This window comes from Neolamprologus multifasciatus, chromosome 3 (genome assembly GCF_963576455.1).
Source record: "Neolamprologus multifasciatus chromosome 3, fNeoMul1.2, whole genome shotgun sequence".
Taxonomy (NCBI): domain Eukaryota; kingdom Metazoa; phylum Chordata; class Actinopteri; order Cichliformes; family Cichlidae; genus Neolamprologus; species Neolamprologus multifasciatus.
Window position 1 is genome coordinate 14,179,825 of NC_140441.1, and position 121,896 is coordinate 14,301,720.

At 42.6% G+C, this 121,896-nt stretch overlaps 2 protein-coding genes across 8 annotated transcripts in view; one reads left to right on the forward strand and one right to left on the reverse strand.

The window, feature by feature from the left end:
* Positions 1–15,131, forward strand: part of LOC146521730 (B-cell scaffold protein with ankyrin repeats-like) — a 29,496-nt gene extending 14,365 nt beyond the window's left edge. Inside the window, exons 8-16 of the mRNA XM_085149274.1 lie at positions 1,767–1,830; positions 2,092–2,313; positions 3,991–4,050; positions 5,634–5,821; positions 10,839–10,902; positions 11,059–11,088; positions 11,333–11,412; positions 11,558–11,610; positions 11,767–15,131. Coding sequence (XP_085005400.1) covers positions 1,767–1,830; positions 2,092–2,313; positions 3,991–4,050; positions 5,634–5,821; positions 10,839–10,902; positions 11,059–11,088; positions 11,333–11,412; positions 11,558–11,590 — 741 coding nt within the window. The 3' untranslated portion in view covers positions 11,591–11,610; positions 11,767–15,131. The remainder of the gene's footprint in view (positions 1–1,766; positions 1,831–2,091; positions 2,314–3,990; positions 4,051–5,633; positions 5,822–10,838; positions 10,903–11,058; positions 11,089–11,332; positions 11,413–11,557; positions 11,611–11,766) is intronic.
* Positions 15,132–39,065: 23,934 nt separating this feature from the next.
* On the reverse strand, positions 39,066–121,540 carry LOC146521731 (nuclear factor 1 B-type-like). 7 transcript variants are annotated; one of them, XM_085149426.1, is made up of 13 exons: positions 119,557–120,129; positions 116,455–116,986; positions 83,209–83,265; positions 81,266–81,334; positions 78,606–78,726; positions 77,898–78,016; positions 74,798–74,932; positions 74,506–74,690; positions 72,195–72,333; positions 71,463–71,545; positions 67,386–67,474; positions 53,035–63,897; positions 39,066–39,288 (listed from the first exon to the last, which is right to left on the reverse strand). In XM_085149426.1, exons 1-12 carry the CDS (start codon positions 119,581–119,583, stop codon positions 63,765–63,767), a joined length of 1,689 nt encoding a protein of 562 aa, XP_085005552.1. In that variant the 5' UTR covers positions 119,584–120,129; the 3' UTR covers positions 39,066–39,288; positions 53,035–63,764. The 7 variants fall into 7 exon arrangements, with proteins under 7 accessions (XP_085005552.1, XP_085005570.1, XP_085005559.1 ...); XM_085149444.1 differs by lacking the exons at positions 39,066–39,288; positions 119,557–120,129 and adding an exon at positions 121,178–121,540 and having other exon boundaries at positions 56,925–63,897; XM_085149433.1 differs by lacking the exon at positions 39,066–39,288 and having other exon boundaries at positions 56,925–63,897; positions 74,798–74,929; positions 119,557–120,128.
* Positions 121,541–121,896: the final 356 nt, after the last annotated feature.

A 121,896-nucleotide genomic window follows, 5' to 3' on the forward strand; every position in this document is an offset into this window, starting at 1 on the left:
TCGATATATCAAAGTAGGCATTTCCTTTACAGTAAAATGCTGGTTTAAAAAAAAACCCTTCATTATTCCCAGTTGTTTGTTATTTAATATAAGAATAGGTCAACTATGGTAAACGTGTAACCGACATCTTAGCATTGCCACTGACAGCAGATTGATGTGAGCACAACTGATTTATGCTTGCTGTGTTAGCCTTCAATAATACATGGTTGGCTTTGTGTGAAAAGAAAAGTGCGAAGGTAACACATTCCTGAGCAAAATTAGCTTTACAGAAGTGTGAAGTATTTATTCGCCAGCTCAACTAGCTGTTCTAGGCCAAAAAAAACAACAAGTTGGACAGATTTTTAACTGCACAGCACTTGTGTGATGTTCAGTTTTACACTTTGCAATCTGCCACACATCAAACACTCCCATGCTGACACCAGTATGCAAAAAGATAGCGAGCATGCTAAAGCTGAGAGCCGAGTGAAGAGCAAGCTTGTGAATTGGCCATTTCAGCCGTTAAAGGCAGATTTACGGCCCTTATCCCATGTTAGATGTATACTGTCTGGACTGCGGCGGATAATATTGAATTTGTCTGGAATGAGTGGGGCTTCTGCAGTTTCAAGCGTCTTTAAAATGATTTAGCATTTGTGGTTAGTAAACAAATACCCCTCCTCGGTCCAGAACTACCCCTGAAAATACCACACTGTGCTTCGGCACAGCATCTGACTATTAAAATTCAATGATCGAGTGGTGGTAATTAACCCGTCCCTTCCACCTGTTGGGCTTGTTATGAACCTCTACTGTTAAGTAATGCATTCATGGCAGCCAATGTGTAATTTGCAGTACTCGGAACAGTGCAATATTCTAATTGAGTCATGATTTGCTGTGTTGCTTGGGAACGGCACACGCAGCAGGGCGGGTTATATGGTGGATGTTTTGATCCAAATGAGCTGTATCTCATGCATTCTGCAGATTTACATTGCTGCATTCAAAATGTATCCTCGTAAAGCGGCAGCGGGGTCAGCTGTAATCAATAGATATTCACTCTTTCGATGCAAAAGCTACAATACAGTAAAAGCTTTTTTTATTTAAAAATGTAGTGGTACTGTCTGTTTTTTTTCTGTTAGCCATATCAGAATGTGCGTCTCTATCAGAAGTTGAAATATGGCAGCAAATCATTATCTGTTTCTCATCCTAATTATAGATGCGGTCTGATACGGAGCAAAGGGGTCTTGAATTGTTCACTAAATGATATGTTTAGACTGAAAAGGGAAGATAGTCTGATTTCATAATTACCCTGATCATACCCCTGTCTGTCCCTCAGCGTGCTATTAGCGAAGAGGCCTAGTCTGCTGCAGCTTTTGTTGTCAGAGAGAAAACGGATTTCTGTTAGCCAGCAGGCGGGGTAACAAGCACACCTCTGTAATTCACATTATAGCCCCCTGAAATTGCTTTTCCACAAGTCCTAACAGATGCGGTGAGAAAGCTCGATTAATAATCTGGACATTTGTCACAGCTGACATGAAATGCTGAATATCAAATCAGTGCACTGAAGACGATATCAGCCTGTGGTGGTGTGTGGAGAGTCAGCTGTGCTCTGAGCTTTCAATTTCTAAGCCTAAGAGCGCAGGTGAGAAAAAGAGCCGGCGGGCAAAGTAGGGAGAGCGAGCTAAGGAGTAATCCACATTTTGCTGCACTGTATCACAATGCAAGACAAATATCCTTTAAAGTGGCCTCCTGGACGGGTGCAAGAAATGCATTTTGGTGTTCTGTTGTTGTTGCAGAATATGTCTGGCTCAGGCGGGGACAATGACGATACCAGCGTGTACGAAATGATGTGCAGTGCAGGTGAGTGAGCAACTGATGGGAAGTGGAGGGAGGGCAGAAGGAAAGCCAGTAATGGAATTGTTTTATGCCCCCCGGCATATGATTACGCTGTGTTTCCTTTCATTTCGTTTCCCCTCAATGATGGGGACATCGTGTAGCATTGCTTCTGATCAGCTGTGAAATAACAAGTGGCCAACAAAAAAAACAAAAACAAATACACCGGTATGTGCAGCATCCATTATGATTCTGAGGCTTTAGTGCAGTAAACACTCTGTGTGTCAGGGAATCTTTCCATCACAGACACACAGAAACCGCAACAGGTGGAGGAAAAAGAGGGGGAGGATGAAGATCTCTACGCACCGCTGGGGGTGAATGGTGAATACGACACCATCCTGAATTCAGCTAAAGCAAAAGCAGTGGTCATTGCCAACCGCCCACCAGCACCCACGCCCCGGCCTGAAGGCACCCAGTTGGTGGACAGCAAAACCCCTTACATCACTCAAGGTAACTTGAGACTCTTTTCTTGCACCACTCATTCAGACAGCTACAATAGTGATGATTCTGGTTCTGAGTTATGCAGGATGGGGGGAGGAAGGGCCTGGAATGTGCATCATCAGCAGAGCGCTGCAGAGAGAAAAGAGGGCTTGCTTTGTCATGCAGTTTGTTTTGATATCAGAAACCGCAAGAACATAGTCGCTCCCTGTCACAAAACAAACACGAGTGAGTCTGGAGAAAGACTCATTTGCCTGCGTTGAGAGCCCGCAGTCCCTAACTGTTCAATTACAGCTGTGTGAATATTTCATGAAGATGAAACATCCAAAAGTGACTGGTATTATCAAGGCTTATAAATCATTAAAACAGCTGTGGCTTCTCTTTTTTCCGTCTCGCAAATGCAAAAATGAACACGCGGGGACGCAATTAATTATTACCGCAGACAATATTACGCCCGCCTCTCGCATTCACGTGCATTCAAATGGACGAAACTAATTAGAGCGGCTCAGTAAATAGCCCCCCTTTTTTTTTCTTTAGTGAGCTTGCTTGTATCTACTGAGCCGACCCCGTTCCCGGTGGGATTTACGAAGCAAAACAAAGAATTGAGTGCACCACTGAGTTCTCTGCACCCCAACCATCCTCTCAGAAATAGAGAGGGAACTACCGGGCTGCCATCTGCAACCAATCTTAGCCAGATCAAGGCCAAGTCAGCCAGAATAAGTCATTACACATGTTTTCCATCGTCCTTGTCCCCAGAGCGCACAAGAGAAAGGAGAGGGATTTTGAGGTTTCCATCTATTGAGACAGAGGAGCTTCAAACCACACAAGGATCACATTTTGCCCCTAACTCCCACCACCGCAGTCAAAGATGTGAAGGCAGAGATGAGGCTCGGTGGAGGATTAGGCGACGAGCCAGTTATTGGAGAACACGGCACAAGTGGAAACACTGAGGAGTCTTCTTTTTGTTAGCAGCGACGTCTCGGGCTCAGTGAGACTGAAAACGTGAATGAAATCCAATCCCATGGGCAGGCAGTTCTGCACATGCAACATACATGGACACGCCGAGGCCGAATGAAGCCACAAAGCCGGGCTTGTATTATGAGCGAGACAGGAAAGAGAGGTCGTGTTTGAGCGTGAAGTGGAAAAGAGGAGATGCTGTCACAGAGGACGGAGTCAGAGGCTGGGATTATCTTCCAGGGTGTGGATGCTGAATTTGAAATCCAGCGTCGGTCACACGGCCGCAGCTCCCCCGCCTCTGACAGCTAAAACAGTGTAGTCTTTCATTCAGAGCGCTGACAGGAAACCAAAAGCATCATTCACAGTGTCTAACTCAATTCAGAGCTCAACTGTGTCTCTTTGCAAAGAGCCAAGAGCCTGCATTTTTTATTTTGAGATTTTTAAACATATATTCAGATGTCACTACGTTTGTCATTTCTGAAACAGTGCTGGGTGGGTTTATTTTAACTAAGCTACAAACAAGCCACAAGCAGGGTGCTTTGAAATAAGATCATGGCTCCATCGTGTGGCAGGACAGTTAAAATGCAGGCACAAATTAGAAAAAAATTTAAGATTCAGATCTGGTTTTCATCATTCTAGTAGTATTATCTAATAAGATAATTAGTGGAAAATTACAGAGACATTTACCACATTATTAGCACAATGTTACATAAAACTGTTGTGCATCAACAGTGTTCCAGAGGAAGAAAACACCAGGCGATGGAGATCTGTACTCACTTCCCTCTAAACAAGGTAGGTGTTGAGTAATATATAGTAATAAGAGCACTAAGTAACATGTGATCAATGTGTACAACAGTCATTTAGTACAATATTTAAGGTACGTGGACTTTACTTGAATATTTGTAGCTTATGTAACATCACTAGGAAACCAGTGCTAACCAGTCGTATGTGATCATTTACAAAAAGCAGCGCTAATCCTGTTTCATCATATACAATTTGCCCTTCAGTTGGTATCATTTAAATGCATACACTTTATTAGGTACACCCTGTCAGTACTGGGCTGGACTCTTACATTAGTTGCACTAATGAACAGTTGAACAAGCGGACCAACAAAGTGGCTTCTGGGATATGTGTGTATAAACTGGACCAGAGGTCGGCAACCTTCAACATCAAAAGAGCCACTTTAGCCGCTACACAGCCAGATGGATAACAGATGTAATCTTTTTTCCTATTGTTTCGTATAGTTTGCAATATTTTTTTGTTCAAAGCTCACACGAGCCACAGCTGAAGGGCGCGCGAGCCAGGTTGCGGACCCCTGAACTAGAGCTAGAACTCCATGAACTACTGCTGCATGAAGACATTCTTCCGATAGCGTTCCCTTATTTCTGCCTGTGTGCTGCTTTAAATCCAAGCTATCCAAACATCTGCATCTTTCCAACTTCATGCCCTCAGTGATGCAGACTTTCTGTTAAAAATCTGCAGTCTCCATGCTGAGATAATCCTGAAGATATATCAGGGTTTTATTCTCAGGCTTGACTAAGCAGTCGCCTGCATACTAATGCAAGTAGCTTTGATATGTTTTGCCGCTTTACTCTTTGCTTTGTTTGGGACAGACAGTCGCAGTTCATTAACTTTGAAACAAACAAGCCCTGCAGCTAGAATAAGCAGTTAATGCTTTTTTTCATGCTTGCGATGTCTTTAAACTGTTGCTTGTATTTCCCTCTTTGGCTACGACTGATATCGTCACTTTAGATTAGACTGTGCCAATCATTTTTTTTAATAAATACTTTCCTCTGATTTTTTGTTGTGATTTTTTGTCTATTAAAATTACCTGCTGGATGATATAAGTTAATGGAGACGCTATGAAATAATTTGTAGTGTTCTGTTAAGCTGATTAATATTCTAGTAATCAGCACGGGGAAGGCAGTAATTAAAGCAGCAGTGTAATGGGTACACGCGCAGTAAAAAAGGCAATAAAATGATTTAAGCAAAGCCACATGCCAAGAAGTTTAAAAAAAAGGATGAACTGCAATAGTGAGCACCTACAGAGAGATGAAGCCATTTGTCTGCCTCGCTGTTCCATTAGTGACACTGAATGACACGTCCACAGATCATCACACTCGCCACGAAAATTACTTACAATCTCGGTGACTCACAGACATCACAGATGTGCTGAGCGAACTCACATTACCCGACTATGGATACCAGCTGCTTTGGTATTACACTCGGGCTTTTCTTCCTTCTATCTTCTCCCAACTAGAAATCAGCTATTTAATTTATGGGTGGATATTTTAGGATTACATTATGATTATTTTAGAATCTACAGCAGTAAACATGTTGAAACTTTCCTGTTTTTATGGGCTTGTCGTTTACAGCAGCACGCGGGCGAGAAGGCAGCGTCTCTACCACCTACGACACCTTTGTGCCAAACCAGATAGACGGGCTTCAGCAGCTCATTGAGTTCCAGCAGCAGGTGAAGGCAGGCTCGCTTACTGTGGACGAGGCTCTCGTGCTCTTCAGCGACTGGCAGCACGTTCAGAAAGACTTGGATGCCAAGCAGCAGGTAGGATCGCTGCACGCTCTGACCGAACTCACATGAAGGGATCTGAAAGAAGCAAGCAGGTCCACACACAATACAATACAAATACTGAATAATCAGGCAAGTGTGGTATGCATCTGGGGAACCATGTGACATAATAAAGAAAACAGTCCCTCGGGTTTTAAAGATCTCTGTAGGCCAGAAAAAAGAAAGAAGTGTTCTGTTATGAATTGTACAGGAATCCAGAGGGGCCAAAAATATGGCCCCTCTGGATTAGGGAAGGATTTCTTATTTTCAGCAGCATGTAAATTTTGACATGGTACTGTTTTCTAGTATTGTTACGCACCACAAAGTAGCAGAAATGATGTTTACAATATCTGGCTGTCGTTTTTTCCCTGTAGCTACTCTATTTCGTCAACACCTGCAACTCGAGGAGCCTCTACGCACACATTCTTCAAACACCAAACAGCACATATCACATGACCTGGGTGGTTTTAGCTGTTGTGCCTTAAAAAATAAGTCTGTCAAATCTACCCTGCATTGGCGCCTGATGTTGTTAACCAAGAAGGCAGCGGTAGAGAGAGGGAGAGCAGTTTTTTTTCTTCCCCTCTTTATTTATAAAGTTTTGCACATGTAATTTGACATATCAGGCCCAATACTGCAAGTACCAACCGATATAAAGACATATATCAAAACAGATTAGGCCATTAAAATTCAGATGATAACAATAAAACAGAAAAAAGAAAGAGAAAAAAAAAGGAAAAAAAGGAAAAAAAGGAAGAAAAACAAAAAACAACAACCCACGCACGGAAAACAACAACAAAAAAACAAACAAACAAAAAAATAATTAAAAAATCAACTCCCTCCCAAAACCATAACAAAAGGGAACCCCATGGTACAAATGTTTAGCCTGTTGTAAGTGTTTTCAATGAGTTAAAGTAAATGATAAAAGGCTGCCACATCTGTGAGAACTTATTAACATTTCCTCTGAGTCTAAATTTTATTTTCTCCATTTTTAAAAAGAACATAACATCTTCCAGCCAACGTGATCAGGCTGGAGGGTGAGGAGCTTTCCAACACTGCAAAATTCGACGCCGTGCCAGCAGTGACGTGAAAGCGATAATATCCAGTTGCTTACGACTAAGGTTCAGGGTGGCGTCCTCGGAAACACCAAAAATGGCAACTAGTGGACATGGTTTGAGAGTAATGCTCAAAACATGAGAGAGCACTTCAAAGTAAAAAGTCCAGTATAATTGAAGTGACGGGCAGGCAAAAAACATATGAGTTAAATCACAGGGGGAGGTGTTGCGTCTGTTGCACAGGTCAGGTATGCTGGGGTATATTTTAGATAGTCTAGATCTTGAGAAGTGTAATCTGTATACCGTCTTAAACTGAATAAGGGAGAGTGTTGCACATGAGGCTGAAGAATGAATTCTGTCAATTACTTTGTCCCAGTAACCTTCAACAAACTGAAGACCCAGTTCCTGTTCCCAACTGTTCCCAATGCCATAATTAAAGTATCTATTTGTGATATTAGAGCCTTACTGTGAGGCTTCAACTGGAATAAGTCTTCCCACCAAGGCTTGAGAAGCTGACTTGGAAACTCTGGCAAGATACACTGTAAAAAAAATCCGTAAAAATCCAGTACAATCTACTGTATAAACGTGAAGGAATTTTCCGTATTAGTCATTTACAGGTATTTTTCTGTATTTCTCAACTACTGCAATGCATTGTGGGAAAAAGAACCTGAAAAGTTCTTTTTGAAAACTTGTGAGTTATTTTGTTCATGTATCAGCTGTTTAGTTGTTTTATGACAAGATGGATGCTGTCGTTATATTTTAGTATAGTGTTTGAGTTAAGGAGAATGAAAGAATATTTAACATTAATTGTAGCAATGTTGTTGTGTACGAAGCACAAATTAATTTAAGTTTTAATTTATGAATTTTTGAGTACATGGTGTACTAGGTTGTAATTGCATAGAAATGTATGTTTAAGGATATAAAGAGCTATATTTAATGAGTTACAGTGGAAAGAAGTGCTTGGAAATAGTAATATAAACAGAAATTTCAATTTTTCTATTAACGGAAAATATCAATTAATGATACAGAAAATATACTGTGAATAAACGGAATTTTCCGTTTTATAGCTGAAGGAAATGTCCGTAAATAGTACAGAGTATACTGTAAATCTACAGAATTTTCCGTTTTGTCATTTACAGAAAAGTCCGTCAAACTTCCGTAAAAAAACAGAAAATGTACTGGCAGAAAATTACCAGGACATTTTCCGTTTTTCTACGGAATATGTTTTTTACAGTGTAGAAGATGCACGGTGTCTCATTTGAAAGTAGCGGAACAAATGATACGAGGGCAAATCATACAAAGAACAAAGGTCACTAAAGCTGAGAAAAATGTTATCTTTGAAGAAGTCATAAAAACATTTGATACCTTTTCTTGCCCATATACGGAAGGAGGAGTCCACCAGGGACGGGGGGAAAAGGTGGTTGTTGCAGATTGGGGTCAGAGCAGAAGCAGAGACTGAATTGAAGTGATACCATATTTTTAGAGACCCAATTAGAACAGGGTTGTCTGTGAATTGTAACAGGGAAACAGGAAGGGATGAAAATAATAGTGCTGGGAGTGAGGAAGAGAAACATGATTGAGCCTCAAGGCAACACCAAGAAGCCTGAGGATCAGTCAGCCAATAGGTATACTTCTGAATGTTGGCCCAATAGTGGGAGAGCAGTTTTTAATAGTTCCACAGTCCAGTTTTAAGGGGTATTTTTACCTCGAATTTTTTGGCATTCTTTATAAATTCATAAATAATAATGGGAAATTTGTGCACTCAAAATACTGTAACGGCTGTAGTGAAGGATTTGAAGCACAACACAAGTTACTTGCTGTTAAGTTCCAGATAGGGGAATGATGGGAAGGTGTATCTGTTCATTATCAGGTAACTGTGCAACACTAGCACACCAAGGTAGGAAAGGAATGTAGTTTTCCACCAACAAGGTGATTCCCAAAGAGGTTTTAGCCGTAATCTTGGCAAGCCTTGGCTTGATGTGCCATCCGTCCATAAAACACTTCAAAAAACTGGAGAAGTGGTGGAAAAAGAAGAAGTGACAGGCCTACAAAAAAACCTATCTACAGAAAGTGAGCAGTACAGAAAGTCAAGTCCTTAAGAAATAGAAAAAAATAATCCACCAAAGACCTAACACAGGACATGAGATGCATCTGGACCTTCCATCTAATGGTTTCAGTGGAAGGGTAGCTGTCAAGAAGTTTTATTTAAGGAAGGGAAACAGGAAGAGATGGTATGCCAATTTGGACTTAAAATCAGTGGCAAGACGTCTTATAGAGTAATGAATCCAAACTGTGAGAGTCTACAGCCATCTGTAAAACAGGGTGGAGGCTCTGTCAAGGCTTTGGTCTGCATTTCAGCCAGTGGTGTTGTAGATCTTGTCAAAATTGGTGGAATTATGAACAAAGAAAAGTACCCGATTTTGATCCACCATACAATTCAACCTGAAAAGTGTCTGATAGAAAAGGGCTTAATTTTTTTTTAGCATGACAGTGATCCCAAACGCCCTGATAATAAAGTAAAAGCATAACTGGATAAAGGAAAACACAAATAATGGAACATAATCAGTCATGTATTGGCCTCACCAGAATCCAGACCTCAACATTACTGAAGCAGTGTGGGATCATCTTGACAGAGAACAGAACAAAAGGCAGAAAACATCCAAAGAAGAGCTTTGAATGTCCTTCAAGAAACCTGGAGAACTATTCCTGATGACTACTTAACCCTTATATGTTCCTTAAAGAAATTACAAGTGTTTGTGTTTTGACTTTTTGCTGCCATGATGCCAGGTCTCTCTTGGAAATTAGATTTGAATCTCAATGAGATTTTTACCTGGATAAATAAAGGATTATTGGCAAGACAGCTTGCCTCAGAGAGTTGTGTGTGTGCAGGAAAATAAAGGTGGTCTTGCCAAATACTCACTTTCGAGCTCGTTAGAATTGCACAAACTCCTTATACACTTTCCAGTTATGTTTTCAGATTTTTGAATAAATTGCAAAATATAAAGACATGAAGGGTGGTTTGAGACTTTCGCACAGTACTGTAAATTTCATCAGGCTCCAGTTAATATAAATGTTAATTTACAATGAAGTGCTCGGGCTCCATCTGCCTTTTTCGCCTAATACTTTCTGGCACATCAGAGTAGGAAATAATAAAACAGATGATGCGCTAATTCCATGTACCTGCTTTTATTTCAGGGTCCTGGTTTTGTTGGCTCACCGTCTCATTTTTGAGACACATTTTTAATGTTATTAGTAACACCTGTGCTTTTCCTGTTGAGGCAAGTTATAAGGTCTGGTCTACGGTGCGCGTTACACAGACAGCTTATGAGGTTGTAAAACAGCGGTGGACGCCTTTGTAGAAGCTCAAGGAATTTGTTTCCCGCCTAACACTGAAGTCAAGTCACAATACTTGCAAAAATGTAAGACTCGAGGAGAAGAATCAGTGCAGCGACAGAAATCACACTGTATCAAAGTCCGACTAAAGAGTCACCAGTTCTGCTACACAAATTTTCAATATTTGATATAAGGAGCTTTCATCCGGGCATTTCAGCACTAACTCTTACTACTTTTCACATCTTATAACAGACTTAGTGATAAATGATCGAGGTATCACCTTAACATCAACATCATCAACAGTTAAAAGTATATTGTTCTCCGAAATGCAGCGCAGTACAGAGAGCAGATTTATTGGTCTGCGGACTAATATCGTGAGTAAAACTACCTCCACCCTTTTGTTCTGCTCTGTTGTTGCATACTTGGACTATATTTGCAGTATGTTTTCCACTGGACCTCCACGAAAGCGCCGAAAGATTTATGATGAGTCTGCGAAACGCGCTCTTTTCTTTGTCTTAGCCAGTGTAAACATAACACGGATCCATCATGGAAATCTCAGAATGTATAAAGACCTGGATGCCTTCTGTACAGTCAGTCTAATACTGAAGCATTGATCTTTGTCTCTACAGCAGAAGCTGAGCCATCTGAGAGCCACTATCATAAACAACAGAGAGGCAGACGACAGCGTCTATGGTAAATATTCTCATATGTGGGCTAAACTGTGCTGTCATCGCAGAGACTTTTTGGTTTTCTTTAAAATATTAAGTATATGGAATAAATAACCCCGGTACAAATGAGTGTATTAAACTGTATACTGTAAATGGCTTAAAAAGTCTTCTCTCCCTACAGATAAAATCAACATCGTTCATCACACAGAAAGTAAGTCTTTAAAAACTTATCTCGGCGCGTGCAGAGGAAACCAGTGTTTGCATGCCTTTGTAGTTTCTCGAGCTCCAGTCGCAGTGCTGGGGAATTAATCCTCCGGGAAGTGTTATTTAATCAAATCCCCAGTGCCTTGTGTTTTGATCTAGTGAGTTTCACCAGCGCTAAATGAGAGTCCTTTATTTTCTTTTACCGAATGATTCTCTGTTCAGCAGTGCATATTGGATAATTTCTCCCTCAGGTGTTGCGGTGAATGGAAGTCAAAGAGGAAACCAACCAGCAGAGTCTGATTTTTACAGCAAGCCGCTTAAAGCACAGCAGGTACGTTTACTTGGCTCAGCTGCATTAATATATCATTTAATCACATCTGTTGATTATTCTGCTTGAAACAAAAAAAAAAATACTGTACACTGACGTCCCAGTGAGCAAATATAATAATGCAGCAATTCACCTAATTCTTTTGCAGACGGCTTTTTTCCGAAAATCCGAAAAACGGTGAATGCAAGTCCTATATCGATTGTGAGTATGAAATCCACTTCTTTGATTATTTAAGCCAGACTCCTATTTTCTGTTTGGCTCCAAAGACACTATTTATATTCTGTTCAATTATGACTTATAGCTGCTGTGATCTGTTGTAATACATAAACACCTTTGTTTCTTTGTTTTCTCTTTCAGAGAAATAAGAAGTAAAAAGGATGTTACACAGTCCACATCCAGCTTAACCCTCCTCTTATAGGATAACTTGTATCAGTGCATTAGTTTGAATAATTATATGTAATATACAATACAATGACAGGTTTTCAGCATCATATAGTTTTGCTTTGTGAAAACTTAGATGTTAGTATTCCTGTAATTTTGTAGATTAAAAAGCTTCTAACAGGTTTTTGTTACTGAATTTGCAGCAATTCGCTCACAATTGTAAATGTTTCAACTCAACCACAATTTTAATAATTAGTGAGGAAATTGTGTGTTTCTCATTTTTATGAGCTTCTTCTCTAGAGAAAGGCAGCGCTCACGCCAGCAAGTCTCAGCCTGTAAAACCTCCAAATGTTTCCCTCTAGAGGGCGTCATATCTCTAGATATGGCCATCGCACCCACAGTCTGAAGACATCTGTAAGTACAGATGCACCTGTGACCTCCTATTGACTGGGTGGCAAGCTTTGGAAAAATGTATCCATACATGTTGATGTATGTAATCAGAAGATGAGCACATCAATTAATTACGTCTTGCTGTGGCTGCAAACACGAAGCATGTGTTCGATCTTCGCGTCAGCCAAGAAATGTCAATATGAATCTGAAGGAAAGAAAATGAAAGCTGTAAGCCGGCTTACTGTGAAGAGCAGAAATATTAGGCATGTTAGGGTAAAAGAAGGCTTGATGTTGCCGGGAAAATCATTTTGTTTAGCTGCCACAATGCAGCCATCTCTGTGTTTTACAAATTTAATAAATGCCCTCTTAGAACGGCGCTTTTAAATCACGTCAATCACCTTTGTGAACAGCAAATATTTACGGTACGTACTTGTCAAAAATCTAAATTTGCTGTGATTTACACACCCATTCAGGAACTGGCACATATGAGCACACTCTTTCTCACACTCACAGACACCAGTTTGTTGGTATAGCCCTGCCTGTGCTTGAATGAATGAATAAGAGCTGCATGGGGAATTCAGTGAATGCATGGCTAAATCCAAGCTCAGTCTTGAAACCCAGGCAGAGGCTGAGCTGTGTGCCAACAAAGCAGCTGGGTACACGCCGGGCACATTTTTCTGTTCAATCATGCTCTTTGTGAATAATATGTATTAATGCCGTCTCTACTTAGACCTGCCAGTTAGCCTTTGGAGATGATCCGGCTTCGGGACCCCATGGCATTCGAGGCATATGTTTGCCTGTCACCTGCTGCGTTTATTTCAGGCCGTGCATCGGGCACGGCCACCGAGATAGGCCTCAAATCATTGTGTATGCAAATTTCTGAGCGCCACCACATGGAATAATTCCCTAGTCAGAGAGACAAGGAGATAGGGAACTTCAGTGTCATGCGTTGCCCACACAAAGCATGCTTCTATATGTGGGCAGCAATACATCAAACACACGATCAAAGACTGACAAACCCTGTACCCTGCATCCACTTTGAAAAAAGAAATTCTTGTGATGTTTCTGAAACATAAATCTACACACACACTTCCTGCATTGATCGTATATGTTATTTAACTGACCAAAATGACACTTTCTGTATTTCTCTATTCTGTAACTTTGTTTCTTTTTGGTCACAAAAAGTGGTCACACTTCATACAATTGTGAGTTGTAGTTTTTGTTTTTTGTTTTTTTTTTACCAAATGTGTATTTTACTATAAACATTTGAAATCTCTAAAACATTTAATTGCATAAATGTATATGTATGAACATGACTTCCAAAGAGCTATACTACTGTGCTGTGCAAATTTTAGTAAAAGTATAGACATTTAAACAATAAATCCACAAAACGTGTAAAAAGACCTCCAAATTTTTTGCTAGTACATTGTCTACTTTTTGCAGAAGTTTATGGGAATTTCCATAAATGGTAAAATTCAATTGTTAAAAAAAATCCATAAATATACAATAAAAAACTAATTACATTTCAAATAGTACTAAATGGTAATGCACTTTATTTTGGGGGGTTTTTTAGGATATATTTTCAACCACTCTATGTATAAATCATAGACTAGGCTAAATAAAAGATACTATAGCATCGCACATTGCTTTGTAAAGTCTGATTTAAAAACTCAAATTTAACATAATGGCAAACTTGCCAGAAGTGACAATGTTTAGAAAAGATGGTGTAAAGTTTTCCGCTAATGCTAGCAAGTTTGGCTAGCAAGGCTAAGTAGCTCAGTAATATACTAGAGCTCCACTTACCAAAAATAGAGTATGGACTTTTTGAATGGGCTGTGCCACATGGCAAACTACGCTATTTCTTAGCTAACTCCATTAAAAATGGTCCAGAAGGCACCAGCACCACAAAAACTGTAAAGAGGTCCAGTTCAGTAACTAGCAGAGTAATTAGCAAACAGTTAGCAGCTTCCACTTGCTATGTAATGCCTAACAGTAAGCCTAAATTTAATTATTAACTATAAAAATAAATCACCTAGCTGTCATTAAGAGGAAAATTAAAAACAGACATTCATACTCTTTTTTTTCACCTGTGAATATCTTTACTGCCGTAAAGTCAGGAGGCTATGGGTGAGAGGAACATTTTGGCTCGTACTAAGGAAAATATCCCGCTTTGTAGTTGTTCCATGCTCCATGACTGAGTTGCTAATTGTCTGCCTCGCAGTTGCTGCTGGGCCTTTTGCATATCTGAGCGTTGTTTCAAAAGAGCTAAAACAGTAAACTGAGCACAACACCACAGAGTTTAGTGACATTCAAATGCCCCATGCAAATTGTCTGCTCAAATAGGTGGGCAGGAAGTTGTAGAACCTGGTTCTTCCGGACGTTTCTTCATGTTGAAAGGAAATTTTTCTTTCCCAATGTCACCACATGCCTGCTCAGAGGGGGTTGTCTGTGTTTTCTCTGTATTACCGTAGGATCTTTACCTTACAATATAAAGTGTCTTGAGGTGACTGTTGTTGTGACTCAGTGCTAAGTCAAACTGGATTTAATTTAATATAAAACTTTGTAGACAGAATACCGTTTTATGGATTCACTATTATGCAACATGAACTTTAATTAGATTTCCTCTCTATCCTTATTCCAGGACTAGACTTGGTTAGATAGTGGAGAGACAGGATTATACAGTCAATGCATCAATAATATTATTATGACATATCTTTTTATTGGCCTTTACCAACTGAAACAGAAAAAGCCAAGCTGTCGCCACAGTCATCTACTGAATCTTGCATCCCTGTAGCACCACCGATTTTGGGACAACACTGGGATAACTTATCAGGGATAACTAGCCTTCTGAAGGATCATGCATAAACACAACCATTCAGAACCTTTCCAACATTGGCATGCACGCAACACTCTCTCTCTTACACACACACACACACACATGCAGGGACACACACAAACACCTCCCCTCCTTGCCCAGTCCCCTCTCCAGCCCCGAGATTAGGGCAGAGGATTGTGCACAGCTGCTCACCAACATCCCCGATAAAAATCAGGCAATTTCACAGTCAGTGGCATTCTTTCATCCCCTAATCCACAAACCGCATATAGTTATAGATGAACCTCACTGTGATGAGAACAAGCTGCTCAGAGCTGACCTCAACAGTAAATGTGGACAGCATTGATTATAAAGAAAAAGCTGAGCAGCTAGAGTGTATGGCACAGGAGCAAAACAAAGCGTCCAATCCAGGAGTTCATGCTGACTTTCTTTTTTTTAGCTTCCAGTTAGATGAGTTTGTGTCGCGAACCAGCTGCCATCACTCTTGTGAGCACGTGTTACTGCTAATAAAGAAGAACATTAATAATAAAACAATGTTTTTAAAGCGTAAAAGGTTTCTGAGCTCCTTCTTCTTCATAGGTCGGATTGGTTGAACTTTGGATATTCATCACCATTACTTCTTTCAACTGAATTCCCATTAACGCTTATATAAACAGCCCACTTCCACTAATCGCATTAACAGAGGAAGCCATCACTTGCAGACCTTATTTAATCTTATTCATTGTCAATGCATGCCACCATTCCTCATATTTTTCCCTTTCCGTCGCTCCTTAAGTCATTCAGTTCGCCCATTTTGTCTGACCTCCAACCTCCACTTGCAGATGAATTCTTCACCCAAGTTCAAACAGGGGACAAAAAGGTACTTCACAGGAGGAAAGGAGGAGGAAAAAAGAAGTATGAATCAAAAGGCACGGAAATGGAATTCACTGTACAAACGTCGGGGGAATTTCAATGTCCGCCGAGGCACAGTAGAGCTCTGTTCAGTCCTCGCAGGCTGTGGGGGGAAAAGAGCAGCAGCCACAGCAGGGTACATCTATTCTGACAAGTCCTTACAAACACTGAAAAGCCTGAGCAAGGTCTGTTTGTTTAAGAGGCATTAGGCCCAGCTGAAGGATAGTGAAGCATTAAGGCAATAACAGGATAATTTTAGGGTTTCGCTTTTGGTAGATTTACTTGACAGAAATCAAATTAAATGTTTCCTCTTTATTGTTTGTTTAGATTTAGAGCTCAGGAAACTTGATTACAGACTGTTTATTTAAGGAAAAATCATCATTTGGTTTCTACCTCAGCCCCTTCACAAATATGCTGAATTCAAAACTACACCTCTAGGGATCAAACAGTCAAAACAGACAGCAGGAAATAATCTGAATTTATTAGTTTTATCTTACTGATTATGAATCTCTGCGCTCTAAAATGTGATGAACGTTAATTTTTTATCATTTAAACGTACCAGAATAAATCACTGGACTGTAATAAAATGATGATTTGGAGGTAGATTCTGCGTGAATTGTGTCCACGGTAGACAGAGTTGCTGTGCAGAGAAATGGTGTTTTGTTTGCTTTTTTCCCTCCATGATGCCATCTGTGCCAATTCCACATGTATAATTCTTTTAAAAGTGTGCAGATGCTGGAAAAGTGAAGCCTAAAGAGGAGAGCCTTGAACCTGCATTCTTTCTGATTGCCAACCGGTGGCAAAAAGAAGTCCCTTTTGTCTAGGCCATAAAAAAACAGCCCCTGTTTCCCTTGATCTTTGACCTCAGTAGGTTCCTCATAAATTTATGCAGTAAAATATCAGTTCCAAGTCTCATTTAATCCAACTAGATGCTTATTTTGCAAATTACAGCCTTCAATAGCTCCTCGGTCAGACGTGCCTCTGGCTTGACGACGGCGATAGTGAAAACAGTTCGAGGCTTCACAACTAACCTTATTTAATAGCTTTGGATTTATTTTTGGTCTCATTCGTTTATGTTGTATATTGAGATGAGCAATATTAATTTATGGTTTTGCATAATTGAGTTTATTGAGTAATGAATTCATTTTTAATTACAGCACTTTATATTTGTATGTTTCCCTTATAAAAGATTATTTCAGTGCCTAACTTTTAACGTTTGTGACAGACTGTTACACCCTCTGAGTAACACTGGGTTTGGTACACGCTGTTGACAATACACACACACTTAAATGCATGTATGTATATTTAAGACATGACAGTGAATGACTAGAAGCGCTACTTTTTTTAACACCGGGTGTGCCTGTAAAGGATTTACAGGAAGTAACTGAAGGTTGCTGGCACTGGGTTATTTAGGGCTTACCTTAAGTCAGGTTAGCTTAAGTAGATTTCTCAGCACCAGCAGCCGGCCTAAATAGTACTTAATACAGAGATTCTTGTTAAGATTTGCTGCTTGCGGCCAGTCCCAAAAAGGTAAACCAAGCTAAAGGCAGGTGTTGGCTCAGTTAAAGTAAAAAAAAAAGGAAAAAGATCCCCTCCCTTCATGCCTTCTTGCACCTGGGCCTCTGATTTAATTTAAAAGCCCCACCCACTATAAGCCAGCAAATTTTACAACCTTTCACATCTTTCTGAAGGAATATATCATCCATTGCAACAGTATGTGTAATGTGTTTTAGCAGATGTTTGTAGGGAACTACTTTAACGATCATTTCTTGCTATTTTTACATGCCGCAAAAGGCTCAAAATACAGAACGGGCCTATTTTGCTTCAATATTTACTCAGAGTGCAGGCAAATAATTACTCACACTCGCAATCTGCATGTTGTACTGTCAGCTGTTATCGCTTCATGTATCAGAAGATTAAACTCCTAATAAAATATTTCTCTCCGTAATGCAGTGGCGGCATCACAGGTGTCACTCGCTCTCTTCGGTCGCACTCCGGGCCCTTAAATATCAGACGGAGAAGCTGCAGCGCTTTCAGGTGACCCTCTTTCTATCTCCTCTTTAATGATGGAGGAAGAACAGCTACATCCTGATTGATGTTTGTGAAGGCCAGCAGCACCAGGAATGATCCTTTCCCCTCTCCCCGGAGCCGGCCTCAGCCTGGCATCTGCTAAAGGGCACAGGTACACCATCCTGTGCCCTTGTCCCACCCCCACCTATTTGATCCAGGGCCAAGACTGACCCCACAGAGCCTGCCAAGGACCCCCGTTCTGCGGGCCCCGGGCACCAGACTTAGGGGCCCACACTGACTCTTTTGCTTTTTTGAGGCTTTGGGAAGATTAATAGGCCTCCTCCATAGAGCGCCTTTGTGAGGCAGCGCCCAGGCGTGTTCAAGCTGTTGGGTTTGCAGGAGACGAAAGGAGCAGCGGCTAATTCCTCTGCAGGTCAGTTTGTCTGTAGCTACTCTGCATTTTCAATGACTTGGAAAGGTCACTTCCGCACTGGCTAAGCTGGCGCGGGAGTCTCATAAACAACCCCAACTTGAGAAGTATAGAAAACGCTGCTGAGGATTTCTGTGCAGAGAAAACGGCAGTTGTTGTTTTTTTTGTTGATCTGTTTCTATCTGTGCTGTGATCTTGACCCAAAGCCCCATTTTGCATGTATCACTGGATGATCCTGGAGCCACAGCTGAACAACCAAACACCTCCCCCCGCAACGCTGTTTACCGCCAGTTTAGTTTGGATTATGGATTAATGGTGAAATGAATGACAACAAACATGCAAATGTACATATCATATTTGCACAGCCGTTTTCAGACGGGGGGGTGCCAATCATAAACAAATACGTGGGTCACCGCTGAGTGATGCGGGCAGCGCTGCAGCTTTGTCTTTTTAATACAAACTCGAACGCAGACAGTTTTAGTCAAGAAGGTTTTTCTCCTCACGTATTCCCTCACACCTGCTGCAAATACCAAAACCTAAGCCAAGAATTTCCTTGAATGCACTTTGAACTTTAAAATTTAAAACCAAGAGAAAATGTTTTTTTCTCCTCTCCCAAACTAAAAGTTTTCGGATTTTATGCAAAGGCTTTTGGCCTGAAACCATTTTAATGATTTTTCTTCTCACTCGGTTGCAGGTGACGGCCTTTGATTCTCGTCATGTCACGCCTCCAATAGTGCAGCCACCAATGACAGCCTCTTTCACCCTCTCCCTCTCCCACTCACACATACAGACACACACATACATATACTTCAGGCTTGCTCCAGGTGCCAGAGTGTGAAGGGATCAGCCAATCCCAGGACTCGTCTGAAGCTGGATGGTGGCCATCGTGTTATTAAAAGCTACGGGTGAGCTTTGCTGCTCGGCTTTCCTCTGCACTCCAAACAAATTTATAAAAAAATGTAATAATTTTTTTTTTAAAAAGCTAACTTATGAAACAAAACAGTGCTGGTAGTGGGAGAGCATTCCACAGGGGGAGGGAGAAAAATTGAGTTTTCTATTTAATAAACCAAAGCACTGAATCCCTCTTTCCATCCATTTACACGAGCTGATAAGGAATCAATTTATGGGTCATCATTGCATGATTGATGTCTCCATCTCGCTGCTCTTTGTGTCCAGTGATAACTTTCAGTCATATTATTTCCATAAACATCATTATCACATAGAGCCGTACTATCTGCTCACTCAGGACTACTGGGAAAGCTGAAGTGCCTTTGATGAGATGAGATCACATTTTAGAGGGAGCTGTCTTCTCTTTGCCTGTAGCCAAAAGCAGCCTAATTGTGTTTTGTCCCATATGTGAATTATTATTAACGCCGATTCATTTACTACACTTCCTTTGCCAATTTCCTAAATTAAAAAAATACCATGTTGAGATTTACAGCACACCCCCCCTATTTTCAGCACCGGCTTCCAGCATCACCATGGCAACTTCCAATCAGCGAGGATGGTGGAGCCTGCCGGCCGTGTGTTTGGCGCGAGGCTCTGAGAGGCGCAGGTGGAGCACATATGGAACAATGGCCTAGCTAAAAAAAAAAAGAAAGAAACACCCTGCCCGCCTGTATGTGCCAGCAGTGCCCATTTTAATCCCACCGTTACCTTCTAGTGCTCTCTGATGGAGACGTTCGGCTGCAATCACAGCCTCAGACTGCTGCTGGGCCCATGCCAGACTTCACTTGACAAAGCCAGACCTGGTGTGCTTTTGTAAAACAATGTCTCCAAAAGTCGTGAATTCAACATCTCTCCATCATTTCCTGTCCTCGCTGTTATTTACTGGAACATCAGTGACCTTGGCTGATCTTCAAGCCAAAATTTCCCATCCATTTGCTGCATTTTTATTAGCTTACCTCCACCTGAAAGCAGGTTTTACTGTATGTTGTATACATTGACGGCCATATTGAGCATTAATGACTTTTGTGCCTCATATGGCTTGTAATGTTATGGAAATCACTAGCATGTGCAGTAAATAAATCAATCATCCAAGGGGCCTTATCTATCATTGCACATTTAAGCAGTCAGCTCCTATGTAGGTTAATTAAAGCACAATGGCCAGGAGAGGACCTGGCACCCGTCCTGCTTATGTTTAAGCCTTCTCTAGGCCCGCTGGGCTGGAGCTTTCTACAGCCAGATGAAATTTGCCCATTTTATCCTCCCCCATCCCCAGCTGAATACATAAATCATCTGTAAGGGCCTCGGCTTGGACCCTAAATTCCATGAACAATGGTGTTTGTCCGCAAATACCACATATAATTGCTGGATACTCTTCAAAGCAGAAATCTTGTTTTTTTGCACTTATCTGAGGGCATATAGTGCAGATTTTTGTGAGTCACTTCATCTGGTTTTGGAACAAATCAATTAAGATGTTGTGCTACATCCAGCAAGGATATTGGGTGAAGGGTTCTACTACTGATTCGCTTTTATGTTTGGTCTGAGCACTGAGATAAGAATGAATGGCATCTGTGATTAGAGCGAGGCTGGGTGAGTGAAAGATATGTCAAAGTTCAAACTAAGGTATATTTTAGATCAAAACGTCTTAATTCTAAATCAGACCTCTGTCAGCCGAATAGTATGCCAGTTTACAAAGTAATGCTTGAATACTTTCCATTATATTAATATGCACAGGCCTACTCAGTGGGAAGCATTAGTTTAGCCCAGGGCTCTAGTATTTATTGTGCCTATATAAAAAAGTCCCTGTGAAATCATTTAGCAGACAGCTAGTAGCTAACACTGCATGTACCGAAAACCTACCTGCCAGCTGCCATGCTCCTAATATGCATAACTTAAAGTCTTAATTCAGTTTAAAGGAGTCTTTCAACATTTTTGTCCTTGCACCATGTAAAACAGTCAGGCAAAGCTTTCCCAGAGATGAGCAGTTTATTTAGAGTGTTCTTCATGATGTGCAAAAGTCAAACCAAAAAACTCTCCAAATCTATGGTGGCCCTGAAGGGTCAAAAGCACCACTGCTTAAGGAAATACCCAGAAAAAGAAAAACACAAGACACAACAGAAGTTGAATAAAACACAACAGAGATAGAAAATAACAAAGTGTCATAAAACACAAAGGTAGAAAAAGATGCAGGTAATATGTGATTTAATCTCATGAGTCATATAATTTTATATATACATGTTAGCCAGTAGCCGTTAGCTGTTAGCTTGTCACTGTTAGCTTGTCACTGTTAGCTTGCCACAGCTGTTCCATTGTGTTAATGTCTCCTCAAAAATACTTCTGTGTAGGGTTTTTTTTGTGTGTTTCCTCTGTTTCTTATGTTTTACTGAACTTCAATTGTAACTCAATAACTTGCTAATTTACACAGCTAAATAGCTCCCAATAAGACAAATACTCTTGACAAGTCATTCCGTGATCCAGACAAGAAAAAACTCACACAAAAGAAAACATTCCTACTGAAAGAAAAACCCTCGTCTTGATGTAGCCCAGTCATATTGACCATGAAATCACCAGCACTATAAAAGTCAGGAGATGCAGAGGAGCCTCCTTCCCAAACACTTTACCTCCACTACGGCTCAGAACAAAGAAACGATAGTAAAGTATGAACAAAGGAATAAATGACAGGAAACATCTACAACACAATAAAAGATAGACTGCATTTACCTTCAGCTGTGCAATTGCTTTGATGTTAGCTGCAACATAATGCTAACACAAATAAACCCAGAATAGTAAGTGAAGCAGTGTTACCTTGGCAATGGCAAAACATAGCAAATAAGCACATGTAGAAAATAATATACTGTGGTGTATAAAATTCATATTTATGAGACAAGATGTGAGGATGAAAGTGTTCCACTGCTCATTCACTTTATCACATACCACAATACCCCTTTTTACACCAGGCTTTCATACCATTTTTTCTTTTTCTGCTGCTAAGTTGGGAAATTTAACATGAGTCACTAAGATGAGAGGGATTTCAATGCAGACTTCCACAGAGGTTATATGTTGACCAACAGAACTACACCTCTAAGCAACTTTTTACTAGCCTTGTGTATCTTTAGCTAAATTTAGACTTAGCAAAAGTTATTCAAGAGTCTAACACTAGATGTGGTCAATTAAAATGCAAATTATGCAACTTACTAATGAGCAAAATAGTGCAAAAATGACCAGTCGGACCAGCTTATTAACTGTATGCTAAATTTCATGTCACATCTCTCCAGTTAAAGATGTGCAGTTCCCATTAAGAAGTAATTAGAAAGGCTTTCAAGTGAACATTAGCATCATTCCAATCTTGCCTCCCACTCTGGGAGGATCAGAGTCGAGGCACCGGGCCGATACAACTCCTCGTGGCCCTCGGCTGTCACTGATAACAACTGTATCTCATTATCCTCCTTGCGGGGGCCATGGAGGTAGTGGCAACCGTAAACACCATCCTCCTATCCACCCACAATAGACCGTTCACCGACAAAAGGCACTCTCGGAGCCTTGAACCCAAGCCAAAAGCTCTATTCATGTTGCCATGTACAGCAGATGTCTCTGTGAGCCTATGGAAGGTTACAGATCTGTTTCTCATGCAGACAACAGCAACACAACTTAGCGTCATAAAGAGAAAGTTTGCTAACCATTTGGGATTACCGGGATTTCCAAACTGGCTCTTTACAACCAAACTGAAGACAAACACAATCTGACTTGGGTATTAACACACAAACAGATATAGGGTCATTGTCTTATTGCATCACCAACCCTCTCCATTTATATTCTCATCTAAAATTTCCCGAATATAATTTTGATTCCCTTAGCAGCAAAGCCTCCACCCCCAGACGCCATCCGCCAATCGCCACAGGTTTGATGATGTTGTGTAGTTTGTTTGTTTTTTAGTTACATATAGTGTTCAGCATTTTGTCTCTCATTTGTTCCAGATGTGTTGTGGAAAATCTGTTTAGTCTTTAAAAACTTCAATTCTTTTATTTTGAAGTTGGTTTGGTGCTTCTTGGTGATCACACCAAGAATCATGTCAAGAGTTCCCCTACTTGTAAACAAAGTGTCCGAATGTGGATCGGTGAACACTCGCGTCCTCTTGAATTGTTTTCCAGCTTCCACTCTTGTGATCAGGACACAAACTGAATCACTTTTATGAAGTCCAGACTTTTGTGTCAGTAACAAGACTTTTAAAGCATTTATTTATAGGAATAAATCACGAGAACAACCCCCACTTCTAGTCTCTTCTCTTTAATTGGACCACCTGACTCCCTGTATTTTTAGAGACGTCGTTAGCGCAGAGGTTGAGATTCGGTTGAATTTTCCAGCCTGTACTGCGAAAGATTACCAACTGTGTTCAATAAAAGTGAGTCCGATTGTGTTAGTTGAATTGTACTTGTGAAGTAGACCATACTTTAATCACTGCAACTTGAAGAGTATAATTTATTTGTTTTGCTCTGCAGTAAAAAAAAAAAAAAAAGCTGGATGTTTAACACATTATTAAATATACTATTGTTTAGCATCCCATTGATTTCTTTTGGTAAATCAAAGACAAATAAATGTTGATGTTTGAGCTCAGCTTAAGACGCTCTTCAGCTTTTCTGTGTTTAATGCTGTTTTAAATTTAACCAAAGAAGTTATTCAGACAGATACCGCTTTGGGATCTGGGAAATTTCCATGTGTAGCTTTAGTTTGTTGTAGATGGTAAAACTGAAGTTAAGCAGTCTCCCAGGGGATTATGATAATGCAGTTCTGGTTTTCTGCGGTGTAATCTTACTGCAGTTCTTTTCCTCGCTGCTCTGCACATATGGCACCTATAGTATATGCAGCCTGTTCTTTTTTCCTCTACCTGTTTTGTTCCCTGTTCTCCTGTTACAGTTGTTCTTTATGTGAATTTTGAATACAGATTGCAAAACAGATCAAATGCGACTTTGACCTCATACTTGCTTTGTTTCTTTATTATGTGACCGACTCATCTTAATTACTTACTAAAACCTAGTCGTTTTTATTCTGCACTTGTTCGACCTGCAGAGAAATACTAGACAGACTCTCCAAATCTGTTTTAATATCGATCAAACACACAGTGTGTGTGAACTTTCGGTTCACTGAAAACCTTAAGCCTTTTGATGGCCCTCGGAAAATTGACATGTCAAACGCTGAACTACAAAAAAACACAAAACAGCACTTCATGCATGAGTGACAGCGTTTTCATTCCCCCTGCGACGTGCACAATGACGACTTCAGAAAAAACACAATAAGGAAATTCAGATTAAGAAGCAGCGCTTTATGAAATTAAGAAAACAATGGCACCATAATCAGCACACAGTGAAACATCTTCTCCAACAACTCGAGCCATTATTAAAAAAGCGAAACAAATCAATCATTACCGAGTGCGGTACCCCTGCTTTCGTTAGAAAATCATATAGATTAAATGTTAATCATAGCTAACTCTATACCAATGGGCTTCTGCCAAGATGACAGATGGACCATTAATGAGAATAATGAGGGGATCTTAGTCTATACACAGATATGGAGATGCGACAACAAGCATAACACCACACTTGGCTTCCAAAAAACTGTTATTTCGACAGAAATAGAGGCAGATAATCAGTATGCACATACAGGCCTGCTTCTTTCCCAAAGTCAAAGAGTATGTGTCAAAAAATGTGAGATCACTGCAACGTGAATGCAGACATGTTTTAAGATGTTTGCGTAGTGGTGGCTGCCACGAGAGACTGAGGGAAATCGGTGGTAACACCTGTCACACACATTCAGCATCAGATATTAGCATCCGTCTCTTTTACTGGTCTGCGAACGATGAATAATTACTTGTTTAAAAATCTGCCTATTAGCACTAACCAGGTTATATTGGACATCTGTCTCCGAAAGCTGACTGATATATAATTGGCCGCCATCATATTGTGCTTCAGTCTACGGCGAAGCACGCTGGCACGACAGGCACCGCGAAGCGCCGCCGCCCCTCGCTCCGGCCTTGTGACGTAGCTCCCACATGTCGGCTCCGCCAGCGAGTCGAATGGAATTGTACGAGATGAAAGTTGCAGCTGAAACAGAACACATATGTCCATACGTGGCGCTCGGTGGCACATTATTGGCACGGTGTTTTCATCGGGTCTGATAACATATGTTTCGAACTCGGGAGGTTTTGGGCAGGAGGGAATAGCGCTGCGTTTGAAGTCAACTGCCGCATTAAGCAGAGAAGCGGCACAGTTGTGTGGAGATGCTCTCTTGTTCAAAGGGATGGAAGGAACCGCTCCGGGGAGCGTCCAACATCAAGAGCTGACCCCGGCACTGTTTCCCGCTACCTTCTGCCATGCATCCCGCCGCCGTATGCTGTGATTCCCAAAGACCGGCAGGCCTGTGCCATCTGGCCTCACTTCGGATTCCCTGGACACATATTGGGAATCCAAACTATGCCACCTCCCCGTCTCTCCCTTCCCTCTGTGCTCTTTCCCTCTGGGTTGCCTCTACGCCTCCACTTCATCCCTGCTTGAGTGTTGGCTCAAGTGGAAGGGGTCTGCTCTCCAAGTGATCCCAATTGCCCTTTTCCTTTTTAATCCCCTTGTGATGGGATCCAGTAGGAGCCCTTTAAATTCAGAGGGAAACTGTCAATAGTTTTTAAGATGAAGCAAAATCCCCCTGAGGGTTATCCACCTAGTTTACTCCGTCTCTGTTATAGTAGGTTTGTTTCATTACGTGACCTTCAGAGGACGTGCTGCTCTTCAAACTGAGTGACTTCCTCTCCACCTATGTGAAAAGTGAAGAGCCCTAGATCATGCCTGACAATGAATTGCTGCTGCAAATCTTTATATTTTGGAGCAGTGGCTGTGGTGCAAATGTGTTTACAGACTAACACAAAGAGAGAAGAGGCTCCAGGAAGAGAGCAGTGGTGGGCTGTGCAGCATGTTCTGTAGCACTGCCACAGATTTCACACTCCTTTTGTGTGTCTCTTTCTCTTCCTCTCCTCTGGGCGTCGCCTCAGTGGGGAATTCAATTCCCTAATAACTGGGGAATCAAAGTTGGACAGCACCACTGCTGAGAATCATAAAGGAAGCAGTGGAGTGGCTGGCCATTCATTCATCCAGGCCCATTACATCGTATACCAGATGGACACTGCACGTCACCGGGTGACATCTCAAGACAGCCGCGGCCGCCTGCCTGCCCGGCATGGAAAAGATGAAAGTTACGAGGGAGACGGGAGGCAGGTTGTGTCAAACAGAGACAGATCTGATCAACAACTGCACAGAGATGAAATCAAAGTGGCTGAAGCATGTGGCGTGAGGCATCTGGTATTCTAGAAAACAGAAGCTAGCGTAGCTGCCAATGCTTTCAGGGGAGAGAAGCCTCCCCCCGCTCAGCGGCCTCAAGCCAGTGGAAGTGCTGCTGGCGAAGGCTGTGTTTTAAATCCACAAGAGGTGTGTTTGTTGGCCGCGTCGTCCAAAGGCTGCTTTGAGGGGAGTGGGCATGGTAGTTTTTGCAGGTGGAACAGACACAACACAGACAAGTGACAAAGGTCCCGGCCTGGATTCAGACCAGGAAGTCATGTTTACAAGGCACACACTTTATACCGCAGAGCTGCCAGGACACCCCTGTGCAATGTTCTCCAAAACACAACAAGTATAAACACTAGCTTATTTACTCCGAGTAAATCAATAGGTAAGGTGACGGCAGGAATTTGCGTCTATTGGAAACGTGCCAGAATATTTTCTCAAACGTCTTATCTGCAGGACGAGCCAAGATCGGATAGCAGATTTCTGAAATGCTCATTTTCGGATTTACATCACCAGATAATAAATTTCTCTTTCCAAAAAGCAAATTACAGTGTACAGCAAGCTAAAACATGCGGGTTCATGCGCTGTGTAACAACATTATGTATGGCGTATCTGTGTACATCTGCACGTCAAGTGTAAAGGACCTGTCAAGCCCTCCTGGCATTGATTTTTACATTTCATCCTACTTCCTGCATAGAGCGCTGTGAGCATCTGATCCCCTAATCTCAGAATGCCAGCTTTCACTCAATGTCATCTGCCAATGAGCTGCAACCAGGCGCCCATCCTGCCTCTGGCACCAGAACTGCACCCATCCAGCCTGTGTGCGTTAATACCCACCGTTGCTAGGCTACAACGAGAGGAATCAAATTTAGGTGGCTTCCACAGCTGCGTTGTACTGTTGTGCACCGAGGGATATACATGGCAGCGTTCCCAGTATGCACCTGGATGGAATGAAACAGGAAGAACTGGAGAAGTCTAATCTACTAGGCACAGTGGCTGTCTGCCCCGAGTTTGCCCCGAAACAAGAAGTATGTCCGGAAACAAGAAGAAATCACATTTCACATTATGGATTTTCAGCTTTGCTTTAAGGAGCCTCGCACTGTTGACGTGGTAAATGTGTATTCTTCTGACAGGAGGAAGGTCAGCAGGGGAACTGCAAGTGCTGAGAAAAGTGGAATCTTATCTGGAAACTGTTAGCTTCTGGCCTTTTTTTCCAAACCCCTTTTAAAATAGTTCCATGAGGCGTTTAACACTGGCATGTAATAAAAATATGTGTTTCGGCAAAGCTTCTCAGAATAACACAAATCTAAAACACTCGGGGTTTCTCTATAAAGTCCTAATATTCCTATTTTCACTTCACAAATGCACATTCAAGTGCTGTGATGTCCTCTTTTAATCAGTTTGCTGTATCACTGCATGCTCTTTTGCCCAGATCTGTAAAACAACAGAGACTCGAACAATTGGCTGCAAATAGTGGCTTCAACATGCCAAAAACCATAGAGGGCTTCTCCACAGCTGGCTTCCTGCATTTTAGTTTCAATGTAATCAGTGAGCCGCGCTGCTCAGATATTGTTAATTTTGCAGCATTTGCACATCTGTAACAACATCTTAACAATCAGTTTCAAAAGAGCTGTGAGCCAAAGGCTGAATTATTAGATCTCGGAAAACATGTTGGCAACATAACACTTGTCAGGCAGTCATTAAAAAGAGAGAAGTTTTAAATCTCTTTACAGATGAGTTTTGGGGCTACATTACAGTGATGGCCATGTCGTGTACCATAAAACATTTCTACAGATTTTTGCATTTGGCAAAGGGTTTGGGTGGGTGGAGGGTGGGGGCTGTTGATGGATCACCAAGGGGGGAAAAAGTAGTTATTGAAGCTAAGTTAAATTAATATTATTGATTATATATAATGATGTTAATTTCAATTAAATTCCACCTTAATAGTTGAGAAAAGATTTGAGAACCAAAAACATGTGAAATAAGTTTATTAGTTTATTAGTCTTAAGAAGCCAAGATAGCTTTTTTAGACTAAGCTAAGCCTGTCAGGATTTTAATGTTTAAGCTTTTTTAATGGACCCACGTGTAGGATGTGAAGGAAGGCTGGCAATCAGGAACTAAAATAAGTGTCTTTACATTATGAAGCAATAAGACAAAAGTTGCTGCAAGAGGAAAAGAAGCAGGTTAGGTGGGAGCTGCAATGATCCAACAAAAACTGAGAAAAGACTCAATTTGCAGCCGGGAGACGAGTAAAGAGGCATAGTTAAGGCCAAGTCTATAGTGACTTGGTGGATAAATAATCTACAGGCAGACCAATCCTGTGTGAGTTGATCAAGCCCATCCAAAGTTACTTCCTGTCATTGTCAAAATGGTGTCCAGCCAACCCGTTGCTGGTCTTCCTCTGCGCCCTGTTGCTTCTGTTCTTCCAATCATGATGTCCCTTTGTAATTTTGTTTTTTAATGATGTGTCTAAAATTCAGCCGGTCGTAGTTACCTTATTTGTCCTTCCAGTGACATTATTGGCTTGATTTCTTCCACAGCTGAATGGCTGTCCCGCTGGTTGTCCACAGTACTAATAAAACCTGTCTCCAACACCGCATTTCAAAAGCGCTGACTTCTCATTGAGTCCTGGTTTCTTATTGTCCAACTGTCACAACTATTTATAACCACGAAAAAAATCTGACCGATTTCCAACGTAGACGTGGCCTCATTATTAAAGATCTTGAATATTTCTATTTTCTTGTTGTCTGTGTTGAAGGTGAAGTTTTTAGCTGCTAGGATTTGGGGGTTTAGACATATTAGGCAGCGGTCCCAAACCCCCGGGCCAGAGTCATTTGGTACCAGACCCTGAGAGTTGAGAATCGGGTGTGAAATTTATGGTTTTCAGGGTTTTATCGTTAACTCGCTTTCCCTAGGTCTTTTTCTGTGTTGTAGTTGCATGTCTTATTTTGAAAGAAATATTTACACGTTACCATAGCGACCAGAGAGCATTTAGGGGCAGAGAGGAGGATGGTACTCTCAATGTTGTTGGCGCATTTTAGGAGGACGCTGCTAATAGAGTTACACAATTACACAATTACACAACAAATTTGCGTTTATTACTATATTTACAAAATACCACAGTTTTTGTCTTGGTCGTATCATTTTATTTTGTTGTATTTATCCGCGACACCTTAAAGGCCGATCCGTGGGGGAAAAAAGGTTGGAGACCACTGATATTGAGTAGTAGTGCCATGTTATAGCTTTCTCAGTAGGTTATTCATGCATTGGGTGTTGGTTGCTATTAAAAGGGTGTCATCTGCATATCTGAGGTTGTTCGTATTTTGGCCCCCAACAACACAAAATCCTTATTCACAATCAGCAAGCCCAGCATTCCAAAAGATCTCTTTGGCATATAGGTTGAACAGGAGCAGGGATAGGATGCTGACTCCATACTCAGTCCCAGCTCCATTGTGTTCATTCAGAGGCACAGGCGACCTCAGTGGGACACTAATGAGGATGGAATGAGAACAAAGGCAAGACGGGAAAAATTCTTCAAAATTCAATCGGAAGCAAGAGAAAGTAACAGAAACAGGCAAACACAAGGGTGAAGCCAGTATAACCTTTGACAACACAAGACAAATCCAAATAGCTGCTGAGTTTGTCTGAATTTAGCTCGATGTCCCAACTCTGTGTTTCAATCCTAAAGCTCATTTTCATCGACTGTGCTGTCAAAGCCAACATAACTCAAGTCACTCCTTTGACTCTGAGAAATAATTAAAAAGAATCCAGAGTATATTCCTTTTTTTTTTAAACCCCTGCCTTGGCATGTATAGATTGGTAATCCTTCCACGTGTGACTTCAAAGCTGGACTTAACCAGTGGGTGGAGAGAAGTCTTTTAACACAGGATGTCAGCGCTGACTGATAAATGCACAAATACACTTTGATTTGAAAAAGAGCCAAGTTTCTGGACTTTGGGATCCACCCCCTCTTGGATAGATTTAAGCACCCTCAGCTTCATTCAGCACATCTGCACACTTCTCTTACTAAGCAACAAACCTCCACTGCAGCACCAAACAAAGGAACACTTTGCCGTCATCCCCGCGAGACATGAAGAGCCATTAGACACTTCATATTTGACCAGGATTTTTTAAGTTTTCTTCCAAAAGTAAAAAATAAATCCATTCCCTACTCCAGCTTCTCAATGCCACTGTGAGTCAGAAACAGATGCTGGTACCACTATGCTGCCAAGATGACAGGAGCTGCCAAATTCAGTCTCCTTCACCAGCGGAGGCTCAAGTGATGTTCAAGTGTGCACTCTAAAGGAAACTGTGTTTGTCTCATATGTTAAATGACTCCAGTATCAATGTGGACGTGATGCATATGAAATAATACTTAAACATTTTTTGAAGTCAAATGAAGTCCTTGATATGAAAAGAAAGCACAGATGCGATTCATTTCCTGCTCTGTGTTTCTTCCATCCTCGCCTCCCTCCTTTCCTTGCAGCTCCGTTCCAACTCACTTCCAGGTAGAAGATGAGTGCTGTGACCAAGAGGAAGAAAGTAGGAGATTATTTCAGACCTATGTGTGACCTTGCACTCATCAGTGGGAGTGGGTTCTCTTTTTTTTTTTGAGTGTTTTTGATATGATGGGTGAAAAGGGCAAAGAAGAAGGTGAAGAAGAGCTGGCAGATGGAAGCAGTGGGATGGTGTTTGTTGTAGTGAAATGTGGCAAAAATGGCCTTAGGTACTGTAGGTATGTAATAGATAACAGATAGCATGTTTGAAATTACGCACATTATTTAAATACCAATAAGTATGGAAAACAATTACACTATATTTTATAAAAAATGAAAATATTCTCATATTTTTCCATCAGTTTTTGTTTTGTTTATGGTCATTTTCTTAAATGGTGAATCACAATATGCATTGAAAAACATCCATGGAAAATTCCTTTCCTTTATGATTCCCCAATGGAAACAGCAATTGTACTGTATATTTACATAATATTTTTCAGTGACAATCAGACAAAAAAAAGAGAATATTTAATGAAATTGTAGTTTTGTGTAACTTCATGAATACTACTTTACACTTTTATTTAACTACAAAAATAAAACAAATTTCTGCTTTCTCGGACATAATGTTTTATACACAAGGCAGTAGATGAAAATATATAACATTTTGACTGTTTTTAATGCAGCATTTCTGCACTTTATTAAAGTCTGACTTGTTCCAAATTCACAGGGAACACACACGGGACAAGGAGACTTAAAAGACATCAAGAAAACGGGTGACGTTCTTCAACCTACTTTAAAAATGTACTATTGGAGTTTTAAATGAAGTTAAAATAAGATTTGTACACGTGTCTTTTGTTTCTGAATGAAGATTGTCTGAACATCAAATTTAACTTGTTCCCTGTTGGTCAATCAATATTCGCTCAAATGCTAGAAAGAATGAAAATACAACATGGCAACAGCTTCTATTTAAGCTTCTCTACATTTAACATATAGTATAATAGTATTTGCTTTTTATAACTTTAAAAAAGCCCTCATATTGGCATTTTATAAATGTGACAAATAGTTTCTAAAATATAGTATATTCTAGAGAAAAACATTTAAAACTGATAAGTGCCAGATGGTGCTGGAGTACATACTTAAATATATATATATATATAATTATATGACAAAGAGAGGGAGATTAATGTAGGCTCAATATGATTGTTACAGGCTGGAGGAGTCTTTAACACTAATGACAGTAATGGCCTATCAAAAGCCACATATTGCCTGTGGGAACTGGCATATCCTTGGACCTACAAGCGTCACTTTCTCCCTCAGTCACACATACCCGCTCTGTCTCACGCCCCGTGTGAACACTCATCTTTAACGAGGGGAGAGCTGAAACCGTGCGTGATTGTTTTAGAGAGGCTGCCCTAAAGGCACGATATCGCTCAGTGTGGGACTGCTTCTCCAGTCATACGTCCTCTCTTGTTGATTGTGCGCTGCAGATCAGCGGCAACAAAGGCGTCATTAGTGGGGCTTTAGTCTCCACCAGGCCCGGGCTAATTATGAATGGGGGGCCCGGTAATAATTCAAGGGCCCATCGGTGCAGCTTGAAACTGAAGAGAGAACTTCACAGATTCAGTGGTGGCGTGCTTGGCCCATCTGCCTCCGTTTCCCAGCCACCTGCCTGAAGATCTGACCCACGTCAGCCACAAGATTGGAGCACCGTTACACACAAGAGCGAGGCAGAGGAAACATATGGGATTTATACCTCGCTGTAATGAATGATTTGCAGTGGTCATTAAAAGCTTTGGACAGTTACCTGGTTGGAGCCCGATGGCCTGCCCTCCAAAGTCTTATGTGAATTGTAAAAACGATCTCTGTGTAATCAGATAAAACTATGGAGAAACAACACTAACAGTTACATTTCACTATCAGTCAGTACTACAAATGCTCAAATAAGTAGTTTAACATCCCCATTTGTGCGCTGGTGATTCGTTCTGCGCTGCACTGATCATTGCTGTAATTATAAGATGCAACTTTAATGCCAGCTTACACTGATATTCAATAAAATTACTGTTCTCTCTAGAAGTGATCACTGCTGCTGCCAGAAGAGGGCAGTATCCATTTTCCTAATCACATCTCAAGTGATTTCCCCCTTGGCCAGTGCAAGCACAAACATTGCTCTAATTCCAAACCCACAAAAGAGGGAATTTAAAAGTAAACAAATGAGCCCGATGGGATGATCAGCATTCTCAGATTCGCAGCATAAACTCTTTTCCCATGGAGCTGGCTCATAATTTAAGCACAGGACTTGGATTTATCTCAGCTCTCGTCTCGTTTGGTGACGAAGCTCTGATTTATAACAGCTCTCAACTCTGACGTCTTTTTTTAGAGGTTTTAAAGAGGGGATGAGTTTAAAATGCAATTTATGGAGTGGCTACAGGGCTCAAGTACCATTATCGAGTCCATACTGTTTTGTTTTGCTGTCAGGCGACTTAAAATACGGCCTTAAAGTTTTGATGAAAACGGCTCTAATGCCAGTCAAGGATCTCCTTCACAGTCTCGAGCACGCTCATGTGAGAGAAGGTGAAAGTTAAAATATTAGCTCTAAGAACATCCTTGAGTCGATTCCCAGGATGTTGGGTGATTGTGAGTGTTATCTCTAATCTCCAAATGAAAAGTGAATATGTTAAGCATTACCAGTCTTTCCAGGTCAGTCATTAATATGTGAGTTCTAATTTGGGCCTCCACGTATAAGTCCTTTCTGAATGGAGGAGCTAATTTGAAAATAATCTAAAGTGGCACACAGCTTTTTGTCGGCAATGACATCATCCCGTCGATTATTCACGCCGCTTCTAAAGACGGTTTCCCAGTGATGGCTTTGCTACCAGTTATAAGTGCCGCCTCGGGGCAACAAGCTCTTTCTCTTTGGTTTTCTCTGTGTCCTTTCCCCGTCCAAAATACTTACATCGAACCGCAGGGTGCAGAATTCCCCCTTGCTTTCCCACCGCGTCTGAAATTTACTGCCAAAAACAACATATTTGGAAAAACTTTCACAATTACATGTTTTGCATGACAAGTCGACCCAAGAGAGGTGGTCATATTTGTGGCCTCGCAATACCGAGCCGGGGAAGAAGCAGCGAAGAAGTGATAGAAAAGAAAAGAGGAGCTGAGAACAGAGTCCCCCCCACCCCCAAAAAAAGAAAAATTCAGGGCTGGTTTTGATCTGGATTCAATGGCCTGGAATAACTGGCCCCTGAAGAGCTCTTGTATCAAATGGTATCTGTGACAGGGAACAGGGAAGGGGGATAAACATGCTGCATTTAACATGTGGACATAACACCTCCCCCTAACACCATCTGGGAAGGAAAACAATCTCATCCGCAGCTACCAAAGAAAGATCCTGTTTTTGGTTGCATTTCATCAACCTCAATTTGCTTTTAATTCTCAAGCAACAACTCAACTGGCGCTCGAGTTGTGTCTGAATAAATCAATTTTGTGAAGGGGAAAAAAAAACAGCAACAGTGTGAGAGTCAAAATGTTTTATTTTAACAAAAGACGGGCTAGCGTGATAGCAGGGAAGGCGCATCGACAAGTTGGCTGACTCCCCTCTCCCTTTGAATCGTCCTCTGCTTTGTAATGTGAGGGTGTTTGGAGGCAGGTCAAAAGGCCCTTTCAACCCAAGGCCTCACCTACTTCCTAATGAATTCCCAGGGTCCATCAACCTGCAGGCGCTCCCATACAAGCTAACCAATGATTACACCTAGAGGGGGAGAGGGGGCGGGTGGAGGAGGAGTGGAGGCTGGTGAGATAGAGCATCCCCAGTATACACACACACACTCATACAAAACCTCACACTCAACCACCACCACTACCATCGCCCCCCAGATTGGAGGCAGGTGCAGCAGCAAATCAAGCCTCATTAGCTGCACCTTCTGCTAGCGTATACCGTGGACAGATGGAAGCTCGCCCTCACATGTTACCTCACATCAGATGGCAGTTGGAGGAGGGTGGCTAGGGGGTAACGGGGAGGAACACTCGCCCCCTTCTGCCGACACTACTCCTTCCGAGCTACAAGACGCCCCTAAGCGGAGATCTAGCACCAGAATGCTCCTTAACCTTAATCCTGCTGGCAACAGCTAGTTTCCAGAGAATACCTAACATCACATCAGCTGTAACTTTTTCTCTCCCCCCTCCCACCTCCTGTTAGGCCTGGTTAGAGAAGTACATTCCTGACCTAAGGAGGAGTCGAGGACCTGCAGAGGCCTCCCCCACCACCCACCGCCTCACCCGCCGTGGTCACATTTCTGCCGGATCCATGTAAAAAGAGATGAGAGCATGTATGTGTTAGCATGTTGCGGGCACACGATAGGTTAAGGCACACTATGAAGCAACCAGGTAAGTGACAGAGCTTCAGCTGCAGGGTATCACATCACCGCTCTTGTCCTCATGGCTCTGACACAAGATCCTGAGCGGCTAATTGAGGCAGCAGCGCAATTCACTGGTGCTGGGCCCAGTGTCAACACCTTCAAGGTAACAGCAGATTTATGCCCATCCCTCTCAGGACGTAGGCAAAAAGGGTCAAGGGGGGGGTGAGGGTGAGGGGGCATGTGCAAACCGACACCGTCTATGGGAGAAAAAAATCGTGCCTTTCTGCGCAGAAAATGCTGTCATAACCGAATGAGTTTAGGAAACTGGAATTTCCTGTCGGGCCTCTGAAGCTGTTATAGGTCTAAGCGAGTGAAACATCTGTGAATAAAGATGCCCACATGATGACGGCAGCAAGCAACCCTCCTCAAATGTCAAGTGAGAGCTTCTGCTTTCCAACAAAAAGGGCCCAAAATAAAAAGTTTACAGCAGCTTCAGCAACTGAAAGTCAAAATAGAAAAACTCAGAGGACAAAATGCAATAACAGCACAGGTAACTTTTAAGTGCTTTGTGCAGATAATAAGGTCAAACGCAATTTTACGACTTAGATAAGTGGTGTTTGGCAGGTAAAATAAATCCATATATACGCTGATTTTTAGTTACGGCTGGATGTGACTAATTTAACGTTTAGGTTAGAAGGGGTTGGGGTAGGAAAATCCTTATGAGGGTGTTGGTTTTGCAGGGAGAATGAGGGCATTGGTACAATGGGTACTTTGTTTCAGGCTAACAGAGGGAGGGGTCACTGCGGTGGGAATAGAGCTGTGGGATTAATGGATTGAACCTAAGTAGCTGAATCCTAAAGTTTTGGTGGCTTCTACCTTATAAACCACAGCAGGAAATGTATTCCTCAAACTCTTCGGAAGAATTGTACTTTAAAAAGCTACAAGTATTAACATGTAATGTCTCTCAACGCTGCTTAGTTTCATATTCTTAGGTAAACAATGGCTCGAATGACATTGAGCCATTGTTTAATGTGTAACGTAAAAACATGTAACGGGGGTGAAGAAGAGAAGATCATCCCTAAGGTAGCCTTTTTTTTTCATTTTTCCCTCTTTCTGCTTATTGTTTTGGTTTTAAAAGATGCCGCCGCAGATGTCATCAATTAGCTTGGTAAAATAGAGCTCGACGGTGAAGTTCGGGTAGTAAAATTCCTCTCATAAAAAGTTGTAACCATCCAAAGCAGACTTACTTCGAGCTATAGCATTTTATTTGTGGAGTTGCAGAAAAGAATTACTCTATCTTACTGTCCTGAGTTGAAACGGTGATTTCTCTGATTGGTGGAGGTCATAAATGTTTAAACTTGCAAATGTCAGGTTTGCTCAAAACTTCAGAAACCACCTAAGTGGCGATTTCAGTCAGCAACAAAACATCCAACCATATCAACAACTAGGCTGTAGTTTACAATACACACACAGCACAAACTACAAAATATATTCATAAATATATATAAATATATATTTTAAAAAATATATGTACACATTCTTTTCTCGTTTTCTTTTGTTCTTGTTATTTGACCGAAATGACCGAAAATGAGTGACTGAGCCCATAAGCTAGAAAACTGTTCACAGAGGTCAAGACAGAAAGCTGCATTTACACCAAACTTCAATAGGACCTGAAGTCTTTTTGTAACCCTTGCTATCACCATCCTATTTTAGCTAGGCATGACTATATGAAGAGGTAAGAGTTGCCTGGGGAACTGTCATCTAACACTAGCGATAGCTAGCTAGTTAGCTGCTAATTAGCGGAATGCTAATTTTGGCTAACACGAAAGATGCTTGCTACAAAAACTGAACAGCAGACTCATTTAGAGTGTCTTTAAGTGCAGCTGAGTGATTAACATTACAAAATATTGTCTACCTGTCACTCAAAGCTCCCTCATCCTTAATAAAATATATCTTTGTAATACATATTAGAATATAAATGTAGAGTATAAAATTACCTCTCCTTACAGACTGTAGGGGGGAATATTAGCATCCCCAGAAGCAGCTGCTTGGTTTAGACTTAGCATTTTCTTGCCATTATCGAGCTACAGCAGGAAGCTGTTTCCACTGAGATAAAACAACCATACACTGTACCTGCTTCAAATAAGAGATACTCAAATAATACAGTGAAGTTGTCGAGGAGCGAGAAATGTCCCCCAGGTGTCGATGTACCAGAAATTATTCTTACTGCTTTTACTGCGTGAAATTCACTTGAAGCAGGTTTAAGGTGACATGCTTCATATAAATATGTAAGTAAACATGGTTCAATTCATAGTACATTCTCAGAATTTAATATAGGGTGTAAAGAGCATCTTCACTTCTTAGTTTCATGTCAGGTTAGTTCGACATGGAGATTTCTTCCACCCCGTAGGGCTCGTTCTTAAGAGCAGAGGGGTGACAGGTCCTGCCTTCACTTTTACCAAAAGCAGTGAGAGAATGGCAACTTAAACATGCCATTTATTCCACATATTCAAATCTGTTCGCAGCGCAATGTCAAACTCTCTGTGATGTCAGGTCCCCGAGTGAATGAGCTGCATCCGTATTGACATTTTTAACAACATTAATTTCAATCAAGCTGCTGAGGAAGTACTTCTGTTTCACTGGGAGCTAATGAAGAGAAAAAGACACACATATGGGACTCTTTTTCTTTTTTTGTGTGTGTGTCTCATCCTTCGATCTGCGCCCAGATCCATATGCCATATGGGAAAGCACGGATGACAAGATCCAAGAGTTCAATGCATTTCCAGTCTTTCTCCAAATGCAGCTGAAGAATCAAAAAAGGACTCCCTCTCTTGTCTCATATAGTCCCCTGGGCACATGAAAGTGAAGGTTGCTCTTGGAGCCCTTTTAATGACGGGCCTTTTTTTTTTGAGAGAGAGAGGTTTTTGTTTCATTTAGAGCAAATCTTCATTGTTAATCCATTGCCTGTTGCCAGGTTTGGACGCGCGGCGCCATATGTTGCACGCTGCCTCACTACCTTTCTTCTAAACCAAGGATTTCAAATTTGTCATTTTGATATGTTTCATAACGAGACAGCACGTTTCACGTGGGCTGACGGTCCTTATTAATGTAAAGCTGCAAACAGCTTCAGAGCTAATACAATTTATGACAAGAATACACAGCTGAAGGCTGTCAGGGCCATTTTACACGCGACACTCGGGGAAAGTTTTAAAGCCTTAAAAAGTTCAGGCCCGTTTTGTGGATCTACCTGACCCTGGTGGTGTTCAGATCGTATGAAAACCAAGAACATCTATATTCACTCTCGACTAACATATACAAACATTTCTAAGTCAGTCACAGTTTTGAGAGATCTGGCTGAGTCACAACAATGTGCTTCATCCAAGACCAAGTCTGGAAACCATTAACATAGAATATAACCCGGCTTGAGCAGAAAGCACAGTAAATGTTAAGCAGGTGAGAGACTCTGAAGCTATAGTAACACAAAACTATTTTGTTACGCCTGAAACATTTTTACATTTGAATCCACAGATTTCGTGTTCGTGAGGCAGAAGTTTGTGGACACCATTTTTAAGGTATTAGCAGTGTTGTTGTTTTTTTTAAAAAAAAGTAGCCAGCCCACAACATAAACAGTTTTTCCAGCTAGCACGTTCACAGGTGGGAGTACACTATTACCGTGCCACAGTCTATACATTGCACCATTCATCACATAATTAGATTTTCATGAAGTAGATTGCCTCCTTATTGGCTGTCACGTCGACTCTGTGCCATCAATGCGAGAAGCCCCTTCTGCAGTCTGCTCCATCAGGCCCGTTTTTGCTTTGCATACCTGCCAACAAAGCCATAAAGAAATTACCCTAATCATCACGGTAATTAACATCAATAATTATTGACAGTGGCACGGACGAGGAGGGATGGATGGACGAAACGGACGCTTCTCTTTCCTGAGCACTTTGAAGCCAGTTTCCTGGAAGAAGTTTTAAAAAAAAAGTCCAGTAAGCGTGCGACGTACACGAGGTATAGAAGCCAAGTCGACGTCATATATTTGCTAATGTTGTGCGCCAACCAACAACAGCAGGTGACCCAGCTTCCCCCCCACTCCCTCCAGCACACACTCACACAAACACTCCAGCAGTGCCACCCACCCCCCTACCACCATCCACAACCCCATCATCTCCTCCCTGGTTGCCAGGAGTGCACCTGCAGCTTATTATCCAAGCCTTTAGGTTTATAATGTAGTGCAGGTGCCAAAGTGCCAAAGCACCATTGTAACACACACACACACACACACACACAAGTCAACAAACTAACAGGCACAGAAATGGGCACACACGCTTACAGATGTGCGATGATTAATTAATACTATGGTAGGTAAATCCTTAACATTGTTCCCTGTGAGTGTTGGGTAACACATATGGGAAGAAGAAAATAATTTGCCTTGAGTTGTTCATTTGGTTTTTGCATAAATAGTTATTAGTGACTTTGTTCTCAGGAATGAAAACACCTGACAACATACGATGTGTTCATTCCTCGGAAAAAGCATTGTGCTGTCATATTGGTGGGATATGACATAAGATAACAGTTGTTTAGAGTGCTTTGGTCTGATTGGCCCGGTTCCTGAGATATCTTAGACATGTTCGCCTTCTATTAAAGATAAAAATAAAAATAAATGGGCCTTACTCTAAAAGAATAATTACTGGTTATTCAAAAAAAGAAAAATTTCCACCAAAATACACCCATCATAACTGACTCACCAAAACAGACATGATATAAAAGGTGAAGCGGTATCCAGATCCGAAAAGTATGGAAGCCCGTTTCTGCCACTATAAAAAAAAAAATAACTCGAAATTTTGAGTTATCTTTCTCAAAATTATTATTCTTTTTATTAAGTCATATTTTGACAAAAATAACTCAAAATTTTGAGAAACGTAACTCAATATTTAGAGTTAGCACTGCCAATAAGTAATGAGTGAATGACGTTATTTCCTTTTACCTGTAACCTGAGGCCCTCAGCTACAAATGCTACAGCTACAGTATTACAGCCAGTCATGAATGCGTAAATTGTTGAGTATTTTCAGCGTGGCTTCACAAATGATGAAATCCTTGTGTTATTAGCTGAATCAAACGGCGTTACTATCAGTAAACATACTTGCAAAAGAGCCAATTTGTTGCTATACATTGGTAGCTCATGATCCGGTTTTGAGATCCATATCCTTCCGGGTAACAAGAAAATAACGTCATTCACGTAGTTTACTGACTAGCAATGGTAACTCAAAATTTTGAGTTATTTTTGTCAAATTAATAAGTTAAAATTTTGAGAAAGATAACTCAAAATTTGATGGATACTTTTTTCTCTTTTTCTTGTGGCAGAAACGGGCTTCCATAGAGGGTGAGGCCTGTATAAAAATGCCTGCATTTCTTTTTTTTGTCCAGCAGGAGGCCACTCCTCTGGTTGTATAGATCAGTGTTTCTCCTTTTGGAGCCACGGCACATATTTCACATTAGACAAATCACACGGCACACCACCAAACCAAAATGTCACAAAAAGCATGTTGATCATTTTTCCCAGCGCACCAGGCACAGGGAATTGGTTCGGTTTGTCCCCAGTATACTTTTGTTTTCTTTCTTCTGACCACTGCTCATGCTAGGGCCTTCATCTGGGTCGAAATTGACTACTTTTTTCTTTTCAAATATTTATGTATTGCTATTACGCGCTCTGTCGTCTAACAGCGTGACTATTATGTAATTTCTTCTTCATCTTCTTCTGTTCTACTGGCAGTTGGCAACCCATTTAATTAGAGCAGGTTGTTGTACTGCCCTCTAGTGGAAGAGAATTTAATTGTTCTGCCCGTTACTCACGCTGGTAGCTTAGAGTACTAATCGGGTGGAACCAGATAATCCTCCACGGCACATTTGATCATTTCTCACAGCACACCTATGTGCTGCAACACAGTGGTTGGAAAAAACTGATATAGATGCTTACAGGGAACAGATTTGTCTCCTTTGACACACGCCCTCACGTTCATAAGGCGTTAATAGCGTCAGTCGCCAGTTTCAAATCATACCGAATACAGCATGATGTTGATTTTGCTCATTACGATTTCCATTAAAGTAAAAAAGAAGAAAAAAAGCACAGTATGCTCTGCCGTTTGATTAACAGCTCTGCTTGTTAGGTCCACTTTCAAAACACGGAGATGACATTGGAAGAAGAAAACAAAAAACAAAAGGAACAATACTTTAATAACCATACAGCGGCTGCATCTATCTTTTATTTACAGTCTGTGTTGACAGGTTGTAAACACCAGCTGAGCTGTAATGTTAACTAGCTGCGCAACTCTTTTGGTTGACAGATGGAGAAAGCAGAAAGATAATAGCTCCCACTTTAAATTCCCCACAGCACAGCTGCCGGACTTTTTTAAGTAACCTACTCGTGGTTTGTAGAAAGAGACTGCCGAGTTTTTCAAATGCATTTTTTAGCACAAAGTAAGAGCCCTTCACTCCAAAACACTCCAAAACTGGACAACTCCCACAATCAAGACAATCGAGATGGATGACAACCTATGCGTTTTAAAACAACCTCATCATTTTAGTGCGATCTGTCCCTTTGAAATGGCAAATTTAGGCCTATTGCTAGGCCTAAGGTAGTAAAATGTACTGTAATATTATGCTTAATAGTGCAGTGTTAGAGAAAGACACTTAAGGAAAAAAGGAAAAAACAATTCTGGGGGAGAAAGTCTTCTTGTAGCTGGAATGATTGGCTAGACATCATAAATAAAATCAATCAACTGATCAACTGAAGGGGGCAGGAAAAGTCAGACACTTCAACATTAGCAAGAAAAGAAACAGGAGGTACAGTGCTCAGCATAAATGAGTACACCCCACTACATTTGTCAGAAAACCTTTAGTCAACATTTTCTGTGATCAAATCTTGTTTGCAAGATTGCAAACAAGATTTTTGAATTTGCACACACGAAAAAGTGATTTCCCTAACAAATTCATTCAAGCACATTCAAGCCCATGTCGCAAAAACGAGTACACCCCAATTATAGTCTTAGGAGAAAAGCCACACTTAAGACTACAAAATTCAAATTAACAGGCATTCAACCACAGGTGAGTCTAATGATTCATTTAAGAGGTGTCCAGCAGACAGGAGACTATAAAAGGGCATTACTTAACAAAGAAAAGCCCTTCCCATTTCATGCTGTCAGCAATGGCTCCACACGGAAGAGAAATATGGGCAGAAATCTGTACCATCAGAAACTGAATTTGAATAAGTGAAATTCGAATTTGAATTGCTCGGATTGAATCTGAATTGTAACTTGAATAAATGCTTTTAAAAACTGAATATGAATTAGCCTAATTTGAAATTCAATTTATTGGTTTGAAAATGATCATCACTAAATTGAAATTGAATTTTATATTTTGAAAATGAATTAATTTGCTTTGAAACCGTATTTTATCCTTTAAATGTTTAGCCCACGAAAATTTTCAGATTCACTTCTTACCATTCAGTTTCAGTTCTACAATTCAGTTTTTGGGGACTTACATCCGGTTCCGGTTCAAGAGTAATCGAGTGCAGATTAATAGAACTACGTTTTACTAGCGAATCCATCCATACTACAGCGTCTTGAGCTGAATTAAGACTTCAGAACTCATTCGTCATGTCGAATGACCAGCGGATAAACTCTCAGGTTGGTAATAAATGTATTACATGTATAAGAACAAGCATCATGTTAACAAATGATAGCCGTACAGTAACTTTTATGCTTATTGTAGCCGTTAGCTAAAAACGCTAATGTAGCGTAGTTTGCCCTGAATTCAGCTTTGACAAACAAATATGATCGACTGTTTCTAGTAGAATTCCAAAGTTGTCATCTTGTACCCTCTCAGAGCCCTGTATGCTTGCAGAGACCCCTACAGTACGGAAACATGCAAAACTGTGTCCAAACCTTTGTGTTTTAGCTTTATTTATGTCTTACACAGCATCCCAACTCTTTAGCTAACTTAATAACTTTAGCTAAAATGAATAGTTGGTCTAATTCATTAGTGCAGCATTACTGGATCATCTCTTTTTGAAGTGATATAATATGATATACAACTATCACTGAAACTGCGAACTTTGTAAATAAACAAACAACACTTCTCATTCTCTAAACATTTTGCCACAGTTGTAGATTACACTATCAGTGCTTGTTCACTCTTGACAATAATTACATTTCTAAATTCTCTTTGTGCATTTACAGGTAAACAATATCTAATATTTTATCTAAATGACTGCTTTGTCTTTGAAAAGGTGAAGAGCCTGAGGCCGGTGACAGTCCAGTTCTACTCTAAGTACATCCTTACGGTGGCTCACAGGACAAGGCCACATTCCTGTCCTGCCAGAAGAGAAGAGAAACTTCAGTCCTCATGCAGTTCAACCACACCTGTCATATTTCGTATGACATGGATCTCAAACTCCAGTGCTCGAGAGCTGGTGTCATGCAACTTTTCCATGTGTCCCTGGTGCAACACACCTGAATACAATTAGTAGGTCATTAGCAAGAGTATAGAACTTGACTGCATGCTGAAGTGGCAACCCCTAACCCTACTCAAGTAAATTTAATGTATGTATTTGGAAACATATACTTCTAAAAATACTTTTATTGCACCATGTTCATTCACTCATGAGCTGCTGTAACATGAATCAAATGGCTGAACTGCCAACTCGGCATGCAGTCAAGTTCTGTAGTCTTGCTAATGACCTACTAGGTGTGTTGCAACAGGGACACATGGAAAAGTTGCAAGACAGCGGCCCTCGAGGACTGGAGTTTGAGACCCCTGCCGTATGGTGTTCATGCAGTTTTCTACCCCACAGTTACAGCATGTCTGACTGCCTGTTCAACATATGCAAAAATATATGATGAGTTTAAGCATGTGATGACAAAGGCCTTCCATTATGGTGTTTGTCATCACATGTCACAGACATCTGGATGATCATTTGGAATAAACAAAAAACTAAAAACATGTTACTTCATCTTTTATCTTTATTATTATTGTTCTTATTTTACATTTTTCATTGTTAGGCATTAGGTTTATTTATAGTAGTCCTTTCCAACTTTTTTTCCCTCTTCCATGTTACTGTGTCAGCTTGTCAGCATCTATTTGGGGTTGGGAGTGGAACAGAAAGCAAGGAAATCCAAAGTGCCATTAAAACCAGGAGAGGTTCTTATATTTCAGAAGAAGGGATTAATTCAAAAGAAATGACCTCAATGCCATATTTCTTTTTTTTTTTAGGAACCCTAGAGAGCACTTTGCAAAATAACACATTCTTATAATTTCACCCTCAGATGAGCCAAGCTACGACTGTCAGGGAAGGTGATGTAGGTACAGAGCATGTGAGAGTGATTAAGTTAATGTCTCTTGTCTAGATGAAGGCACAAGAGGGATCAATGGCAAGGTGTAGAGATTCAATATCTTCAGTCTTCAGTGGACACTCCATTTCTGGCACAAAACACCTGTAAAAGATGGTCGATTAGGAGGCGACCCGACAACTTCAGCCTGTCAAACATAGCAATGGAGCAGTATGTTTAAAAAAAAAAAAAAACTAGTTAAGCATCCACTTAGTACCCTAAGAATTATTATGGTGAACACAGTGATAGTCGCATATATCACTTCAAACAGATGTGATCCAGTAATGCTGCACTAATGAATTAGACTAACTATTCACTTTAGCTAAAGTTATTAAGTTAGCTAAAGAGTTGGGCTGTGTAAGACATAAATAAAGCTAAAACACAAAGGTTTGGACACCGTTTTGCATGTTTCCCTATTGTAGGGGTCTCTGCAAGCATACAGGGCTCTGAGAGGGTCCAAGATGACAACTTTGGAATTCTACTAGAAACAGTCGATCATATTTGTTTGTCAAAGCTGAATCCAGGGCAAACTATGCTAAATTAGCATTTTTAGCTAACAGCTACAATAAGCATAAAAGTTACTGTACGGCTATCATTTGTTGACATGACGCTTGTTCTTATACATGTAATACATTTATTACCAACCTGAGAGTTTATCCGCTGGTCATTCGACATGACGAATGACTTCTGAAGTCTTAATTCAGCTCAAGACGCTGTCGATTCCCATCAGTAACACTTTCGGTCCGCTAGTAAAACGTAGTTCTATTAATCTGCGCTCAATTACTCTTGAACCGGAAACGGATGTATTTCCCCAAAAACTGAAATTTGGAACTGAAATTGAATGGTGAGAAGTGAATCTGAAATTATTCGACAGCTAAACTTTTAAAGGATAAAATACGGTTTCAAAGCAAATTAATTCATTTTCAAAATATAAAATTCAATTTCAATTTAGTGGTGATCATTTTCAAACCAATAAATTGAATTTCAAATTAGGATAATTCATATTCAGTTTTTAAAAGCATTTATTCAAGTTACAATTCAGATTCAATCTGAGCAATTCAAATTCAAATTTAACTTATTCAAATTCAGTTTCTGATGGCACAGATTTCTGCCCATAAGTATAAAGGGCAGAGTATAAAGCCAAACTGGAGTGACCGTTTCCTGTGACACCATCAGTGTTGGGTAAGTTACTTTAAAATAGTAACTTAGTTACATTACTAGTTACTTCTATCAAAAGGAACTCAGTTACTTCAAGTTACTCGTTACTTTCAAAGTAACTAGTTACTAGGGAAAGTAACTTTGGTTTTACTCAGAATTCTCTTATTAATGTGTTGCTTCCATAACTTTGCCAGTCTTCTAGCTTGCTTACTTGCCACAAGTGCACTGTGCCACCTACCAATAGAAAGGAAAAGATAATGTGCATATTTCCACGAGAGAAATCCCACGCCTGGACCATCATTGACCCCTGCCATGATTCTAGCCTACGTCACAGTGTCATGTGCGCCTATTACATCCAACACAAAAACTGCAGTCGTGGTGCTTTGATTGTACTCAGAACTCTGAAATTCTGCCTTCTAAATAGGAAGATGTAGGCAACACCAGACTGCAGATGAGCTGCATACAGGGCTGGACTGGGACAAAAAATCGGCCCGGACATTTTGACTAGAGACCGGCCCACCATTATAGGAAAAATCATAAAGCCTTTGAATGAAAACAAACGCTGTTGTGACAGTGATGTACACTGTCTTGATGGTATATATGCATCAATCGTTTGTTGTAAGATTCAGATAATTATTTTTTAAAAGCTAGACATTTTAAATGAGAATAAGAAAGAAAAGTATTTCTTTGTGCCCCCCTCTCCCTGTTAATGCCCAACCTGGCCCCCCTGGCAAAACTTTGCTAGATCCGCACCTGCACAGTTACCAGCTGTCAGCTACATAGAAAAAGGATCCTGGGGTTATCTGTCTCTCAGAAACAGTTCATAACTTCCCTTCAACTCATTCATGTTAACTAAAAGGTAAACCTGTTTCTCCATCACCTGTTCAGCTCTGATGATTCAGTAAGGACATCTCCTGGTTTCATCTTCATGTTTCCCTCTCACCAGATATACAAACCATCATGACCAGCAGCTTTTTTGCAGCTGTGGCTCCAGCAAACATCAGCTGATACTAGAAATTAATATTAAATAAATTCTAACAACTGCTGATCAAGCTTAAACGTGCTGCTGTTGTTTAACGCGACATTGGCTGGTTTCCTCTTTCTGGCGCAAAGTGAGCGATAAACAAACAAGAGAGCCGATCAGCTGATCATTGATCAGTTTTCATGATTGAAGTAGAAACAGGAGAGAGAGGGGAGAGAATGAAAGAAGAAGAGGCAGCTGTGCAGCAAAGACACAGAATAACTCCAGCTTTGTGTCTTTTTCAATGTAGCCGAATTACGGGACAAACTGTTCCTTTTCACCTCAATAAGAAACGCGTAATATTTTCTCTGAACACCAGACGGGACGGTTGGCAACTCTAATAACTTATGAACAAAATAAAGTTCAACATCATTAACTTCATAGCACCCACCCAGCTGTATAGAAACTCCGTCATGCTAGCTAGTACGCAGTACGGAAAAAGTCAGAATAACGAAAATAAACTCCACCTAAACTTGGTTTATATCTGACTCGGATAGCCTACAGGTCATAACTTCTTACCTGAAGTTCAGTTCACACTTGGACCGGCGGCCGCCTCGGGTCTCTTTTCCTTCTGCGTCCCCTTTCCCTCATCCACCTGCTGCCTCCACCACTTGCTAATGTTACAGAATCTGTGGAAGCTCCGCGATAGCCACCACACGAAGTAACGAGTAACGACCCTATCTAAATCCCAGTAACGACTAACGCGTTCCTGATTTTGGCATAATAACTAGTTATCGTGCTCGTTACCACAATAATAACGTAGTTACTGTAACGCGTTACTTAATAACGCGTTAGTCCCAACACTGGACGCCATACAGCGCAAACTGCAGAGGAATGGCATGCATGGGTATTGTACACGAAGGAAGCCTCTCCTAAAGCCCATGCACAAAAAAGCATGCCTAGAATTTCCTAGGGCCCATGCTGAAAAAGATGAAGAGTACTGGGACTCAAAAAAAACATCACTGTTTTTGGAACTAATGGTTTCAAAACTGCATGGCATCGTAAAGGTGAGGATTTCAAAGAGAAATGCATGGTGCCTACAGTAAAACATGGTGGTGGCAGTGTCCTTATGTGGGGCTGCATAAGTGCTGCTGGTATTGGGGAGCTGCATTTCATTGATGGTATCATGAGCTCAACAATGTACTGCTCTATACTGAAGGAGAAGATGCTGCCATCACTCCGTGCACTTGGTCCAAACCACACATCCAAAGCTACTGTTGCATTTCTGAAGAAGAACAGGGTGAAGGTGATTGAATGGTTCATTTAATTATGTCTCCTGATCTGAACCGAATCGAACACCTGTGGGGAATTCTGAAGCGATAAGTTGAGCATCACTCTCCATCCAGCATCCGGGCTCTAAAAGAGGTTATTCTTGAAGGATGGGAAAAGATAGATGTTGCAATATGTCGCCAACTTATTCATTCCATGCCTAGAAGACTTGGTGCTGTCCTTGAAAATCACGGTGGTCATACAAAATACTAGATGTAGTAGTTTTTGTTGTGGGGTGTATTCATTTTTGCTTCAACCAATTTGAGTAAAACTGAAGATTTTGTGATCTAAGTTATATTATTAACCTTAATTTCATGTTATGGAGTTAAACAAGTGATCAATAAAACTCAGCCTTGTGAAAATTTTGGAAATTGTTCTTTCGTTCATTGAGCTGCTGATTAAATTTGTACTTTTTAAAGGGGGTGTACTCATTTATACTGAGCATCGTAAGTCACAGGACGAAACTTCTAGGCAAAGCAAAGCGAGCTTTGATAAAGTCAGAAGAGGGCTATTGTTATTCTCTCTTGGTTTATTTATCTGTTTATTAACTGAGTGTGTGAAGCGATATGCTCTCCTTCAAAGACAGGTCAAAGGTCAGCCCCGTGTACCGAATAGCAGCTTGTGGCAGAAGCTGATATGGATGCAGCGTGCTGTTCAAGGACGCTTCAGCGAGCGTGAGCGTGCGTGACAATGCAAGGGCAACGTGGACGGTAACTATACTCTCTCCCTGCCAACGGCAAACAGCAAAACTCGTGTTTTTCTTGCTGAACTGGGTCTGCAGCGGCACCGCCGGCACGTGCGCATCACGCTTCTAAAGCAACACAAATCGGTTCCTGGTTCAGCAGAAATTCGCTTAACTTGCAAGCTTTTCATAACAGGCCAGATTATTGTGCAGCGGGCGAACATCTGTCTTTCCCCCTCATATCGTTTGTTTGAACAGTTGTTTAATTCCTAACATCCTGTATATTGATATTGTATTATGCTCGGAGAAATAGAAACATACAGTGAGGTTTTTTGTTGTTGTTTTTTTTTCTAAAGAGCCCTTTGTTGGTCTGTCTTTTTTCACCAACTTTGTTTGGCGATGATTTTGCGAGCTGAATTGATGGCAAACCGCAGGGAGCTCCGGGCGGGCTGAGACACTGACCACAGGCACCCCGATCCAGACTCAGTGACAGAACTTGCGGTGACATCTGCTTTTACTCAGGGAGAGCACTTCAGCACTTAATAAAGCATGTAATCGCAGTGTTGTAACTTGGGAGCAGACGAAGCAAAGCAGGCACGGCAGTGAACTCATCGTATACGGACTCGTCCCCGTTCACAAATGTCTGCTTTTGCTTATCTCGTTCGAGTTTATCGGCAATTTTACATTAAGACCCAAATGAAGACAAAGTGCCCCTTAAAGCCTTTTTGATTGATTACAGCTCTTTGCTGCGAAAGCACAAAAAAGCCATTTAACAAAAAAGAAGAAAAAGAATACGACTTAAAAGGTGTTGCTCTCTGTTCTTATATACATCTGCATGCAATTTTCTGCATGTAAGTAGACAGGGGAAGGTTGTAGTTTTTAATGCCAGTGTAATTTGGGAGGCTGAAAGCTGCACGCTGCAACCAACAACAAAAGGGGGTTTTGTAAGCTTTATGACATCTGGGATACAGGTCACTTTTATTGTTTCCCAACGCAAGATGCTGAAGAGGCAGACGGGCCACATTGCCGAAATATTTAGAAAAGAACGGGGGGAAAAAATCCCTCAGGTTGCTAAAATGTGAAGGCTTGCAGCAGCGTTGCACTATGCAGGCAGGCTGGAATGAAATTCACTTTGAGTGTGTTCTTTGCATCTCGTCTCATATTTCAGCTAAACTGCCTGCTCGCCAGGGCCAAGGAATGCATCAAGCGCCATAAATCAGGGGCTTGATAGGAACTTGGCGGCCAGACAGCGGTGCAGAGTGCTGTGTTATGTAGCTACAGTACAGTAAAGATGTTTTAAGGTGAACATTACCATCTTGGAGGAAGAAGGAAAAACGAGGGGGAGGATACTTTGATTCAGGGGGAATTTTGTCCAAATGACAGAGCAACGAAAGCTCTTCTCACCTCCTTGAGCCGCTCACATTCCTGCACTTGTGAATCACTATGATCACCCGGAGGAATACAGGCCTCAAACTGCAGTCTGGCGCTGCTTTTAATTTTATTTATGCAGCGAGGTTTGGACTCAGGAAACACATCTTTATCCCGAGGAGCGCGCATGCAGGTGGGCTCGCTCGAGCTATCTTGTGTGTTTTGTTCTTGTCAAGGCGAGAAAGAGGCAAAAGAGTTCACGTACGAGAGGCAGCCGGCACTGTGTGTGCCAGGTTTGTTTGTCACATCTCCGCCTGTCTGCGCCTTATGCAAATGGGCAGGGGGGCTGGGAGGGACGGCTCCATGGGAAACTGCTGGTGCTAATCCAGCATGTTGAACAGGGGAGGAGAGGAGTACTTTTCAATAAAGCACCCCCCCCCACCCCTCTGTCAAGTCAAACACACACAAACACAAATGCACGCACACACGCACACATGAATGATGGGTTCTCATCCCATGTGCGTGCGCGCTTTCGAACAAACATCAGAAGGAAAACACAAAGACACACAGGCGCTCTCCCGCTTTCTCCCTCTCACACACACATAAACACTGAACACCTGTTTCTTTTCCGCGCATCCAAACAGACATGCTTTAATATGTGAACAAATCCCACGATCTTAAGAACCCACTCTCAATCCGCAGGGTGTAATACCGGGGTGCTTTCAGTGAGATAACAACAAGGCTCAGTGTGATCGGTCTGTACTACCACCTATAGATAGACTAATAACATGCTCCAGCCACAGTCCATGACTTAGACTATGAAATTTATGCAAATTTGTGTGGGAATACACAGAGCCGAGAGCACTATTTAGGACTAGTGCATTTTTAGACGGCCCTCTTTTATTCCCAGAGCTCTCTTCAACTACATTTTTGCAAACAAACGCGGGCTGTTGCCTGAGATCTTGAGGGTCCCTTCACGAAGGCTGAAGTTGTTCACTGAAAGAGGTTGTCTTTAGTTAAAAACCTAAAACGCTAGAAGTCTCTAATATCTTTAGCGAACCAAGTCCTGCTGTCGTTAATTAGTTAAAATAACTGTTTTGGGGGAAATATTAGATAGATAGTCACGTCTCTGAGTGAATTCTCACAGACAACAGATAGTTAAAATATCCAGCTTTATAGAACAAATGCAGCTGTCTACAGCCTGGTGCAAAAAAAAAAAAGAATTGTTTATAGCGTATTTTCCCTTTAATAGCAGCTGCAAACTCAGTGGTCTTTGTATAACTTATAAATTTACACTGTATTTGTTTTTTAAGATAAAGCAAGTCATTTTTTTTAGCTTATTTAATAAAAAATGCATTGATTAGCATGTATAATTTACAAATTGATGCGTTATCAAAATTCTGTCATTAATCTATCAAAAATAGATAGGCATGGGCCCAATTATTGTTAGCAGATTAAAAATGCAACCCTCCCATCTCCAGAAAGCTGACAATGAGCTGACTAAACATCAACTGACGGTTCTAAGCTAGCATTATGCTAGCTAATGTCAGGCTCGAGTGTCCTAAAAAATCCCACTTTGCCTCTGATTAAACAGTTTCATTACATTCTCACTTCATATGAAAGTTTATTTGTGTCTAAGTCTAACCATTTTAGATCCACTTAAAAGACAGTTTCAGTAACACCAACACATCGGCTAATACCGGCTAACAGCGGCAAAAACACAGAAAAGTTCATTAGTCAGAAGTGACTCATTAGCTGATATCTAAGTCCTTCAACAAAGTTTTACAGCCTTCTCCAGAGTAAATAAACGTGGACACATATTGACAGCTGAGGTAAACAACACAGACGAACGGCGGCAAGACTTTTTTGTCCTACAGCGACCACCTGATGCGTTTGAATTAGGAGGGGCAACAATGAAGGACTCAGTTGATGGCAGTTTGCAATCTACTGACATTTACTGGTGAGATTTTACACACTGCAAGTTTAAGTTAGATGCCAATACATGCTAGGTGTCACCTCAGCTAATTTTAATCACAGAACTGGACCTCTCAACCATGCTTGTGGCATTGGTGCCTGTTCAAGCACTGTGTGATTGAAATTCAAGTATAATTTTATCAGCGCTAATAGAAAATATGTGTATTTTTGTAACACACTCATTCAGTCTGTGCCTGAGCCTTGCTAACAAAGCTAGGTAGCATTAGCTGCTAACTTAGCACTCCAAAAACTCAACCTGTTACATGTACTGAGCTACTCTGATAAGACTTTGAGAACCCGCAGAGCTACAGCCACCTCTTGAATCCCTTCAGCTGTAGTCCAGTGTTTATTCATGGTCTTCAGAGGTATAGCCAGAAGTTAATCTCTTCTGGCTGCAGCTTTACATTCAGCAGACAAGTATGAAAGAGTATCAGTCCAATATTTCCACAAAACAATTCATTTAAGCAAAACATTGACTCCTGAAATCTCTCCCCTTGTGGGTTTTATTTGCAGAGAGCAGCACTGACAGTTTGCAATCTATTTTATAGTTTCCTTTTTGTATTGAAATCATAAGCAGTGTCAACAGCGTCTGCGCCAAACTCTAGTAATATCAATCACTGCAAAGTTTGCCTTAATTACTTCCTGCTAGATAAAGTACATTACACTCGTACTTTGATGCCAAACGACGACAGGATCAGATTCATTCATTACCTGATTCCAACAGCACACAAGATTATATTCCTCCCATAAAACTTGGGGATGTGACAGAGTTCTTTGTGCCGGCCTTGGCTTGAATCCAGCGGTTCAGTCCAGCCCCTGCACTCACAGGTTTGTGTGAGAGTACTCTCTGTGCTTTCCCCCTCTCCATCCTCTTTTCGGTACACAGTCAGACACACGTTGGAGAGCCACAAGACGCCGTTACCTCTCCTGAATCTATATGGGAAGAAAGAGAAAAGGGGGGAAAAAAGGACAAAAGCAATCAACAAATCCCGTTTGCTTGAGTCCTGCGAAACATAATAGGGCCAAATCATCATCTATTTAGCTTCGTCAAATCACTGACAGCAGGCCTTGATAAAAGAGAGTGGAAAATATGTAGGGTACAAGACTGTGCCAAGACCCTCACCGACAAGAGCCCCCTATTGAAGCCAGATGTTGACTCAACTGGCCAATTTTGATAAATGGCATAATGATTACCATTATAGATCGGGTAATTTTATATCAGCGTGCCACATTGTTGGTCCTCTTTAATGATAGCCAAATGAACTCTGGTTTGTGCCTGAGGCCAGGTGGGCTTTTCTGCTGTTGGTATGCAACATGCAGCGCTTTAACCACCATTAGGAGGGCGCCTGTGCTGAAGTCAGGGCACCTGGTCTTGTGGGCACCAACTGACAGTTCCTGTTGTTGCCATCAAGTGTCCAGCTGAGCCCTGAGCACATCACACAGGTCCGTAATGAGACTTAATTGGCGCTTTAGCCTGACTTTTGCCTCTTTCAATGTCCTCAATCCCATTAGAAAAGCTTATTCGATCAGAGCTTCATGTGCTTGACACAGTGACCCAGATGGATCTTACCTTGTGTGACCCGTGAGGTCCCAGCAGACCAATTGTGCTCTGGTCCGAGCACTGAAGTCTGTCTCCCATCCCTTGGGGATTGGCGCATTACAGCAGATTAGCTGGAGTAATACCTTTATGGAGCATGGGTATGCGAGGTCATGGGATCTTTCCAGGACATGAAAACTAATGTTTGCTTTCGGAGCAAACTGTCACAGACACACTTCTAAGAATCAAGGAAATCCAATTAGTTTAATACTTAAAGTCAAATAGTCGTCTTTCCTCTGATCTGACACTGAACTTATTCCACCCTTGCAACAGCTTCTATCCCTCTTTTCCTCTTCCAGTCTGAGTTCTCGTAGAAATGTTCCTGACGTAACCTGAACCTGAGCATTACAGTTGTCTTGGATTGCAATACATCTTTGAGGATTTCTGGTCTCTGGGACTTGCTTTCAGGAATGTGATGCAATGAATTTTTATTGAATGCATACTGTGGACCCTTCAACATAGAAGGCATAGAAGACACACGTCTATAAGATCCAAGTGACCCCCCCCCCCCATCATACCTACTGATAGTGTATTGTCTTCTATTATGGTAGTTGTAGATTAGATTAGGCTGCCACTCTGGATTGTAGGAGAGAAAAGCTTTAGGTGATGATGTGTGTGTTTACCAAAGGGGTACAGACAAGGCAAAAACTCTCATGTACACTAGCATTAGCATGGGTTCAGTGAAGCTCTTTTATTATTTCCAAGATTTTTTTTCTCAGTGAGTTCACTTTAAAGGAGCAATCGTTTTTTTAAATGTCTGTTCCAGGTAAACCCATATCTATATTATATTTGAATAGCAGTTTATGGATGCCTGTGATCGAACACTAAATGACAAACATTATCCATAATGATATGGTCAGTGCCCTCACTGAGCTGATGGCATTTTGCAAATACTTCTATTGATGTATTGTTCCAAAAACACCTCACCGATGCACGTGTGTGTGGGTATTCTGAAATCTTTTTACACACTCACATTGTGTAGCCCTGTCTTAATTAGGTAAAGAACTCATAATGTTAATTGTCTTCTTTTACTTTGCTTCACTCATACACTCACTTCATTAGCTGTGCCTACGTGAAGTGTAGGTGTACAGAATCACACCGTTGCTGCAGATTTATTGGCTCGATATCCATGATGAGAATCTCCCATTTGACCACATCTTAAAGGTGCCTAACCTAATAGTTGCAACCTAAGTTGTAACAATCGAGCTTGCAGTAGTCTGACCAGTCTCCTCAAGCATCAATAAGGCATTTTTTTTTACCCTACCACTGGGTATTTTCTGTTTTTGGACCATTATTTCCAAACCCTAGAGTGGGAAAAATGTGGGAAAATCCCAGCAGATCAGCAGTTTCTGAAATACTAAGAGCAGCTCATCTAAATGATCTTTTCTTCCCCATTCTGATGCTTGGTTTGACCTTCAGCAGCTCTTCTTGACCATGTTCTTAAATGCATTGAGTAGCTACCATTTGATTGGCTGATGAGATGTTTGTCTTAATGAGGAGTTGAACAGGTATTGACCCTGTGCACGAGAAAATGCTAACTTCCTGGTTTGAGACCGGATGTGGGGTTGTACATTTCCGGTAGCTTTACTTTGCGGTCAATCGCTACTGCGAAGATATACTCCAAAATTGATGTGAAAACTCGAAAAAGATCGCGTTAAGTCACAGAGAGCAGAAGGTGGGAACACTCGCGATTGTTGTTTCATAAAAAAATCTAATGATCAATTTTGATGTTTAAAGAGTTTAAATCGATCAGTTGTTTACATCACTCAACACAAGCAGAACTGCAGCAGAAGACACATCGTCCACATTCAGAAGCACATCTCTGTATAGTGACTGGTCTTATGATTTAAACAGGCAAATGTTCAGCATTCAAACTACAGGTGAAGAATAGTCTAACCAGATGTTTCCCCCCATATGTCGATATCAGCTAGTCAAGTACACACCCACACAGCATGTTAACGAACCGTGAAAAAAGCCACACAAAAAATAAACGATTGCTGGTAAGGGTTTCTATACATTAGTATTTACGAAGGGTACCTTGTGACTTACCTTCAAAATTACAGCGGTCCCTCGTTATAACGCGGTTCACCTTTCACCTCGCTGTTTCGCAGCTTTTTTAGTGCAAGTTTGCATGCTTTTTTACATCACATTGTGTCCTGCGTCCTGATCGCTGCAGACGATCTCCTCCGTGACGTCTCTCCTGTACAATACAGAATCGCTGCATCGATGGCTAGCAGTGTGACTCCGAAGTGCAGTGCTGTATGTCCACGATGTCCACGAAACGTTTTGCACCGTCAAAAAATAAAATTGGCTACTTGATTTCACCTATCGCTGGTTATTTTTAGAACATAACACCTGCGATAAACGAGGGACAGCTGAGAAATATAACATTTGAATCCTTTTCTCTTTTGCTCTGAGGCGCGGGGATAAGTATCGACAAGTCGATGAACATCATTTACAGATATATTGGGTAAATGCCCGAGACATCTATAGAAATGTAAATCGCCGCTTGATTTATTCATTTGCTTAACTTGTTTTGGACCGTAAACAGGGCGCGAATAGGACACCGGAAACAAAGCTCCCACAGGAGTTTCCGCACCGGAAGTAGCATATGCTAACGTGCACATAGTCAATTCCTAATAAAAAGGCCAGTGAGAGTAGATGCTCTTATTAAACATGGCCAAAGTTTCAGATAACAAGGTGAGCATATATACAAAGAATAGCTGTAAGGCAAACACTCAGTTTCCTCTCGAGCACGCAGGTCTAAATGTGAATAAAGAAAACATTGGCTTGAACTGTGCGACATGCAAAGCCACCTTTAAATTTAAGGTGGCTTTGCGGCCAGCTGTCTTGAATACAGACATCAGCTGTGTCACTTTACTTGTTCATCAGTTAATGTCACCAGATATCAAACTGGGAGTTTTATGTGCCAAATTGCAATCATTCACAATCAGCAAGGACCAAATGCAATAAATAAACACAAGAAAGAGCCACAGTAATGAAGTTGTTTTTGTAGCATAGCTCATTTTATTGTTTAAACAGTTTTGCATAGGAAATATATCCACTTCCAGTAATTGACTGCAGTAAAAACAGCTGCTAGCAGTATAGGCTGGATATAACAGTAACAATCACAAAAAGTTGAGCCTTATTTACACTGATTTTAATCTTGTGGCAATTTTAGCCCCTGCACCAAATGTAACTAGCTTGAAGGCATCGCCTATTGGGTGGCGTTGATAAAAATCAATAAAAGAAGGGATATCAAGGCCTTTGCTATACAGTTCACAATGGACACCTGTGGCTCCTAAACTGTAAATGAAAAGATGAAAAGAACAAAAAAAAAAAAAGGGTTTTCCAAAAGTCCTCTAAAACGTACATTCAGATACATACATAGACCTTTGCACACACTTGCAGTGTAACTACGATCACTACTGGAGACTGTTTACATATTGTTTTGTTGGTGTTGTTGTTGTTGTTCCTTTTATATATTTATATATATATAGATTCCACCATGATTCCTAAAATAGAAATGTGTGCGCAGAGGGAAGTAAAAGTGCCACAAGACCCAAAAAGAAATCAGCCCTGCAGAGAAAAATGGTGACTAAAGAAATTACGTCATTGCGCTTAATGTAGCACTGACCCTCCCGCCCGACTCCCCCCTCCCTCCCTGAAAAAAAAAGAAAAAGAAAAAAGAAGAATTTCCTATTATTTATTTTTTAACAAATCCGACGTGGGCATCGTGTGCTGACGTAATTCGAAAATGAATAAATCACAAAAAAACCACCAAAAGAAGTGATAAAGAGCATATTTTCAGATGCGTTTGCCACATTCTGCTCGGTGTGACGCCGTTTTCTTCTCGCCACGTAGGAAAGTTAAGTCTATCACATTCTACATATTGTATACAACAGACACTTGGACAGCTTGAACAGGCACTGCATTGCTATCTTTTAGTCTCCTTTTGGTGAGTGTTACATCCTGTAAAAATGCTGGTTTTTCATGTTTCATAACAACCTGATGCCAAGTGACTAGCAGCTAGCCAAAGTATGGAAGATGTATATTGCTTATGTAGGATGAAAATGAAGTTTTCTCTTAAGTCTGCATGTGTACAAGCCTCTCAGTCCCTACAGAATGTGTGACATTCAGCTAAAAAGGAACAATCTCACATATTGCATGAGTGCCACAGGTCCTCCTTGCATAAAGTCGTCCTGTTTCTCTGCGATCGCAGCGATCAGTGTAATAATACTTTCCAGTCTCAGCATTTGCTCTGAATGGGGGCTCTTGAAGCTGCTGATGGGTTGAACACTGATTTTTTTAACCCGAAAACACTAGCTCAGCTGGAAGGTACAGTACCCTAATCTGAAGCACCTGAAAAGCATGTAGTATTTGTTTGTAGTGTGAATGGAGGGTTTCCTATAGTACATCAGGATTTGACAACGTGTGAAATGACAAAAGTGCAAAATGAGTGGATGCTTTCTTTTAGGAAATTCTTAAAACAGCATCGCCTTCATGCGAACGACGCGCACGGCTCCAAACTTGCCAGATATACGGTGAGATGCAGCACCAATCACATTGCGACAATTGTGAATTTTTTCTTTTAAGAACAAGAAGAAAAAGGGAAAAATAAAATAAAATCCGACAGATTCATCAAGGACGTTTGTCACTGCAGATTTGACCCCGCTTCTCACTTAAGGTCAGGTGCAAACTGGGGCCTTTGCCTTACAGGTTTACTTCCCAGCTGCTACAAGAAACACACTCACACCACAATCTTGTTGGACAAGAATTCACACCCATTTCCAAAGAAAAGAAAAAAAACCAACCCCCGAGATAAATCACATCACACGCTCTATGGCCACACTACTGAAAGAACAACAATTCAAATATTCATGAAGTCTTTCCCAAGTGGAAATATCTAAGCACTAACCAAGTTCAGAAATAATATTAATAAGAATAAAAAAAAGCCTTCAATGTTGTTGTTTCTTAATATTTATGGATCAGTACAGAATACACACGCCCTCCCCGACCCCCCCTCTTTTATCTTTACATACAGGAACACCTGATGAAAACACTAATCAGAGAAACCTGGAGAGTTCTAACTCAAATCCAGTCTCTGAAACAAACAAATCCAAATTAAAAAAAAACATTTTTTTTGTTTGTTTTTTCTTCTTTTTTTTTTCCTAAAATGGAATTGACTCATTTTCCCCAGAAATGAACATTTACAAATGTGGGCTTCAAAGAACTCCCCCGAAAGTTTACAGTGTACAAACTCCTGTCCTACGGCAGGCTTTTTCATTTCCTCGACAGAAAGACCCTCATCTTCTATCGCTGTGTAGTGTCGGAGGCACTCGATCATACATCCAGCTCGGAAATTTAACCGCGTACGCACTTGCACGCACGCTCAAGCTGCCAAAGCAGAGTTCAGCCTCGCAGACCGCAGCTATCGACGCAGTCAGGATATTTACCATTATGTACAGTCTCCTCTTCAAACAGACACCAGCACAACAGCACAGTGACCCTGACACACTTTTAAGTTGCGCACACAAACACACACACACACACTTGGGGACAATGCACTTCAGTGGGGTCTCCAATGGCCAAAGGCTGCAAAGCACTTATAGTTTTTTTCCTTTTAAAAGAAAAAAAAGCAACCAAGAAAAAAAAAAAGAGCAGTGCACTTACAACGGGGTGACTTTTTTTCGTTTTGTTTTTTTTCAAACATTTTCTTTCTGCGTGAGAAATCTGGGTGAAGACGGAGAGATTGAGCTTGACTTGAGGATTACTTTTTAACAACGATTTCTGCTCCTTAGCCCTCTGCTGGCGCCAGAGAGCTCTCGGGGGAACTCTCCGAAGGAAAACGTTTCTTTCACGATTGCAGGGAAAGAGTGCAAAAGGTGTCATAGCAGCACTGGCTGCGCTGCAGCTTTCTGCGAGAATTTTTTTTTTTTACAATAAAAATGGCAAGGTATCGATTGATATAAATAATGCCCTGTAATACGCCTGAGAGGTTTAGTTTGACTTCTGAACACTGTAGGACGAGGATGGGGGGTGGGGGAGATGATTGCCTATGTGCTATTTAAGTGCTAGATTTTGTTCTCCTAGTGGATTCTATTTAAGCTTCTACTGGGGGCATTTGGACAGGAAGTTAGAAGACACCACACTCCTGCAGTCCAATATTTCCTTTAACATACTCTACGGGGCTTCTGCTAGGGAAGCGTCTCAGGAATTGACATATGTGCATATCGTATATACATTTATACAAATCTACTACTTATAAAATACTTTCTAAAGGCTTGCTTGAGCCTGTCTGGAACTGATTTCAACAGGTCTCACTAGCATTAGTCGGTGTGTGATTGTTGCGCAGTCACAGGCCACTTCACTGATGTGTTTAAGGCATCTACTTGGGAATTGCATTCGGCGACATCTAGAATAGCACGGCGTAAAGATTCGGAAAAAACGCGCGCGACGCCATCGGCTGCGGCTCTCGGGGAGCCGAGACAGAACGGGATTCTACGCAAAAATGATTTCTTCAAATGATTGTCGCGCTCAAGTCAAGCTGTCTCTCCAGTGGAAGAAGAAGAAGAAAAAAAGAGCTCCTTCAAGGTCACGCGCTAGCACCCCAGGTGGAAAGTTGAAAGTAAGAGTCACAGTAGACCAATCAGTGACTTTGCAGCCGCAGCAAGCCCAAGAGTGCATCATTTTAAGATAAGTACTTCTAGAAAAATACCACCCCTCCTCCCAAATCTCCCAAATTCATAATACACGGGAACATGTCTCACCGTCGTTCGGTAGGCCTATAAGCTAAAGAAAGAAAAAAAGGAGAAAAAAAAAGACCTTGTCTCACACTGCATAGGAAGCAGTCCCCACTTTGGTCGATAAAAAAGGAAAAGAAAAAAACACCCACAACAACAACAACAACAACAACATCATCAACAACAACAACGACAAACAACGATATCAACAAAATAAATGCATTACAATATTATCTATCTCCAAACTAGCCTCTAATAATTGACGCATCTATAAGCACTACCTACATAGGCAAAACTTGGTATTGCATAATTTTCATAATTCTGAATTCCACCCTCCGCAATAGTAACTGGAAGATGAACGAAATGAGCATTGAAAACAAAAAACAAGGAAAACAAAAGATGACAGGTTATTAGAAAAACCACCGAAATACTGAAAACAAACAAACAAACAAACAAAAAAAATGCTGGTTGATTACAAACTTTAAAACGGCAACTATACACAGCCTTGATATGCAATGTAACTGTGACATAGAGTAGTACATGAAGTTAAAAATCAACAATTTCATTCAGAGTACAAAACAATTCTTATCATAAAAATGTTAATTTTTTTTCTATAATGATAAATGCAGCAAAAAACAAGTGTAGTGATGTCTCTATATTCAAAGGCAAGGCACGTAATGTGGACTATATGTCATCGTGCAAATTAAGAGTACTGGAGAGATTTTTTTTTCCTCGTATATAAATATGTCTGGACTGGAGAGGCAATGGCCGTGAACACGCCACGCGCAATTCTTGATTTCGGGGATTTGCCACCACCTGGATTCGGAATTTCAGCTTTCAACCTCTTCCACTTTAGAGTTAAACTTGCACAAACTGTAGCTTTACCCACAAGCCCACGCTACATTTGCATGAATAATACAAATTTTTCCCATGAATTAACACTTCTTATTTTCTTTTTTTTCCGTAAACATAAGCTTTAGAAGCTGTCGGCCAAATGCGTATGCTCTTGATCTCATCGTGAACATTTATGCGCACTATGTGCATCTCGTTTTCTTTACTTACGATTTTTCTTTTTTTTCTGAAATAAATAAAAAAAAATCTCCCCATAATGATGGGAAGGGCTCAAAATAAGTGCTGGTTTTGCTCAGCGCTGCACAGGTAGCTTTAATGCTCGCCTTCAACTGCCTTTCCTACTTAATGTTTTTACTTTTTTTTGTTTTTTTTTAAAACTTTTTTCCACGCGAGGAGACGGATATCGTGACTGAAATCAAATTCAGATGTTTTCTCAAACATTTTACCCATAAAACATTTCATATTTATCCCCCTTCCTTTAGAGTCTTAGGGCTGACAGACTGATAGCTTCCCTTCAAAAATTCAATTGCACTTGCCTCTGTCGCATTTTTTTTTTTTTTATAATCCTTTTTTTAAAGGAGATGCTAATTCTTTCGTGAGGGGTCCAATCTCAAGCCTAGCATTTAGTGTTGTTTTGAAAACTGCATTTAGAGTTCTCAACCTTTACCCATAAAGCCCCTTTCAGACATGCACTCCTCTCCATTAATCTGACAGCATCTTAACATTTACGGGCAGCTTTCGACACGGCGCGGGTCTCAGTCGTACTGACGGACAGGCACGCACAAGTTTACCGTACAGAAGAGGGCGTTTTCACTGTTTTCACAGCAGATATTTTAACATATCAAAGCAGGAAAGGGTGCAACATGCAGATGTTCTGTGAGGACCCACTGGTGTCACCACTTAACGCTCTAGGTAACCTCTTAACCATCACTTTTCAATTGGAAAGCTGTGAACTGGTGCGGTTTTTAGCCAAAACATGCCCCACAGGACAGGAACTGCTATCTGTCCGGATGCTGGATGACGCTCCAGATGATGGCAGTTTACCCCACCAACACCCATCCTAACTTGTGCAGACTTTGTTGCCCTTTCAGCCAGGAGGGTTTGCTTTTGGCGTCCAGCGTTGCCACTGAAGAACATCCTGTGCCCATCTCAGAGATGCTGCTGGCTCAGACCAAGTAAAAAGGTCGGGGAAGTCCTGCTGTTGCGTTTGCTTGCTCACTGCCCAGCTTGCCATGACCTACTGGTACACTTAATGAAAACTGAGCCATCATCCTGTCATGTGGAAATGTCTCCTGTGAACAGGGTCTGTGGCGGCGAAGAGAATTAAATATCGCCGGGCACATCCTGCGGCCACAAATGCAGCAAGCCTTTTGCACATACCGAGGCTGTCTGCGGCTCTGCCGTGAGAAGCGTTCACGTAAGAGTTACCGGTGTCTTAATCGCTTTGACAAACCCGTGAAGCCATGTCTGAAAGGGGCCTAAGTGTTTACATTAATTCATGAAGTAAGTAGCAGTAAAGAATAAACAAAGTCAACACATTTTTCTGAACAAAGAGTCGTATCACAGTAAACTGAAATCAAATGGAAGAAGAAACACTCTGAATTCACAAGTTTTTGTTCCTATGGTGCACACAGTGAATCGTTTGATGCGGGAAAGCCTCTTCTCAAGAGGTCTCAGTTGGAGAGCTTAGAGTCTCTGAGCCATCCACCAGGCAGAGGTTGTCAAATATGCAGACCCCCTCACTTATGCGTGTGTGTGGGTGTGTTTGTAAATCTAGATTTTACATCTTCCTCCAACATGGAAAAATAATAGGAATCGCCGCTAAGAGACTAGAGTGTCATGCAATAAAACATTAAGGCATCTATACATCACAGTATCTGAATGGATTGCAAAGTTCTGCAACACACAACAACTGACTGGTGGGTGGTAGGTGTGTGTGTTTGTGTGTGTGTGGGCCGGGGTGAGGAGACAGCAGACCTGAAGCTTCTTGGGGTTTTTTTTTTCTTCTTTCCTCTGAACGAACCCTCATCTTCACTTCAGGGCCAGTGTCCATCATCGGGAGGGACGGGAGTGGGGAGGGAACAAGGAGGGGCTGGGATGAGGGTTGGGGGGGGATAGTAGAGAGGGTTATGCAGCGCTTGCTGCTTTGCTGGTTTCATCCATGGCTGTGGACACCTGTAGTGCTAGCTCCACACTACCAACGCCCCCACCCATCTATCCACCCTGGGGGTCATCCGGCCTCTGTGTGATCAGTTCCCTGTCTCGGCGGGGACCAGGGGCTCACCAATGATGTTTATGCTGTAGTTCTGGTGGACATTTGTTGGCAGAATCGGAGTCCCGTTCGACACTTGGAATGGAACTAAGCTCGCCCAGGTACCAGGACTGTGGAGACAGAGAGACACAGAGAGAGACAAAGAGATTACTCCTGTGCCGTTTGCAGTAAAAATCTGATTCTTTCACCCAGTTATCCTGAACGCTGCTTCGCTAACGACCAGCTCTGCTGCCATTGAGGTTCGTGGTCTCGCTGTTGGTTTGTTCAAACGCAGATAAACAAAATAAAAGCTCGTTAAACTAAGCCGAGGGGATCCCACTTGATTCCCAGTGAAGGACATCGTGTGAGAGAGCCGTGACGCAGCCGCTCTTCTGTGCATTAACGGCGGTGGAGAAAAGCGCGATGGGGGGGGAGGAGGAGGAGCGCGATTGGTAGCGGCGGCGGCGGTGAAGGAGGAGTGGTTGTGGGTAAAAAGTGTGGGGGTCCCTACACAAAGCTGTTCCATCCCTATTCATCTCACGCTAATGGCAAAACAACACAGTGATTGTTCCTGGGGAGCAACGGTGCTAACTGAAAACGCGAGCGGGAACAAACAGCATGTTGTTCCCGAGGGGTGCTGCGCAACGTAGATGTCAGATAATTAGCCCCCCCCCTTCCTCTTTTCTTCCCCGCAGGGCCCCAGTATGCACTCATCTAACCCCCTCCCACCTCTCGTATCACTCCCGCTAAGTATGAAAATACCTGTGTTACACTTTTCACCAATAACCGATGCACGCATACGAAGCATCAGCACGCTGTTGCCGCAGCTGAAACATGATGGATGGAAAAAAGAGCAGGAAACAGATAAAAGTGAGGAACGCAGGAGTGAAGGGAAAATGCAGAAAAAGGGAAAGAAAAGGAAAGCAGGCTTAGATGGAAAAAGGGGACAAGGAGGTTTTGTTTTTTGGGGGTTTTCTTCACATGAAACAAAACACAAGAAAAGCCTCGAGTCTGATGATGCTCCTGTGCAGAGACTCGACTCTTTGTGAAACTTCAGTATTAGAACAACACTGTCTGGGCTCATAAAAGCAACTCATCAACCAGTCTGCATTTTTTACAAATCACTAGTCACCGCTCTTTTACTTAAAACAATGGAAGTGCAAATTCAATTCACCTCACGGCCCGAGAGGCCCGACTCGCTAATAAAGAGTGAAAGACAGAAAACACAAGAGCCGAGGAGACGCATTCAAAACAAAAGCAAACATCACTCAAGTTTTAGGTTGCGTTTCAGTGCGCAAAGTGTTAAAAAAAGACTTCAAGGCTAATCCTCTCTAGCAGTTTTTTTTTTACCGTCCAGCCCGTCCTCGTTCTATCCTCTTCCCTCCCTCCTTCTCTCTTTCACTCTGCCAAAAATCATCGGACAGGAAACGGGGGATTAAGTTTTTCCTACCTTTCTGAACAAAGAGCGCACAGAGCGGCCAAGGACTGCAGCGCTCTCCTTTTCTTTCTTCCTTCCTTCCCTTCTTTTATCTCGCAGTGTTTCGCTTTTCTTATGAAACGCCTCTCAGGTAATGGCTTACATTGTTCAGGTGTGTGTGGGGGGTCAAACAGCTACAAAAATGCACTTTTGTTTTGCACAGATCAGTTTTAAACTGGCTGCCTGTCCGCACCTGCATCCTATAAGCAAGTTTTTTGTTTTACAGTACAGAATAACTCTTTGCATCAGTGTCTGTGCATGCATTAGGGTGTGTGTGTGTGGGGAGGGGATCAGTTGCCTCATTAGTATGACTGAACTTGCAATTCAAACTGTGCAGGAACTAAGGGGCCCATTCACAGGAAGTCAGGTATTTTGTCCCCTGTAGCTTTTAAATAATTAAAAAGACCTAACATAAAGACAAACATTTTATTTGAAGCTATTTGTTGTTGCAATCTTAACCTGCATCAGTGCAGCTCCTCTAGATTTCGTCTCCACACGAGCAGCTCTGAGCACGGCTAAACCTGACCTCCATCGCCGCATTTCCTTAGGTAACCTTCAAGATGGCCTCCCCCTGCCCTGTCCGGCTCCCAAACCTCACTAATTCTACTCCCCGCGAGCACAGCCTGGCCATATAGCGTGCTTCGTTTAAGGATTAGCTCCCTAAATTAGATTATCTAATGGCATCTTAATGGATTGCTGACCCATTTCCTGCACAATAGCAACATGCGAGTCTGGCAGCTTTTTAATTTGAGGGCTAGTACTGAAGAGGCCTAGCGAAGCGCCCCATTTAAAGGGGCGAGCAAGATAAAGGAGAAATCAAACTGATCTCATCTGTATGTTGAACGATTGGGCGTAAATAATCCATCAAAGAGGGAAAAAAAAAAGTGTAATAGAATTACCGTCCCCGTCCTCGCAATAATGTAAACTGAATCCAGTCGGGATCTATTCTATCTTTTCTTATTACTGTACGAGTCACATGGCGAAAGGAGGAGGAGTGAGCTGGAGTGCGAGTGGAAAAAGAGACCTCAGGCTTGCAGCGGGGGACATTTTTCTCTGCTATCTCTACTGGCCCATTAGGAGGCCTTTCGAAGGGGGTTCTGCTGTGTGCGTTTGTGTTTGTAAAAACATTTGTAACTTCAGCGAGCGCAAAATGACCTGTACACCCACACACACACTCACACACACACCCACACACACTGTACATATCCAGGGAAAAGGGGAAAGGGGAGACGTAACAGGAAAAGGCTTAGCTCAGCTTGCTCGCTCTAGCATGGTGAAATGGTTCAGGTTTTCCCCCAGAGAGGGAGAGATACAGTATGGAAGCGAGGGAGGAGGGGTGTGTATGTGTGTGTGTGTGTGTGTGTGGGGGGGGAAGGTGGGGGGTCTGTAACTTTAAGTTACAGAGAGTAAAGCATTACTTGAGCACAAAGTTAAACAAAGCTAAGCTTGTTTAAATACAGCGAGCAACTTAACCGCACATGGCTAACAATCTGACCTGAAATGACTTCCTTTTTTAAATTTTCCACATGCTTTGTCAAATTAGTTACATCAAAGCATTATTTTGTTGCTTTTATTAAGAATGAATCCAAGAGGAAGAAAGGCTTTGTTTCAAAAGCTGAATCACACTGCAAGAGTTATGCAGCTAAATATAATATTGGTATTTATATTCATCGCTTTCCAACAGATATGAAAAGAAAATATGACCTTCTCCTCTCGTGGTTTGTGTTCGTGTGCATTTACAAAAGTCGGTTCTGGGGAAAACAGAATGAAGGGACTCCGCTGCTAATCGAATTCTCAAGTGCAAAACAAGAAGTTACTGGGAAATGTATAAAACTATTAAGGCATGGAAAAGGAGATGAAGCAACAGAAAAGGGGGCGGGGGAAAGAAAACATGAGGGAGACACAAGGAAACGTGTGTTTTGTCAAAGGCATGACCTCATCTCGCAAAAGGTTAACATCTGCAGCGATAACAGCCACGGCTACTGGTCCCGTAATTGCGTTTATATGTGAACGTAAAGAGGAGACAATCAAGGAAATCATACATTATACTGAGTTACTCATTTCAATGCTTATATGTTGTGTGTTTGTGCGTGTGCTGAAAGAGAGGCAGAGAGAGACGGCATGAAAGAATGAAAAGGTTACCTTTGCCAAGTAATCCCCAAAGTGTCGTCAGTGGCACTGGGGCCATAATGCCTGCCGTTTTGAGTCACGCTCCAGTCACACTTCCTCAGCTGTCAATTGAAACCTAGCAGTCAGATCACTGGGCCAAGACAACTTCCACTTCAGATTACACTACAACTCAACACTGTATACACACATGCATGCAAAAGAGCCTAGGACAGGAGCACGGGAAATAAAAAATAGATTTAAAAAAAAAAGGCTCCAAAATGAATCCTAAGAATGAAAACTGAGTCAGTGTGTTTTTAATACTTAGTGAGATAAAATAACAGCTACAGGTGAAACAGACAGAAAATAAAAAGCATGCATTACAGTTAGTGGAAACAGCTAACCTGGAAGCAAAACAAAAAACAAAACGAAGTTAGTTAGTTAGAAAATGTGAGTGGCATCATACAGGAAGTTCATCTGTGAGCAGTCTCTACTGTTTTATTTTGTTTATTTATTTATTTCATTTTACCTGGTAAACCAATGAAGCCATGCAATCCACTGGATGCATGCACCCTGTCCATAATGATTGCTTCACTCTAAGTGCACTTTCAGATTCAGGACGCATGCCCTCAAGCATGCAGACTTTTTTCATTAGCTAACTGTTTTTATTGATTAAGGGTCGCAATTACAATGAAGTTACAGCACTCGCCCGCACACACACACACACAAATACACGCACGCGTCGACGCGCACGCTAACCCCTTCTCCCCTGTTTTAAGACATGCCAACCTGACATACAGATTACAAATTACTGCAACAAAAAAAGCCACGCACAAACTGTGTCTCCTTTGCATGCATTATGCGAGCGCACGTGTCGGCAATCCAGCTGAGAGCTATCTCTGCCAATACCAACCTAACCTTGCCCTGTGGTCAACACATTCATTTAGTAATGCATCGGGATAAAACTGCACTGTTAGCACTCCTCGTGCAGTGGCAGACGTTTTGCAGAGGCTCTTAAGAGGGATTTAATCAGATATACGCAGACGCTGAATATTCAGAGCCATTTGCAACGGTCAAGAAATGTGTTCTTTTTTCTCCGAGCACCTGGATGAACACATCGGGAGGGAGGGGTGGGGGGGGGGGGGCTGATGGTTTCCTACTTAAGCCATACTTAAATTGAGGGATGTTTGCGTTGTGTTCCTTCATCTTTCCTGGAACAAATGTGAAGTAATGGCAAGAAACAACCAGCAAAGGGAATTCATTTTAAGCAACGGTGACGCAATAACAGTCATTTGGTTTCAATTTAACGTATCGGTTTCACTTGATGAATTGCTTTGAGCGGCTGATTAATAAAACTGAATAGGAAACAACGCAAACTTGTTTCATTCAGTGTGTTTTCTCAGTATTTATCAAATGCTGGGAGACCAAACCCCCACACTGTTCCCGCACTCTCCAGCCTGACAAAAGCTTGGAGAGAATGCGCGGGTTGGGCCAGACGCTCGGTGCCACCGCTCCTCGAGGGGCTCGCCATCTGTCCGCTGGCACCGACACATCAGAGTCGCACGGGCAGCGGGGAAAAAAGGGGAAGGAGCCGGGGAACGTTAGCAAACAGATGCAGGCAGATTGTGGATTAGAATCCTTCCTTAGATAATACCAAATGACATCTGATCACGGATCTTTCCCTGCGGAATGCTAGATGGTGGCATTCCCTCGAGGGGTTAACCAAGGCGAGAGATGAATGGAGGGTTTTCACACATTCATTGCCTGGGAATCGTAGAGCAGGTGTGAGAGCGTGTGGTGGTGGTTTGTTTTGTGTTTTCATTTTGAAGCCTAGTATTAGTGTGTCTGTGTCCGAGGATCTCTATTTCGGTGGTGCGACATTTTAAAATAGGCATGAGGTGAGAAGTTGTTTTTTTTTTAATTTATTAGCAAGTTATCACAGAAGACATGCTTTTTTATAGCAATGAGATATAAATTTAACAATAATTCGTAATTCGATGATGATCAGGAAACTCATGTGTGTGCTACGGGGCTAAAATAATGACTTGGGTATTCCAAAAACTGTAGTTCCATCAGAGCCTTCTGCTTTTGGTTTATTTTATTTAATATCTCTGGCAGTGGCAAGGAAATGCAAAACAGATTCAATGGAAGTCACGGCCTCTATCAATCACACATACAGACAGAGACTGAACCTCCACGGTCCAGACACAATGCTGACTGCATTTCAAAACCTTGACTGTCTCTTTCCCGTTCCTTCTCGTCCTCGTTCCTACCGAGCCTAGCCAGAAACGGCTTCAACCAAATAACTGACATCGTCAGTAAAGTCTTATGGACCCCCCACACAATACGCATCATTGCCAGATGAGGACAATGACTGAGCATTCGGTGAAAGTGTTTAGTCCTGAGGGACTTGGCTCGGTGTCTCTCTCCGCTCCACGGGGCCAGATCCTAGGCCGCTAAATCATACCACAGAAAACAAAAACAACTGCGACAAGCAGAAGCATGATGAATCAATGCGAGGACTGTTTAGACTTCCTTAAGCCGACACAAACATTTATTCTTGGGGATATAGCATGTAACCTTTCAGAAAGGTATCATTGTTATGCTTACAAGGCTCTCATTCTTCTACATTTCTAAGCTACTGTCTTTTTGATAAAATGCTTCCCAAACCAAATCTAAGGGAATATGTAAGCCCCAAAAGAATTCATCTTTTGACTTGTCAGTGCAATAAAATCACAGAATTATGCCACCAAAACATAACTGCCATTAACTAATAAAACTAGTAATTAAATCTTTGACTATATTTCTTTATTTTAAGAGCCAGCAGTCCTTACTGAGGGGATCTTTATATATCTGGCTGATTTCAAAATCTGAAACAGAAAGGCTTTGTAGCCTCGGGGAGCCACGGTTTGGACAAAATTCAGCAGTTCATGCAGCTACTCTCAGACTGCCGCTGTCTTGTGTAGTCACTTTGTGCCCCACTGAAAGAAGTAGCAGGGCTACTAGAAATGTGGAAGACAAACTGTGCGACATCAGCCAAGTGAATCCTCCCTCTCCTCCTCCCTCTCCTCCCGAGTGGGATAAAAGCATCCCACGACTGCTGACAAATATTCCCCCCTGTGTTTTTTTGGGGGGTTTTTTGCCCTGATTTTAGGAAATTCAAGTGAAAAAGGCAGAGAGTAAAGGAAAGACAGAAAGAGAAGTGAGGAAACAGAGGCCAGCTTTGTCTTTTTTTTTTCAAACTAAACATAAAAAAAGTGAGCTGAGGAGAAACCCAGCGATCATTATGTAGCTGTGTGCAGATGCATTCAATTAGTTGTGGTTGGAAAAGCCTTGGCTCAGAACAGCGCTTTCAATAAGACTGGGTAGGGGAGAGCACTCTCCCTCTCTCGTCCGACAACACCGCAACAGTTCTAACCTCGCAGATACGCACACCCCCACACACAGAGAGACACACATATCTATCCCAGGACATCCTGTAGCCAGTCCTGAGGCAACCACCCGACGCCAACGCTACATATTTAGCACGTGTACGGTAAATGAGGTAAATGAGTGTGCTGACTACGTGTGGTATGCGTGTGAGAGCTTCCAAAGTACGTGTAGAGGAAACAAAAATGAACACATTTCACTCTCAAAAGCATCCATGTGTACCATCTAGCTTCTAATGGCAATGACCCTTCACCTTTCTTAAGGTCTCTTTTTCCTCAAGTGTGGAATTTAAATTCAAGCACACTCGCTCAAAACGATAGTTTAAAATGGGCATAATTTAAGCTGTTAATTTAAGCTTCTCAATTCCAAAGTGAAAATATTATGCTTCCATATCAAAGGTTCAATTGTGGTTTGAACAAACAAACAAATAAATAAAATAAAGCATTGCTAATTTTTTATGCCAGCATCCACGGCTACGGTTGACCTCAACTTATCTGTCGTTTAGTCTGAACTTCTGAAGTGCTCTAATCTAAAGGGATCATTTACTGCTCCCTAGAAGTCAGTAGCAGTGTGTTTCTGGATTTTGTAGAGAGCAGGGATTTCATAAAATGGGTGGAGACGTGGGAAGGGGTGAACGGATAAGATGAACAGGTGAGCTGAGTGCTGAAGGGGGTGAAACCTCACCTGTTGCTGGTGCAGGAAGGTGGGATCTCTAGGGTTTAGGCTCACAAAACGATTAGCTGTTGGCGTGCCAGGCGATGAGTAGCCTGGGTAGCATAGCGTCACAAAAAAACAAAACAAAAACAGAAATAAGTGTCTGGATTACAATTTGGATGTCAGGAATTTACATGGAATTGACTGCTGTAACCATAGTAACATTGTTAAATTCCACTGATACTCTAAACTATAAACATATAGTGAAAACTGCCTGCAGGGGTTCCGCAAGATTCAATGCTGGGACCACTCTGATTCCTTTTATCGTTTGCTTCTAATGTCAGACACAGCCTAAAATCTTTTTGACCCCCACTAGTGGTTTATGGTCTCACCTGGCTGCACTGACAAGCATACTCCTAGGCAAATCCATCCAGTTGGCATGGTTACCAGAATACTGATACTGAGTGATTGAAACAGACAAACTACTAACTAGCTTTGTGCCACTCTCATGTTCACTTACTCTTCAAGGGTTATTTTTTTCTAATAGAAATAATTAGATCAGTGCTGCCCTTAGCGATGACTTTCCACCTTAAGTGCGATGCAAATTGAAAAGATGCAAATTTAGAGCACAGACTATACACTACATTAAAAAACACAATCCAGTGTGTTTCTAGCGTGAGCTACTACACGGTGAGGAAGTGCTGTATTTGCTGTGCTGTAGGTACTGTGTGTCAGTAGTGGGCAGCAGGTACTGGAGCTCACCTTCTGTTGATGTGGTGATGGGCTTGGTGTCTGGCATGGAAAGCGAGACAGGTCGCACAGCACCGTGGTGTGGGGAGGGAGCCAAAACTGGGGTGAAGTGGCCTGGGACCTTTCCAACAACCTGACCACTGCTGTTAGGCTGCAGTGGGGTACAGATGATAAAAAAAAAACACAACAACAACACAATTATGCACTTTATTTTTTGAAAGAGCTGAAATAAGTGTCACAGCAAACATGAGCTGCATGTTCTTGTAAAAACACCACCTAAATTCTTTCACTTCTCTTTTATTTCAAACATAATGCGGTAGGAGTAATAGAAACCAGGATCATACTGAAATAATGCATCTGAATTAACACAAAAAGCAAAGAAAATCTGTTTCCCCCCCTAAACATCAACATGTAAGAACCGCATTTGCTTTGCCCGCCACCAAAAACGTGTCACCTTATAAAACGACAGACTGTGTCCAGTGACTTGAGTTTACAAGCGCTTGCTCCCTTGTTAATGTGCAGAGGGGTAGATCTCAATAAACCAAGACAAGCATGCAACAAACTGAACACTAAAGAGGCTGAACATCCTATCACGGCGTCATTTCCCTCCTTTTCGGGGGGGTGGGGGGTGGGGGGGGACGTAACCGCCTCTGTTTGCCCTGAGAAACTTACACTTAACAACAAAAGATTGCTGGACCACTGACTCTCACACTTAATGCTCCGCCTGAAGAAAGGATTTTAGTACTTTCAGCCGCTGTCCTGTCACAGTTATTACCAAAACTCTGGGGGGCATGAGCAACAATAGATCTTCAGTCAATGACAATGTAATTCCTACATGATTCTAAACAATGATTTTAATGGCGCTCATAAATGGAATTTAGGGGGACCCGGGCATGAAAAGACGGAGAGAGAGCTGTGGAGTGACCTGTTACAATGGCGTGAATGTGCCAGTATAGAAAGAAAAGCAGTGGGACTATATATATGGAGAAGGAAATAAAGGAAGCTAGTGGGAGCTACTCTTTCAGACGGCTGGAGACTGTCTGGGGCGTTCATTTCGGGGCCGCCCCAAGTTCAAAACTCAAACAGGCCTTTTTGGAAAAGAATTGTGTCCGCAGGGTTCCCTTCCATGTGAATAGAATGTTTAATTAGAGTGTAATATAATCTGCGTTAAAGCAAGCATAAAAACATTCTGGCACTCGTCCATGGGATTATAAGCGCTGTGTTATTTGCTGTGCCCCCCCCCCCAACCTTCGCTACCCCCCTCACCTCAGTCTTCTTGCGCTCTCTCTTACCTACCGGAGCCCACCTCGCTAGCCAAGTCACCCCCCCCAACTTTCCAGCACCCCAGCAGAGGGCCAGTTAATTCTGCACAAGAGCCGGGCCCCGGCAACGGCAAATATTTACAACCTTTATCATTCCCCGCGGTTTTTCTCTGGAGTAACCCTCTCTCCTCCCCACCTCCCCACACTTCCAGCCCGCTCCCTGCTCTGGAGATGGAGCCGTCTACAAGGCCTTTGTTTACAGTTAGAACAGCGGGGATATAAAACTCACATAAATATCACACGGCTCTCTCATCTATAGAGACGCCTGCTAGCTCCCTCCAACACACTGGCCGCAGTGTGTACCCTGAATGTAGAAAAGCCCAGAGCTATTTGATTTACTGCCACGTCTCCGTGCAGTATTGTTTGTCATGTGTGACTGCAATTGCAATAGTTTGTTCAGTATTTTTTTTATTTTTTTAATAGAGTCACGCGGTTGATTTAAAAAAAAAACAAAAAAACATGAATAAGGCTGGGAATGTGCTATAACCTTTGGCGTGAGCTCTAAATCAAGCAGAATATATATATGCGTTTTTGTCACATGAAGTGGTAACAAAAATAAATCAGTACTTTCTCCACTGATATCATGTGATTTACACTAAATTCATTAATTTTAAGTGTAGTTTTATCTTTTTTCTAATATTCTATCCCCTCAAAAAGTGGGAGGGAGGCAGGAGTCCATCAAATTTAGTCATCCTAAGTGTATAAAAAGTGCAGTTTGAGGTTTGTAATATAAAGATATTTAGAGCAGGAAAAAATAATCTTCCCTGATGCAAAAAGCACTAATGAGGCAGTAATGCTGAAATACAGACAAACAAATGCTGTAATTCATACATTCGTTCTCATCTTTAATCTGTCGGATGGAAACGGAGCCCAATAATATAACAAAGAACGACTAGAGGCCGTGAAAGTTGTGCCAAACAACCCTACGACTTCTGGCTGAAGATCTGGCTTACAGCCTTTTGAAAACACGGGGGGAAACGAAAAGACAAAAAAAGTCTGACCTGGCTGCTCTGCGGGCTGGACGGGTCATATGACGGCACGTAGCTCTTGAGGGAATCAGCAGGGTTGAGATGAGGCGGGTAGCGGATGGTGGGGTGCGAGAAGTAGGACGACGCCGTCGGGGGCAAGATAGCCGAGGCCGAGAACTGCAGCGGCGAGTGTGGAGGGGGGCTCCTCGCCGATATAACTGCAAGACACGCAGACAAAGGAGCGGAGAGAGTATGAGCCTTTGACTGTGTTTAGGCAGGAAATGAAGTCAAACGTTAAAGAAGCGAGTCAGCATTTGGAACTCACCACTGTGTCCTACGCTTGTTAGGCCTGGGTGATGAGGCTGAGGGAAAGTGCTGAGTCGTGGTGAGGAGTCCTGCGGAGAGGTCGGGCTGAACAGCGGCTTCTCTGGCTTCTTCATCGTAGGAGAGGACATGTCTGCTGGTAGGGAAGGGCACACGAACACGTGAATGAATCTGCACTCAGAAAACGTTAGCGAGCCTTTTTGATTATTGCTCAAAAGTTCAAAAGTTGAGCTTCTTTCAGGTTACAGTCATGGGACTCAAGTAAAAAAAAGTTTCTCCCAACTTCCCTGACATGAAATGACTTCCCTAATGGAAAAAAATGAACTTTTAAATATTTTCTTTTGCAGATTTTTAAAAAATTTTTGTTGAAAATTAATCAAAGATTTCCCCGTAGCTTGTACTAATTCTTCCATTTCTCATGAATGAAAGGAGCTGAATGCCAAAAATGAATTACAGTTGAAATTAAGCACAATTTGATCTGCTTGGGATTAGTGCGATCAGGAGACCGTTTCTTTTCCCCCTCCCTTTCGCCAGCAAATGTAACTCGCAGATGAAAAATGGACTCTGCAAATTGCAGACATCCCCAAGGGTCAAAATCACATATAATCTCTGGAATCATTATAAACCACCGGACATCCGCTAGAAATAAAAAAATGTGTCTTCTGTCATGTCTGAGAAGACAATTAAATCCAGTGAAGTGACACGCAGTCGGAAAGCAGCTGGTCGCTCAAATAGGATTTAAGGAATCTCAAGACCCTCACGTAATCTTAAATAGAATATTACAGTGTTACATCTGCTTTGTTTGGCCTCACACACTGTTTGACAAGCCACCGTAATTCCCCATGAATAATCCTGGAGGCTCAGCACAAGACACGGAATTTGTTTAGGCAATTCGTGTAGTTCTATGAAGTCAAAGTAGGTGCACAAACTCAACTTACGAGTCGCTCATTATTGCTGCTCTACACTTTCGTGAGCAATGTTCTGCTGTCACGGCTGCGCAGTTTTCAATTTTCCATGGTAAGACGCAGTGTCTGAAGGGAACGTGATAACAAATAGATCCGAAAGGCAGTGGCTTATGTCTGCTTGTGCTTCTTCTATGAACATTCATCAAGTGCTTTTCTGGTCTGTCACAGATTCTTGCGGTGTATAACTTTCACATCATTCATCTCTTCCCCCCCCCCATCCTCCAAAAAAAAAAAAAAAGAAAGAAAGAAAGAAGCTGTGTAAACGCCATTTGTTCAGACGTTTCGGTAGCGTTAACCGTCCTTCCCTCCCTTTTCCTAACAACAGGGAAGGATCCACCCAAGTGACGGGAAAAATCGCTCATCACCAGAGGAGAGAGCGACAAAGGTGGCTGGAATTCAGGGGGATTTCCCAGTCTGAGGTTGCAAGAGGATACAGGCTTAAGTGCTTTCATTTTGTGTCAGAGGAAGAAATACCTTGGAGAAGATTTATATCGCCGCCTAATGTTTCCAGTAAAAAAAAGAAAAAAAAAAGGGAAATATTTTCTCCAGAAGAAGTATTCAGCTTCTCCTCTCTTCTGCTAATTAACTGCTTCAGAGACTGTCCCAAGAAATTAAACTGGACAATTAATTAACAGACGTTAAACACTTTAAACAGTTTAAATAAAAAGGTCCAAAGTGTCCTTGCAGTTAGAGCAGATTGGCCGTCCTTTGGAAACAATATATTTTGTATTAAAGGGGGTAAATATGACACCGTAATGCAAAAAAAAGGAGACAAATGTGAAAATGTACAGTACTTTAACCAGAGCACAACACAAGAAAGAAACTATTTCTTCCACTACATGGTGAGGTTTTGTCAAACGGCAACCATGTGGACAAAATAATTGCTTGGCACTTGGTATGACTCATATGGGTTTAATATCACCCCACTTCTCATTTATTCTCTCTTGACAGAGTAATGGCTGTCTTTGGAGAGTTTCCTACCCACTGCTTTCCCTTTCTCCTCACCCCAAGTGTCTAAGTTTACACAGAGCCGTACTCTCAGGCCTTGTGCACAGGGACACGCTGAAATTTCATGCAGCCACATTGGGCTGTGGCTGAATCCCACCAGTGCTGCGCCTCCTGTGTATCATGTGGTGTTTTTCCCCACTCAGCCTTCCTACTTATTATATTAAAATAGTTGAGCAAACCAAAAGAGAAGTGTTCAAAGTTCAGACCGAAGCTAGAAACCGCAACAGGCCTTGGCGTGGCAGGAAGAGATGTGCTTTACTTTCAATGATACTGTTCATCACGTTCAAACAAAATGTTTACTACTGTCTCACTTGGTTAAATCCAGATGAAGTGTGGGCAACGGAGTGTTGAAGGAAGTCAGCAGAGAGTGAGAATGATCTGGAAACCTGGGAAAGCGAGGCCTTAATTAAAAAGGTGACGGGCTCTGCTCTGCACCGGGAGACGGCGAAATAAGACATGCAAGCAGCCCTGTGAAGATCTCACTCTTTCTCGGACGGAAACACACATCTTTATCTACTTCCTTATAATGTAAGCCCCATGCATTCGCTTATTACGATTTCTTTCCCTTCTGTGCAATAAACTCGATCATCAAAAGTCCACTGATTGGCTTTTTGTCCATAACTCACTGCAGATCTAAACCGGATGAGGTTTATGAAAAAGAAAGCGCTGCGTAAACACAAACTTAAAGGAAATTCCAGGGAGCTGTTGCATACAGATAATAATTCATTTCGAAGCTGTTGAGCCAACACTCTACGCTACTTCCTTTATACAAGCGGCAGGTGTGAGAGAACAAAGATTTGTATTCAACCAGCAACTCCAAACAAATGCACGCATTTACAATGACTGTTGATGCCCAAGGCTATATCTGCCATGGTATTTTCAGAGGGGTGAGCAGCATTGATGTACAGTAGGTTATGACAAGGCTGAGAGTTTAAGAGAGTTCCGCTGCTGTTGCAAAACAATGCTAGGTGTTCACTTTGATCAGATCTATTTGCATGCAAGGACACAAGATCTTCTCATCCCTCTTTAAATTATCTCCACATGCCCTTGTGCAACCGTGAGCCGAGCACTCTGTATGTTTGTGCAACCATGTAAATTAGAAGGAGAACGATACTGGGAAAGACTCACCTCCGTCTCTGTCGCGCCAGTTTGCCTGACTGTTTGGCGGGCTGGGTGACGAGTAGAAGTCGGGCCCCGTCGGGCTGGTGTCCATGTTCTCCTCCATGTTGACGGTTTTGGGCCTTTTGCTGCACACATGGAGAAGTTTACGGTTTGATGCAGACAGTAGTTTGGGGGACCGCAACTTTCGAGAACGCAAGATGGTGTCAATACTGATTTAGGGGCAGTTGGAGAAGATGTTTGACAAAGATTAACTGGCATTATGTACAAGCTTAGTTAAAAGGAAGAGTCCAATATTTTGGGAAACACCCTTGTTTGCTCTGTTGCCAATAGTTAGATGGGAAGACTGATGTCACTCTCGTGTTAGTGTGCTAACTCTAAAGTTAAGGGCTGGAGATGTTTAGCTTAGCTTAGCATGAAGATGGAAAGCAGAGGGATGCAGCTTTATACTGACTAAACAAATGTAGTATAATGCGGTAGGCACATTTGTCATCATCTTTGTTTCATTTGTGGTTCATTTTGGCAAAAATATATACAAAACAGTATCTCGGAAGAAGTCAGTGCACTTCCCTTAAATTTAATAAGATATTTTTGTGTTTAAAATGATCAGATAAGAAAGCAAAGTCACTCTGACGCTGCAGCAGAACTGCAGCAGCGCTTTTATCTCCGAATAGCTCTTATCCTGAAACTCTATCTGTTGCCGTAACTTCCACTGACCTGCCAGGAGGGGAGGACAGGGGGCGATGCAGCCCCGCGCTGGAGTTCAGGTCATGATAGTAGGGTTGGCTGGGCATGTCCGCCATGGAGAAGTTTACCGTTGCACCGTGGGTAATGGGCACTGCAAAGGACACAGAGAAAAGGAAATCAATGTCAGTACTGTCAGACTGAGCACCATCTTTCGCACAATTAGATGCACAATGGCTTCATCGGCTTGTGTGTTTAGAACAGGCGAGATATTTCTAGATTTCTTTTTGGCTTTACAACAAATTAAAGAGTGAAATGTTTTTCTTTTTGCATTAAATGCCTCTTGTGAAAGTTAAAACGATGCCTTCGGATAGCTTCTAAAGAAACTCGTGGCAAACGTCCACAATCGCCAGCATTTCCTTCACTTCTTTGTCATCGGGCGCAAAACTTGGCAGTTTCCTCACATAATGATTTACCGTGGAAAAGGTGTTGTTTTTCTCACTGCGGTCAAGGTGAGGGATATTGTTTCAGTGGGGGCCAGGCCTGTGTTTACAGAACAAAAGAGGTTCACCACCCAGCTTCTCTCTCTCTCACTCTCTCCCGCTCTCTTTTTCCTCTGCCTCTCACTTTATCTCTCTTCAGTGTGTGGCCCGCAAGGCAGCCTGCAGCTCGAGCGGTCGGTTGGTTTGGAGTGGATGAGAGGATGGAGTGTGTGGCGCCGTCTGTTGTGGTCTGAGGTTCACCACTGGCCTATCCCTCCGCCAGCCTCCACCCTGGCAGCCCGCTGTAGCCCTGGCAAAGGCCCCTACCCGCTGCTACCCATACCGAGCTGTCTGTGGAGGAATGCACCCGGCCCGCGGACGCTTAAGATGAGACCATTGTTTTTATTTTGTCTGTTTTTTTTTAATTTTCTCATTCATAGCTTTGAACATTCCCGGCGATTTCTCTGTGTGCTGGTTTCTCTTTATGGCTCTCTCCTCTTGGCTCAGCACAATATTTGTTGACGATGCCACTTGGCCACCCTGCCAGTCATCTCATTTGATAATCTGGGCTTGGACAAAAAATCCACCCCAAAACAAAAACATTAAATAGACAATGATTCCGAATCAGCTGCAGGAGAGGATTTACTTTGAGTAAATTCGCTCAACAGTTGCCCGTGCATGCCCACATTTTCTGTTGACAAAATATTGTTACACTTGCAGTCGAGGCTCCTGTTGCAAATAATGAGCGTCCTCGGCGAAATGCAGGACTGCAAATCAGCCTTGAACTCCGCAGCCCCCCTTTCATGGACTTCAAAGAATGTCTCAACGGCCTGGAGAGTTGGGAGAGAAGCGCGATGACGGACGAGCGGCTGCTTAGATATCTTCCCAGGGAGCGACTGGCTGAGTGAGTGACAATTCCTGTGCGTCCGTCGACCTTTTTAAAATTCCAGCGCGACTTCAGTCGGCTTCAGTGAAACCAGGCTCGGTCACATGAGAGCAAACATGGCAGCTCAGAGGCCATCTGGTCAGGGGGCACATTAAACACTAAACAAAAACACAGAGTCTTTCAAAAGGATATTCAGTGTGCGAGCATGGAAACAAGTAGGTCCTGTCTTTCACTGCACAATGAACGAGACAGCTGAGACAAAGTGGCTCACGCTTCCATCAGAGACGTGCTATGCACTACATAAACTACAAAAAAATTCAGATTTAATCAGCATTTGTTGTTAGCATTGCAGTGAGATTTTTTCCAAATATAAAGACATACTTAAACTATATACAATTATTTTCTCCTACTCTCCTCCTAAGTCCATGCTGACATATTAAAATTGTTTGTTTTGTCTACTCCAAAAACCCAAATAATTTCATTGAGAAGCTGGAAGTGACATATTTAATTCATAAGTGATCTCCATGAGTCAACAATAAATATTTCCTAATTTATGTAAGTATCCCTGCTTATTCTACACCACACTAACCATCGGATTAAAACTAACTGGAAGACGGCGCAAGATACAGACAACGCATGGAGGTATGTTTCTTTAAAACGCTCGTTGTTGAGGGTGACTGGGGTCTTTGTGCACCGCAGGCGCATTCGCTACAGTTACAGCTCAGAGGCAACACAGGTAAAAGGTGCCTTGACGTGCCCTCAGTTATCATTGGAGTCCTGGAGGGACGACGGTTAACGGCTCTGCGCGGGGCGGACATGTCTATACAGATGATTGCAGGCTCATACAGACAGCTGTGCACTCAAGTGCTCTTTTTCTCGCAAAAGCAGACCAGCCAAACTGGATTATCCACACTACAGCTGTGTGGTGGGTTTCAGTAAATACAGAGATTATGAGGAAAACAGAATTTTAAGTGGCTGTTGAGGGTTAAGGCACTTTTATTTGTTTTGTTTTGTCTTTCTTAAATCAGTTGTTTCTCTTCATATGAAAACACATTAACACACAGAGCCTGCGCACACCCACACGAGAGTTTTTTCAATCGTCGTACCTTCAGTTCTATTCGCTAATTAGACCCCAGTTGCCTGTGAATAGACCGACAGAGTGTCAGCTTTTTGACCTTGATATTAACTTTGTTAAACCTGTTACACTGTCAACATATCTCTAATGCTCCAGCTTGGCTCCACCCGTGTTTAACATAACCACACGTCTGATCAGTGATAAGAGAAAGACACACACATTAAAAGCAATATAAGAGCTCTATACTCACTTCTGGACACTCGCACTAGTTCTGCAACACTGAAGACTCCTGATTTGATGAAACTGTCTTCCAAATACACTGAAACATAATAAGCAATGATTAATTAAGCTGTGACTTTCTCATGTAATTATTTGCTTGTAAAATGAACAATAACACAAGATTTATTACGGCTATTAAATTATTTCATTAGACATGGATGGAGCTAAAGAACCTATTTTATTTCTTCTTTTTTATTGTGATTTTTTCCCCCTTTCAAGTTGTGTTTGCATGCAAATTGATTAGTATCTTCTTTCAGTCAGGGAACTGTTCAAACAAAACAAACTGTCATTTAAAAACATTTTAAATTTGGAAGATATCATAAGATTATAAAGAATGTATTATACACTAAATTATAGATATAATTTATGGATTATGGATTTAGGAACGGGCAGTTTTTAAAAAATCTAAAAATGGAAAAGGAAAGTGCATTGGTCACTGTCTATTTCCTGAAAGCGCCGAATATTATTATTATTATTATTATTGTTATTTTTTCCATCTAGTATTTTAAGCACAAGTGCTGAGTGACTCGCTTTGTTTCTGGCCTGATATGTTTAAACAAATGCCGAGGACAAAACCATTCCTGAGAAGCGCAGCAAAGAGTGACAGGACAGGTGTGTGTGTGTGTGTGTGTGTGAGAGAGAGAGGCGGAGGACACGCAGGCTGCCGCTGCTGTGAGAACTGAAGACGAGTCCGTGCTGAACAGTGGGTCCTGCCCGTTTGATCAATACAACGGTAGAACTTCACCACTGTAAATATTGACACTGTTACGATATAACAGGATGAAATAGCTGCAGAAAAGCATAATCCTAAAAACGATCATTTGCAGAACCTTAGACTGCTTGAGTTTTCTTTTTTAAACGAAGCTGCACTGAATGAGGTAGAACAGGGTTATTTAAGCACAGCCAGATTTTTTTCTTCTTCTGTTTTTTAGAAAACCATTTTCAGACTAAATAAAGTACCCCTAATGTGTGTGTGTGTGTTTTTTTCTTCCCCGGTTTAAACTATAGTGTGTATGCCCTGCCCAGAACTCATCAGCGCTAATCAAATGCTGTCAGTCATGTAAAATACTCAGACAAGTTACTGACACCCAAATGAAGCTGGCTCTGCTTTGATTTAAAGCCAAAGGCACTCGGGCTGTGCCAGAAAGATAGATGGGCATCTCGATTGGCACCTACTAAGCTTAATGCCTCAAGTGAGCCAATGGCTTTTGCGAGGAACTGTGCCACTGCCGAAGGCCTCCCAGGCCTGAGTCATTGGCTCGCTAGCATGTTTTTCTTGGCACCGGTATCAGCAGAACCTGCTCTTGAGGTAGAAAACTAATTATACTTCTCAAACTATTTTCATTCCAGCACTGTGACGACACAGTGCAGGTCAGTCCAGGGGAACAACGGCACTGTCAAAGAATATTCTCTACAGCTCAGCTCTGCTGGCTCACCTTGACGCACTCAACTACCAGCCAAAGGCGCAATATGCTGTAACATTTTCACTCCAGATCTTTTTTGGATTTTTTTTGAAAACACAGAAGCTCCGACTGGGGTGATGAACTCAAATGTTATTCTTTCCTTAGCCTACATAAAGTTTACAACTTAGGCTTTAGCCAGGGAATTTTCAAAAGTGATACTGACTTGAATTTTACTTTTTTTTTTTTAACATTTACCAACTGTCTGTTTAGCTAAATCTGGTTTGTGCTGACGATTTCTTTGGAGTATTCACACAGAGGACCATCTGGTATATACCTCGGGTCTGCTTAAACATAGCTTGTATACTTAGGTATTTTCCCTTCCAGTCACAGAGGTTAGCACACTGTTTAAACTCAGTAGGTTACAGTGTACATAAGCTGCTGTACAGTTGGAAAGCTGCACAGAAAACAATGGACTGATGACAGGAGGGAGGATGACTGGCACTGTACATACCTGGAAGAGGGTTCTTGCCTGGCTCATTGTTACTTGGACTTCCTGACTGCTGAGAGTCTGCAAACACACAGAAAGAAGGGCCGGGGATTAGCTCAAAAAGAAGGCAGCAACGTCTCGCTGAAAGTGAAATATTTTCTTGTCAGCGCTGATTATTTCCAGCAAAGAGGTCAAATCGTGCAACTTGACAAATTACATAACTATGCAAACCGACTTTATTTTTGTTTTTTCTTACTGTAACATGTAACACCTTTGTGGGAGCAAGAAGTCATTTGCTGCCCGAGCGCGTGAAGGTTTTTTTTTCCTTATCTGTTTCTCCAGGAAAGTGCACCCACTGCACAATGAACAAGTCATTTTTGTTTGAACAGGATTATCATTAATGGGTAAAACTGAAGTAAACTGAAGCAAAAGCTCTGCGTCTGACACGGACTAACCTATAAACCTAAATGTTTTTACCCGCAGACCTCTGGGTAATTTTTCAAAGAGGCTGGGGGTGTGTTGGGAGGAAGGGGTGAAGGGCATACAAAATGTGTTTGGTCCTGCTGCGCAAGGTACAAGCACAGAACAAAAAACGTAGAGAGAGGACAGGAGGGGCGGGGAAACACAAGGAAACATGAGTGGAATTCTTTCCACCGGTTATGGTGCGCAGGGCTGTGGTATGAGGCCACGCGAACTGATGTGTTTTACCTGCCAGCCTAAGTGGGAGGGTAACGTATCATTCCTCATGAGTTTGTCATCGCCCAGTGATTGATCAAAGGCACCTTTTTTTGTTTCCTTATAAGTCGTGCAGCATAACAGTCAACATCGGTATAAACTGGATTATAACCTGTGCAGATAGTTATGGTGTTTCTGTCGCACGCTAAAGTATATTAAGACCAAGCCATGCCTGGCAGGGGGCTCCTAATGGGACCCCAATAATAGTTCAAACCAGTCCAAGCCCATACATGCCCCGGGACAGACGGGGTGCACTAAGAAGCAGCAGAGAGATTACCATCTACACATTTAACATGAGACCCGAGAAGCCAGAGACGGTGAACTCAGATACCCTCGCCTTGGAACAACACCCCTTTTCCTGCCGCAGCTCTCATGAGCTGCGTTACAGAGGCAACGGAGAGAAGGAAAAGAGAGGCTGGTGGAAGAGAAGGGGGAAAAAAAATACGTTGAAAGATTTATTCTTTTCTTGTTTTCTCCCTACGCTCTCTCTCTCTTTCTCTCTCTCTCGTTCCCCCACTCCTAAATTTGACTATTAAACAGGACTGCAAAAACAGAATGTTCTTGGCCGAAACTCAACAATGACAAAGCAGGGAGGGAACAGGACCATACATTAAGCAAAGGGGGTAAAAAAAAATCCCCTTTTATCAGAATGTTAACTTTTAAAAAATGTACGCGTAACATACAAGTTAAAGACCAACGGTACAGATCTGCTACACTTCCAAAACGTGTGAAAACTTGAGCGCGACTTGTGCTTTCATCATCGAACTGTTCAGCTGTTTGAGCTTTCTCCTAAAAAGCTACTTTCGGTTGCTCCCTTATTCACAAAGGGTCGCCACAGCGGGCAACTCCACTTTATTTTATTTGGCAGATTTTTTCTTTCTTCAAAAAAGGGATATTGTCTCCTCTCAGGATCGAACTATGGATCTTTTGGTTTGTCTGGCTGATCAGCAGTAAAAAAGACTTCATTTAAAGTCGAAATAAAACAGAAAAAAACGAAACTTGACAAGCTGGGAAGCCAGAAAACAAATGATACCGCTCCTTACTAAATTATTTAAAGGAGTAGTCAGCTATTTAAATTACTAGAGTAGATTTGCTCAATACTAAAATCTGCATGACATCGCAACTTGCACATTGAACGTGTTCAAATCAATTTCAGACATCAGCCAAATAGCTTTCTTTGCCTTCCACCAACACACAGAGAGTTCCTCCTACGAACACACACTCGCACAAACTTTTACACGAAGTTAGCACATGTCCATAAAGTTATCGCACGACACTCAGTGGCCTTGTCTCCCCGATCCAACCACCCCCCCACTCCATCCCAATTGCCACTTTCCGAGTCATCCATCAGTCTAGTTACGACTGCCAACTCTACGCTGGCTCCCCGAGAACTGCTGAGAGGGAGAGAAACAGGCAGGGGGCGAGAAAAGAGCACAAGAGAGTAGGGAGGAGGTAAATGCTGAAAAGGCAGCGCGGGGAGGGGAAAAGGGAGCGGGGAGGTGGGAGAGCTGCTACAGTTCGGTTAGATCGGATCAGAGTTGTGCGGTTTTTTGTTTGTTTTCCTTTTTCCTTTATTTTTTTTTCTACTTCTTCGAGGGCTGAACAGGCAACCATGACAAAAAGAGCAGATGGTCGTGGCAATTAGAGATCCCAGGCAGCATCTTCCAGCATGAGGCCCCACTGTAGCACCAGGAGAGACCACCTGGATGACTCAAGGTGGGATACAAGCATATGGCACATCTGCCAGGTCTGCACCAGAGCTGGAAACACCTCCCCTATTGCATTACATTTTATCTTTGACCCAAGAAGGGCAGCTTCACGCTCCCTCTCTTTTTTCAGTTTGATTAAAATATTTAATAAGACGCTTGCACATTTGGGAGTCTGCGGATGTGCTCGTTTTATCTATCTTCTGGGCTTTTCATGCCCCGTGGTGTTTTCTGCATGCGTTTTTTTTATTTGTTTAGTGCGACCTCGCTAAATCAACTTTCTATCAAATCTATTTAGATGACTAAATAGGTAGGATTGAACAGTCTTAGCTTGTGATTCAACGGGCTTTTGAACAAAGCGCTTGTTTGAAATTATGCAAACAAGATAACCGTGCTGAACTCCAAAATATCAAATGAAATTTCATATAAAAGAGCGTTCTTTTTAAGGCTATTCTGAAAAAAGGAAAAAAAAGATTGCACAAAGTAAACATGTGGTGAAGCACGAGCCTGAGGCCTGGTATCTGTATCTACAAGGTGTCCTTTGCAGAAGCCCAGCCAATCCGATAGTCTTCAAATAAACAGTAGTGTAACCTGTAAATAAACAGTTGCGGTCGAGGAGGCTCGGCTTTGCCCTGGGAGTTTGGCAGGGCTCGATCGCGAGGCCAGACACCGCACACACGCGGCCTCTCTCTCTCGCACACATAAACACACACACGCGCGCGCACATATACACACGCGGCCCTTTTCCAAAAACAACATTTCTTGGCACCCTCCGTCCCTGCCACTTGTTTAAATAAACAAACCGGTTCATGAAGGAAGTGGAAAAAAAAACACAGTACCACGTATGAATCAGATTATCTGTTGTTACTCAGCAAAAAAAAAAAAAGAAAGAGGGGGAAGAAAAAAGGAGGAGAAAAGGCTTGTGGGTATTTTGGATGTGTCCACGAGTTCTTACACCTTCTCGTCCGGTGGGATACTTATCATACCACTGTAACGATTAGGGCAATTAGGGGTAATGGCAACAGAAATCTGGCTCGGCAAGAAAGTTTCGCAGTGCTTGTGAGGTTTCTCCACGCCCAAGTGTGTTGCTCGCCTGGATTTCAGAATCACTAAAACACACACATACACTCTCCCTAACCCACCCTCTTCATTTTTGGCATGATACCCATTCTGTTCCCACTAAATTGCAGAACACACATGCACATACGCACACAGTGTGGGTTAAATTAGCCACATAGTTTGGGAAAGTTGCTTTTTTCCCCCCCTTTTCTTTCTTTCTCTTTCTTTTCTTTTTTTTTTTTTTGGGATTACTGCGGTGCACGTTTCTAGTCCGCAAACACTTGCAGACGCGTACAGATATCCTCCACAAAAAAACAGTGCGCACGCGCAACACGCACGCCCTGCAGATGCATACCGCTGTCGACATTTCAGGAGGAGAAGCCTGTCTGGCAGCCATTTTATGCCGAGCGGGGTTCTGTGCACATGTATAGCACTCTGGCTGCCAGAGGCATGGGTCCCGAGCCAAGACGCATTTCAGCAGCCTGGGGAGGCGAGGGGAGGGGAGTGTGCGGAGGAGAGGTGCAGAGGGGTGGACTCCCAGAGAAGTAGGGAAACAGAAAGAGGGAGAGGGGCAGAAAATATCGACCTAATTACGGAGCGGCTCCGATGCGTGATGTTTCGACAATACAGCTGCTCCTGAGTAAATATTTGATGTGGCCGAGCAGACTTTCTGCTCAGTGTCCTCCTGCTTTTCTTTCCTCTTCCGGTGCGGAAGCCTCCACTTTGTCCTTCCTTGGAAATGCACAGTCCAAATATGTATCAAGTGCTTGTGTGTCTGTATGTGCAGCACAGGGGTCACACAAGTCGTGACGGCGTGCATAAATGACTGTACATGTGCTGGTATGTAATATGTGTGTGTGTGTACTTTGTCCCGTGTCCTCCTCTGCTCCTGGTTTCTATCATTCACAGCTTTTGTCGATGACCTCACACTACTCGGGCTGGCTTCCAGCAGAACCTGCTCCCTTCTCCAAATCTTTTTCTTCTCCTCGCTATCTGTTTATCGCTGTCCCTGTGCCTGCAACAGTATCCCTCCTCTATTGTATCTTTTCATACCCGCCTCTGTGTGCATATCTACTGTTCAGCGTGTATCTGCAACGATAATGTCTTATCCAGTACGAAGTGCGCGCTCTCTTCTTCTTTTTTTCCTTCTCGCGTCGCCTTCTTTTAACACTTTTCTCTCTTTTTCTTTTAATGTTTCCATCTGTGCCGGTGCCCCCCCACGCTCCCGTTGCCGCCTTTTCTAATGCCCCCCATCACCCCCCACTCCAACCCACCCAACCCTTCTCTCTCATTCTCTCTCTTTGTCTCTCTATCTTTCCCTTCTCTCCCTCCCTCACGCTTTGTTGTCTAAACAAAGTGGCCTTTATCAGGATGAGCCGCAACCCAAACAAGCCAAACAAAAGATATGGGCGAGAAAATCTGCCCGCAGAAGAGGGAGGATCTTATCGTGCCAGCCTTTGTGTGCCAGCCTGCCAACTGGCGATGCCTCCCACCGACGACCCCTCCCTTTACACACACACACACACACCAAATTCTGGCATCTCACCCCCCCCTTCTTCATTAGGAGTCACGCATGGCATTCTGCATAGGGCTGGCACCTGACCTGGCCGAAAGGAGAGTGATATTGATGCCGAGGGTGAAGGGAAGACAAACGCTGTGCCAAATGGAACGCCATCTTGGGGCGGCGTTGTCTCATAAGGAGGGTGAGCTTTGACGAGGAGGGGGGAAAGCTTCCTTTACATATATCTGGTAGGACTGAACTTCAACACTTTGCACGTAGCAGGATGTGGTAAAGAAAATGGCTCTTACGGCCTCTTCTATACCACATGGTTGGTTTTATTATCAGTGATACCTCTGCACAGACTGATATAGATACCATTGTATTCCTCTGACTGACTGTGTTGCAGCAGTGGCGGCTATACACTGTGTGACACTGTAATGATTATCTCATAATTGGAACAAGCCAAGTATTTCTTATTGGCTTAAAGGAGCACCTGGTAATCCGGATAGCTACCCTATCAAATGACTGCCACTGACGGGGAATGCAGGTACAGTAGGATGAGTTACACGCAGACGCGCACACACACAGACGCACACACACAGATATACTCAGTCGAATGAGTGAAAAAAAAGCTCAGAGAAAGTGAGAGGGGCAAAGTTGAAACGTCTGTGAGAACAATGACATGTTGCCTTCTTTTCTCTAAGACAGACACCCCCGACTTGTTCAATAGACCAGGAGACACACACACACACACACACACACACACACACACATGCACACAGTAGGTCTGTCAGGGTTTTGAGACTTATGGAATCAAGTGGGATCCCAGCCCAGACAAGAACAATGAGAAGCCATACAGTGTGTGTGTGCGCACGGCTGATTTCGTGCGTGACCCTCTCATTTGTATCTCTCTGTGCCCGTCTCTCAATGGAGTGCACGCTCGCGGCCGCTGCCGCCTCAGTGTGTATGCCCATGCGTGCGCGGATCATCAGTTTGTGTGTTTGTTTCTAATCGTTGCATACTAATGCCGATGAAGAGCAGGCCCTCTTTCTCTTGGCCGAGTCTCTGTGCCTTCTCCTCGGTAAACTCTCACGGCAGTGAAAAGAGGAGAGCATTTTAACTGAGCCGGGAGGACAACAGGCTCCTCATTGAGGTCACCAAACAGTGTGGACGGGGAGGGAGTGTATTCAGTGGCGAGTGGGCCTTGAACAAGGGACTGAATGGCCTGACGGATCATTAGCCACACCGGCCCAGGAGAGGAGAAGGAAGAACCTGGCAAGCTCAAAAGGATACACAGCTATACAACTAAGGATGCAGATGAGGGTTAATCCATCTAAAATTCAACTTCCCCACCTTTTGAGCTGCGAAATAAAGTTTACCCACCTCTGTGCGGACGCACAAATCGCATGCATTTACAGTCATCCACACGCTATGACATACACGTGTGTACAAATAGGGGCACGCATGCCACATCCTGCGGGAAGCCGATGTGTGCTGTGCGAACGATGCAATCGGCAAACCAGGCTGCAGACGAACTACGCTACACAGCGACGCGGCACAGTGGCTCATCTGTCCAATGAAAAATGAGCAGGCTGGTCTCCAGTCAGCACACCGTGCCCCACTTAATGTTTCCAGCTCCTTTCGCTCTCTTCCAGTTCGCCCTTTCCTCACAAATTGGACTTTCCTTTCACTTTTTACACGACATTCCTTTTTCTTTTCTTTTCATGAAAATCTGCTTTTTCTCTGTTCCCGACGCTTTAAAAAAGATCGTTTGCAGCTAAAACTTTTCACTTCCTCCATCAACCCTGACACTGTCTTACAGTAGTATGCGCAAATGTATTTATGAAAGCCGTTTGTGCTGAAACCACTTAAATCAATCAACCTTTTTAAAAAAAAAATCATTTCTCAAGCAACATTTTTTTTCTTTTTTTTGGTATCAGCTTCTAAAATGTGAAGATATGCAACTTTTCTCGCCCCTCAAATCTTTGTAAATTAAACATTTTGAACGGGTGACTGTTGATAAGTCAAAACAAACAATGTGAAGGCTTAAGTTTGAGCTCCCGCAGATTCTAATCAGTGTTTCGGACTAATATCTGATTATGTCAACTAAATAATCTGCTAGTCGGAAAATAATTAACAGATTCACTGATAATGAAAGCAATCATCAGATCTTGGACCAAAAATTGTTTAAACGTGGATTAACTGATTTTCCAAAAGTGTGGTCTCGTCATCATCCAGAACTTAAACGACCATCAGGTCCAGACTGTGAGAAAAAGAGAGCGCTGCATCTGTGTGTGAGACAAAGGGCCAATCAATGGCCAACGCTGCATCTTTTTTGCTATGCACCAAACAAACAATTAGCTTTGTTGCGGTGTAATTGACTGGCAGGACCGGGTGGCATTTACATTCGCCCGCTGTTGCCACCCTGCCATTCGGCGAGCCGGGGATAAAAAAAAAAGAAAGACGAAGAATGGGCCCATACAAGGGTGCAAGGTTGGCCACATCTCTCTGGTTCGAAGACACTGCTATTTTTCCATGGTGGCAAACTTCCAAGCAGGAGCTTTTTTTTTTTTTCCTTAAATGCACGTCTGTGGAGGAAGGAGGGGAGGGAGGGTGGAGTGAGGACGAGACTATAGATTTAATTATGCATGCGTGTTTTCTCATTCATTGTAGTGGTGGGAAGGGTAGAGGAAGAGGGTAAGAGGGGTGTGTGGTGGGACGTTTGGGGGGGGGGCCAGACCAATGACATTCCGTCGTTGTAGTCCTCCTCCTACACACATACACACACAAGGAGCAGTCTGGGAGCGAGCCGCTATAGGCTAATGAGGTGACACTCACCGTCTGGAGACTAGCCAAAACAGTCCATTAACTCCTAGCCAGTAGTTAAGAGGAGAAGAAGGAGAAAGTGGTTGCAGGGAGGGTGCAGAGGAGAAAAGGGGGAGGCGGATGAGGGAGAGGAGGAGTAAGGGAGGGGGAAATGGGTGAGGTAGGCGGCTAGCTGATGGTTGGTGGGTGGAGCTTGTGAGGGGGTGAGGAAAAAAAAAAGAGAGGAGAAAGTCTGAAGTCTTTCAGGATGTGAGGGTGGGGGGTATTTCTGCAGTTTTGTAGTTGTGAATGAATCAGCGGGGTGGCTAGTAGGAGGGGGGGGCTGTGCACGAGCGTTCACTGTTGGTGAATCTGTGGAGGCAGCTCTTGAGGAAAAGTAAGACTCTGTGTGTGTGTGTGTGATGGAGTAGAGGTGGCGGTGGGGCGGGCGTTGGATGCCACGAAAGAGAGAGAGGACAAGGGAGATAGATCCAAAACCCCCCAGCCAGGCAGACAGACCTTTGACAGAGGAGCTCTGTGATTCGTCTCTTTCATCCTTAGAACCCCCCTATCCAGTCGGATAATTATGAGACAAATGCACCGGACCCCTGCTGCTTGAGTGGCAATGGGCATTGGAGGCCAGAAACACATAGAGGGTTCAAACCTGCACGTCTCGACTGGTCCGGAGGGAGGAGGGACAGAGAGAATGAGAGATGGCGGGGGTGTTTAGGGGTCTGGGAATTTCCCCACTCTCCCAAGAGAGACAAGTTGGCCAACAGATCATAGTTCAGGGACAGCTTGGTTGTGCTACTAACGAGGTTTAACTCCGCTTTACTTCCTTTCAACTTCGACACACACACACACACACACACACACACACACACACACACACACACACACAAACACACACAGAGTATCACACTTTTACGGTTTATTTTCAAAAACGTATAAAAGAAAACTTTGGAAAAAACGCTGCCAGATTTCTAACTTGTAGCTGGCTCAGTTAGACTGATCCATGTACAACATGTTGTTTTATTAATGTAATTGATGTTGCTCTGGTGTGCACTGATAAGGCAGTACAGTTAGGAAAAGCAATGCTACCTACATCTTTATCTTGCACCAACCACCAAACCCTGAAGGCCTTATCCCTGAAGCAAACACACATGCAAAATACTGCTTTATTCGACTGGCAATTCAAATGAAAATCAATGTGCCAATCTGTACGAGCACTTTGAATTCAAAAGTGATTCATGTGAAAGAATTTTTCCTTTGGGTTACAAATTTTCACTCAGGCCTGGGCAACTCTCTGTGCCCGTTTCTGCCTCTGCCAGTGACGTGTCGGTGATTGTCAGCGCTTACGACGACATCAGGCCTCAGCCAAGAGGACTTCCCACTGGCGAGGGCCGCGTCAGGGTGACTGGGTGCTCCCTAACAGGGCAAAATGGCTCGCCTCCAGCTGGCCACCCATTGCCACTGTTTGCACTCCCTGAGGTCTGCCAAGCAAGCGGCAGTAAAACACACACAAACACACATGCCCACACACACCTTAAAGTGGGGACGTGGAAGGAATTATCCGATCATAGAATGCCACCACATCTAAGACCAGATCTTGGCCCAAAACAGACAAGGAAAACAAAGCGTGCACTCATTCAGATGATTTTGCTGGCACTGCTCCCTTGGAACGGGACACAGCGTGGAGAAGGAGGTGGGGGGTGAGGGTGGGGGGAGACAACCACAGAGTTTAATGTGTCATTACAAGCATAAAAACAGACTACTGACATTGCCAACAGATGTCGAGCCAGTTTATATTTGCCATTACAACTCCAGTAGGGAATGAAGCGGCAGGTGCAAATGGGGCTTTCTTCTTTACAATCCCAGCTACTGTGCTGCTGCATCATCATGTCTCCTGATCTATTACTCAGACATGGATCATGGGTAGAGGGCTCGGTGCCTTTGGCACCAATCAAACTCTGAATCATGGTTTACATTTGTCCTCTTCATCCAACTTTTAGATACTTAGATTTCACTTAAACACCACATGGGCTAAGTTCTCTATGAGAACCCGAGGCTTAATAATGCTTACACCTTTCTTGAATGTCTCACTCTAAATAGTGCAATAATGACAGAAAGGTGTTTGCAGCAGGGGAACTGAGGAGTTTGTTGGTGGTTTAAAAACCGGCTGCATGCTGCATGGCCAGTAAAACCCCTCCTTTCCTTTTAATGAGGCTGGAGGACGGTGCTTTCAGAGCCCCCACCCTCAGCCCCATCAGAGCTGGTCCGAATCAAAGCAGCCGTGGGGATCAAGGCTCGGGGGCAAGAGGGTGAGTTGGGGGAATGGGGTTTCGGTGTCTCCACTGGCACAAGACCATTGAATGAAGCTATTAGGGGGAGTGAGGGAAATTATAGGAGTGATTTCACAAAACCACTACTCTTGCAAAGAAAAGCGATTCTTGTGGAAACGCTGCACCGCTTAAATTCTTACTCGGTGAGCCACGGTCAGATGCAGAGCAGTGGTTTAAATTAAACAGCGTCATAAAACAGATTCTCACGTAACTCAAAAGGGAGTGACAGCTCCTTGCCCGCCACAAGGTCAATGCTTTGGCAGTGATCCAGACTTAGTGGAGCTCCTCACCTCCTCGTGGACCCTCCGACCGTCTGGAGATATCCGGCTAACAGCAGTCAAGGTGCAAAACATCTTTTGTGGTTGCGGGTCCCCGATGCAGGGTTTAAACACAAACATTCAGAGGCTCGGTGCTTTCAACAGCCCATCCGCTACCACAAACAACAAAGCGCCACATAATCGTGATTAAACATCTTGGTCTTACAGGAGATCAAAATGCAAATCTGATTTTTCGGGTTTAACCAATTACTCCCTTTGCTGCACCACAAGTACGCGATTTATAAATCGCTCTTAAGTGCATGCTAAGCAAGATATTCACAGCCAGACAGACTCAAATGAGTAAGCAAGATAGAACTCTCTTACATGTTTAGTCGAGTAAAAAAAACAAAACAGCAAATCTGTTCTCTGTGACTGAGGCCTGCTGAGGCAGCCCCCTCTGCCACTGCAGCAATAACAACATGTGGTTTGGCTGTGCAGCGCCAGCTTACAGTGGGAAGAGGAGAGGCGCTAAATTAATTTCAGATTCTGTTTCTGAAAGTCATAAACAATGCTACAGCGAGGCGTGACATCCACAGAGGTGGCCACAGTGTTTGGTCACATGATTAGAGAATGTTACATCAGCAGCGTTGTAGGGTTTCGGGAATAGATTATCATCACAGTGAGCACTCAAACATTACAGATCATATTTACATAGTAAACTGTGGTTATGCTGAGCATACTGTCTGAAACAATTGTGTGTAGCCGGCACGCAAGCCTGCCGTGTCCCCGGGCATTGTGAGGCTTCTCCCAGTCTTGCTATGTAGAAGAGAAATGTAAAGGGCCTTTGTTTTAAAATGGGCTGCTGCCAAATTGTTAGGATCATACACAGAACAATGTCATCTGGCCTCACCTGGCAGGTTTGTTTGCAGGTATCGTATATATTGTGGTTTTGTGATTATATTCTTGCTGTGATAGAGTTAAGAAGGAAAGGCTTTCAGTTAAGTCTGGCCTTCCTCTTTGCTTCAGCCTTTCCCACGAGGCTCCCGAACCATAATCTCTTGAAATATTTGCACAGATGACGGCAGCACTCGGCTGTTTTGACATGGAGCGGCGTGAGCAAGATCTAGCAGTCACATTTTCCATCACTTTTCAGTTCAGGAACAGGAATTCCCCTTTTGCCGCTTTTCTTTGTAACCCACCCGCCTCCCACCACCCCGTACAAGCCTCCCAGCACTGCTTCCTCCACTTCCTCAGCCTGCTAGCATTTGTCCCCTCAGGGCCACTCCACAGGGGCCTTTACACTCGCCTTGCAGCCAGCTCCTGCAACCCTTGCTTTCCACTCGTGCAAGCATGTTTTGTTTTTTTCCCACTTTATCTGCGATGCCAAAAGTTCACTAACTGAGATCAGGGGTGGGTGAGAGGGCAGTCAGGGTTGGGGTAAATTCTGCAAGCTGGTGCGGAGAAGAGGTATCTTCTTTAGTGCCCTATAGCTCAGCTTAGGAAGGCAAGCGTGGCTGTTTTCTTTATGTTTTATGTTTCTGGGAGAGTCATTTTTTAAGAGCAGCAAGTTTTGGAAACGTGATCGTGTTTGCATTTGACTTAACTCTATCATTCATCACAACGGCACACAACTGCACTGACACACACACAAAACGGGCTAAAGTGTGCACACTCTCACAAGCATTTCCCATTTCACCTCATAATTGCTGAAGAGGTGGTTTTTATATTCACAGAAAGTTTTCCTCAAGGTGTTTTCACTATCTGGGGTCCTACAAACTCCTCAGTGTCCTCATTTTGCCTTTCATCCGTCCTTTTTTTTAACAATTAGTCAGACCGAATGCATATGGTGAATCATCAACTTGCAAATTCATCATTTTATTCTAATTAAAAAGGTAAAAAATTACAAACAGAAACTAATGCCATATTATGCCTACAGTTATTTAAGAATTTTAGTTATTCCAAACTGGAATTGCACCTAATTTGCTGTGGAATCTCTTTAAAGGTCATAAAAAAATTATCTCCTGACACTAGCCACAGTTGCATCATGAGAACTGGAAGGAATATCAAAGGGCCACCATTGGAGCAGACTCTGTAATCCTCCTCCTGGCAAGCATCTACATATATACACTCGACCTTGCCAAAGTTCTTTTTTTCCTCCTGAGGGCCTGCTTGAATGTGCATGTGCATGTAGAAAACACTATCTCTTTGCTGACACTGACGGCACAACAGACTTGTTGCAGTCGCAGCTCGAGCAAGGTTGGCAGCCCTGCAGAAACACTTCCCATTTGTGGTGTGGGGCTTGGTCCAAGCCACTTGAACTTGGCAAGGCTTACCTGGAACAGCCTACCCGTAGGACTGCCACAGACTCTCCCCCTTCAGCCAAGTCAGCCAGCCTCACTGTAAACTATAACAGCTGATTTCAGCCACACCTCCAGAAAACTGGCTGCAACTGATTTGCAGGTGTTTATCAAGGAAGAAGGAAGCATAGCTTTTTTTTTCTGTTTTGCTTTTGTTATCAAATCAAACTGAGCAGGTCCCAAGTAACTCCCTGCTGAGCAGGTTAAGCTGCTGCTTTCCAGCAGTTACTTTGTTATTGAATAATACATCACTGTTAGCAGTTCCTCTTGTTTGTCACCATTAATTGTTGTATAATATATATTAATTGTTAAAAAAACTTGTTTTGACTGGTTGAGAAAAGTTGACTGAATGTTTTAGGGCAGTATAGAAGCTACAGAACTTTCCACAAGGGACACAATGGTGAGTGCAAGGTGACTTTTTTATCATTTCAGGGAGAATTACACAGATCATATGACACCATATGGAATTCTTTTTACACATAATGTATTTCCTTTGCAGCCGCCGTGAAAGGCAAGGCCTACAGGGAGTCCTCTTTAGGAGGAGGAGAGGGAAAAAAAAGCTGTATGTATGGTGAGGAGGGAGGGGTGGGTGGGGGTGGGGGCGGTCGAGGGGTTTAGTGGGGCGGTCCAAGCACGCTCAGCGAAAATATGCCTCATGCACTCGTTGAACTTGGGGCCTGTGCAGGCTTCTCTCAAGGTTACAGGAGAGGCCTGTACGGAGCGGAGCAGGAGAAAGAAATCATGCAGTAGCAGTCCACATGCAACAAGCTTTTCACTGGACTCTGCTCTCTTGTTGCTATTGCTGCTTTCATTTTGGAGAAATGCCGTATTTTAAGTTTCCAATTAACGCAAAAAAACTTGTATCTAAAAACGCGTTGCCAAACGTATCATACATCCATTCAACAGTATCTCAGCTGGGCATTCAATCTGCGGCAGAGTCAAACCGCTAGTGTCTGTTGCTCGGATAACAGAAGCGGCATGCGATCGCCTTTGACACCAGGTTTCCTTCCCTCCTCGGAGCCTGCCGGGATTCGGGCCATGTATCCGCTGCCGCACCCCTGAGCCCTCGACCACACAAAGGTAGGAAGCGGCCGTTGGAGCGGGGCGCATTGTGACGAGGTCACTAAATCACCGCTCGTTTTATCCACCGCTATTTACGAACATTTCACCAGAGGAAATCATAAAGACAACAAGCCTGAGTAAATACATCTGAGGATGATTGCTGGAAAGAAGGGAGACTACAAAAGCTGCCTTACATGGACAGTTCGGCCACGAAACATTTTCAAGGAATACTTTCACAAGGCTTGCACACTTTAATCCAAGTCTGATAGAAGTGGAACAAATACAACTTTCTTGGTAAATATTAACTTTTACTGTGTGAAAGGCACTGACTCATTAACACTCATCCTCAACTAAGGTTATAGTCTGACATGATATCACATAATAATGTTACATAATATATTGGAAGAGAAAAAGATCACAAAGGTCCTACAAGTCAAACATTAATATAGACGTAACAACTCTTTCCTTTGCAGAGATTTAGAGGAGTAATGGCATGCTTAGGAGAGAATGTAGTCACTTTCTTTGTGTTGTCATCTGAGCCTCTCCATTCAGTGTTTTGGTAGCAGGTTTGGCCACGCACTCATGTCAGTGCCTCATTTTTTTTTTCTTTTTTAAAGTTGCCAATCCCAATGCTTATAAAAAGACAAGAGTGAAAGTGAAAGAAAAATGACCCAAAAAACTGATGCCCCAGAAAGCAAAAGAAAAACAAACATATTACGTTATATTTATCAAACAATTCATTTATTAGCATTTAATATTTCATTTACCTAGCCTATGTCTCTGCTGTTCTCCTCTGCTCTCTGCTGTTCTGCTCGGCTCCAAAACAAACACAGTGCAACAGAGAGCACAGGAGACCAGCAGACTGTTTTGATTCTGAGATCAGCCTTAGTTAGCTTATGTAGCATATCGTTGCCATTGCTTGTGTATTTTACAGCCTTATTCTGGGCTTATGATTTAGCTTTTTGGATCTTGTGCCCACAACCTTTCCGGTTATAAAGGGAGGAGATCTGTTTATTTTCTTTAAGAAGCTGGTGATGTCACTCAAAATCCAATCTTTGATCTGCACGCATGGCTCCAATTTAACATGCTTGTCCAGCCTAAAAAAGGAAACTTTTCTGACACTTTCACAGAAAAGTTTAAGGTCAGTCATTCAGATTATTTGAGATGTTATAATAACGTGCCAGTTTTCCTTTTGATACAGATATGTGATAACAAACATTTGGAGATTTGACTCAACATGTCAATAAAGACAAACATGGTGCTTAAGCTGGAACAACAACAACTTGTATTTGAGTTCACCATGACTGACAGAGGTCAAAGGGCAACAGGTAGTAAACACTGGGATTAATGAATCGGTCACTTTGCCTTTCCTCAAGAATTAGCAGTCCATTAGCACCTTGTAAAAGGGCCACTTCTATGCTTTACAACAGCTTAGGCCTGCTTTCACACAAATAGTGAAGCAAAAATATTCAATGCAGTGACAGAGTTAGAGAAACAGGGTTCCTGGTATATAACGGCAGAAAGACACAGAGGAATTAAGTCTACATAGCCTGCTTCAATGCACATTTATTACTTTGATATAAGCTTATCAAACAGACCAAAAACATTTCTTCAGAGTCAATCTGAGCTAATTTTCCCCACAAAAACCAAAAAAACCCCAAATTAGCATAAGATGAAGTGGGTCATTCTAATGTCTTGATTAAAGTAGGCCTCAGCTTTGCCCAAGTGGCCAAGCAGCAGACTGCAAGTTCAGCTTTGTGCACTGAAGGCCTTATCAGGGCCTCTTTCGTAAACAAGAGGAGGAGGGGAAAAAATAGCCCCATCCAACATAATAAAAGGGAGCATCAAAGCAGCTATAGAAGAGAATCAGTCAGAGTATTAGACGCCACTAGGGGTTGTCAACGTGATGGCTTAGATGTCACTGGAGAACATCTCCATGGATGTAAAGCGGGCAAACAAATTAAGAGGGATGAGCTCGCACTTGGTGGATTAGTATTAGATTTATGAGGACAACTTAGAGTCAGTGCAAAGCAAAGAGTACACAAGTCTGTCAAAGCTGTGAAGAGAAAATTCACCTTTACACATTTAAGTTCAAGCGACGACCGTTTAAGACTCACTGTAGAGTTATTTCACTATGGAGGTGTTCACGTAAAGAAGATCGGACAGAGCACTATCATTAAAGAAGATTGCAACATCATTTCTCTTAGTTAGCACAGGCAACTGTGGCATAGCATCTTCTCTAAAGTCTACCCTTAGTGTCTGACTGTGAGAGGGTGGTGAGGCGAGCCCTACACGCAGGAGTCCAACTGTAAAGGATATGAGGCACGTTTATGTCAACTATGCTAACTAATGTTTAAATGGAATCTTTGAATGCAAAGCTTCTTGAATTCAAGAAGATGGAAAGATCCTTTAATGAGCTGATGATTCCAGCAGCGGTTTCATAGCTGACTATACAGACTAATATGGCGCCGGGTCCTGAGAGTCCCGAGCCCGAGACACTCAGAATTCCATATGCAAGACGATGCGAGGGTATTTTTAGGCCAGCACAATTTCCCTGTGACACATTTACTGCGAAGGACCTCAAGAGTGATAACGTGTACAAACTGCAGTCTGCTGAGGAGAGCGACAGCAATACTTGGAGCCACAGGAGAGACAGGCCAATTAATGGCAAGACATCCTCTGAGTGCAGCCCTCTGTATAATCCCACAACCTACTTTATAGCGAACACTCCCCTCTTGCGCTGATGTGTGCATCATTAATCACATTTCATATCAAATGCATATCCCTAGCCACAAATATTCACTCCCAAATCTCTAAACGATGCATGTCAAACACTGTTCTTTACCAGAACGAGCGGCTCAAACTTTCCACATCTGATTATAGAGCAAAAGGAGCTGGCAAAGTGTTTAAAATGTTTAATGCAATACCTTCTAAGTTGAAACACCTCCATACTTGTATTTCTGAGCGATACCACGTGAAAAGACTGAAAATGCACTTATGAAAGCAGCTTTCCAGGGAGAAGAAGAAAAAGAAGGAGAAAAAAAAATATGATGGTTTTAACTTCAATTTAACCAATGCCACTTAAAGCCAAGCTCTCAAAAGTCTAGCTCAGCACGCAGAACTGGCACTTGAGACATGAAAGGGCAGCTGCGACTTTTGGTTTACATTATATCTTAGTGGTTTCCACATTGTGGCCAGGGGATAAGCATCAGGAGAGGTTTATCTCTGTCACAGTGCTCTATGGAATATGTAAACACTACGTGTAATCAGTGCTGCAGTGAAATGGAGTGCATGGGCTGTGTGGGAAAGTGAAGCACTTTAGGAATAAATCGACGTCTTTACTCGCTGAGCTCAAGCAAAGATAAGGAGCTGGAAGCAAAGCTGCAGAACCTCTAATGCTACTGTTGCAAAACACTCATTGCTGAAAACTGCTGCAAATGCTGAACACGTGCATTTTTCGATGAACAAAATCAGCAAGCCTTATGCAAGTAGCACTGTTAACTTAGTGTTAACTTTCACTTTGCTTAAGACCTTTACGCTCATCTATCTTCATCTCATCCATCTCTTGGCTTTACTCTGTCAGCGTGTCTTTGTCCTCGTCATCCACCCAGCGAGGCGGCGGCGCTCCTCCTTTTTTTTCTTTTTTCCTTGTGGAGCACGGGTACTTGTCCTAGACGAAGAGCCTCTCTCCCTTCTAGAGCCCAAGTTTTAATATGGTGTCCAATCAAAAGTGATTAAGCATCGCAGAGCACAAACAATGCTGGCCCTTAAATCTCTGTGAACCCTCATTCACTCGAGCGAATGAAAGAACACTCTGTCTGCGGCGGCAGATGACAGACGCGCGCTTGAAGATAAGTCTTCTGCGTGAGCCCTTATCCTGCGAACACCCGCCGTTTGAGCAAATAAAGAAATAAATAAATGCATTACAAAACGCCACACACAACAGAACTGGGTGCCACCTCTAAAAAGGCATCAGTGGGGGAGGAGAAGGCTGTTATTTTGTCCGGCAGCGTTACGTCCCCAACATGGTGCCTCGAGATGATACCTAAAACCAAGTGGCACTGGACGAGGCCCAGTTGAGTAAGTGAACCATAACTCAGCTGATGGGAATTAAGTCGAGAATGGAGGACAAACATGCATGCAGATGCAAAGACAGCGCAGTGAATAAAAAGCCTGTTAATGTTCAAGCACAAACTCAACTGTGGGCAATAAATCACTAATAAAATCAACCAGCTGCCTCGAGCGCAGCGTCTTTCACATGAGAAATTTCAAAAAAGCAAATTTCCCACAAATCATCCTGTCTTGTACATAAATTACCAACAATTACAATGCATAATGTATGCGGTAGTAAAACAATACCCTGAACTAATGCATTAGATACGTGCGGTACACAGCAGCATGAACATTTAAGAAAAAGGGGGGACCGCTAACTAATGCTGAAAAGATATTGTCCTTTCTTTTTTTTTTAAATGCCAAGCGCAAGAGCAGAATTACTTGGCAGCTGTTGTGCGATTTTTCATCATTAATATAAGAGCTGCTTGCAGAGTTGCTTAAATACTCTTTTTCAGCGCGTGTAATGCAATCTTGTACTGGGTAAGCTTCCATTTCTAGCTGGAATGACTGCGGGAAAATACTGGAACCAGTCCTGCTAAACATGGCAACCCCACTTGCGCGTATATTCTGTTATATTTATTTTTTTCCCTATAAAAGTCTGCTATTGAACTGTTACAGCATCCAAAAGGCACTGTTAGCAGATCTCTATTAGCCCATTTCAGGGATTCAATAACCATACACACATGTAGACGCATTAGCAAATTTGAAACAGAGAGAAGCAGACAAGCGTCATCACTGAGAAGTCATGAGAGGGAGGAGCTGGCACTATGACAACAAGACATTAGCCGTCTGCAGCCTGCTGCCGTCAACAAGTCAGCATGAGCACTACCATCTGACTGGGCTTTCCCAACACTGCCCCCATACACTCAGCCAAAACTAGCTCTTGCTGCTGCTGCTGCTGCTGCTGTTACTGGCTCCTGCTTTCAATTTCAAGAGTGGGCCAAGTAATGGCTTCAGCGTTTTGTGGTCTGCCGACACATATGGTCCGTGTAGCAGAACCAGTTCTGCCCCCCCACCTCCTCCCCTGTAGATCGTTTTGGGACGCGCACGGAGATGTGGGCAGAAGGAGACTGACACAGCCCCGGGGGCTGGCCGCAGTTATGGGGGGAGACGTGTATGGGTCTTGTTATGACTGCCAAGAGAATTGGTCTCAGCGGGGCCACCGCTGCAATCAGTCCATTGCCACAACGTGCAGAACTAACCAAACAGTACTTGTTTAAGGTTTAGGCCCTTTCTGAAAATAATGTGTGGGAGGTTCTTAAAAATGCCACTAGCTGCATCGTTCCCAAAGACACTTTATGCATGACCATATGAGGAATCGACCCCAACTTTGACCAAATGGAGAACTCATTAATAATTAGGTCAGCTTCCCATTTAGCCTAATGGCGCACGAGAAATTGTATTTACATTAAAAACAAAACTTTTATGAGCCACCATAGGAAGGGCCACATTAACCTTTTCTTTATTGCTTCCATCAGCACTAACATCACCGCTGGCAGTTAGGCTATCGCTGCCGTGGACGCTATCTGGCTGCATGACCTAGATTAAAGGTTATTTGCCCAAGTCACAGAGGCTGCTCCTTTGGCTCGCCCTTGTTGGGTTTCCTTATCAGAGTTTGTCTGGACAAATCTTGGACACAAAGCACCCATTTTGTGCTCCTCTCTGGAGATCCTGTTACAGCGTTCCAGACACGACGCGGTCCACCACCAGTGCCTCTGGGAGCACGGCGTTTGGTTGGGGCGGTGCGATTAGCTGCTTCCTCAACTTCAAGCATATGATACATGTGAATTCCTCTTACGTCCCTGAGCATGCTTTTGTGCAGCGACAGGGTAAAATGATCGGGGGGGGGGGTCAGATGATGTCATGCTGTCAGAATTTGGATAAAGTGACCCTCCCATCCTCATTACAAGACGATCCAAGGGTCCTCCAAGTAAATTCTGCCATTAGCTACTTAAATACTTTTCTTTTGTAGCTACTAAAATTCACATTTGTTGCACAATAACGCCCTTTTAGATATTAAGTAAAAAAAAGTGTCCTGTCATTAGATGTACTATGGAAATAATTGAGCATCTAATTGAGCAGCACAGATTTACAGTCTGTGTGTGGATAGAGCTGCCTTGAGGATGATCCAGTGGCCTTATTCCTCCTGTGCTCTACAAGGACAAAGAACAACTAAGAGAACAGGGTCGAGCGAGGCAGGGAGAAGGAGGAAAACGAGAGAGAAAAAGAGTAGTGTTCGCTGACCTCATTCTGACAAGCCCGGGAAGAGTCTTTCCTTGGAACCGTTTCGCAATAGCACTGTTGTTTATACAGGTGGTGGGTGAGTCGAGCGAGATATGCAGAGAGCATGCATTTTGCAACACCTCATTATGAATACTAAACACAAGCAGCATGTCAAATCACACAGCGCACACACAAACAAGCACTTCACCCACACTCCAAATAGTGGTTCAAGTTTCATTTAAGTTGTGACATTTGCAGGGAATGCGTCACTTTGCGGGCAGTGGCCAAATCATCCCTCTCTGTTTAAATTTCAAAGTCAAGTTCCTTCACACAACCCAAGAGCTGTCAAATGCTACTGTCCCCTCGTATTGGCTGCCGACTGCAAGCCTCTTGGAACGGATGCCTCCGGTTGCCTTGTGTGTTTGGCTTTTGGGCCGTCTTCGGCAACAACATCCACTTGGCCAGGGTTCAGCTCTGTGGAAGGCTACAACAGCCCAAAGGTGGCTGCCGGGACCATTGTTTATGCAACAGTATACTACTGCCAGGTCAAAGGGAAAAAGAGCAAAACAGTGGAGGGAAAAGAAGGGCTCCTACCTGCAGAAATAAGCTTCTCTCTTTGTACACATAGTGAGACATTTTAAGAATATTATTACAACTCTTTCTTTTCTTTTCTGGAGCCAATATCTTAAGCAAGTTAATTCACAAATTGTACATATGTGAGAATAACCCTGTAAATTTATAAATACTATGCTTTAGATAACCTACTGTCTTTCTAAAAGAGGAACACTCTTGAAATGACACAAAATGGAAAACCAGGACCTTAACTAAAAGCCATTTAAATTTAATGAAATCTTACCCAAACGAAATAGATTTTTGTGCTTTTATTTCTGTAACAGTTGAAGCCTGAAAACAAACCCATGCGTAAGTTAATGTAGCGCCTATCTTATTTTCCCCACTAATCAATGAGGTGAACCAAATCCATTATATCTTAGAAAGATGTGGGGGAAAAAAAGAGAAAGGATCCACACAACAGCTGTTTGGTAAACATACCAAAGTAATTGTTCCAAATGCCTTATTTTAACACAGATTAAATACAATTAGAGGCTGTTTATCTAATCACAACAAGTCACTCTGCCAAAAGAAAAACCGCTGTCATTGTTCCTAGCAGTTCTGCTCCGAGGAATTAAGCTGGAAATAGGATAACTTTTTTTTTTTTTAAACGTAGCTTCCTTATGTACAGGAAGGAACGTTTACACACTTGCTGCGGGGAAAGAATATGGCTGGATCGTTGGCTGGCTAAGACATGGGTCTTCTGAGGTGAATACGAGGAATTCAGGTCAGTGCAGCCGAGACGTTTAACCAGATCAAGCCGCTGCAGCCAGGGTGGAAATAGCACGGGAGGCCACGGAGGGGGAAACCAGTGCGTCACAGCTCCCGGCCTGAATCCAGGCTCACCCCCCACTCCACCTCCCCAATGCAAACAAGAGCCATAACTTCCCTAATGATCTGAGATCATGTACGCCTCACACACACTTCGCCAATAGGAAGCGCTTCCTCTCCACCTTTGACCTCAGAGTGGGTGTGTCTACCTTCGACTTGACATGTGGATCAGGAATGGTGCTAGAGTGATTTGATGAATAGTTAGTGGCACGTTCATCTATGAGGTTTGAAAAAAGAAAAGCTTTAATCCGAGAAAATCTTTCTGCAACACCAGGAAAATCTTGAAAAATCGGATTTTAAGCCCTAGCAAATCTCTTAATATCTTAAATGTTTGCCACATTTTGATAATCTGACACTGACTTGTTTTCATTTACAGTCTCTCCTCCCCCCCCCCCCCCCCCCCCCCCCACCCGTCACACACAATTGCTCTGTGATTCAGAAGTCCAACACCGCACTCACTCACACACACACACATTGTAAACAGTCTTTATTGAGACGTGAGTGCTTGTATAAACATAGACAAGCTCTATTGAGGGTCCGGGGCTGGGTTGAACAATAAGAGGGGGAAAGTTGCTGGACGTTCCTCACAGACGGTGTGTACAAAATCCAATTATCAGAGCCGTGGCATTAACATTCCAGCAGTCTGGCAGGTGACGGCTCCGTCTTTTCAGCTCCCCCCACCACCATCACACACACACACACACACACACCGCCAGCATGGGATAGTCTCCCTAGGCAGCACCTCGACAATACACTTACACACATGCAGCCTTCTTCAGCTCCCCCTTTCTAAGAACCCCCAAGTATTGAGACATATATAGCAGGAAGAAGGCAAAGAGAGGGGAGGCAGTTGGGAGGAGTGTGGGGTCCACCAGCGACACTGATCTTTTCTTCAGGAGATCAGCGCAACCAGCCTAGCAGGCAGTATCAGTCAATGGGGCATTCTTCTCCTCTCTGTGTTTGGGTGAGAATATGTTGATCGTCGATAACGGCGCTTTGATTGCCATAATGGGGAAACCGCGTTTTGTTTTGAGCATTTGCCTAAAAACAGTGCATGCTTTGTCAGCCTTCGGGCGATGTTTGCGGCGTACAAGACGCCGAACTCGACAAGGGTTGAAGGTAAAACAAAACTGTTGCTGTTCTTGGCTACAGGGCGGCGTCTGAAGGATTAAAATAAAAGCCGGCACTTTAGGGCTTCTCAGCGAGGGAAGCAAAACAAACACAAAAAATACAACTAAAACTGAGACTTTAAAGTGCTTCTTCTTTGATTACACACACTAACTCCTGTAATTAGCCTCTGCACCTTCTTCCAGCATTAATCCGTCCGGTCTGACAAAGCTCTATCCACCGTGCATCATTACCAGGTTTTCTTTTTTTTTTTGCTAACATTACCTTACATACAGACCTTGTCACTATGGGATATGGTGTACGTGATAGTGTGCATGTGATAAGTAAAGCCTCTGCCTGGTGTCATGCTCTGTATCCTTGTCAGGTCCTATATATAAACATACATCTGGCCCCCATTCTGCTCTTTCCATCATGTCATCCTGCCTACATGGGAGCAGGCTGTGGGAGATACATACAGTTCAGTACAGGACAGAACAGTAGGGCTGGAAGAAATTATTGTTTTCATTTGTTTTGACTGATTCCTTTCTATTAAATGTCAAAACGCCTGGTCTTAGGCTTCTCAGAGCCAAAAGGAAATCTTTCTTTTACGGTTTTTGCCTGACTAGTAGGTTAAGATTCAAGCAAATTCAACTTATAGATGCATATACTAAGAAAAAAATACTCAGGCTGAAAGCTGGGAATAAGAAACGTTTGACATTTTTCGCTTCGTAAATGATGATTAATGAATCTAAATTAAGCTGAACTAACTTTTTCTTGATCAACTGATACAGTACATGTACTGAACCAAACACCCAACTGCTAAAAAGTTAGAAGTCTGTTCACTGAAATCATTTTATGCATTTATTCTGCATCAATAGCTAACTAGGATTTTATGGGCATTTTGACTTGATATTGTATTCCTTCCTTTAAAACAGTTACCGTTTTTTTTTTTTTTTTAAAAACGCCACCTTTAGCTTCTCTTTTCACAGCTTAAAGTAACTGAGAAGTCTACTTTGTCCCCCTATAAACCTCCTTTTGTTGCTCCCATTCTCCCCCCCTCTTTGTGTGTCGCTGTCCTCCTTTGCGGTGAGATGTTAGTCAAGTGTCTTGTGGCTTTCTCCACCCTCACCAGAAGGCCTGCCTGCGGTTAATTATTCTTGGATGGCGGATGGAAAAAAAAAAGTGAGTTCTCTCTTTTTTTGTTTGTTCTTTTTTTCATTAGCTCAGCAGCAGTTTCCCATTCATAATAGTTGGCACTGGTTTCGCTCTGCCTGCCAGAGATCACACCCCAACCATTTTCATTTTCCTTCATCCATTTGTTTCATTCATGTCATAGATTTGGCAGGGGCCTGCATCGTTTTCCTGATGGCCGCCGACCCTTCAACACCCTCCTTTTGAGTCTCAAACTCCCATTTGTGGCTTTGTTTTGGATAAGAGCGGAGAAAATGTGGAAAAAAAATTTCATGCTGGTCCATATCCAAGGGTTGTTGTCTTACTGTATTTCAGGACTGGAATTATTAATTGTAATGTAAAACTGAAAAAGGAATACTTTAGCAAAGCCATATGAAGCTTTGCTGACATGCCCTTGGATGAAAAGAAAGTCATAATAAAACTTTTCCTGGGAAACTGAATGAATATGGTTTATGTATGTGATTGTTGGTATAATTCCAAAGTTAAAAAGAACCATTAAGGACTGTGGGCTACCATTCCCTTGCCTTCACACAGTTTATCCCATAAATTTGCACAAGCAGTGAGCGCACCGAGTAATACGCTCTCCACCAGAACTTTAAGTCTATTACACAGTGCGTTCAACAATCTGAGGCCTGGAGAAACAGCATTTCATCATGCAACTACTGGAAATATGCCCACTGACAGGGAATCTGGATTGCACATACACACACATATTTAAAAAAACAACAACAAAAAAACTCTTCCCACCCACCTGTTCTTGAGACATTTTGCTAAATCTATCAACTTCATCTGCTTGCATGTATTTTATTCCATACCACACAGGCCCACAAGCAGAAAGCACACGCGTTTGCATGTGCATGAGTCCAAACATTCAAATGTAACGTACACGTCTTCTCTCTGGGGCTGCAACCCGATCCCAAAGCACTCCAATGTGACATTAAAAACCCAGACTCTTTACCGTTAGGAACCTGGATTCCCAACATGGAAACAAACAAGATGGCTGCCGCGTCTCCAACTGAAGGCGTTGTTCCTCGGCTCCCATCTGAATGGAGTTAAGAGGCTGGCTAGCAGGAGCGGAGAGGAGAAGAGTCTCCTGGGGCAGTTGGCTCAGCAAGCGGGACCAGAGGATGGCTGCACCGTGGATTAGGGCCCCACAGTGGTCCATTGTTAATTGGGCGCCATGTGTGAAAGCTACAGAGAGATTAGTTTGTACAGCTGCTGCCATTTGTCATAACTGCCCTTAACAAGACACACATGGCAACGCAAGTTACAGCCAGAGGTTTTGCAGAAAAAAAAGGGAGTAAAAAATGTCAGGCGAGCGTCTAACAGTTTGCAGAACAGGGCCCGCATAAGCAGATGAAGATGTTCCTGGGAAACACCGAGCAGACTCGGCGGGGATCCCATAAGAGATGATGAGCTTGAGCATTACTCATTTAGCCATCTGTAGGTCAACTAGAGTCATTATCATAACTGCTCAAAAGGACTATGCTAAACCAGCACAGATCCCAGACCACAGGTTGCAAACAATTCGGTGAAAATTATGAGGGAAGATCTGCGATTACATCACGGCCCTGTTGGGCAGAGCTCAAATTAGTCAGCGTCTGGGTTTTGTTCAACGAGCAAGAGTGGGATACAACACAGATAACAAGAGCCTGATGACCTCCTGTTAGCCAAATTTCCCTACTAATGTAGAATACAGCATTAGGTTTAGGAGACGGATGGTGGAGGAGAGGCTTTTTTTTTTTTAGGGGGCGAGCAGGAATGTGCAGTGTAATTGTGGGTTGTAGGTATGTGCACATGTTGGAGGCCTAATTACAATCTTGACTTGGTAAATCTGGAACAAGCTTTTAAAAAGGAATCCCACTTTCAGCTTTTTCTTTTTATGCCTGACAGCTGCTGGAGCGGCGAGGAGTTGCTGCTCACCAAAAACTAAACGCAGTCTTTTGAGGAGAAGCGCAGGTGAGTAACCACAAGCCGGATTTGTTGCAGTTTCTACGTGCATATGGGCGTAAAAGTGAGAACGCAGGTCTCCATGTGTACATTTATGGATTTGCATGTCAAATTTAGGGACGCTTCTCTGAAAGTCCCTGTGAGCTAAACAACCAGCTGGAGCTTTGTGCCAGCATAGAGAGCGGGACAATTCGAGAAGAACTCAAGCTGTTGGGATCCGGATCGTCACACAGACTTTTAGTGGACACCATGGTAACGAAGCCTCTTCTTCTTCAGGAAAAATAATGGACTTCATTAACTATCCTGTTAGTGCTCCTGCTGGCTTTAATCATGGGAGCACACACGGCACTGGACATGCCCACTCCTAACACAAGTATTAGCACTTTGGGCTAACAATTTCATCACTACTACAACATCAAAATTCCCCTCATTTCATTTTGAAAAAGTTATAATTAATAGCTACATTTTGTGATTACAATTTGTAGTATGGTTTAAAATAGGAAGAGCTTATTTTCATTTCTGATTTAAGTTGCAGGGTTGTTGTGAATGCTGCATTTATGGCGGTGCAATTCTCCCATATTTATGCACATACATCTACAGAAAATATGAAGGAAATGTGCACTCTTCTGTTCTCCTTTTTAATCACTGAGTTTTTTTTTACTAATGCCTTGATGTAAAGAGAGAAGCAGAACTGCCTGTGACAGAGGAGAAAGTACCTCTGTGGAAAATGTGTAACATCTGCAGTTTGGTGATCCTGAGATATGGGATTTTCATGTCGTTACAAACAACGAGACGTCCACATTTCCTCTCCTCCTGTCTACCTCGTGTACGGCTCACTTTAATCAAACACAGCCCTGCTGCTTCTTCGTGAAAAGAAGTTGCTGTACATGCTAAAAAATGTAAAAGACTCTTTTGCTATATAACTTTTCTTACTGTAAGAGCCAGTAAAAATAATATATATGCACTCAGTGTTTATTGTTTATTGCTCTGCTGCTTAACAGTTGGTTTCTAAATTTGGGAGGGTTTTTTTTTTTTTTTTTTTGGGAAAAGTCAACCCAACATATGTGAGGGAGGAGTGCAGCTCCTTTTGCTTGCTTTGACAACTCAATGGGGTGCTGATGAATCCGTCCCAAGCAGGCCATTCCCAAGCCCCAGACACCATATCCCCTCTCTGACCCACTGCACTGACTTTAGAAAGAAATTCTCTGGGGATTCGCCCCCCACCCCAAACAACAACATGCCCACCCAAAAGTACATTTCGCACGGCGCTGTGATGGCGGGCCTCTCTTTTTCTGTTCCACTCAGGTCTTGTCGAGCCGTCACAGTGATGGGCCGTACTGTAACGCCAGACAAAGGAAGAGACAACCATCACTCTAGGCCTCTGATCGGCCTTGTCTGGCCTGAAAAGACTTTGATGGGGCAAAGCAGAGTGGGGGGTGCTGCTCAGAGAAGTCAGTGTCTCCTGGGCAACCACTCCGATTGTCTGTCCCTGCCCAAAGTTCCCAATAACACCCCACCTACTACCCCTTCCTTTTTTTTCTTCCCTTCATTGGTTGTTCACAAGCCTCCATCCTGGGTGAAGGGGACTGGCTTTTACATAAAAGTCTCATTCTGATACTCGAGGGTGCTTTTCTCCTGACTGACTGGAGAAAATGCAAGGTCAAAGAACATCTTCACACAAATTCTCTAACTAAGACTTTTTGTCTTCCCTCTAAACCTTCTTATCCTTCTTTTCACTCCAGACTCTGCTGTCTTACATGACCAGTCTAGCAGGCAGATGGGACAACAGTAGGTTTTTCTAGCAGTTACGCTAGTACAACGGCGAAGAAGAGGGCGCAGCCACTGGATGGAGAAGCTCAGGCAGCCGGGAGGGCCCGCTTTGTAAGGCAGGACAGTGATAAGGTCTGGGATAAGGGTGAATGTACCCATTTGTCTTCATTTGGTAGGACTGGCAGACAGGATGGGGGGTGGGGAATCTATCCGGGTGAAGTGGGAGGTGCCGGTCCTCCAGTCAAGTGGCCTCGGGGGGATTTGAAATGCATTTGGGGTCCTCCCCAAAAAAGCCTGGGAAAGTGTGGGGAAGCTGAGATCTTAACCATAGACTAATGACACAAACTGCAGACCTTAACCAAGTGTAGCCACGAACGCAAAACTGAGTCTCCTGCTGAAATACACAAGAAAAGCCTTTTCAACACAATGCCTGAGCCTCACAATGCAGAAGAAAGGCCTCGTCCCGTTTTTTTGACAGATGCAACAGCGCAAACTGTGACACAAGCAAATTAAACACACTGTAGCGGAGCAAAGGAGGGAGTTGTAAATTTTGTTGAGAAAGAAAGCATCCACATTTCTCTGTGGCCTCTGCTCCGAGTTGCCTTGTTTCCATGGCGATTTATGTACACATGGCACACAAAAGAGGGCTAAGGAGGTAACACGGCCTGTTTAAGCCTTGAGGTATTTGCTCGAGCAAAGCCCCGCTGCTAATAACACAAGCTTCATACTGTGCCAGGCAACCTGGCTGCAATGCACCCAGGTTACTGTTTGAGAAAGAGCAGGAGAGGAAAGAAGGCAGAAGGAAGTCAGATGGAGATCACAAAACAACCAAAGATCCTGGAAAGGGGGTGAAGACATTAATACAGAAAGAAAATAAGCGAGACAGCAAGAAAGCAAGTGAAAAAAAAAGAAAGAAAAGGAAAGAAAGAAAGGCTGCACTGCAAAACATAAATAGCTGCCGGGTTAAGAGAAAAAGGATCGGGAAGACATTTAGTGGGAAGCGGAAATCAATAAGGCAAGCGGTGAAGCTGGGAGGGAGTTCTAAGTGGATTAGATTGAGAGAATGTGTTCGATAGGTTATGGCTCTGAGAGAGAGGTAGCCAGACACCGCAGGCTCTATTGCATACTAATAAGGAAGCCAGCATGGAAGCTAAGCACAGGGTTGTGCAGTTCACTGTGAAGATTTTTTTCTATATATCTCTGGCATCAGTGGTTACGGTTTTTCCCAGGGTTTGGGGTTTAGCTTGTTCCTTAAAATTCATGTTCAAGATAAAACTCCATCTCGACTGCAATGAGAGCCATTCTCCAGACTCGTTCTAACATTAAGGCACAAAATTTACAAGGAGTTGAGTAACTGTAGTTAAACTTGACAGCAGTGTCTTTAATGCGCTCCTCCTTACAACAAGTTTTGTTTCACGTTTCTGGCATAAACCCAGCCGCCATTTCTCTGGCCAAGCGCCTGGGCCTGGGACAGCTGTCATGGTCGGAGTCTCGGGCTTGAGGGAAAGCCAGGGACTGAGAAAAGAAAAGAGAACGGGAGAGAAAAGGAGTGAGAGTCACTTGGCCGGGCAGTGTGCCGCAGGGGTGATTCCTGATGGCAGAGGAGGATAAGGGGATACGAGGGGGGAGAGAGGCAGGGAGGGTTAGATGTTTTGCTTAGTCACAGACCTCCACTGTGACCCAGAAGGTCAGACCTCCGCACTGGCCGCCTGACCAAAGCCTCTGAGGCAGCCAGGCGGAAAACAAGATGCAAACAGCGATCCCGAGCAGTGTGGCGAGCAGGCAGTGGAGAGTCTTGAAGATACCGACCAGCCAGACTACCCAGCTTGAAGGATTGGTTCATTGGGTGGAGGGGTGTGTGCGGGAGACAATCACAAGGGCTTACTCCCCCTCACTTAGGCCAGTGAACCAAGGGACCACCGGCTATACCACAAGAAGTGGCAGAAGAGCGGAGACAAACAGTTGCCAAGAGACCACCGGTGATCCCATGACTGCTGTGGTTTGACCCCGATTGAAGAGTTCAACAACAGGGGCTTAAGTCTGCTGACCGCCACCACCCCTACCACCACGGCAAAAAGTCTTCCTCCTCCACGTGCCCCGCGCCGGCACAGGCATGTTTTCACTGATCTGTTTTGCTCAATTAAACTTCAGAGGACACCCTGTCACATCTCTTTGTAAAGGTCGTGACCTTAGGGGCAGAGGTTAAGCCTGGCAATTGTAAAACAAGGTTTTGATTAACATGGCGGCTCGTATCCGGAGGTAATCCATCCATTTCTACAAACTATCATGGAAAAAAAACATCACAGGGGGTATGGGGGTGGGAGTAAAGGTAATGATGTTTTATGGCCACGTTAACTTTCAGCACACGACTAATGGGAAGGCTGCTTGACCTTGACTTCTTTCATCCCGATTTGGACTACCTCAGCAATCCTCGACTCTCACGGTTTCTAAGGAAATCCACTGCCAACTTTCTAAATGCTCGGAAATCTCTTTAGGAATTAGTCACTGAAGATCATGTAAGAAAAAAAGAAATGACTTACATTACGCAAGCATCTTAATAAAAAAGCCTATTCTCTAATTTCTCCTTTTTTCCATACATGGCCAGAAAGAACAAGTGAACACAATAAGTATATCTCTGCAGTTGCTTGAACAAACAGGGATGAGCAGCCTAACAAAAACCACATACAAACGAGGCCTGGAGACTCCCAGCATGTCCCGACACGATGATTATCTACATGCCCCGTTGCAACTATTCCATCACGCTGTCAAACTGGATATGCAAAATATGAATCTAGGAGGTGAGAGTTGATGATTTAAAAGAAACAAAAACAAATAAAAACTTCTCTTCTTGTTTTATTGGAAAATGATGAAATGGTGCAGTGGATTACCACGGCAGTACGTGTGTGTGTGAGTGTGAGAAGCCCGGGCCTTGCATTGAACGCGGCCTGCCAGTTGGCACAATGGATGCCACAACCCCCACTCCCAGCCCCCAGCCTACTTCCCAGCGGGCATTCATCTGGGCATGCACATGGGTGCTACAGCTCTGCCTGGCTAAACGCGTCTGTGCCCCAGAACAAGGGAGCTGAGTGCCCTCTCAAAATTCACCCGGTACACTCGCTGCCAACCCGCCGACCTTTCTCAGGCAGCAGCCCACCAGAATCAAAAACAAAAACTCTATGAACCCCATTTTTTTTCTCAGGAAAAGTAACAAAAAAAACTAAAATAGATTTTCCAGAATAAATAACAGCAGCGAAATAACGGATTAGAAAACACGGCAGAAGCAGAACTACATTAAAAAATCACAGTCCGAACTCGCTCTTTTTTCCCCCCCACAAAGTTCGCACAATAACCAGATTCTGTTGCAGCCCGAGCCGTTTGCTACTTTCTTTGTGTTTGATTGTATGTTTGTTTGTTTCGTGCAGTTGCAGCAGAACAAAGGCAGCGGCTTCCATTCTGCCACTGTCAAAAAACTTTCCCAACGTGCCCACTGCATTGCGGATGCCAACCAACGAATCAAAGGCACGCTGCAAGCAGACAAAGAGAGTTTGATGCCAACCTCCAAACCTCTAACAACCATTACTGGTGATTTTGCCTGCCTCCCTGGCACCGTGTAAAACAAAATGGCGCCGTGCTGCACGCTACCACAACATGGCTGCATTGTCTGGGTTTGTGGACCGCTCGGTAACTTAAAGAAAAGAAGGCGACGCTTTCGTTTGCAAAAACTGGAGAAGGAAAAGAAAAAGATGGCCATCTGAGTGATCCCCGCTATTCTGTGTTTGCCAAGCATTTCACTCAATGGGAATTTTGAGGATGGCGGCAAATAATCGTTCCCATATAGAAAAACATGACATTATTTTAACCTTTTATTATAAACACTGAAACAAATCTTCAATATGATCGTCCTCTCTACTCAGATAGAGTTTACTAAAACAGCGGCTGTTTTATAAAGTCAGTTTTGTGATAAAACAGCACTAAATGCCGTTTCTTGAGTTGGTACTGAGCAGTTCAAAATGCAGCAGATGTAAACCAGGGAAGCGGTGGCATCCTACAAAAGACACAAAAGAGGGTCTGATGCCAACCCCGGTGCCAATGGCAACCATTATTGTCTCTGTGCTGTGCCTTCTGCTTTCCCTGGCACTTATCAAACACAAAATGGCGCTCGGGGTTTGATGATAATGAGCTAGCTATGCCACTACCCTTCAATGGGAGCACAGTGTAGTGGCGGCTATTCGGTGTGGTCGCAGTAGATTTAAGGGCAGCACATGGGAGGTTTAAAAGTGTGGGATGTATATGACTGAAATGTGTTTACTCGCAGTCAGAGGAGACCTGAATTTCCTTTTCAAAGACTTTTTAAAGGTGTTATCTGATTCGAGATCCAAGTAAGAAAAAAACAACATCATTCACAGTGTCCTGTGAAAAGTGTTTTCTGTAGAACTCATTGAACCTGGAAGAGATCACATCTGAATGCGGCGTTGCTCTGAGTCAAAATCTCCCAGTTTACAGTCTGCATGACTGACTATGTAAACCAGTTTCTGGTGATGTACACTAGAAACACCGTTTCTATTTTGGACTGGTCTCATCAATGCCTTTATTTTATTTTTGCGGCCATGTTTACTATTTTTTATTAAAGAAAAAAAAAGAAAGAAATCCTAGCAAATTAATTCTGGAAAGAAAAAGAAATAAATTAAAACATCAATTTAAAATATATGCATGACAAAAACTATTCTAACTAATTTAACTAACTATTACCCTCTTATAAAGTACACTTCCTAAACTGTGCAAAATGTGTCCTCTAAACCTTTCATGTAAAAGAATCCAGTTGTTTTTAGGGATCGGGAAAATAACATGCAATAACATGACACACGAGGAAGAAAACAGAAAAAACAGAAACTTTAAATTTTATAACAACTGAAAGTGTTTTTATGTCTGTAATGTGACTTACTATTAGAAATCTCACGTATTACCATTTTAATTGGTGGAAAATCAACAGTGTTTGCAGACAACCCAGTTTGAAATTTTTATCGTGGAATGAAAACTAAAAAGGGACAAATGCCATGATTATTTTTAAAATATTGAGATTAAAAAGTGAAAGGGTTGTTTTTTTTTTAAATCTTAGGTTTCATTAAATGTTATTTATTTATTTATAAATGAATTAATAAAATATAACACTGCTCCATATATTCAGCATTTGAACATTTAAGACTGAAACTTTCCACAAATGCCACCACTTGATTTCCAAACAAATGGAACAGTTGTGCAGTGTGTGTGCAGTTGTGCAATCCTGCGTGTGTGTGTGGTTATGTGTGTACAAGGTAACTGAATAATTACAGGAGAATTACAGGGATATAAGCTGCTGCTGGATTTCAGCAAAGCAAACACAGTTAACACATGGTCTTATCTAATTTTGATGACATTGTTTTTGTAATGAGGCTTGCTTAGAATTATAAAAATGTTTGTGGTATAAATGTATGCGCAGTACTGACCGTCACAGTCGTACATTTGCTCCTCTGGCAGATTTAGAATTGCCAGAAAATAACTCATGCGACTCTTGACCTTGCTAAATCATCACTCACTCTCTCTCACACACACACGCACAACATTAACTGTCTCTCTCTCACACACACAGAGAATCAGTATGAACTTGAAACCTACCTTGGTCCTGGACATAGTATGCTAGAAACAAGTCCAGCTCCTTGACTGATACTGTTATGTGGTGTGGCTGGACACAAAGTGCTGGGTTGGTGCAATGTGGAGACTTGACGAGGCGCTCGCCATCTGTACTTTCCAGAGGGATGCCTTTGAAGAGGATGACCATCACCAGGTCCAGACGCCATACTTTGTCGGCCTGCCGCAAACAGTCGATTCGTCGTATCTTGCCCTTTTGGTCCGGGTTGGATAGCACGCAGCAAGGGGGCTTCTTGCCCGTCACGCTGAGGACAAAGTCCTCCCGGTACTCCTGCCGAATGTCCTTACGCAGCTTGGCTAGCAGCCTGGATGCCCATTTCTGCTTAACCTCGGGCTTCTCGCTCAGAAGCTCATCCTTCACCGCGCGCTCCTCGTCCTTGGACATCCGCTTCTCGTGCTTCTTGAAGTACTTGCGTTTTCTGGCCTGGAGGTTGAACCACGTGTAGGCGATGGCGCGGACGTGAGGAAGAAGTGCCTCAATGAAGGGATGAAACTCATCCTGGAGCATCCGAGGGGCACAGTGTGGAGAAAGAGACAGAGAGAGAAGGAGAGAATCAGAAACTCATGTCATCAAACATGAAGAAATATGTGTTTACCCAGCTACTAATTTAAAGCAGAAGGGAAGTCAGACCACAATTTTAAAATCCCTCATAATCAGTCACATAATGTCACTGGCAGTTTCTTCCAGCTGAGAATGATCTCTTTATATTAGGAACACTAGCTTTACCATCCTAGATATGCTGCAGGTGTGACAGGTAAATTCCACCGTTTATATCAACTCGAAGCCCGGTGACTGAATCCACTTGCAGTTCTGCTCGCATTTCACGAGCATGCTCTGAGTGGGACTCCTGTAACACTGCTGCTGCTGCTGCAGGGAGCATGCGCCCCGCACGGTTGCATTTCTCTTATCAAACTATCCGCATACCATAATCTGGAAGTGGGATGCAACCATTAAAAAAATAAAAAATAAAAAATAAAAAAAGGAAGTCAGAGAGATACTCATTCTTCAGACACGCTGCACACGGCCTCATGTATACATGCCAGCTTAATGTACAAAACGGAATAAAACACAGGCAGGCGAGAGAGGCGGCACATCAAATGAAGCAATAGTGTGAAAGGTATTTGCAAAGGTTGATCGAGTACTCAAAGGATTTCATGCCAAATTGTTTCAAGCATTGCGGTTAACACATGAAATGGCACCTGCCCAGCATCATTCCTAAAAGTTGAGGTTAGGCAGCCCGGCCTACTTTTAAAATGTTTCATCTCACTTTTATTCAGCTATTCATTTTTGTTTAACTCATTTCGTATTACAGTCATATTACACTACTTTGTGTTGCATTACAAAATCGTTACCTTTGAATAAAACACGTCATTGTGGATTTTTTGCCACTCAATTTTTCCCCCCTTCAAAAATACAAAAAAAAAAGACACTAAATGCAGTTATTCCTACAACAACTCAGCAACTAAATGGCTAATATTAATACTGCTTCACTTCAACAATATATTATATTTGTTTCATTTCTTAATTCTTGTTCTCTGGGAATCTCTAGGAATCAGCAGAAAAGACTGAAGCTGAGGGGTGGAAACATTAAATTATCTTTGTTTGAGGTCATTAAAATGCCAGATTTAATAACTATACACAGGCGTTTTTAGGGTGGAAAGACTTTTGAAGAGTTATTGTTCTTTTTGTAGGCAGTCAGGCAACAAGCCGGCTATAGCAAACCACAGAAATCCCCTCTCTATCTGTGGCTGCTGCTAGTGCTCCTCTAAAAAGCCACATTTCTGGTCTCAGGCTCCATCGGCCGATAAAACTCTGCTCCAGTACACTAATGTCAAATTATGATCATTTATTACACTGAAAGAGGTAACTCTGTGTATGTTGCAGATTCCATTAACAGCTTGTAAATGTATTATATTCACTGTGAATAGTATAGCTCCTCATTGTCTTTTAGAGAGGTTAAAAATCCATTCAAAACTTCTTTTAATGCCATCTCCTCACTATAAAGCTGCCAATTAAAATGACAAAAGCAAGTGTAAATGCTAGTAAATGTGTTCGCTCGCAACTGTTCCTCAAATCCTTTTTTCACTCCTGCTCGAAATCACTTTAAATATTCTGTTTTTTTTTTTTTTCTAGCCAGGTTAAAGCCAAATGCTGTAAAGATAAATGACTTGGCCAGGGCCTATGCAGTGCACTTCAGCCGGGGCCATAAAAGCACAATCCTCTTAAGTACAAGCTAAACCACATCTCAGTCAATCACTTACTTATGCCAAGTAAAATATAAACAGTAAAACTGAGTCAGCCAAAACAGTCAGCTACTCTGTCCAACCGCTGAATCAACCTTATCACGCGTTTGATCTTTCTACAGTGCAAGTGGCTTTATCTTCTTCCAACTTCCAACTTCACTTCCCTAAAGTATGGGGGCTTTATTCTAAATAAAAATATACGCCTGGAAAATATATATACATAAATATATAAATATATATATATAGCCACAGCTCAAGCAGGGCCGGGAGGTGCGCGCCTGTGTGTGTGTGTGTGAGAGAGAGAGAGACAGAGACAGAGAGAGGTTATTGGAGGACGCAAATAAGCGAATTAAACCAGAGAAAAATACCTGCACCAGTTACACAGGATTAGCAAGAATAGAGTCTTTTGGTTCTATCTTAAAACTCATCTTTACGCAAAAGTTTGTAAAGAGCGAAGAACGTGTGAAGATTTGCACTTCAAGCGCCAACAGGACACAGCCGATCTTTCGTTAGGACTTTCGTAGAAAATAAATTTTAAAATATATATATATATGTCACGACTTTATCACAAAAACATATAATCTCAGTCGAGAAGTTTTTGCCTCGCTTTAATGCCATATCTTTTATTTATTTATTTTTACTTACAAGGGAAAGTCTGTATTATTTATAAGAATTACGAAAGTAATTCACAGCGCAGACACTCAACTTTCTATTCCCGGGCTAAAACAAAAAAACAAAAAAAACAAACCGTGTGACAATTTTTATACAAATTAAAAATCACAGCGATAAGATGCATAACTTTTTTTAAAAAAAAGACACAATTACCTGAGTTAGACAAATCGGGGAATACATGACGAGACGGCTACACAGAAAGTGACTGTACTTGGAGCGATTCCTCAGATCACTTTATCGCGCCATTCCTGGATCCGCTGTGCGCTATGCGAGACTCTGTGGATCCGCGTAAAAACCAAAAGTAATTATCCAATAACATCCATGAATTTCTGCAAATCCAGAGATTGTCTTCACCGCAGAGAAAGACAGATATTCTGCAGGCGATTTTTTATTCTCTGTTTTTAAGTTGACATGCACGGACTGTACTCGTAGAGCCGGTGTGCGAAACGAGGCTGCCGCTGCTGTACTCCTGCACTGCACGGGGCTCTGCGCGCGTCTCTGTGCGGCGTTATCTCATGAAAGCATTACGGGGAGCTTCAGAGGGCGCCGAGTGTGGGATGTTCACCCCTGCTTTAACCAAACTTGATATGAAATCGACCGGTGCGCCCTCGGTCCTGCGCGATTCCAGCAAATCAGACCCAACTTTTTTCACCCACGTAATTGCACAGTCACACTCCTCCCCCTCCTCCCCCTTCCAAACACACACCATATCCAACCCCTCCAAGCACCTTCTTCTCCTTCTCGGCTTTATATGAACACACCGCATAAAATTCATTAACCCCCCCCCCCCCCCCCCCCCCCACACACACACACACATAAACGCACACCTCCCTCCTTCCTTCCTTCTGTAGAATTATTTTATGACCTTCTGGGACTTTGGACCGCAGCCTCGGTCACATACACGAACGTAAACAAACTGGGGGAAAAAACGTCCCGCTGCCACCCTTTTTTAACCACCGAGCTCCGTGTCAACAAGACACACGCACTCTACGTTTCTAGTTCAGATAATTCAACGCAGTGTTGGTGGCTCACAGTGATAACAAACCTTTTAGCTTGTCAGTTACACACCAAGCAGCAGTACTTTATTAGCCTGTTAACGTCTGCTGGAGAACTTCTTAAAATATGATTTCTTTAGGGGGGACAGAAATAAAGGGAGATAAATTTTATTAAACTTTTTTTTTAAACCCATTTCCAACACAATTAGCCTGCATTGTTCTAGAAACAATAGGTAAAAGGGACACCTAGCTTAAACTTTAGCACCCGTTAAAATGAGTTTATAGGTATTAAATGTTTTAATTTATTAAATTATGTTGTGCTCTCAGAAACCCCTCCTCAAAATAAAACTCCTTGACTTAAAAGCGTTAATAACGCCGTTAGGAAGTGCTCATTTAGGGCGAAGCTTGGTGGGTAGGTGTACAGTAACATTATAGTAGTAGAGCTAAAAGGAGTCAAAGTTAAACATTGTTACGGTGCCGCTACAGTGCGCGCGCACGTGTGTGCCTTACAGAGCTGTTAACAGTATACACGGAGCTCATTTGCCAGATTAAGGGGGACTGGGATGTTAACATAGGCTGCGGGACAGTCTGTGCCAAGTTTACAACAATTTTGGCCCGACCGTGCCTGTGTTGTGGTCCCTTCAAAGTCAACCCACCTCTCCACATTTCTCCTCTCCCCCCCTCCAGCCGCGAGGACGGGACAGTATATTTAAAAAAAAAAAGGTACACAAGGATTGCTACACAACATTTGAAAGTAGTAATGATCCACGGTCACGTACCATTGCACTGTACTGCATGGATTAATGGGGAATCCTGGAGCCTGGTTGAAACACACAAGCCGGTAGCTTCACATTTCTCACGCTCAACTTTGTGCTTTGAAGGGTTTTCTCTCTTGTAGTGCTCGCAAGAAAAAAGTCAACACCGGAAGACAATTCTTGGCAGATAGCGGTGAGAAGAAGTTAGGAGCACCTCGCGTTTTTTTCTCTTTTTTTTTCTTGTCTTCCTTCCTCTTAAAGTCTTACTTTTTTGGATCGTTTTTTAGGGTTGTCCAGTGAACTTGAACGTGATCCAGAAGAGGCTGAGTTTTCGGCACTGGGTTGGTCTCCGCCTTCACTTTCACTGCCTGGCTGGCTGCCGCCCCTCCGGCTCTCAGCACTAACCGTCAAACCGCACATAGGGAAACAGCGCCATTTCCGATACGACTTTTCAAAATAAAACAATTTACGCTTAAAACTATTAATTGAACAAAAATTGACATAAAATATTTACCCAAAGTAGCATTGTAATAATATATAAAACACCTTGAGACCTATTCTTACTTTCTTCTATGTTTGCGCATTTTAGGGGGCCGCTATTGCTCTTCACGAAATTAAGAATTTATCAAAAATATAAGGTCTTCCTGAAAAAAAAAGTACTTCAAATAGGTGGCAGCATATTTTTAAAGCATTGTCATACTGTTAATTAATATTCAACATTTTCTTAATATTTTTGTATGAAA

Excerpts from the sequence above, each read along its gene's own strand:
- LOC146521731 (XM_085149426.1), bottom strand. The coding sequence starts at position 119,583 with ATGTATTCCCCGATTTGTCTAACTCAG. Across the intron at positions 116,987-119,556 it reads CCCCGATTTGTCTAACTCAG|GATGAGTTTCATCCCTTCAT; the intron begins GTAATTGTGTCT and ends CGGATGCTCCAG. Across the intron at positions 63,898-67,385 it reads TTGGGGATTACTTGGCAAAG|TCCTGGTACCTGGGCGAGCT; the intron begins GTAACCTTTTCA and ends CTGTCTCCACAG.